Consider the following 144,179-nt stretch of genomic DNA (forward strand, 5'->3'; position numbering starts at 1 on the left):
GCTCCATCCCTCTACCCCTGTACAGGCCCAGCTCCATCCCTCTACCCCTGTACAGGCCCAGCTCCATCCCTCTACCCCTGTACAGACCCAGCTCCATCCCTCTACTCCTGTACAGACCCAGCTCCATCCCTCTACTCCTGTACAGGCCCAGCTCCATCCCTCTACTCCTGTACAGGCCCCATCCCTCTACCCCTATACAGGCCCAGCTCCATCCCTCTACCCCTGTACAGACCCAGCTCCATCCCTCTACCCCTGTACAGCCCAGCTCTATCCCTCTACCCCTGTACAGGCCCAGCTCCATCCCTCTACCCCTGTACAGGCCCAGCTCCATCCCTCTACCCCTGTACAGACCCAGCCCCATCCCTCTACCCCTGTACAGGGCCAGCTCCATCCCTCTACCCCTGTACAGGGCCAGCTCCATCCCTCTACCCCTGTACAGGGCCAGCTCCATCCCTCTAACCCTGTACAGACACAGCTCCATCCCTCTACTCCTGTACAGACCCAGCTCCATCCCTCTACTCCTGTACAGGCCCAGCTCCATCCCTCTACTCCTGTACAGGCCCCATCCCTCTACCCCTATACAGGCCCAGCTCCATCCCTCTACCCCTGTACAAACCCAGCTCCATCCCTCTACACCTGTACAGACCCAGCTCCATCCCTCTACCCCTGTACAGGCCCAGCTCCATCCCTCTACCCCTGTACAGGCCCAGCTCCATCCCTCTACCCTGCACAGGCCCAGCCCCATCCCTCTACCCCTGCACAGGCCCAGCCCCATCCCTCTACCCCTGTACAGCCAAGCTCCATCCCTCTACCCCTGTACAGACCCAGCTCCATCCCTCTACCCCTGTACAGGCCCAACTCCATCCCTCTACCCCTGTACAGGCCCAGCCCCATCCCTCTACCCCTGTACAGGCCCCATCCCTCTACCCCTGTACAGGCCCAACTCCATCCCTCTACCCCTGTACAGGCCCAGCTCCATCCCTCTACCCCTGTACAGGCCCAGCTCCATCCCTCTACCCCTGTACAGGCCCAGCTCCATCCCTCTACCCCTGTACAGACCCAGCCCCATCCCTCTACCCCTGTACAGACCCAGCCCCATCCCTCTACCCCTGTACAGACCCAGCTCTATCCCTCTACCACTGTACAGGCCCAGCTCCATCCCTCTACCCTGCACAGGCCCAGCCCCATCCCTCTACCCTTGCACAGGCCCAGCTCCATCCCTCTACCACTGTACAGGCCCAGCTCCATCCCTCTACCCCTGTACAGACCCAGCCCCATCCCTCTACCCCTGCACAGGCCCAGCTCCATCCCTCTACCCCTGTACAGGCCTAGCTCCATCCCTCTACCCCTGCACAGGCCCAGCCCCATCCCTCTACCCCTGCACAGGCCCAGCTCCATCCCTCTACCACTGTACAGGCCCAGCTCCATCCCTCTACCCCTGTACAGACCCAGCCCCATCCCTCTACCCCTGTACAGGCCCAGCTCCATCCCTCTACCCCTGTACAGACCCAGCTCTATCCCTCTACCCCTGTACAGGCCCAGCCCCATCCCTCTACCCCTGTACAGGCCCAGCTCCATCCCTCTACCCCTGTACAGGCCCAGCTCCATCCCTCTACCCCTGTACAGGCCCAGCACCATCCCTCTACCCCTGTACAGGCCCAGCTCCATCCCTCTACCCCTGTACAGACCCAGCCCCATCCCTCTACCCCTGTACAGACCCAGCCCCATCCCCTCTACCCCTATACAGGCCCAGCTCCATCCCTCTACCCCTGTACAGGCCCAGCCCCATCCCTCTACCCCTGTACAGGCCCAGCTCCATCCCTCTACCCCTGTACAGGCCCAGCCCCATCCCTCTACCCCTGTACAGGCCCAGCTCCATCCCTCTACCCCTGTACAGGCCCCATCCCTCTACCCCTGTACAGGCCCAGCTCCATCCCTCTACCCCTGTACAGACCCAGCTCCATCCCTCTACCCGCAGGCCCAGCTCCACCCCTCTACCCCTGTACAGGCCCAGCTCCACCCCTCTACCCCTGTACAGGCCAAGCTCCATCCCTCTACCCCTGTACAGGCCCAGCTCCATCCCTCTACCCCTGTACAGGCCCAGCTCCATCCCTCTACCCCTGTACAGGCCCAGCTCCGTCCCTCTACCCCTGTACAGGCCCAGTTCCATCCCTCTACCCCTGTACAGGCCCAGCCCCATCCCTCTACCCCTGCACATGCCCAGCTCCATCCCTCTACACCTGTACAGGCCCAGCTCCATCTCTCTACCCCTGTACAGGCCCAGCCCCATCCCTCTACCCCTGCACAGGCCAAGCTCCATCCCTCTACCCCTGTACAGGCCCAGCCCCATCTCTCTACCCCTGTACAGGCCCAGCTCCATCCCTCTACCCCTGTACAGGCACAGCTCCAACCCTCTACCCCTGTACAGGGCCAGCTCCATCCCTCTACCCCTGTACAGTCCCAGCTCCATCTCTCTACCCCTGTACAGGCCCAGCTCCATCCCTCTACCCCTGTACAGGCCCAGCTCCATCCCTCTACCCCTGTACAGGCCCAGCCCCATCTCTCTACCCCTGTACAGGCCCAGCTCCATCCCTCTACCCCTGTACATGCCCAGCTCCATCCCTCTACCCCTGTACAGGCCCAGCTCCATCCCTCTACTCCTGTACAGACCCAGCTCCATCCCTCTACTCCTGTACAGGCCCCATACCTCTACCCCTATACAGGCCCAGCTCCATCCCTCTACCCCTGTACAAACCCAGCTCCATCCCTCTACACCTGTACAGACCCAGCTCCATCCCTCTACCCCTGTACAGGCCCAGCTCCATCCCTCTACCCCTGTACAGGCCCAGCTCCATCCCTCTACCCCTGCACAGGCCCAGCCCCATACCTCTACCCCTGTACAGACCCAGCTCCATCCCTCTACCCCTGCACAGGCCCAGCCCCATCCCTCTACCCCTGTACAGGCCCAGCTCCATCCCTCTACCCCTGTACAGACCCAGCCCCATCCCTCTACCCCTGTACAGGCCCAGCTCCATCCCTCTACCCCTGCACAGGCCCAGCCCCATCCCTCTACCCCTGCACAGGCCCAGCTCCATCCCTCTACCACTGTACAGGCCCAGCTCCATCCCTCTACCCCTGTACAGACCCAGCCCCATCCCTCTACCCCTGCACAGGCCCAGCTCCATCCCTCTACCCCTGTACAGGCCCAGCTCCATCCCTCTACCCCTGCACAGGCCCAGCCCCATCCCTCTACCCCTGCACAGGCCCAGCTCCATCCCTCTACCACTGTACAGGCCCAGCTCCATCCCTCTACCCCTGTACAGGCCCAGCTCCATCCCTCTACCCCTGCACAGGCCCAGCTCCATCCCTCTACCCCTGTACAGGCCCAGCTCCATCCCTCTACCTCTGCACAGGCCCAGCCCCATCCCTCTACCCCTGCACAGGCCCAGCTCCATCCCTCTACCACTGTACAGGCCCAGCTCCATCCCTCTACCCCTGTACAGACCCAGCCCCATCCCTCTACCCCTGCACAGGCCCAGCTCCATCCCTCTACCCCTGTACAGGCCCAGCTCCATCCCTCTACCCCTGTACAGGCCCAGCTCCAACCCTCTACCCCTGTACAGGGCCAGCTCCATCCCTCTACCCCTGTACAGGCCCAGCTCCGTCTCTCTACCCCTGTACAGGCCCAGCTCCATCCCTCTACCCCTGTACAGGCCCAGCTCCATCCCTCTACCCCTGTACAGGCCCAGCCCCATCTCTCTACCCCTGTACAGGCCCAGCTCCATCCCTCTACCCCTGTACATGCCCAGCTCCATCCCTCTACCCCTGTACAGGCCCAGCTCCATCCCTCTACCCCTGTACAGGCCCAGCTCCATCCCTCTACCCCTGTACAGACCCAGCTCCATCCCTCTACCCCTGTACAGACCCAGCTCCATCCCTCTACCCCTGTACAGCCCAGCTCTATCACTCTACCCCTGTACAGGCCCAGCTCCATCCCTCTACCCCTGTACAGGCCCAGCTCCATCCCTCTACCCCTGCACAGGCCCAGCCCCATCCCTCTACCCCTGTACAGGCCCAGCTCCATCCCTCTACCCCTGTACAGACCCAGCTCCATCCCTCTACTCCTGTACAGGCCCAGCTCCATCCCTCTACCCCTGTACAGACCCAGCTCCATCGCTCTACCCCTGTACAGATCCAGCTCCATCCCTCTACCCCTGTACAGACCCAGCTCCATCCCTCTACCCCTGTACAGGCCCAGCTCCATCCCTCTACCCCTGTACAGGCCCAGCTCCATCCCTCTACCCCTGTACAGACCCAGCTCCATCCCTCTACCCCTGTACAGACCCAGCTCCATCCCTCTACTCCTGTACAGGCCCAGCTCCATCCCTCTACCCCTGTACAGACCCAGCTCCATCCCTCTACCCCTGTACAGGCCCAGCTCCATCCCTCTACCCCTGTACAGGCCCAGCTCCATCCCTCTACCCCTTTACAGGCCCAGCTCCATCCCTCTACCCCTGTACAGGGCCAGCCCCATCCCTCTACCCCTGTACAGGCCCAGCTCCATCCCTCTACCCCTGTACAGACCCAGCTCCATCCCTCTACCCCTGTACATGCCCAGCTCCATCCCTCTACCCCTGTACACACCCAGCTCCATCCCTCTACCCCTGTACAGACCAAGGCCCATCCCTCTACCCCTGTACAGACCCAGCTCCATCCCTCTACCCCTGTACAGGCCCAGCCCCATCCCTCTACCCCTGTACAGGGCCAGCTCCATCTCTCTACCCCTGTACAGGCCCAGCTCCATCCCTCTACCCCAGTACAGACCCAGCACCATCCCTCTACCCCTGTACAGACCAAGGCCCATCCCTCTACCCCTGTACAGGCCCAGCTCCATCCCTCTACCCCTGTACAGGCCCAGCTCCATCCCTCTACCCCTGTACAGGGCCAGCCCCATCCCTCTACCCCTGTACAGGCCCAGCTCCATCCCTCTACCCCTATACAGGCCCAGCCCCATCCCTCTACCCCTGTACAGGCCCAGCCCCATCCCTCTACCCCTGTACAGACCCAGCTCCATCCCTCTACCCCTGTACAGGCCCAGCTCCATCCCTCTACCCCTGTACAGGCCCCATCCGTCTACCCCTGTACAGGCCCAGCTCCATCCCTCTACCCCTGTACAGGGCCCATCCCTCTACCCCTGTACAGGCCCAGCTCCATCCCTCTACCCCTGTACAGGCCCCATCCCTCTACCCCTGTACAGGCCCAGCTCCATCCCTCTACCCCTGTACAGACCCAGCTCCATCCATCTACCCCTGTACAGGCCCAGCTCCATCCCTCTACCCCTGTACAGACCCAGCTCCATCCCTCTACCCCTGTACAGGTCCAGCTCCATCCCTCTACCCCTGTACAGGCCCAGCTCCATCCCTCTACCCCTGTACAGACCCAGCTCCATCCCTCTACCCCTGTACAGACCCAGCTCCATCCCTCTACTCCTGTACAGGCCCAGCTCCATCCCTCTACCCCTGTACAGACCCAGCTCCATCCCTCTACCCCTGTACAGGCCCAGCTCCATCCCTCTACCCCTGTACAGGCCCAGCTCCATCCCTCTACCCCTTTACAGGCCCAGCTCCATCCCTCTACCCCTGTACAGGGCCAGCCCCATCCCTCTACCCCTGTACAGGCCCAGCTCCATCCCTCTACCCCTGTACATACCCAGCTCCATCCCTCTACCCCTGTACATGCCCAGCTCCATCCCTCTACCCCTGTACAGACCCAGCTCCATCCCTCTACCCCTGTACAGACCAAGGCCCATCCCTCTACCCCTGTACAGACCCAGCTCCATCCCTCTACCCCTGTACAGGCCCAGCCCCATCCCTCTACCCCTGTACAGGGCCAGCTCCATCTCTCTACCCCTGTACAGGCCCAGCTCCATCCCTCTACCCCAGTACAGACCCAGCACCATCCCTCTACCCCTGTACAGACCAAGGCCCATCCCTCTACCCCTGTACAGGCCCAGCTCCATCCCTCTACCCCTGTACAGGCCCAGCTCCATCCCTCTACCCCTGTACAGGGCCAGCCCCATCCCTCTACCCCTGTACAGGCCCAGCTCCATCCCTCTACCCCTATACAGGCCCAGCCCCATCCCTCTACCCCTGTACAGGCCCAGCCCCATCCCTCTACCCCTGTACAGACCCAGCTCCATCCCTCTACCCCTGTACAGGCCCAGCTCCATCCCTCTACCCCTGTACAGGCCCCATCCGTCTACCCCTGTACAGGCCCAGCTCCATCCCTCTACCCCTGTACAGGGCCCACCCCTCTACCCCTGTACAGGCCCAGCTCCATCCCTCTACCCCTGTACAGGCCCCATCCCTCTACCCCTGTACAGGCCCAGCTCCATCTCTCTACCCCTGTACAGGCCCAGCTCCATCCCTCTACCCCTGTACAGGCCCAGCTCCATCCCTCTACCCCTGTACAGCGCCAGCTCCATCCCTCTAACCCTGTACAGACCCAGCTCCATCCCTCTACCCCTGTACAGGCCCAGCTCCATCCCTCTACCCCTGTACAGGCCCAGCTCCATCCCTCTACCCCTGTACAGGCCCAGCTCCATCACTCTACCCCTGTACAGGCCCAGCCCCATCCCTCTACCCCTGTACAGGCCCAGCTCCATCCCTCTACCCCTGTACAGGGCCAGCTCCATCCCTCTAACCCTGTACAGACCCAGCTCCATCCCTCTACCCCTGTACAGGCCCAGCTCCATCCCTCTACCCCTGTACAGGCCCCATCCCTCTACCCCTGTACAGACCCAGCTCCATCCCTCTACCCCTGTACAGGCCCTCTACCCCTGTACAGGCCCAGCCCCATCCCTCTACCCCTGTACAGGGCCAGCTCCATCACTCTACCCCTGTACAGGCCCCATCTCTCTACCCCTGTACAGGCCCAGCCCCATCCCTCTACCCCTGTACAGGCCCTCTACCCCTGTACAGGCCCAGCCCCATCCCTCTACCCCTGTACAGGGCCAGCTCCATCTCTCTACCCCTGTACAGGCCCAGCTCCTTCCCTCTACCCCTGTACAGGGCCAGCTCCATCTCTCTACCCCTGTACAGGCCCAGCTCCTTCCCTCTACCCCTGTACAGGGCCAGCTCCATCTCTCTACCCCTGTACAGACCCAGCTCCATCCCTTTACCCCTGTACAGGCCCAGCTCCATCCCTCTACCCCTGTACAGGCCCAGCTCCATCCCTCTAACCCTGTACAGGCCCAACTCCATCCCTCTACCCCTGTACAGACCCAGCTCCATCCCTCTACCCCTGTACAGACCCAGCTCCATCCCTCTACTCCTGTACAGGCCCAGCTCCATCCCTCTACCCCTGTACAGACCCAGCTCCATCCCTCTACCCCTGTACAGGCCCAGCTCCATCCCTCTACCCCTGTACAGGCCCAGCTCCATCCCTCTACCCCTGTACAGGCCCAGCTCCATCCCTCTACCCCTGTACAGGCCCAGCTCCATCCCTCTACCCCTGCACAGGCCCAGCTCCATCCCTCTACCCCTGTACAAACCCAGCTCCATCCCTCTACCCCTGTACAGACCCAGCTCCATCCCTCTACCCCTGTACAGACCCAGCTCCATCCCTCTACCCCTGTACAGGCCCAGCCCCATCCCTCTACCCCTGTACAGGCCCAGCCCCATACCTCTACCCCTGTACAGACCCAGCTCCATCCCTCTACCCCTGTACAGGCCCAGCTCCATCCCTCTACCCCTGTACAGGCCCAGCTCCATCCCTCTACCCCTGTACCTGCCCAGCTCCATCCCTCTACCCCTGTACAGGGCCAGCCCCATCCCTCTACCCCTGTACAGGCCCAGCTCCATCCCTCTACCCCTGTACAGACCCAGCTTCATCCCTCTACCCCTGTACAGACCCAGCTCCATCCCTCTACTCCTGTACAGGCCCAGCTCCATCCCTCTACCCCTGTACAGACCCAGCTCCATCCCTCTACCCCTGTACAGGCCCAGCTCCATCCCTCTACCCCTGTACAGACCCAGCTCCATCCCTCTACCCCTGTACAGGCCCAGCTCCATCCCTCTACCCCTGTACAGACCCAGCTTCATCCCTCTACCCCTGTACAGACCCAGCTCCATCCCTCTACTCCTGTACAGGCCCAGCTCCATCCCTCTACCCCTGTACAGACCCAGCTCCATCCCTCTACCCCTGTACAGGCCCAGCTCCATCCCTCTACCCCTGTACAGACCCAGCTCCATCCCTCTACCCCTGTACAGGCCCAGCTCCATCCCTCTACCCCTGTACAGGCCCAGCTCCATCCCTCTACCCCTGTACAGACCCAGCTCCATCCCTCTACCCCTGTACAGACCCAGCTCCATCCCTCTACTCCTGTACAGGCCCAGCTCCATCCCTCTACCCCTGTACAGACCCAGCTCCATCCCTCTACCCCTGTACAGGCCCAGCTCCATCCCTCTACCCCTGTACAGGCCCAGCTCCATCCCTCTACCCCTATACAGGCCCAGCTCCATCCCTCTACCCCTGTACAGGCCCAGCTCCATCATTCTACCCCTGTACAGACCCAGCTCCATCCCTCTACCCCTGTACAGACCCAGCTCCATCCCTCTACCCCTGTACAGACCCAGCTCCATCCCTCTACCCCTGTACAGGCCCAGCTCCATCCCTCTACCCCTGTACAGGCCCAGCCCCATCCCTCTACCCCTGTACAGGCCCAGCTCCATCCCTCTACCCCTGTACAGGGCCCATCCCAGAATGCATTAATACAGTCGTCTCATCCTCAGCGTTTCTTGGCTGCAGTTCAGAAAGAACAATCCTGTCTCTGAGATCATGTCAGAATACAAAAGGAACTCAAATAAACAGAACATTTTAAATGGCTCTAAAGCCTCCTTCACCTCATTGGGGATTTCTCTGTTTTATTGTTAACATATAATTTTCTTTTAAATGATTTTCTAGGGAAGGGAAGATAATTAGAACCCTATAACTAATACATGGGTTGTCTCATTTCACATCTGCATGTCATTAAAGCATAGACTATAAACCATAGACCATAGAGAAGAGACAAAATGTACCATGGTTGTAGAAAGCATTATATTTTCATAACAGAATATCGAACAGAAACAAAACATATTTGGAAAAGATGATTTAAAAGATAAACAGCATGTATAATATACATATTTAGTTTGTATAAAGTCAAAACCAGATGGAATACGTGGGGTATATTGGCTTTGTGCTATTATTACTCTAAGGGACACATCTTACAACTTGAGACGTGCATACAACGCAAATATTATTATGGGAGATGTTTATGAATTCAAGTTGTGGGCTTCTTTCACAAGTTACGATTCAGGATTCACTATGCGTTTTTCCAACTATAGTATAGAAAGTCAGTGATGGAGAATCTCATGCTGTGTCCATTTGATTCTTAAAAAGGTTAAATTCCAGAATATTGGGTAACTTTCTCCTCAGTCCAATTCCAGAATATTAGGTAACTTTCTCCTCAGTCCAGTTCCAGAATATTGGGTAACTTTCTCCTCAGTCCAATTCCAGAATATTAGGTAACTTTCTCCTCAGTCCTTATTCCAGAATATTGGGTAACTTTCTGCTCAGTTCAGGGTCCTTTATATCTGTGAGAATTAAGAAACACATATTAGTGGAGAAAATAAACAAGAGGTTTATGACCCTGTCTCTAAATCATTAAAAAAGCATTTTCACAGGATATTGTCAGCAATTAACTTTGTTTATTTTCAAGACCCTTCAATTCTAGACGGGGTGAAAAATTATGGTTACTTAGGTGCCCTTTGGCGTTCGTCCCATTTGGGGCCTTCACATGAATGTCTTGAGAGAGATATATTTATGGCTATGAGCCTATGAATGATGGGAGTCGCAAATAAAGTGGTCAGGGTACTTGACCTTTGACCTCAAGGTCCTGGATTAACTTCCTAGTCCTAGTGTGTACTTGTGTACCACTGTGTGCTATCAATGCATGGCACTTTTTCACATTCATTATGTCCTGCAACCTGCATAGTATTGAGGAGAAATAGGAGAAGGGAGAAAGAAAGACAAAGACATGTTAAAGAAAGTTTTGGTCAGAAAGTAGATGTACCTGTGTATGTTCTGCAGTGCTCGGTCTCATTCACAGTAATCGATGGAGTTGGTGAGCAGCCAATCCGAGGAGTAGCAGGGGGCATGGGGAGCCAATTGCTAAAGCCTGAATAGAGGTCAGTAAAAGGTCATTAGAACATGATAAGCTGCAGAATGGAAGTGTTATAAGAACATTCTTCACTGGGGTTAGTGTTTGTATGTTTCATCGCTGTCTTGGCAAGTTTGCTCCTCATGCAGAGACCTCCTGTCTCTGTGAATGCTGGAACTACAGTATGTGACACTTCAGCATTATTTACCCCTTGTGTTTACTGAAATACATTTTTCCTGCTCAAACGTGACGAATCTAAAATACGGAGGCCCACAAAGAGACATGTTTGGAAAGGTAAAAACCAGAGTGTTCGGTGAGGGATTACATGGTATTTTTGGTATTTTATTAGGATCCCCGTTAGCTGTTACGAAAGCCGGAGCTACTCTTCCTGGGGTCCACACAGAACATGAAACATGACATAATACAGAACATTAATAGACAAGAACAGCTCAAGGACAGACAGAATTTGTAGAGGTCTTGATTATGGAACAGGTTGCAGCACACCTGTCTCCGCCCACACAATCACACATGCACAGAGAGGAAGAGAGCACTGGGGGAGTGGCGGCAGGTTAGGGAGAAGTAGAGGGCGTAGCCGGAGCAGATGTAACAACTGGCATGCATAGTATTTATATCAGCCCTCTGATTACAATGAAGAGCAAGACGTGCTGCTCTGTTCTGGGCCAGCTGCAGCTAGGTCTTTCTTTGCAGCACTTGACTATATGACTGGACAATAATCAAGATAAGACAAAACTAGAGCCTGCAGGAATTGCTTTGTGGAGTGTGGTGTCAAAAAAGCAGAACATCTTTATTACGGACATACCTCTCCCCATCTTTACAACCATTGAATCTATATGTTTTGACCATGACAGTTTACAATCTAAGGTAACGGCAAGTCATTTAGTCTCCTCAACTTGTTCAACAGCCACACCATTCAGCTTAGGGAATGATTTGTACCAAATACAATGCTCTTAGTTGTAGAGATGTTCAGGACATGTTTATTACTGGCCACCAATTCAAAAACATCAGGGTGTGACACACCCTACATGTTTGACATTAGAGAAGCTTCCATTGAAGAAAACCCTCTGAGTTATATTAGATAGCTCTGAATCCACGATATGGCAGAGGTTGAAAATCCCTAAAATAGTTTTCTCAATGGTCAATAATATCAAAGGCTGCACTAAAATCTAACAGTACAGCTCCCACAATCTTCTTACTATCAACTTCTATCAACTTCTTTCAATCATCAGTCATTTATGACAGTGTAGTACCTGAGTGCCCTTCTCTATAAGCATGCTGAAAGTCTGTTGTCAATTTGTTTATAGAGAAATAGCATTGCATTTGGTCAAACACAATTTTTCGTGTCGTGGAGGCATGACAAGACCCAAAACGGATCCAGGATGTGTATAGGATGTATAGGGTGTGATAACGGACGAGGGAGTCCATGGACATTAACATTTACATTTGGTTATACAACATCACGTTTAAAATACAGTAATACACCACTGTATGACATCATCACGTTTAAAATACAGTAATACACCACTGTATAACATCATCACATTTAAAATACAGTAATACACCTCTGTATGACATGGAGAAACTGCCATATTAGATGAGACGCATTAGGGACATTAGACAGAACCGGACATACTGACAAATAGAAACAAAACAGATTTGTTTTCAGTCTGCAGACCTTATCCAAAACATGGGTTTTCCTTCATTTTATACATTGATGGGGAGATGTATGAAGCCAGGCTGTCAATTAGTGGTGTGTGCTGAGATAGGAAGCAGCCATAACGCCAAACATACTGTACCTTATTCTCAAGATCCTTCTTCTCCACATTCTTCTTCTCTCCTAGAATTACATGCAAACTATAGTCCTCACCGGTGGTGTTACCTTAAAAGATAACAGACATCAACGATGTTGGTGAGGAGAACCACAAAGTGAGGCCACACTAACACTTGAACTAACATAACATCCTGTCTGGATTGGCGCCCCCCCCCCCTTGGGTTGTGCCGTGGCGGAGATCTTTGTGGGCTATACTCGGCCTTGTCTCAGGATGGTAAGTTGGTGGTTGAAGATATCCCTCTAGTGGTGTGGGGGCTGTGCTTTGGCAAAGTGGGTAGGGTTATATCCTTCCTGTTTGGCCCTGTCCGGGGGTATCGTTGGATGGGGCCACAGTGTCTCCTGACCCCTCCTGTCTCAGCCTCCAGTATTTATGCTGCAGTAGTTTATGTGTCGGGGGGCTAGGGTCAGTCTGTTATATGCGGAGGATTTCTCCTGTCTTATCCGGTGTCCTGTGTGAATTTAAGTATGCTCTCTCTAATTCTCTCTTTCTCTCTTTCTTTCTTTCTTTCTTTCTTTCTTTCTTTCTTTCTTTCTTTCTTTCTTTCTTTCTTTCTCTCTCTCTCTCTCATGGAGGACCTGAGCCTTAGGACCATGCCTCAGGACTACCTGACATGATGACTCCTTGCTGTCCCCAGTCCACCTGGCTGTGCTGCTGCTCCAGTTTCAACTGTTCTGCCTGCGGCTATGGAACCCTGACCTGTTCACCGGACGTGCTACCTGTCCCAGACCTGCTGTTTTCCACTCTCTAGAGAAAGCAGGAGCGGTAGAGATACTCTCAATGATCGGCTATGAAAAGCCAACTGACATTTACTCTTGAGGGTGCTGACTTGTTGCACCCTCGACAACTGTGATTATTATTATTTGACCATGCTGGTCATTTATGAACATTTGAACATCTTGGCCATGTTCTGTTATAATCTCCACCCGGCACAGCCAGAAGAGGACTGGCCACCCCTCATAGCCTGGTTCCTCTCTAGGTTTCTTCCTAGGTTTTGGCCTTTCTAGGGAGTTTTTCCTAGCCACCGTGCTTCTACACCTGCATTGCTTGCTGTTTGGGGTTTTAGGCTGGGTTTCTGTACAGCACTTTGAGACATCAGCTGATGTAAGAAGGGCTATATAAATACATTTGATTTGATATGATATCTGGTTAAGTGGCTTACTGAAATAGGTGTAATCGAAGGTGGCGGTGTAGTCATAGTCTGGTGTTTGTGTAGAATAGTCATCATATTCCTCCTCATAGTCCTCTTTGTTTGCTGTGGAAAATGGAAGAGAGTGAAATACTATGATCAAAATCCTGGTCAGCCCTGAAACTAAAAGCCATCTATATCATACCTCATATCCCATCATGTCTTTCACTGAACTACACTCCATGTCACATTGTGCTCCTCAACATCTCCTATTACAAACATATCAGATACACACAACATGAGGATTACGCGGTGTGTTATTTGCACGCAAACAAAAGCCATTGTTCCGTTAACGGTGGATTCTGGGTTTGGAGAGCTCCACCTCATTTGTTTGGTATGCCTCAGGGGAGAAATAAACTCTCAGGTGTTGCACCTCATCTTCCCTGCCCAGGACCAACAGAGGCATCTTCTGTTAGTTATGGAGCAGACACACATAGAGACTTATCCTATGAGTTATAGAACAGAGACAAACAGAGACTTCTCCTATGAGTTATGGAGCAGAGACACACAAAGACTTCTCCTATGAGTTATGGAGCAGAGACAAACAGAGACTTCTCCTATGAGTTATAGAACAGAGACACATGAAGACTTCTCCTATGAGTTATAGAACAGAGACACACAGAGACTTCTCCTATGAGTTATGGAGCAGAGACAAACAGAGACTTCTCCTATGAGCTATAGAACAGAGACACATGAAGACTTCTCCTATGAGTTATGGAGCAGAGACACACAGAGACTTCTACGAGTTGTGGAGCAGAGACACAAGGAGACTTCTCCTGAGTTATGGAGCAGAGACACAAGGAGACTTCTCCTATGAGTTATGGAGCAGAGACACAAGGAGACTTCTCCTATGAGTTATGGAGCAGAGACACAAGGAGACTTCTCCTATGAGTTATGGAGCAGAGACACAAGGAGAATTCTCCTATGAGTTATAGAACAGAGACAAACAGAGACTTCTATGAGTTATAGAACAGAGACAAACAGAGACTTCTCCTATGAGTTGTGGAGCAGAGACAAACAGAGACTTCTCCTATGAGTAATGGAGCAGAGACACACGAAGACTTCTCATATGAGTTATGGCACATAGACAGAGACTTCTCCTATGAGTTGTGGAGGAGAGACAAACAGAGACTTCTCCTATGAGTTATAGAACAGAGACCAACAGAGACTTCTCCTATGAGTTTTGGAGCAGACACAAGGAGACTTCTCCTATGAGTTATGGAGCAGAGACACACAGAGACTTCTATGAGTTATGGAGCAGAGACACACAGAGACTTCTCCTATGAGTTATGGAGCAGAGACACACAGAGACTTCTATGAGTTATGGAGCAGAGACACAGAGACTTCTATGAGTTATGGCACAGAGACAAGGAGACTTCTCCTATGAGTTATGGAGCAGAGACACACAGAGACTTCTCCTATGAGTTATGGAGCAGAGACACACAGAGACGTCTATGAGTTATGGCACAGAGACAAGGAGACCTCTCCTATGAGTTATGGCACAGACACAAGGAGAGTTCTCCTATGAGTTATGGCACAGAGACAAGGAGACCTCTCCTATGAGTTATGGCACAGAGACAATGAGACTTCTCCTATGAGTTATGGCACAGAGACAAGGAGACTTCTCCTATGAGTTATGGAGCAGAGACAAGGAGACTTCTCCTATGAGTTATGGAGCAGACACACACAGAGACTTCTCCTATGAGTTATGGAGCAGAGACAAGGAGACTTCTCCTATGAGTTATGGAGCAGAGACAAGGAGACTTCTCCTATGAGTTATGGAGCAGAGACACAGAGACTTCTCCTATGTGTTATGGAGCAGAGACAAACAGAGACTTCTCCTATGAGTTATGGAGCAGAGACAAACAGAGACTTCTCCTATGAGTTATGGAGCAGAGACACACAGAGACTTCTATGAGTTATGGAGCAGAGACACACAGAGACCTCTATGAGTTATGGAGCAGAGACACACAGAGACTTCTATGAGTTATGGAGCAGAGACACACAGAGACTTCTATGAGTTATGGAGCAGAGACACAGAGACTTCTATGAGTTATGGAGCAGAGACACACAGAGACTTCTATGAGTTATGGAGCAGAGACACACAGAGACTTCTATGAGTTATGGAGCAGAGACACAGAGACTTCTATGAGTTATAGAGCAGAGACACACAGAGACTTCTCCTATGAGTTATGGAGCAGAGACACAGAGATTTCTATGAGTTATGGAGCAGAGACACACAGAGACTTCTATGAGTTATGGAGCAGAGACACAGAGACTTCTATGAGTTATGGAGCAGAGACACACAGAGACTTCTATGAGTTATGGAGCAGAGACACACAGAGACTTCTATGAGTTATGGAGCAGAGACACAGAGACTTCTGTGAGTTATGGAGCAGAGACACACAGAGACTTCTATGAGTTATGGAGCAGAGACACACAGAGACTTCTATGAGTTATGGAGCAGAGACACAGAGACTTCTATGAGTTATGGAGCAGAGACACACAGAGACTTCTATGAGTTATGGAGCAGAGACACACAGAGACTTATATGAGTTATGGAGCAGAGACACAGAGACTTCTATGAGTTATGGAGCAGAGACACACAGAGACTTCTATGAGTTATGGAGGAGAGACACAGAGACTTCTATGAGTTATGGAGCAGAGACACAGAGACTTCCATGAGTTATGGAGCAGAGACACACAGAGACTTCTATGAGTTATGGAGCAGAGACACACAGAGACTTCTATGAGTTATGGAGCAGAGACACACAGAGACTTCTATGAGTTATGGAGCAGAGACACAGAGACTTCTATGAGTTATGGAGCAGAGACACACAGAGACTTATATGAGTTATGGAGCAGAGACACACAGAGACTTCTATGAGTTATGGAGCAGAGACACAGAGACTTCTATGAGTTATGGAGCAGAGACACACAGAGACTTCTATGAGTTATGGAGCAGAGACACAGAGACTTCTATGAGTTATGGAGCAGAGACACAGAGACTTCTATGAGTTATAGAGCAGAGACACACAGAGACTTCTATGAGTTATGGAGCAGAGACACAGAGACTTCTATGAGTTATGGAGCAGAGACACACAGAGACTTCTATGAGTTATGGAGCAGAGACACAGAGACTTCTATGAGTTATAGAGCAGAGATAAATAGAGACTTCCCCTATGAGTTATAGAGCAGAGATAAATAGAGACTTCTCCTATGTGTTATAGAGCAGAGATAAATAGAGACTTCTCCTATGTGTTATAGAGCAGAGATTAATAGAGACTTCTCCTATGTGTTATAGAGCAGAGATAAAGAGAGACTTCTCCTATGTGTTATAGAGCAGAGATAAATAGAGACTTCTCCTATGAGTTATGGAGCAGAGACACACAGAGACTTCTCCTATGAGTTATGGAGCAGAGACACACCAGAGGAGAACAATGGAACCGTATGGAGGCAGGAGGGAGGTCCGGCCCCCAGGGGGATACATCATGGAGCTGGCAGCAGGACAATACAGAGTATCTGGAACTCCATCCATCAGACTCTATACCAGTAGAGGACAGCCAAGAGTAAACTGCAGAGCAGTAAACTACAGTGTGACACTATGCAGAGCGGACTGGTGTGAAACAATGAGCATCAGGTTTCCCTGGTGGAATCTCCTCAGCTGGCGAAACGAACCGTCACATGTCTTGTGAAGTGCTTGGTTGAGCAAGGCCACATGTGAATGACCGTATTAACTTTTGGATGCATTCTAGAGACAGCGTTTTCCTGTACTATGATTTAGGGACAAATATTTAGCTTGAGATATGTCAAACAATTTCTCAATAATTGAAGAGGAATAAAATGCTCATGGAGAGTTGGTTGACAAACATGCTCAAGAAATGAGAAGTTGACCGCACTGTATGGCTTTACCACCATATTATTCAACCACATGGCCTGTATGATAGACTAACCTTCATGAAAAAAGCTTGAATGAATGTAAAAGAGGAAATGTCTGCCCTTCAGAGCTGAAGATCCAGTGGTGGGTCAAGTGGGGACAGTCCTGATGGGGAATTGAAGGGGAGAAAGGTGGATATGGCTGCTGCTACTGTACCAATGCCAGACATACACAATATGGACGTAGTAAAGAGGGGGGTTTGGCTGAAAGTTGGGGATGGGAACTCTCACAAAGTCATATTTGAGGTATGTGAGGAGGAAATCCTGACCTCTCTCTTTCTTGATCACAGGTCTCAATAACAATGGTAGGAAGGAACCTTAGTGGGGAAAAATAATAATATTTCAATGATTGGATTTTCCAAGTGAGTAACATAAAGGCAACCAGCCCTTTCCAGAAATCTGGAAGCACCTACACAAAAACAAAAGGGACTTTCCAGCAATCTAATAATAATGACTTTCTAATCCAGTCACCATGTCTCCAGGAAAAGTCCAATACATTCCTCCAGTGTCCTGCAAGTATGGATCCATTCCATTGACTCCACTCCAGCCATTACCACAAGCCCATCTTCCCCAATTAAGTTGCCACCAACCTCCTTTGATACATGTACTATTAAACCGTTTTTGCATATGAAAATAACAACTCAATGCTTTGTCTCTGTGGGTAAGTTGGTTTTGACTCCCAGTAACCTGATGATCAGTTTTTTAAAATTATTATTATTTCTTGTCCCCAATTTCATGGTATCCAATTGGTAGTTACAGTCTTGTCTCATCGCTGCAACTCCCAAACGGACTCGGGATGGGCGAAGGTTGAGAGCCGTGTGTCCTCCGAAACACAACCCAACCAAGCCGCACTTCTTCTTGACACAATGCCCACTAAACCTGGAAGCCAGCTGCACCAATGTGTCGGTGGAAACACCGTACACCTGGCGACCGTGTCAGCGTGCACTGTGCCCGGCCCGCCACAGGAGTCGCTAGTGCCCGATAGGACAAGTACATCCCTGCCGGCCAAACCCTACCCTAACCCGGACAACACTGGGCCAATTGTGCGCCGCCCCATGGGTCTCCCGGTCTGGACTCAAACCCAGAATCTCTAGTGGCACAGCTAGCACTGCGATGCAGTGCCTTAGACCACTGCACCACTCGGGAGGCCCTGATGATCAGTTTTGATTTGATAGGAGGAGCCTGTATACTCTTGTCTCGACAACAAGCTGAAACAGCTCATGTTGAAACTCACGCTCTGTCTGATAACAGTTCAGCAGCCGTACCATACTGGCACTGGAGAGTGTTTACATTAACACTCTCTGTGATGAGTCAACTACAGGTTCTTCAACAACCTCCCAGAACCATAGAAGAGCCCTTTGGCAAAGAAGTCAGACTGCAACATGCCAAGTCTTGCATCAGTTTCTGCACTCAGACTATGGGAAGGATGATTTAGGGAAACACAACTATTCTCCAGCTGTAAATCAGGTGACTTCTCTTAATCCGCTGATATGATAGGGAGAAGTGGGTTTTTTCTTCTGGTCAGAATGGATGGGGCTCAAATGGGCTGCTAAAACATCTGGAAAACCCCATGTTCTCTAGAATCCCCCTAAAGGTCTTCATCATTACTATTATTTTCACTATCACTGTAATCAATAGCCTTTGTACTCTCTTATATGGCTACATATGAGGACGACCTTCAAGAGCTTTATTCACTACTCCCATAGGGAGAGATTTATTCACTACTCCCATAGGTAAAGCTTTATTCACCACTCCCATAGGTAGAGCTTTATTCACTACTCCCATAGGTAGAGCTTTATTCACTACTCCCATAGGTAGAGCTTTATTCACTACTCCCATAGGTAAAGCTTTATTCACTACTCCCATAGGTAAAGCTTTATTCACTACTCCCATAGGTAGAGCTTTATTCACTACTCCCATAGGTAAAGCTTTATTCACTACTCCCATAGGTAAAGCTTTATTCACTACTCCCATAGGTAGAGCTTTATTCACTACTCCCATAGGTAAAGCTTTATTCACCACTCCCATAGGTAAAGCTTTATTCACTACTCCCATAGGTAGAGCTTTATTCACCACTCCCATAGGTAAAGCTTTATGCACTACTCCCATAGGTAGAGATTTATTCACTACTCCCATAGGTAGAGCTTTATTCACTACTCCCATAGGTAAAGCTTTATTCACTACTCCCATAGGTAAAGCTTTATTCACTACTCCCATAGGTAAAGCTTTATTCACCACTCCCATAGGTAAAGCTTTATTCACTACTCCCATAGGTAAAGCTTTATTCACCACTCCCATAGGTAAAGCTTTATTCACTACTCCCATAGGTAAAGCTTTATTCACCACTCCCATAGGTAGAGCTTTATTCACTACTCCCATAGGTAGAGCTTTATTCACTACTCCCATAGGTAAAGCTTTATTCACTACTCCCATAGGTAAAGCTTTATTCACTACTCCCATAGGTAAAGCTTTATTCACCACTCCCATAGGTAAAGCTTTATTCACTACTCCCATAGGTAAAGCTTTATTCACTACTCCCATAGGTAAAGCTTTATTCACTACTCCCATAGGTAAAGCTTTATTCACTACTCCCATAGGTAAAGCTTTATTCACTACTCCCATAGGTAAAGCTTTATTCACTACTCCCATAGGTAGAGCTTTATTCACTACTCCCATAGGTAGAGCTTTATTCACTACTCCCATAGGTAGAGCTTTATTCACTACTCCCATAGGTAGAGCTTTATTCACTACTCCCATAGGTAGAGCTTTATTCACTACTCCCATAGGTAGAGCTTTATTCACTACTCCCATAGGTAAAGCTTTATTCACTACTCCCATAGGTAAAGCTTTATTCACTACTCCCATAGGTAGAGCTTTATTCACTACTCCCATAGGTAGAGCTTTATTCACTACTCCCATAGGTAAAGTCCATGGTGGCTTGAGTTCTCACCACCATCTGAGCACAGTTATAATCCACCACTGGTCCGTCATCACTGTGATACCTCACAAGGCTTCAGCTCTGTCTGTCCGAGACCCAGCTCCAACACATGGAGAAACCCTTATCCCTGCCCTGCTTCCCCAACCCTCACTTTCCCTCCCAAGCTCCTACCCCAATACATTCTCTGGGCTGCTTTGATAAGATCTCCAGAGTGATGGCCAACCACAGGACATGCAGAGAGGCACTTGGAGGGAGAATGACATGTTCACTGGCCAACACAGCATGACAACTTAGAAATGTCAGGGCATCTTCTAGGCATGCTACATCTTGAATTGGTGTACAGGAAGGCTGACACTCACTGGCTTGAATCCCTCAGGATATTGTTCTGTATCACAGGATTACAGTAGTTTTGTATCTTGGAGTAGTCTGCAATAAATGTATCAAATTTGATGCTAGACTTCATTTGTAAACATGCTCACTGATATATAATAATCAAGCACCTACATATTTTCTGATCTAAATGAAAAACATAAAATAAACAATGTCAATGCCTCACATTGTTAGATTCTGTTCATTCTATTTCTGTGTTATTGGGTCCATGAAAATGTTTCTCTCATATGTATGATTGATGCCAGACACAGGAGGCCAATCCCTGATGAGCACAGGCACTGTTTGATTCTCTCTGCACTACAACCAAATCAGATAGGGTCTGTTGAAGCCCTGTGGCATGCATTCACTGACTCCAATACTGTCAGACAGTACCTGAGGTTTATAGAGATCACCCTTTCTCTCAGTCTCCTCTGTGTGCTGGAACATAGTCCAATCAACTGGAATTGTAAAGCAAACCTCAAACAAAGTAACAAAACGAGCTTAACAAAGGCACAGCCTGTACATGACTTTGTGTACAAGCAATGAATGAGAGTATCAAGGGTATCTGTTTTCCACAGTGGATGATTAGATTTCATTGATTATTATAGTGTCATGCATCTTCAAGATTGCCCAGCCCACATGTATTTTCTGTTGCAAATCCAAATAATCATATATATAAGCATTTCACTGTAAGGTCTACACCTGTTGTATTCGGCGCAAGTGACAAATGCCACTTTATTTGATATATATATATATCTAAGGGCAGAGCTCGAAAACTCAAGCCCCTTGGGTGCTGCCATACAGTTACATTAGAAGTGCCCATCCAAGAAGGCTCAAGGTCATTGGCCACAGATAAAATTATGTCAAATCACGTTATATCTACAGTAGCTTTGATTGGACTGATCATGTCACAATCTTAGCTAGCAAGCAAGCAGTCATCATCATGAATCAAGTCGACAATCTACTGGCAAATCCTTTTCAATCCTTGTCATATGAAGAGAAATAATGAAGAGAAATTATAGATAAAACATGTCGGTGCTCATCGGCCATTGGACATAAATATTACACAACAAGTTGGAAATCGCAAATTCAACAATGAATGGTTTGGAAGGAATCAGTTGCTAACTGCAAAGCAATCACTAGACTGCTATTCAGTGGAGTCGATGTGTGGTCCAAAGTCTGAATTTATGGGTCTCTTTTCCAAGCTTTAAATGATAAACATTCAACATTGGCCATGCTGTCAATCCAGCATGACTTCTGCCGCGCTCAAAACAACTGGAAACTCGGAAATCTGACTTCAGTGGGTTCAAAACAACTGGGAGCTCTGAAAAAAACATGCTCCGATCATCCAACTCGGAATCGCAAGTCGGGAACTTCTGCCTCTTTCTAGAGCTCCAACCTATGATGTCATCATAATTCTACCTTGTTTTTTCCAAGTTCCCAGTCTTGAGAGCACCATAAATCCAAAGAATGCCAGACTTTGATGACAAAGTTTGATGACAGAATGTGTCCACGAAGGACCGCCGCGCCACCTTCCTGTTCAAGTGAGCACAGCACAACAAGGTGAGTCCAAAAATGTATTGCATGCTGCTGCATAAATGATGTAATATGCCAGGGAGATATGTATACTGTAGCTAAGAAAGTAATGTTGTGTAGTAAGCTGTTAGTAGCTCATGTGCCTCACCCCTCATAATTTCACCTACTAAATATTTTGGAGTTTGCCCCACCAAGATTTACAGGCTGAAATCGCCACTGATCTGGTTATAAGTTCTTAGTTTTGGTTTTAACCATATCTGAGTCTACCATTTTTCTTTGTAGCTAAGGGTTAACTTGTGTTTGATCATGTTGACATTGCATCATTACTTAATTCTAAATACGTGTTGTACATCAGCTTCCTTAAATATGATGCTTTGTCCAAGGGTAATTGTGTGTTTTATCCCAATTGAAACCCTTTTTTGTTATTCAGTCTTCTGGCATATTGATAAGGAGGCTCCACAACCTAATAATTTGACCCCTCGGTCCTATTTCACAGGGCTCCCATCCCATGTCTCCTTGAAAAGCAAGGCTTGGGGAAAACGTATATACTCCCAGAAAACATCTTATGGCTCTATTCTGAATAGAGTGCGGTGGTCCTTTGAATGACCCCTGTCCATGTACAGTATCTCTCTCTCTCTCTGAGGACTTGCATCTCCTCAGGTTCACTTTGTTTATTGTCCTTTTATGATCCATGAGCCGGTGTCTCAGATATGATACAGAACGGCGAGACTAGCAGGTGGACTTCCTCTTGATATATCATATTGCAGTAGAGATCTTTTCATTGAAGTAAAGAGAAAATCAAGTGCCCTGTCTACCATGCTTTTTAATATCAAGTGATAAAACTACTCTCCCTGGGGTATTTACAGATAGACTGTAAAACATGCATCACTGCTAAAAGCTATGGTAAGCTATAGCTAGTAAATGTCATAATTCCTCTGCGCTGTCATATGGTCTGTTTCTTACAGCAGTAGGAATCACCCAACAGAACAGTTAACGAACAGCATGGAATGAAACTCTCACAGCGCTAGACGCGTTCTTGTCGCAAACTCCACAAACCAAGGAAGACAAATGTTTGCATCTGACAGACTCCCAGAGACACCGGCTAAAACAAGACAAACAACAAGAAAGAATAAGACAAAGCAAACAGAAGGTGGTTTGGTGAGGAGGTTTTTCCCAGCATTGTAAGTCTATACTCTCTGGCTGGATAAAAAAAGTTAATCCACAGAAAAACCAGCCGGGTCGAGTCCATAAGGGATCCATAGAGCTCCTTGATTATTTTCTCTCTAGAAAAACTTCTCCACTGGTGCCTGAGAAAGTAATCATTGCCCACAGTAGGGTTACAACAACACTGTACATGGCTATTTAAAACTGCTCCACAGTGCACTAGATATTGTTTCTAGGAATGCCCAGGGCACAATGCCCCCAACCTAACCTTGACCCTGTCTGACAGTTCAGCCATCCTCACTTTGGGCACCGGTTTCAGATGACGACAGAAATCCCTCTTGGTGTCCTGTTTAAACACCCCTGCATGGGATAAGTGGTGCCCTCTTTGATCCACCATTGAGATATTACCCTGAGGTCCGCCAATGCTCTAGCCAGTACAAAGTTCAAAGATCAGTGAATACTCACCCCAGCACAAGGGTAGCAGCAGCGCCCCGGTCACCCAGAGAGAGAGCAGTCGTCTGTGCATCCTGGAAGGGAGATGGAGGCAGATTGGAAAGGGAGAGCCGAACGCAGACACTGTGGTGTGTGAGTAGGGGTGTGTCTAAGTAGGGGTGTGTCTGAGTAGGGGTGTGTGTGAGTAGGGGTGTGTGTGAGTAGGGGTGTGTGTAAGTGTGAGTGTGTGTGAGTGTGTGTGAGTAGGGGTGTGTGTGAGTGTGTGTGTGAGTAGGGATGTGTGTGAGTGTGAGCACACTGGTGTGGCAGGGAGGGCAGGCTAAAAGAAAGCCCAGAGGGAAGAACTCCCTTCATATAGGATACTTTCTCCCAGTTTCTTCTTCTTCTTCTTTTAGAGATAAGCGGGAACTAACAAAGAAACTCAACTCCAGCCGACAGATCCTGAAATGTTGGCTGTTGTATAGTCTACAGTTTGATCTTGACAGGCGACGGTTGATTTGTGCCGTTTGTGCTCTTCTCATCTTTATTAGGGGTCCTCATTGTCTGAAAGGAATGACAGGATTTTCCAAACATGTCAACTTGACTCGCATATCATAAGACAAATTATTACAATTACTCTATTACTAAACTGAAAACCGGATAGTTGATTATCTTGTTTCTTCATTTGTTATACTGGTCACTGTTACAGGCACAGTCAGAAGAGGAACCTAGGTTCCTGCCTGTCTAGGGGGTTTTCCCTAGCCACTGTGCTTCTTTTTATTATGTGTGTGTGTGTGTGTGTGTGTGTGTGTGTGTGTGTGTGTGTGTGTGTGTGTGTGTGTGTGTGTGTGTGTGTGTGTCAGTGGAGGCTCCTCAGAGGAGGAATGGGAGGACCATCCTCGTCAGTGAATTTCATAAAAATGTAAATTGTAAAACATTGAAAAAGTTATCCTTTTTAGATAAAACTATACTAAAAATAATCACGTCACCAAATAACTGACTAAAACACTGTTGAGGTGTACACCTCAACAGCACTCTCTGGGGTAGTACCATGGTGTAGCCGGAGGACAGCTAGCTTCCGTCCTCCTTTGGGTACATTGACTTCAATACAAAACCTAGGAGGCTCATGGTTCTCACCCCCTTCCATAGACTTACACAGTAATTATGACAACTTCTGGAGGACGTTCTCCAGCATGAACTGACATGTTTTCCACCCAATCAAAGGATCAGATAATTTATCTAGTTCTGAAAGCATAAGCTACAGCTAGCTAGCACTGCAGTGTATAAAATGTGGTGAGTAGTTGACTCAAAGAGAAAGAAAGACAATAGTTGAACAGTTTTCAACAAATTAATTTCTTCCCAAATGAAGGAGAAGCAAGAGAGAAATAGAGAGAGAGAGAGAGATTGTCATTTCTTTTCAGTTTCACATAGCTAGTAAATTCAGCTAGCTAGCTTAGCCTACTGAAACACCCTGCTCAAACAGAGGGATGCTATGTTAGCTAGCTGGCTATGACTTTCCAACACAACACTGGAACTCTCCTAAATCAAGGTAAGCTTTTGGTATTACAAATGTTTTGTCACTGGGGCCCACCAGTTTAACTGCTAAACTGCTTACTGACTATACACTGTAATGTTACTGCATGATTGTAACGGGTTTACTAACGCGTTAGTTATATTAGCTATGCTGACTATGACGTTACTTTAGTTAATATGGTGACAACGATGTAGGCTGTGTGTAGCAGTTTGGCTTGGAAAGGTTTTTTTGCCTGGTCACATACAGCGTAGGTTGAAGTCCACCAATGAAGGGAAGAGAAGGAATACAAGGTGGCTGTTATAAGAGGGAACTGTGTTTACATGTAATCAGGGGTGTATTCATTCCGCCTATTCTGTTGAAAAGCATTTCTTAAAAGGAAGCAAACGGAACAAAACGGGAATAAACCTGTGTGCACCTACATTGTAAACTTCATTCCTAGGCTAGGTTGTAGCAACCTCATGATGGGTATAGGGAACATTTGAGTATCAACCAATTGATGTTACATTGAACTGGGTGAATGGAATATCAATGACAGTCGTCCAATATGCTATAATAGAAATAAGGCCATGCTCATGAAGAAAAAAATGATCCTCCCTCATCTTAAACGGCACTGACCGCCACTGGTGTGTGTGAGTGCGTGTGTGTGTGTGTGTGCGTGTGCGTGTGTGCGTGTGTGTGTGTGTGTGTGTGTGTGTGTGTGTGTGTGGCAGCCTTGCTTTGACGATCCCTTCTGTGCTGACGAATGGTCAGAGGAGAAGGAGAGAAAGATAAAGAGTGATGAGAGGAGGAGAAGGAGAGAAAGATAAAGAGTGATGAGAGGAGGAGAAGGAGAGAAAGATAAAGAGTGATGAGAGGAGGAGAAGTAGAGAAAGATAAAGAGTGATGAGAGGAGGAGAAGGAGAGAAAGATAAAGAGTGATGAGAGGAGGAGAAGTAGAGAAAGATAAAGAGTGATGAGAGGAGGAGAAGGAGAGAAAGATAAAGAGTGATGAGAGGAGGAGAAGTAGAGAAAGATAAAGAGTGATGAGAGGAGGAGAAGTAGAGAAAGATAAAGAGTGATGAGAGGAGGAGAAGGAGAGAAAGATAAAGAGTGATGAGAGGAGGAGAAGTAGAGAAAGATAAAGAGTGATGAGAGGAGGAGAAGGAGAGAAAGATAAAGAGTGATGAGAGGAGGAGAAGTAGAGAAAGATAAAGAGTGATGAGAGGAGGAGAAGGAGAGAAAGATAAAGAGTGATGAGAGGAGGAGAAGTAGAGAAAGATAAAGAGTGATGAGAGGAGGAGAAGTAGAGAAAGATAAAGAGTGATGAGAGGAGGAGAAGGAGAGAAAGATAAAGAGTGATGAGAGGAGGAGAAGGAGAGAAAGATAAAGAGTGATGAGAGGAGGAGAAGTAGAGAAAGATAAAGAGTGATGAGAGGAGGAGAAGGAGAGAAAGATAAAGAGTGATGAGAGGAGGAGAAGGAGAGAAAGATAAAGAGTGATGAGAGGAGGAGAAGTAGAGAAAGATAAAGAGTGATGAGAGGAGGAGAAGTAGAGAAAGATAAAGAGTGATGAGAGGAGGAGAAGGAGAGAAAGATAAAGAGTGATGAGAGGAGGAGAAGTAGAGAAAGATAAAGAGTGATGAGAGGAGGAGAAGGAGAGAAAGATAAAGAGTGATGAGAGGAGGAGAAGTAGAGAAAGATAAAGAGTGATGAGAGGAGGAGAAGGAGAGAAAGATAAAGAGTGATGAGAGGAGGAGAAGTAGAGAAAGATAAGAGTGATGAGAGGAGGAGAAGTAGAGAAAGATAAAGAGTGATGAGAGGAGGAGAAGTAGAGAAAGATAAAGAGTGATGAGAGGAGGAGAAGGAGAGAAAGATAAAGAGTGATGAGAGGAGGAGAAGTAGAGAAAGATAAAGAGTGATGAGAGGAGGAGAAGGAGAGAAAGATAAAGAGTGATGAGAGGAGGAGAAGTAGAGAAAGATAAAGAGTGATGAGAGGAGGAGAAGTAGAGAAAGATAAAGAGTGATGAGAGGAGGAGAAGGAGAGAAAGGTCAAGAAAAAAGCCAGGGGTCGGATCACACTCCCCCTTCCCTACTCCCTCTCCCTCCCTCGCTCTACTCCCTCTCCCTCCCCCGCTCTACTCCCTCTCCCTCCCCCACTCTACTCCCTCTCCCTCCCTCGCTCTACTCCCTCTCCCTCCCCCACTCTACTCCCTCTCCCTCCCCCACTCTACTCCCTCTCCCTCCCTCGCTCTACTCCCTCTCCCTCCCCCGCTCTACTCCCTCTCCCTCCCCCGCTCTACTCCCTCTCCCTCCCCCACTCTACTCCCTCTCCCTCCCCCGCTCTACTCCCTCTCCCTCCCCCGCTCTACTCCCTCTCCCTCCCCCACTCTACTCCCTCTCCCTCCCCCGCTCTACTCCCTCTCCCTCCCCCGCTCTACTCCCTCTCCCTCCCCCGCTCTACTCCCTCTTCCCAGGGTTCTGAATAAACAAGGGCAGATATATGGGACAGTACTGTATCCCCAGCTCTTCTAACTTGCCGCTCTACGTCCTAACTAGTCCCAGCTGTTTGCTGGGGGTGTGAGAGCTGGACCGTGGGTGTGGGGAGACGGTCAGGGAGGATGTGCTACTCACACACACACACACACACACACACACACACACACACACACACAATCAGAATATCCCTCATTCCAGGAGAGTCAATGTTCCCAGAAGGTTTGTTATGTTTTCTTCCTTCTACCTCCCAGCTATAAACAGTCCATTACTTCACCTTTACAAGTGGAAACCTGCTACTCATTATGCCGCCTGTTAATCATAACCATAGACTGTAAACCATGGGTGGCCTACTTGACCACGTGCCTGTATTTACCAGCTTAACAGATTCAATATGCTGGTATTATTCAATCAGGTGTTCATGTGTACCCAAGGGAAAACAGGACAAGGCTTCAAATGCGTACACTAATCCATACCTGCAGTACACTAAAGCCTGCCTGGACATGTTCATATATCTATTGCCTACCAGTATTGCCCGGGACAAAAGAGATGCCTTGGAGGAGTAAACAAAACTTCATCCTCCTTGAATATCATTTTTTTTTAAAGGGCCCTAATTCCCTTCTGTCAATCATAGGTTGTAATAAGATATGCAGTCACTGACACACCAACCTGCAATTACTGTTCATAATGTCATATACCAAGTCCTGTAGGGCCCTGAAATGTTTCCTGGTGTTTTACAGTACACACAGGCTGGAAGTCCTTCCTGCCTGGCCCAGTAAGTCCTCTGCTCTAACACGAAGCAGACATGTATCTTATATGGCCCCCCTCTTCTCTCCCTGTCCTCACTGTCCCCATCTGTAGTTGGTCGCTCAGCAGGGAAGAAGTCCTGGCAAACTTATCTCTCTATCAAGAACTAACTCTCCACAGGGAGGGGACAGTATGGTTTATCTCTTTACATGGAGGTGGTGGTATGGTTTATCTCTCTACAGGGAGGGGGTGGTATGGTTTATCTCTCTACATGGAGGTGGTGGTATGGTTTATCTCTCTACAGGGAGGTGGTGGTATGGTTTATCTCTCTACATGGAGGTGGTGGTATGGTTTATCTCTCTACATGGAGGTGGTGGTATGGTTTATCTCTCTACAGGGAGGTGGTGGTATGGTTTATCTCTCTACATGGAGGTGGTGGTATGGTTTATCTCTCTACATGGAGGTGGTGGTATGGTTTATCTCTCTACAGGGAGGTGGTGGTATGGTTTATCTCTCTACAGGGAGGTGGTGGTATGGTTTATCTCTCTACAGGGAGGTGGTGGTATGGTTTATCTCTCTACAGGGAGGTGGTGGTATGGTTTATTTCTCTACAGGGAGGTGATGGGATGGTTTATCTCTCTACTGGTAGGTGGTGGTATGGTTTATCTCTCTACAGGGAGGTGGTGGTATGGTTTATCTCTCTACATGGAGGTGGTGGTATGGTTTATCTCTCTACATGGAGGTGGTGGTATGGTTTATCTCTCTACAGGGAGGTGGTGGTATGGTTTATCTCTCTACAGGGAGGTGGTGGTATGGTTTATCTCTCTACAGGGAGGTGGTGGTATGGTTTATTTCTCTACAGGGAGGTGATGGGATGGTTTATCTCTCTACTGGTAGGTGGTGGTATGGTTTATCTCTCTACAGGGAGGTGGTGGTATGGTTTATCTCTCTACATGGAGGTGGTGGTATGGTTTATCTCTCTACATGGAGGTGGTGGTATGGTTTATCTCAACATGGAGGTGGTGGTATGGTTTATCTCTCTACAGGGAGGTGGTGGTATGGTTTATCTCTCTACATGGAGGTGGTGGTATGGTTTATCTCTCTACATGGAGGTGGTGGTATGGTTTATCTCAACATGGAGGTGGTGGTATGGTTTATCACTTGATATGAAATAATATCTTAATTCCTCTCTCTGCCCTCTGCAGCACAGGATGATGAATAAAATATTCTTTGGTACCAATCTATATTTTTATAACTGGTAAATCCAAGGCCCCAGGGAGACCATGAACAGATAAGACCACCGGCCGACAGCAGTACAAACCAAGCAGTGGGGACCCTCATCATGGGAGAAAGACCATGCAGAGTGGCGTGGTATGACATGAGAGGCTGGTAACCTGAATCCTCACTGTGCCAGCCTAAGTGCTGCTAACAACTAAACAGCAGGCTTAAACCACCAGCATCACCTGCAGCTCTATGACACCTGGGCTGGCCATGCTACAACTCTACGAGCCATGCTGAAATTCCATCCTAAAGAAAATCCCCACTGACAACTAAAACAATAAGCCACCGAGACGTCATCTCTGCTTATGGAAAATGACCATGAGAAAGCTGCCTCACCCAAGATGCTGCCAGTCCTGATGTTTTCACCGCACAGACACCGTGGTGAAGAAACCACAACAGCCACTCTTCAACCTCAGGAGGCTGAAGAAATGTGTTCTGTCCCCGAGGGCCTTCACAGTGTTCTACAGGAGCATCGTAGACATCATACTGCCGGGCTGCATCACAGCCTGGTACGGCAACTCCCTCGCCGCTGACCGCAAAGCTCTACAGAGGGTGGTACGCTCCGCCCAACGCACCACTGGGTGCTCACTGCCTGCCCTCCAGGACACCTACAACACCACGTGTCGCAGGAAGGCCACCCTCAGCCACCCTTCTCTCCGCTTCCATCACTCAGACGTGGGCAGTATAGGAGCATCATGGATAAAAACTGTCAGACTGGCCAGTAGCTTCTACCCCCAGACCATCAGGCTGCTGAATAGTCACCACTTGGCAGCTCCCTGTGTCTACTAAATGTATCTAATGTAATCTGTGTATCTGCTGAGGGAAAAGCCTCATGGGTGCTATGTCTATCTGTACTGTTGACACTGCAGCCATCGTGGAAGGTATAAAGAGTAGTTGAGGAGAATTCGGTGACCCGGGGATGTCAAGGCTGGGTTGCAAAAAGTGGTGCCAACCGTTTCCTGTAAGAAGTGATGACACCAGAGTTACAGTCTCAACTTGTCTGTGTTTTTCTGCATGTTCTTGTTGTGTTTTTGACACAAGGCACATTGATAACAAAGAGAAAACAGAACAAAATGTATCCGTTTGAAGCCCTGGCTTATGGTTCTTATTATTCGCAACATTCATTACCCCCTCAAAATGTGTAGGTCGGCATTTATTGTCATGAATCTTGCCCTGGAGGCAGCTCTGCAGAGCGGTCCCTAGCTGGCACAGCCACAGTCATAAAATCTGATTTTAAACCTAACCTAACCCTAAACTTAACCACACTTCTAAGCCTAATTACTAACCCTAATCTTAAATTAAGAGCTAAAAGCTCATTTTGGTTTCCATAATTTTTTACAATACAGACAATTTTGCAGCTGGCCCATCTAGAGGGAAATTGCTCAGTTCTGCCTCCAGGGCAAGACTCATGACAATAAATGTCAACCTGCTCAAAATGTATTCTTACAGGCTGAGGCAAATTTGGTATGATCTCATTCAAATAGTGTTGAGAGTTGGTATTTCATGGGTTTGGTTGGAGACAATAAAGATATTGTCATAACAGAGAGAAATACAGTATGACCAGACATCTGTCTTTCACTTGCTGAGTGGAAAACTGCTCATCAAGTCAAAGTAACATTTAACAGCTGGTTGATTTTTGAACTCTGCTCCCTCTTTCTTTTTCTCTTTCTCACAATCTCTTTCTATTCTTATCTCCAAGACAACCTTACTATTGTGATGAACATCTGTCATGAGATTGTTGAAGCGTGAACAGTGAGCGATGGCATAAAGGCATATTCATCTTTCTAGCCAGCCAAGCGATCATTGGGTAAATTACATCACAGGTAAGTTAAGGACACATCGTCTCTCCTCTTTCTCTCTGTCTCAAAAACAATTGACAGATACTGATACACAGAACACAAATGGGTACATTTAAAGACTAAACTACTTTCCTTTCGTTACACATGTGGAAAGGCTCTGGATTATGTTACTACTTAAGTGCCCCTCCTGCCCCTCCTGCCCCTCCTGCCTCTCCTGCCCCTCCTGCCTCTCCTGCACCTCCTGCCTCTCCTGCCCCTCCTGCCCCTCCTGTCCCTCCTTCCCCTCCTTCCCCTCCTGCCCCTCCTGTCCCTCCTCACCCTCCTGCCCCTCCTGTCCCTCCTTCCCCTCCTGCCCCTCCTGCCCCCTCTGCCTCTCCTGCCCCTCCTGTCCCTCCTGCCCCTCCCATCTCATTCCATGCCATGTTCTGTGTCACTGCATTATTGGTAGGCTTTTTGTGATAAGGGTCATAACCCCTTGACCAGATTCAGTCTTTGGTGGTTAGCAGACCCATCAGTGACCGTAGAGTTCTCTCTGCTTTATCATTGAATCTCTATTTGACAAGCCTCAGCCAAACAGGCAACATGGTTTTGTTATTCAAACTGGGCTCTGTCTCAACAAGTCTTTGAAGTCACTCTCTACAAAGAGGGCCAGTACTGCCATTACGGGGCTAGTTGTTGGGGAAATGAGTCATTGAAGGCAGATGAATCTATGCCAACACAGTGTTAGCTAGGCCTGCAGCTATGGTGAGGAATCGGTCATGCCATGCAATATGAAAGACCTTATTGACAAACTGATGGATTGTCTGTATTGAATTTAAGAGGGAGGGGGGGGCTGATTTGGTAGCCTAAATCATTTAGAATCTGTCATATGATGGAATTTTCCCAACTTGAGCCTGTTCATTGACTACCCTATGAAACAGTATTTCTGTAGTGCTTTCTGACTTGGCAGAAGGACAATAGTGCATTCATGATTATTTGTATATCCATACAGGAGATCTTAGTCTTAGTCCAGTATAGAATCTGAAATATAACAGGAAGTACTAAACTGCTCCATCCCAAACCGCCTTATGATGGACTATTGTTCTTACTATTCGTATTCATCTTTCAATCTTTTTATTATGTTTGCTTCCTAAATTACTCATTGTATTGTATGTTTTCATGACGTTGTATGTTTGAATGTTGTACATTTTATACATTTGAAAAAGAGGCTCTGGTCTCAATGGGGCTCCCTGCTAAAATAAAGGATAAGTAAAATCTACAGCATTTTTACTACTTGGATTTGCACTTTTCTGAGAATTATGGACTTTCCCGTTTCAAACACCAACATACTCCCACATTACAGCTAATATCCAACCCCCTAAATCCCCACCCTACTAAACACACACATCCCTGGATAAGGAGTGCCCTAAATGCTTGAATCAAAGAGGGCTGACCCACAGCAGAAACATTCACACCAGTCCCTCAATGAGACATCTCAGTATGATTTACTGGAGGAAGACTTGTTCCACCGTCCTGGAAATCTTTCTGTCCCAGGGCCTTTGCTTTTCATCTCTCTCTCTTCACCATCTCTGCCTAATGGGAACAGGGGAAGCATTACTGAGGCCAAAGAACATACAGTATGTTGCTATGGACACCATTTGAGTTCCAATATCCTAGCATGTAAGTGGTTTACATACACTCCTACTTACTCACATGTACCGCATCAAACACTGTCCAGAATGTTGCTCAAATGAAAATGACAAGTGCAAACAGTATAATGAAGGGGAGAGATGATCAACCCAGACGGTATATTATTACTGGCTCCACGTTGATAAATGAACACACGTCACACTAAAATACACAGCATCAACTACCACATCCCACAGCTTTATTATCTCAGTCACAGGAGGCGGCAGAGGGGAGGACGGCTCATAATAATGTCTGGAAGGGAGTGAATGGAATGGCATCAAACACATGGTTTTCATTCATTCACTCCCTTCCACTCCATTCCAGCCATTATATTCCATTCCAGCCATTATTATGAGCCGTCCTCCCCTCAGCAGCCTCCACTGGTATTGGGTGATAGCGCTAGAGTCATTTGCTGTCTACAGCAGCTCCTGTGGACAGGTCTATGATTAGGGGTCTCTTGACAATATACACTGAGTGTACAAAACATTAGGAACATGTTGACTCCAATGTTAACCACAGCTGTGTCAAGTTGGCTGGATGTCCTTTGGGTGGTGGACCATTCTTGATACACACGGGAAACTGTTGAGTGTGAAAAACCCAGCAGCGTTGCAGTTCTTGACACACTCAAACCGGTGTGGCTAGCACCTACTACCATACCCTGTTCAAAGGCATGTGTTTTGTACACTCAGTGTAGATAGGCTCATTCCCCCTTAGCCTCTGCCCTTGCTTGAAGCACGGCTGGGTTCTGTTACCTTCACTCCCTACTAGACCAGTTGACGTGGGACATGTTGACACATCTGGTCCGGCATCTGAGCCCTGAGAACGCCTCCCCTCAGATGCATGTCTATGTTGATGCACAGTGACGTGAGTATTTATTTTCCCATTAACTGCAATTCCAAAGACCCATGCCTTTGACTATGTAACACTTTCTATGTGATCTTATTGGACTGTGGACTCTGAGACCAACATTTGGGGTAAAACACTTAAATCCACACAAGAATTTGTAGGTTTGTAAATCTGCCGTCTGGAGCAAGTGTGCACACAAACGGCGCTCAAACATGCAATGTGTGTTCAATGTTCATCTTGGGCTCAGAGTCCACAGTACAAAAATACAAATATTCTCTGGGATTACATAGGAGTTTGTGTCTTTGGAATTGCAGTGCAATGTCTCTCCCATACTGGACCCAGTGCTCTTCAAGCTCATCCTGTAACTGACCAGGAATCAAACACGGCTCAGCAGTGCAATGTGCTCAGAAGGAGACAGTGTTAACATGTCAAGCTAAAGGCTAGCGACTTGCACTGACGGCTAACATCTGTACTCATGTCTCAGGCAAGGAAACATTATCACGGCAACAGAAACAAAAAATGCTTTGCACAATTAACCATTTAATCAAACATTGCTGTTCCATGGACCCTATCCGATGGAAAAATATTGCACTCGCAGGTATCCCCTATGCTCCCAAAGGAAAGTGCACAGTTCACACTGAATCCTGTCATCAGTGGGATTTTCTGTTGACAAAGCTGTTTGTTCCAACAGTAAACCATGAGTAGTGTGTTCAGCACCCTCTAAACCAGACAGTCCATGAAAACCACCGCAGCCACTATAACACACATCTGGAAGGAGTCACACTGATGGAAATGGCCTGGGGGTCAAAGGGGCAGGGGTCATGGCATAAACGACTGACACCCAGGTGCTGGGAAAAAGTCTCTATGGGAGGAGTAAAACAAGCCATCAATTGAGTAGAAAAACGTGTGTGCGAGCGTGTGTGTGCGTGTGTGTGTGTACCTGTTGTATTTCTCTAATGGTGTTTTGGGGTTTTTAACAAAGTTATAACTTTAGCTACTTATTCATTTCCTAATGGCTGCTATGTGTTACCAAGGAGGGGTGATAAAGTATATTCTAGAAGTGATCTGGATGCAGCACTGTATTCACTGTGGCATTAACCAGGGCTCTGACACTCTTATCTCTCTGCGTGAGATGCAAGACAGAGCAACTTATGGACAGATACATTATCTTCAAAAAGTGTTGAAGTGTTGAAAAAGCTCTACGCTGTAAAATAACCCCAAACCCCTCCCTTGCTTGGTATTAACAGGCAAAGCCAGGTCATGAGAAGCTCGCTTCATGTGCCTGACGTGTTTCAAGACTGGCTTGACTCGGGGCTGTCTAAATGTTACATACAGTACCTCCCACGGAAAAGTGTGGAGAATCGGGACTAAGGCACAGTCATAGATGGGAGATGGTGTCGCAAGCTGTCAGCTATTTTAAAGTGCTGTAAACACAAGGCCGTAAATGTATAGAAACAGTTCAAAACGTAAAGCATGTCAAAAGTGAGAAAAAAGAAGAAACCTGCACACTGCTCTTGCTAGTATCACTGCTCTTTATTAAGCTGACGAAAGCCTTGAGGTCGATACGTAAAGCTTAATAAAGAGCAGTTACACTATCAAGAGCAGTGTGCTGGTTTCTTCTTTTTTCTCATCTTATTCAACTGTTACCATACACCTGCAACAAAGATAGCTCAGATGTGCGAGTGCCTTTTCAATTTTGAAAAGTGAGACATCTAAACTCACCAACAGCTGTAGCCCCAAACCGATTTTTGGGAGATAAATCAAATGTTCGGCCGTCTGAGCTTCTGTCTGATTCTTCCGATTAATAGAACCTTTCAGCAAGTTTGTCTGAGTGGAAAAAGAGTAAGCAGAGGCCTCTAGAGGCAAGCTGTTGAACCCAAGGTCAGCAGACCATGGCTGTCCGGCAGGTTAGTCCATCAGAACACTACATTGTGTTGCCTGACATCTAGATGACCTTCTGGCAGGTTAGTCCATCAGAGCACTACATTGTGTTGCCTGACATCTAGATGACCTTCTGGCAGGTTAGTCCATCAGAACACTACATTGTGTTGCCTGACATCTAGATGACCTTCTGGCAGGTTAGTCCATCAGAACACTACATTGTGTTGCCTGACATCTAGATGACCTTCTGGCAGGTTAGTCCATCAGAACACTACATTGTGTTGCCTGACATCTAGATGACCTTCTGGCAGGTTAGTCCATCAGAACACTACATTGTGTTGCCTGACATCTAGATGACCTTCTGGCAGGTTAGTCCATCAGAACACTACATTGTGTTGCCTGACATCTAGATGACCTTCTGGCAGGTTAGTCCATCAGAACACTACATTGTGTTGCCTGACATCTAGATGACCTTCTGGCAGGTTAGTCCATCAGCCCACTACATTGTGTTGCCTGACATCTAGATGACCTTCTGGCAGGTTAGTCCATCAGAACACTACATTGTGTTGCCTGACATCTAGATGACCTTCTGGCAGGTTAGTCCATCAGCCCACTACATTGTGTTGCCTGACATCTAGATGACTTTCTGGCAGGTTAGTCCATCAGCCCACTACATTGTGTTGCCTGACATCTAGATGACCTTCTGGCAGGTTAGTCCATCAGAACACTACATTGTGTTGCCTGACATCTAGATGACCTTCTGGCAGGTTAGTCCATCAGAACACTACATTGTGTTGCCTGACATCTAGATGACCTTCTGGCAGGTTAGTCCATCAGCCCACTACATTGTGTTGCCTGACATCTAGATGACTTTCTGGCAGGTTAGTCCATCAGAACACTACATTGTGTTGCCTGACATCTAGATGACCTTCTGGCAGGTTAGTCCATCAACCCACTACATTGTGTTGCCTGACATCTAGATGACCTTCTGGCAGGTTAGTCCATCAGAACACTACATTGTGTTGCCTGACATCTAGATGACCCTCTGGCAGGTTAGTCCATCAGCCCACTACATTGTGTTGCCTGACATCTAGTGAGCATCACTGATACTACAACATAAACACAGTACAACACATCATCAAATAGAGATACATGGGGTAAAATGGAATGAATATTATCTTCTAATAGCAGTATTGATATAAGGAAGAGATGCCATACCTCATCTAGTAAATTGTGTAGCTATAATTTATATGCATAGGTTCCTACTGGGAACTAGGCTAGTGTTGAAATGGGACGGGGGCGTCACAGGGAAATATGAAGGAAGATAGTGAAGCTCAATAGACACTTTTGCCACACTGGAGGGAAATCAGCATAATAAGCTTGGTTTTAGCCTGTGTTTCAATCTTTTTGTGCCATCGTGCCACTCCTTGCAGTTGCCACTCATTGTCATGCATGAAAGAATGGAATAGGCAATAGCCCACAGCCTGGCTTGCCAAGCCTAGCATTCAATTACTTTGTTTTGAAAGTTGGGTTGATTACTTAGTTTTTAATTACATTTCGAATAATATATGCCATTTAGCAGACACTTTAATCCAAAGTGACTTACATTTACATTTTAGTAATTTAGCAGACGCTCTTATCCAGAGCGACTTACAGTAGTGAATGCATACATTTCATTTCATGCATTTTTTTTGTACTGCCCCCCCGTGGGAATCGAACCCACAACCCTGGCGTTGCACACACCATGCTGGCATTGCAAACACCATGCTCTACCAACTGAGCCACAGGGATACATTCATTATGCATCCATTTGTTATATATGATTGGTTCCATGAATCGAACCACCATGCTCTACCAACTGAGTCACAGAGGACCACATTTAAAAAAATGTAATACTTGAAAATACTTGTCTCTAGCACAGACTTTGCTGATAGATGCTTTATCGAGAAAATAATTTACTTGCAATGACTTTGATGTGTGGTTGTCTTACCTGCCTTAAATGCACTTACTGTAAAGTCGCTCTGGATTTTACTGCCGATGCGGAGCCCCATTGGGTCTTCACGACTGGATCACCGACGTTATCTGCCCGAGGGAGTTGTCCAACTGGCCCCTCCGTCGCGACGTAACCTGATCGCCCATCTGCGGCCAGCTAATCGTTAGCTGTCTTTTCGGCTGCGATCTGAATAGGTCTGTCGGACACTTTTCTTGGGCCACTATAACTAACTATTTTGCCAACTTGGACAGGTCCCCCCTTCCACACGGAACCCCACTAACCCACAGACGGAAACGCACGAGGCGGCTAAAAACAGACCTCCCTCCCATCTTCCACCAGCTTGCTACCTATGGCCCGGCTAGCTGTCTGAATCTCACTGGACCCTCTGATCACTCGGCTAAGCATGCCTCTCCTTAATGTCAATATGCCTTGTCCATTGCTGTTCTGGTTAGTGTTTATTGGCTTATTTCACTGTAGAGCCTCTAGCCCTGCTCATTATACCTTATCCAACCTCTCAGTTCCTCCACCCACACATGCTATGACATCTTCTGGTTTCAATTATGTTTCTAGAGACAATATCTCTCTCATAATCACTAAATGCCTAGGTTTACCTCCTCTGTACTCACATCCCACCATACCTTTGTCTGTACATTATACCTTGAAGCTATTTTATCGCCCCCAGCTACCTGCTCCTTTTTCTCTCTATTCTGGACGTCACAGACGACCAATTCTTATAGCTTTTAGCCGTACCCTCATACTTATTCTTCTCTGCTCCGCTGGGGATGTAGAGGTGAATCCAGGCCCTGCAGTGCCTGGCTCCACACCTACTCCCCAGGCGCTCTCTTTTGATGACTTCTGTAACCGTAATAGCCTTGGTTTCATGCATGTTAACATTAGAAGCCTCCTCCCTAAGTTTGTTTTATTCACTGCTTTAGCACACTCTGCCAACCCGGATGTCCTAGCTGTGTCTGAATCTTGGCTTAGGAAGTCCACCAAAAACTGTGAAATCTTCATCCCTAACTACAAAGTTTTCAGACAAGATAGAACGACCAAAGGGGGCGGTGTTGCAATCTACTGCAGAGATAGCTTGCAGAGTTCTGTCCTGCTATCCAGGTCTGTACCCAAACAATTTGAACTTCTACTTTTAAAAATCCACCTCTCCAAAAACAAGTCTCTCACCGTTGCCGCCTGCTATAGACCCCCCTCGGCCCCTAGCTGTGCTCTGGACACCATATGTGAACTGATTGCCCCCCATCTATCTTCAGAGCTCGTGCTACTAGGCGACCTAAACTGGGACATGCTTAACACCCCAGCCATTCTACAATCCAAGCTTGATGCCCTCAATCTCACACAAATTATTAATGAACCCACCAGGTACAACCCCAAAGCCGCAAACACTGGCACCCTCATAGATATCATCCTAACCAATGTGCCCTCTAATTACACCTCTGCTGTTTTCAACCAAGATCTCAGCGATCACTGCCTCATTGCCTGCACCCGTAATGGGTCAGCGGTCAAACGACCTCCACTCATCACTGTCAAACGCTCCCTGAAACATTTCAACGAGCAAGCCTTTCTAATCGACCTGGCCCTGGTATCCTGGAAGGATATTGACCTCATCCCGTCAGAAGAGGATGCCTGGTTATTTTTTAAAAATGCCTTCCTCTCCATCTTAAATAAGCATGCCCCTTTCAAGAAATTTAGAACCAGGAACAGATATAGCCCTTGGTTCTCCCCAGACCTGACTGCCCTTAACCAACACAAAAATATCCTGTGGCGTTCTGCATTAGCATCGAACTGCCCCCGCGATATGCAACTTTTTAGGGAAGTTAGAAACCAATACACACAGGCAGTTAGAAACGCCAAGGCTAGCTTTTTCAAACAGAAATTTGCTTCGTGCAACTCCAACTCTAAAAAGTTCTGGGACATTGTAAAGTCCATGGAGAATAAGAACACCTCCTCCCAACTGCCCACTGCACTGAGGATAGGAAACTCTGTCACCACCGATAAGCCCACTATAATTGAGAATTTCAATAAGCATTTTTCTACGGCTGGCCATGCTTTCCACCTAACTACCCCTACTGCATTCAACAGCACTGCACCCCCCACAGCTACTCGCCCAAGCCTCCCCCATTTCTCCTTCTCCCAAATCCATTCAGCTGATGTTCTGAAAGAGCTGCAAAATCTGGACCCCTACAAATCAGCTGGGCTTGACAATCTGGACCCTTTCTTTCTAAAATTATCTGCCGAAATTATTGCAACCCCTATTACTAGCCTGTTCAACCTCTCTTTCGTGTCGTCTGAGATTCCCATAGATTGGAAGGCAGCTGCTGTCATCCCCCTCTTCAAAGGAGGTGACACTCTTGACCCAAATTGCTACAGACCTATATCCATCCTACCCTGCCTTTCTAAGGTCTTCGAAAGCCAAGTCAACAAACAGATTACCGACTATTTCGAATCCCACCGCACCCTCTCCGCTATGCAATCTGGTTTCAGAGCTGGTCATGGGTGCACCTCAGCCACGCTCAAGGTCCTAAACGACATTGTAACCGCCATCGATAAGAAACAATACTGTGCTGCCGTATTCATTGACCTGGCCAAAGCTTTTGACTCTGTTAATCACCACATCCTCATCGGCAGACTTAGTAGCCTTGGTTTCTCAAACGATTGCGTCGCCTGGTTCACCAACTACTTCTCTGACAGAGTTCAGTGTGTCAAATCGGAGGGCCTACTGTCTGGACCTCTGGCAGTCTCTATGGGGGTACCACAGGGTTCAATTCTTGGGCCAACTCTTTTCTCTGTATACATAAATGATGTCGCTCTTGCTGCTGGTGAATCTCTGATCCACCTCTACGCAGACGACACCATTCTGTATACTTCTGGCCCTTCTTTGGACACTGTGTTAACAACCCTCCAGACGAGCTTCAATGCCATTCAACTCTCCTTCCGTGGTCTCCAACTGCTCCTAAACACAAGTAAAACTAAATGCATGCTCTTCAACCGATCGCTGCCTGCACCTGCCCGCCCATCCAGCATAACTTCTCTGGACGGTTCTAACTTAGAATTTGTGGACAACTACAAATACCTAGGTGTCTGGTTAGACTGTAAACTCTCCTTCCAGACTCACATCAATCATCTCCAATCCAAAGTGAAATCTAGAATTGGCTTCCTATTTCGCAACAAAGCATCCTTCACTCATGCTGCCAAACATACCCTCGTAAAACTGACCATCCTACCAATCCTCGACTTCGGCGATGTCATTTACAAAATAGCCTCCAATACCCTACTCAACAAGCTGGATGCAGTCTATCACAGTGCCATCCGTTTTGTCACCAAAGCCCCATATACAACCCACCACTGCGACCTGTATGCTCTCGTTGGCTGGCCTTCACTTCATAATCGTCGCCAAACACATTGGCTCCAGGTCATCTACAAGACCCTGCTAGGTAAAGTCCCCCCTTATCTCCGCTCACTGGTCACCATAGCAGCACCCACCTGTAGCACGCGCTCCAGCAGGTATATATCTCTGGTCACCCCTAAAGCCAACTCCTCCTTTGGTCGTCTCTCCTTCCAGTTCTCAGCTGCCAATGACTGGAACGAACTACAAAAATCTCTAAAACTGGAAACACTTATCTCCCTCACTAGCTTTAAGCACCAGCTGTCAGAGCAGCTCACAGATCTCTGCACCTGTACATAGCCCATCTTTAATTTAGCCCAAACTACTACCTCTTCCCCTACTGTATTTATTTATTTTATTTATTTTGCTCCTTTGCACCATATTATTTATATTTTAACTTTTAACTTTCTTCAAACTACAAATCTACCATTCCAGTGTTTTTCTTGCCATACTTTATTTACTTTGCCACCATGGCATTTTTTTGCCTTTACCTCCCTTATCTCACATCATTTGCTCACATTGTATATAGTCTTATTTTTTTCTACTGCATCATTGATTGTATGTTGTTTTACTCCATGTGTAACTCTGTGTTTTTGTATGTTGTCGAACTGCTTTGCTTTATCTTGGCCAGGTCGCAATTATAAATGAGAACTTGTTCTCAACTTGCCTACCTGGTTAAATAAAGGTGAAATAAAAAAAAAAAAAAAAAAATAAGAGCGTCTGGTAATTTACCAAAATGCTAATGTATTTATATTGAATATTTACATAGTGTCAAAATGTGTATTATACATTACATTTATTATAGCGGAACACTCTAACGCTGCATTTATAACCAATTGGGAAGGTGGTATTTACCACATACGACTGGGGAAACTCTATACTGAACAAAAATATAAACCCATGTTTCATGAGCTGAAATAAAAGATCCCAGAATTTTTCCATATGCACAAAAAGCTTATTTCTCAATTTTTTTTGGCACAAATTTGGTTACATCCCTGTTAGTGAACATTTCTCCTCCTGACAGGTGTGGCATATCAAGAAGCTGATTAAACAGCATGATCGATCATTACACAGGCACACCTTGTGCTGGGGACAATAAAACGCAACACAATGCCACAGATGTCTCAAGTTTTGAGGGAGCGTGCAATCGGCATGCTGACTGCAGGAATGTCCACCAGAGCTGTTGCCAGAGAATTGAATGCTCATTTTTCTAAAAACTTATTTTGATTGTCTGGGCCTGGCTCCCCATGGCTGCACCCCTGCCCAGTCATGTGAAATCCATAGATTAGTGACTAATTTGTTTCTTTAAATGGACTGATTTCCTTATAGGAACTGTAACTCAGTAAAATTATTGAAATTGTTGCATGTTGCATTTATATTTTTGTTCAGTACACTTGAACGCCCCTCGAACTGGTAATATGTGAAAACTCCTATATCATCCCTGAGCGCCAACTTCTCCCACAGGCTGATCTTTGACATCACCAGCATTTTCAGCAGTTTAATGGAACAACAAAAAATATTATTTATAAAAAGCAATCTATTAATATTGTTTTTGAACACTATATTTTGTTTGTGAGCATGATAGCTGTACTTTTAGTTTATGGTGGACGCAGCTTGTTTGACATTACCCAATCAGCGTTTCTCAACAAGTTAAAATCGCATGAATGCATCCAACTAGTATTTACTATCGAGAGCATCCTGACTGGTTGCATCACTGCCTGGTATGGCAACTGCTCAGCCTCCGACCGCAAGGCACTACAAAGAGTAGTGAGACGGCCCAGTACATCACTGGGGCCAAGCTTCCTGCCATCCAGGACCTCTATACCAGGCGGTGTCAGAGGAAGGCCCTAAAAATGGTCAAATCCAGCCACCCTAGTCATAGACTGTTCTCTCTGCTACCGCATGGCAAGCGGTACCGGAGCGCCAAGTCTTGGTCCAAGAGGCTTCTAAACAGCTTCTACCCCCAAGCCATAAGACTCCTGAACATCTAATCAAGTGGCTACCCAGACTATTTGCATTGCCCCCCCCCCTTTTTACACTGCTGCTACTCTCTGTTATTATCTATGCATAGTCACTTTAATAACTCTACCTACATGTACATAGTACCTCAATTACTTTGACTAACCAGTGCCCCCACACATTGACTCTGTACCGGTACCCCCTGTATATAGCCTCGCTATTGTTATTTTGCTGCTGCTCTTTAATTATTAGTAACTTTTATTTCTTATTCTTTTTTTCTGTATATTTTTCTGTAATTATTATTATTTTTAACTGCATTGTTGGTTAGGGCTTGTAAGTAAGCATTTCACTGTTGTATTCAGCGCATGTAAAGTTCCCCCTTATCTCAGCTCGCTGGTCACCATAGCAGTACCCACCTGTAGCACGCGCTCCAGCAGGTATATCTCTCTGGTCACCCCCAAAGCCAATTCCTCCTTTGGCCGCCTCTCCTTCCAGTTCTCTGCTGCCAATGACTGGAACGAACTACAAAAATCTCTAAAACTGGAAACACTTATCTCCCTCACTAGCTTTAAGCACCAGCTGGCAGAGCAGCTCACAGATTACTGCACCTGTACATAGCCCATCTATAATTTAGCCCAAACAACTACCTCTTCCCCTACTGTATTTATTTATTTTTGCTCCTTTGCACCCCATAATTTCTATTCCTACTTTGCACTTTCTTCCACTGCAAATCTACCATTCCAGTGTTTTACTTTCTATATTGTATTTACTTCGCCACCGTGGCCTTTTTTGCCTTTACCTCCCTTATCTCACCTCATTTGCTCACTTTGTATATAGACTTATTTTTCTACTATATTATTGACTGTATGTTTGTTTTACTCCATGTGTAACTCTATGTTGTTGTATGTGTCAAACTGCTTGCTTATCTTGGCCAGGTCGCAATTGTAAATGAGAACTTGTTCTCAACTTGCCTACCTGGTTAAATTAAGGTTAAATAAATGTGACAAATACAATTTTATTTGATACTACTCAACTAGAAATGACCACTTTCCCCACTTGGTTATGAACACAGCACTATATCAACTGTCGATACTTGATAATGGCGCCAATGAGAACAAAGAGGAGGCGTATCCTAAGTTTAAAAGTGAGGTATTAATCATCTCATTGGTTGACCTGTATTAAATGACCACGCAATCCTGACCAATTACAACTACCACCAAGCCTTATAATATAAATTAGGGCGGTCCCTGTTGAATGGCGCAATAGCTGGCCCAATAGCATGATTAAAAACAGAAAAACGTAATATTCATGTAGAAGAAGGCGTGTCTTAGAAAGGGGGTTGGGTGCGAGGTAACATGGTGGTTTGGTTATCGCCTATCAGCCATAGACAGAAGAAGGTTGGAGTGACTGAGCGCTTGAGTGGTCGGCTTTTTATTTTCATTTTTCCTTTGATTTTGTGCTTTCGTTTGTCTTCAAAATGGAGATGGAGAAGAGGATCAGTTTGGAGTTGAGGAACAAGACCCCGGCCGAGGTATAGTATTGTCTTTATTTATTTATTTCCCAATGCATTTTGTGAAGGATGACGACAACCATTGTGGATGCGAAATGACGATGCTCGATACTCTTTAGCTTGCTAACTTATAGTATACAACTGGTGTGCCAACACAATGTCTGATAATAAATCACATATGGGTGGTTAGCACAAAGAGGATGCGATGGAAATCGATTCGGACTAAAATAGGATCAGAACCTTGATGGTGGCGCGACTTGCTGACTGAGTTAGCGCTACCAAGGACATCAGCTAGCTAGCTACATGTAGCTAGCGCCAATGCTGGCTAGCTAGACTCCTAACCGGTAACGTTAGTTAGTTCATGGAGTTCAAGTTTTCCCAACCCAAATAATGGCGACGTTAAGAAATATCAAACACTATTGGTAGCCTACATGGACTTTAGTAGCCTAGCTAGTTAGCCAGCAATGCCCTATAATAAATTATCCTTGGATTTGCTAGCGTAGAGCCGACCAGCTCCACGAGTTGTTTTGAAGAACACAATGGAGTTGTTTGCGAATACTGAATAGAAGTGGCTTGTGTGAAAGTAGTGTTTATTTGGTATTTTAAACAGCGTGCTAACTGAATGTGCCTTCTCCGCAAATACAAGGTTATCAATCACATAGGTACATATTGTAACTACCCATCTTTGGAATGCATTTCATGCAACCTATGCGCCCGCGTGGCGTTTTGCAAGGTAAAGTTGTGCAGAATGCCGCCCATCGTTATGCGGATAATTACTTTGTAGCCTTGCGTTCTTTAACACTTCATCGTGCATCAAATGTTGCATCGGTTGATACGAAGTTGAAGTTCTATGAAAGTGTTGGCCAATTGCTATACGCTGGGCCGTTGACTTTGTAAGGGTTATGAATAGCACATGATCAATTTAAACCTCACCAAGATATGTTACTTTATGGCTAGCTAACTACGTCCGCTAGTAGCTAGTGTTACTTTGTAACGTTAGTTAGCTATAGTTCCCGCGACAGTAACAATGAATGACTTCTCTGGCTGGGGATAGTGACCGCGCGCATTCTATGATCATGAGCTAACTTTAGTATGATGAGGGGGAGTTGCAGGAAGGATGTTGACATTCTCTAGCGTAGTTCAAAACGAATACTAGTATGCTACGTCATTTATTCATATTCTCTATTTCTTGCACAATATAGCAACAAGTTCATAAAAACAAACTCAATGATTCTGTTCCACAGGTGGCTGAGCTGGTGGTGGACAACTGTCGGTCCAGTGATGGAGAGGTGGAAGGGCTGTCAGATGACTACAAGGAGCTGGAGTTCCTCAGCATGGTCAACGTGGGGCTCACCTCCCTGGCTAAGCTGCCCTCCCTGCCAAAACTGCTCAAGGTGAGCATCATCTTCTGTCCAAGATCTTATTTTGCCACTGGTCATGGAGATGTTAAGATGGTTCACCCACATAAAAAAAAATGTAATACAAGTAAAATGTATTAATCTGTCTAGCCACATACTATAGTAGTCAAGTGGACGACGCATAAGATATTAAGCAATTTTTTTGGTCTGTACTATATAATACTTGTGAACGTAGTATTTTTTCAGATGAATCAATATCTGTCCTCTTCAGCTGGAGATCAGTGATAACATGATCGTTGGAGGTCTGGACCAGCTGTCTGAGAAGTGTCCCAACCTGACGTATCTCAACCTGAGCGGCAACAAGATCAAGGAGCTCAGCACTGTGAAGCCTCTGGTAAGGGAACCCCCAAACAAAGTACATTCCACTTAATGGATTCCAATCACAATCATTATTACAGAATCTTAACAGCAACATTGTGATTGCAGAAAAACCTGAAGAACCTGAAGAGTCTGGACCTGTACAGCTGTGAGATCACCACTCTGGAGGACTACAGGGAGAGTGTCTTTGAGCTGCTGCCCCAGGTCACCTTCCTGGACGGCTATGACCACGAAGACAACGAGGTGCCAGACTCAGAGGCTGACGATGGTGAGCAACGACGGGGCTGGGAGGGGACGTGTGCCCTTGTCCTAGAGCATTACAGAGAATTAACCCAATGTTGTCCTCCCCACAGATGACAACGAGGGGCTAGACTCAGAGGCTGATGATGGTGAGCAACACAGGGCTGGGAGGGGACAGACTGAGGAAAGGCTGGGAGGATGAACTTAAGACATGTGCCATTGTCCTAGAGCATTACAAAGAATTAACCCAATGTTGTCCTCCCCACAGATGACGAGCACACAGCCGGCCCCACCAGAGATGGGGACGATGACGAGGATGATGAGGGTTCCGAGGGCGAAGAGGTGGGACTGTCCTACCTGATGAAGGATGGCATTCAGGTAATCATTCATCAAACCCATGTGCAGCTAACAGTCTGTCCCTTAGAGGATACACACGAGACAGTGTATAGTCCAAATCCCTTAGAGGATACACAGCAAATGTCAATTTACATTTATTTCCTGATTCTACACGTTGACAGTTTTTCGGGGATGGAGTATTTTCAACCTATGTTCTGTTTCCCCTTAAAATAAAGTAGGGACTCCGCTCAGGCATCTTTCTCCACCTGCTACGTTAGGTTAGGGGATTACTGCAGCCACCTGCTGCTTTCTAGCTGTTCATGTTGATTGAAATGTTCTGGCCCTAGGATGAGGAAGATGATGATGACTATGTTGAAGAGGAGGAGGAAGAGGATGGAGTAGGAGTCCAGGGAGAGAAACGGAAGAGGGATGCAGAGGACGAGGGAGATGACAGCGATGGAGATGACGACTAGCCCCTCCTGTAACAGCATGGGATCACAACTAGGCTAGAACAACAGGAACAGGAAATAGTTTGTGAATATTTTTTTTGTGTACCATAGATATTACTGTAGAATCTAAGTGTTTTAATTTGTTTTGTACATGTTCCATACAAAAAGGAAAGCGGTTTAGAATTATAAAATGGAATGTGGTTTTGTAACATGACAGATGTGGGGAGGGGCTATAGCGTTCAGACAAGGTGATGTTTGAGAAGTTGTAGTGGCCCATTTCAACTCCATCTGGTTGTGATTGTCTCCTATGCCATGTTCTCCCAAGACTTTAGTTGTCAAGCGAAAAGCTCCATGTGCTGTCTGGTTGGCTCATAGTAAGGTTAATATGGGAGGAGCTATAGGAGGACAGGCTCATTGTTATGGCTAGACTGGAATCAATGGAACGATGTATATATTTTTTAACATTTATTTAACTAGGCAAGTCGGTTGAGAACAAATTCTTATTTACAATGACGGCCAACCCCTAACCTGGACAACGCTGGGCCAATTGTGCGCCGCTATGATTGGGACTCCCAATCATAGCCGGTTGTGATACAGCCTGGAATTGAACCAGGGTCTGTAGTTACACCTCTAGCACTGAGATGCAGTGCCTTAGACTGCTGTGCCACTCGGGTATCAACCACATCAAACATATGGAAACCACACGTTTGACTCGGTTCCATTCCAGCCATTACAATCCTCCTGTAGCTACTCCCACCAGCCTCCACTGGTTTATATGTAGACACGTGGCCAACGAGCAATGTTTAACAGTGACCCGGGCAGAAAGGAACCTTAGTGAGTTGTTAGCCCCTCCTATCTGTTCACCTACACTATATGTACCCTACCTGCGCTGTATTGTAGGGATTGCTGACTGTTTCCTAAGTACTTTGTTTAGGCCCTGGGATTTGATACCTTTAAAGTTTGTCCGATCGCGGTGTCATCAATTCACTTTTAATTCCACAATCAAACAGCCGACTTGTAAGTTTTCTTTTTTTAATGTATTGTGCTAGGGCTGCAGATGACTCTGGGCGATGTAGTTTTCAGGTCTCTGGGTAATGTAGTTTTCAGGTCTCTTACTATAGCTCTGATCGTCATCAAGGAAGCCCTAGAGGTGTGTTTAAAGAGCTAATTCGTGTTCAGGCTACACTGAGTTAATTCTGGACCAGTTTAGTGGCATTCTAAAGCTCAGGTGGACCCAATCTCTGAGAAGGACCTGGTGATAAACAGGTACACAGTTAATGGTCTCATCTGTCCTGAATCCAACTTGGTACCCTGGACTTCTGTCATATCCCAATGGAAAAATATATATTTCTGCCTCCTTTTTGTTTCTGTTTGGAGTTTTATGGTTTTACTGTGCAAGAATTTTAAACTTGTATGACTATGTAAATAGACCTTTTATCTTTTCTGTGTAGTGTTTGCTTGTTTTTTTGTTTTTAAACATGCAATATCTGTCCTTTATTTTTAATAAACACAAAGCACATGTCAGGATGTAAAGCTTCAGACCCCGACGCTCAACATTTTTTTTTTGTGTCTTATTTTTTTTGCCTCAGCTGTTGAGAAAGTCATGTTTTGGAATTTATGTTAATTCATCTTCTGAAGTGTTTTTAAATAAATAAATTCTGTTAATTCTTATGTTTTAACTTTTTTCCATCAAGTTATTTAATGGGAATAGTACTAACTTTGACCCTCCAGATGAATAACTGTTTCTGGTCACAGGTCAGTTTTATTCTGATATCTAATGGATGTGTACCCCATCAGTAGGTCTGAACTCTGAAGAGAGGCCAGTTGAAGACATGAACCAGGTGGTGGTGCTATAGCCTGTAGTTTAACATTGAAAGCCCAGAAACCTCAATCCGGGCAACATTCAGCTCTGACGCTTCAGTACGTTTTGCATTGGATTTGGGTGATGGATGAAACCTAAAAGCCCCAAATACACACAAAAAAGAACGAAGCTAGTTGTAATTTTGATCAGGTCATTTTTGTTGATTTTTAAGTTTTAGATTTCAAGCGGCAATCAGCATTTGAAGCTAACAATGCACCCCCCTCCCCCTTGTTTTGGTAAAAAGCTGAGGGATGGGGCTGGAGAAATGTCACCACTCAAATCTTTAGCTTTGTATGAATCATCCATAATATCTAAATGAGAGTTTTAGCTGTGTTTTGAGGCTATATAGTTTACTTTTGTTAATAAACATTGTAAAACAAGCTATTTTGGGTTCTGATGGGGTACAACAGTTGAACTAAGCTCATGAGTTATTTATAAGTTATATTTAAGCAATAAGGCCAGAGTTATGGTATATGGCCAATATACCACTAATGGCTGTCCTTAGGCGTGACGCAATGCGGAGGTGCCTTATTGCTATTATGAACTGGTTACCAATGTAATTAGAGCTGTAAAAAAAAGTACATTCCAAAATAGGTGTCATCTTTTTACCAAACCACAGGAAGATTGTTCAATTGTTTTCATGTTGCACAGCACAGACGTGTTTGTTTTGATAAAATCTGATTTTGTGTTTTAGACAATCATATGGGGGGTCAAACGACATTAGGAGGGTAAACTCGAAACTGGATTTTAAAGAACTCATTTCAACTCTGAAAGACTCCAGAAAGCGGGCGATTATTTCAGGCCCAGTGCCATCGCTGGGCTGCGGCAGCAAAGATTCAGCGGGCTACTGGCATTACAGTATAAAAGCTTTGTTGGCATAACTTTTATAGACAACTTTTGGAAACAGAAGATGCTCTACAGGAATGATAAAGTCCATCCAAGTCATCTTGGTGCCTGGGCCCTTTCCTCACATTTCAAGGCCGCGTTGAGACAATGACTTATCAGTGACCCAAGCCCTGCTCAGATAATCCCTACTATTGTGTTGCTGAGTTGTTGAAGGGCTGCTGCAAATGTACATTTTCCCAGGGGTGTTGGCAGTCACAATGTAAGTAACGAAATTTGTTACTCTAAATGCTTCTGTAAATCCAACAGCTATTGTCAGCAGTAATCATGTGCCTATGAACCTGAGTTATACTGTTAGCACTGAGATGTTTTGCCATAGCAAGAATCCCACTAAACAGTGAACAGTTCTAATATAAATATCGCTGTCATGTCTTCCTCTGATAAGAATCCCAGTAAAGCAATAAAAACAATCAAGATTCCCAGAAAAGCGCAAAAAGTAGCCCACATTAACATAAGAAACAAGGTTCATGAAATCAACTTGCTAACAACAGAAAGCATTCCTATACTGGCTATATCTGAAACTCACTTAGATAATTCCTTTGAAGATACAGTGGTAGCAATATATGGTTATAACATCTACAGAAGAGACAGGAACGGCAAGAGGGGTATTGCTATTGATATTCAGAGTCATATTCCTACAAAGCCTAGAGAGGATCTCATGTCAAATGCTGTTGAAGTAATATGGCTACAGGTTCACCTGTACCTCAAAGTTACCTCTGCTGCAAAGTAAAAGTTCATTAGAGTTACCAACCTCCGAAATTGCAGCCCAAATAAATGCTTCACAGAGTTCAAGTAACAGACACATCTCAACATCAACTGTTCAGAGGAGAATGCATGAATCAGACCTTCATGGTTGAATTGCTGCAAAGAAACCACTACTAAAGGACACCAATAAGAATTAGAGACTTGCTTGGGCCAAGAAACACGAGCAATTAATATTCGACCGGTGGAAATCTGTCCTTTGGTCTGATGAGTCTAAATTTGAGATTTTTGGTTCCAACTGCCATGCCTTTGTGAGCCGAAGAGTAGGTGAATGGATGATCTCCGCATTGGGGTTCCCACCGTGAAGCATGGAGGAGGAGGTGTCGTGGTGTGGGGGTGCTTTGCTGGTGACACTGTGATTATTTAGAGTTCAAGGCACACTTAACCAGCATGGCTACTACAGCATTCTTCAGCGATACGCCATCCCTTCTGGTTTGCAGTTAGTGGAACTATCATTTGTTTTTCAACAGGACAATGACCCAACACACCTCAAGGCTGTGTAAGGGCTATTTGACCAATAAGGAGAGTGATGGAGTGCTGCATCAGATGACCTGGCCTCCACAATCACCTGACCTCAACCCAATTGAGACGGTTTGAGATGAGTTGGACTGCAGAGTGAAGGAAAAGCAGCCAACAAGTGCTCAGCATATATGGGAACTCCTTCAAGACTGTTGGAAAATAATTCCTGGTGAAGCTGGTTGAGAAAATGCTACTTTGAAGAATCTAAAATACTTTTTTGCTTACTACATGATTCCATATGTGTTATTTCATAGTTTTGATGTCTTCACTATTATTCTACAATGTAGAAAATAGTAAAAATAAAGAAAAACCCTTGAATGAGTAGGTGTGTCCAAACCTTTGACTGGTACTGTATATAATAAAATAATATTATATACACTGAGTATACAAAACATTAAGAACACCTGCTCTTCCAGACATAGACTGACCAGGTGAATCCAGGTGAAAGCTATTATCCCTTATTGATGCAACTTGTTACATCCACTTCAATCAGTGTAGATGAAGGGGAGGAGACAGGTTAAGAATCATTTTTAATTCTTGAGACAATTGAGACATGGATTGTATATGTGTGCCATTCAGAGGATGAAGGGGCAAGACAAACGATTCAAGGGCCTTTGAACCGGGTATGGTAGTAGGTGCCAGGCACACCGGTTTGTGTGAAGAACTGCAACGCTGCTGGGTTTTTCACACTCAACAGTTTCCCGTGTGTATTTAGAATGGACCACCACCCAAAGGACTAACAGCCAACTTTACACAACTGTGGGAAGCATTGGAGTCAACATGGGCCAGCATCCTTGTGGAACGCTTTTTGACACCTTGTAGAGTCCATGCCCCAAAGAATTGAGGCTGTTCTGAGGGCAAAAGGGGGAGGGGTGCAACTCAATATCAGGAAGGTGTTCTTTATCTTTTGTACGCTCAGTGTATATCAGAATATGTCACCCCAACACTTTTCGAAAGGGGAGTTTATGGTAGTATAGTTCAAAACTTTAAATTCTGTATTTTATTTGTTGTGTTGTTTCCTGTTTGGACACCAGGAAGAGTACCCACTGCCTCTAAATACTAAATACTAAATCAGCAGGATTTCGTTAGTTAAAAGCATATGACTGTTTAGCCCTGTTTGTGTAATGCTGTGTAGCTATCTGCTATCATCATCCCTGGCCCCTCCATAGTCTGATAATAGTGGTGTTCTGTGATCCGTATCAACATCTGTTAATACTGTACATCCACCCCAGTACAACAAAAGCTAGGTCATGGGGCCTAATACCCAGGCCAGACGGATCAAAGCCCAGTGTATTGAGGTGAACTGTGGCTGGCAGTGACAGACAGAGTAGCTTAGCGATCTGAGTAGGGCACCACACTAAAAGGTGGCATGTCCCACCACGGCTGGCTCACCCCGGGCAGCACCGCTCATCAGCAAGAAGAGAGATTTCCCCCTCTCATCCCCTCCCTCCTCACCCACCAGCCGCCTCTGCCTGCCCTGCGCCAAATCACATACCACCCGTCTCTTCCTCTCCCTGCTCATCGAAGGGATTCAGCCGGCCCAGCGCCGAATCCTGCCGGGGATCATAACTCATCTCGCTTTTGAACGCATTCCAGAGTCACAAAAGCGGCTGTCAAGTCTGTGTGTAGCATCTGCTGGGCTATCCCTCCCTCCCTCCTCCATCACCATCACCATCACCACCACCTCCCTACCCTCTGTCTCCCTAGCCGTCAGACACACTGCATCATCAGTGGAATGGACAGAGAAAGGCACTGTAACAGCAGAGAGAAGCAGACTCCACAAGGTGACCCAGGGTGACCTCCAGGATGACTAACCCCATGGCATGGCCAATGTCAGGGTCAGTCAGTACCCCTCACCACCCCTGTCCCTGAGCCTCCATGTTCCCTGCCTGGGGCCATGCAGGGGTGGGCAGATCACCAGGGCACAAGTGCCCCCATTTAGGGCTCCACTGGGGCACTTCCAAGGGCAATAGAGGCCACTTCATTCAGTTTAGGCATCCAGGGGGAACATTACTCAGTGATATGATGAATGATGCTCTGTGGACTGTTTGAGGGAGCTGGTTGAAGTTGATACTGTGTGATGATCACACTCAATCAGAATGTTATCACAATACACAACAATTGATAGATTTTATATATCAGAATATAGTTTAAAACAAGAGGAAATTGGTTTCACAGAAGAATAATCCATAAAACACAACACATTACACTAGCAGAAAGACAATGGATTGTGTCTTTGAGAAATGCTTACTGATAACAACATTACCACACTGCGATACTACTGTTTGAAAGCTGATGAGGGTTAGGGCTGCCTGTCTGCTGTTGAATAATTCACAGCCACACACAATAGCACAGACATTAGAATTGTCATTGCTGTCCAGTTTGGGAGGAAGCACCACTTAACATTGTCTGGCAAGAGAGGGAGAGAGAGAGAGAGAGAGAGAGAGAGAGAGAGAGAGAGAGAGAGAGAGAGACAGAAACAGAGAGGGAGAGAGAGAGAGAGACACAGAAACAGAGAGAGAGAGAGAGAGACACAGAAACAGAGAGGGAGAGAGAGAGAGAGAGATACATAAACAGAGAGGGAGAGAGAGAGAGACACAGAAACATAAACAGAGAGAGAGAGAGACACAGAAACAGAAACAGAGAGAGAGAGAGAGAGAGAGAAACACAGAAACAGAGAGAGAGAGAGACACATACAGAAACAGAAACACACAGAGAGAGAGAGAGAGAGACAGAGAGAGAGAGAGAGAGAGAGAGACAGAGAAAGAGAAAACAGAGAGAGAGAGAGAGAGACACACAGAGAGAGAAACAGAGAAAGAGAAACAGAGAGATAGAGAAAGAGAAACTGAGAGAGAGAGCGAGAGGAAGGAGAGAGAAAGATAGAGAGATAAACAGACAGAGTGAGAAACAGAGGGAGAGAGGAGAGAGAAAGAGAGAGAAACAGAGAGAGTGAGAGAGAGACAGAGAGAGATAAGGAGAGAGAGAGAGAGAGTTTGTATAGAGCATGGCCTTGTCAGGTGGCTGATGGACTCTTTCATCAGTCAGCATCTCTGATCATATGGAGGTATTGTTCACTGCAGTTACATAACTCTGTCATCATGCATTCTATAGCTATCCCAGGCCCCATAAATCCCCTCTGGCCTGGAATCACACACAGACACATACCATATACACTTAGGCCATACCATATGCATATATACTACTGCATGTCAACACACAGTCCCATAAATCCACGTGCTGCTGTACATGGTGGAGTTGATTTCACATAACTTCTGCTATCACTATACGTACACACTGTTATATTGATCATCAATTTATTATTGATGTTTGTTTTTTGGTCCTCAGCTACTTCCCTCATTGCAACACAAGTACAAACACGCATTTATGCACACACACACACACACACACACACACACACACACACACACACACACACACACACACACACACACACACACACACACACACACACACACACACACACACACACACACACACACACACACACACACACACACACGCCCCTGCATTAACCTTCCCCTCCTTCCTCACTGTGTCTGTAAGCCAGCAAATCACAGTGCTCGGGCTGCTCCTTGCCTTATATGGACAATCAGCTTCTAGGGGGAAGGGTTTCCCTGAGCCGCTGCAGTTACACTGGGCTTTTTGTCTGCCTGCCTACCTTCCATATGCACACATGGCTAAGCATGGTTAACTTATGCATCAATTATGTATGGTTGTCAATGGGGGATTTGTGATTTCTTTTCTTCTTAACAAATCGTTCTCCGTTTCCACACACAGAAGCAAGCCAGTGCACACGTACAGGAGGCCTCACTGGAGCTTCGGCTGTCTTTTAAGACTCTGACAGTCTGCTGACACAGCAAAGAAGGGAATCTCCCAAAAGGAGTGTATCAGCAGAACGCATCCCTGGAATTACACACACACACACACACACACACACACACACACACACACACACACACACACACACACACACACACACACACACACACACACACACACACACACACACACACACACACACATATTCAAACACATTCAAACACACACTGCCTGTGTTCTCCCGCTCTATTCCTCACAGCCCACTGCTCCTACCATCCTTAATCCCCTTGAGAGCTCAGAGACTGTGTCCCATCCCCAGAGAGGAGCAGAGTCAGACTGGTCCAAGGGTCAAGCAGCTGGAGGGTGTCTCCTCTCCCCTCCTTTCCCCTCTACTCCTCTCCCTTCCTCTCCTCACCCATTTCTCCTCCTCCTCTCATGTCCTCTCCCTTCCTATCCTTCCCTCCTCTCCCCTCTCTCCTCCTCTTGTCTCCTCTCCTCTCCCCCTCGACCTGGAGGCTCAGCCCAACACAATCTCACCCCATCACACCCAAATCTCCATGGTGATCAAAGCTAAAATAAATCCCCACTGAACACAACAGAGCACATTCACAAAATACATGATCTTCTGATGGGGTGAGGGAAGTTGCAAATAGTTAAAGGCAAAATCAGATGTAAGCAAAGTCAAATCAAATGAGCTTGTAAATAGCTAGGCAAAACAAAATGTAAAGTGAATGTAAAAAATAAATGATAGCCTACTTTAGCGCCCAATGATCTCATGACTTGGGGCTCTATTCAGTCTGTATGGCTGAAGCGTTGCAGATTCCTCAATAGAAATGTAAAGGTTGTTTCAGATTGAGCCAAGATATGCAACTTTTACCGTGAATGCGGTCTCCACTAAAGCGAGAACATTGCCTTTAAATTTGAATCACGGTGTAAAGCAGAAATTCCGTAATGCAGATTGAATAGAGCCCCTGGTCTCTTTACATGATGCAGACTTGTATGAATGACAAGCTCAGGAATATTGGCCAGTAGCATATTGTCCTGCAATAAGGTTAGAGCACAACATTCTTTGCAGGTGTCATGGCATTTGAACCCTCACAAACTTTGTCAGTTGTAGTATTCCAGAGATATAGTGTCACGCTGATATAAATGATTGGGGAGACAGGCGCAGGAATGCGTAATAGTTGTTTTTATTAGGCACCAAATTACGGCGTGCCGTGTAAAGGCACGGGACGAAGACCAAACAAACAAGTAACAAAAGCACAGGGTTGAAACCCAAACAAAAGAGCGAGGAGAACCTTGAATAGATAACACTAGCGCACAATGATTATCAGACCCGTAGTCACCTGCTCAATCCACAATGGCACAGAAAGCCCAAACACACAGCACAGGTACTCACACGCACCAACGGACATTGTAACAATAATTGACAGCACCAAGGTAAACAAAGGACATATATGAACTCAGCAAAAAAAGAAGCGTCCTCTCATTGTCAACTGCGTTTATTTTCAGCAAACTTAACATGTGTAAATATTTGTAAAAAATGTTTGCATCTGAGCTCTTAGAGTGTGCGGCTTTCCTTTATTTTCTAGTGTTCTGCTCCGCTAGCCAGCACCTCGCCTTTATAGGTGTGCGTTTCTTTTTTCTAGATTATTAAATATTTGTATGAACATAACAAGATTCAGCAACTGAGACATAAACTGAACAAGTTCCACAGATATGTGACTAACAGAAATGGAATAATGTGTCCCTGAACAAAGGGGGGGTCAAAATCAAAAGTAACAGTCGGTATCTGGTGTGGCCACCAGCTGCATTAAGTACTGCAGTGCATCTCCTCCTCATGGACTGCACCAGATTTGCCAGTTCTTGCTGTGAGATACCCCACTCTTCCACCAAGGCTCCTGCAAGTTCCCGGACATTTCTGGGGGGAATGGCCCGAGCCCTCACCCTCCGATCCAACAGGTCCCAGACGTGCTCAATGGGATTGTGATCCGGACTCTTCACTGGCCATGGCAGAACACTGAACATTCCTGTCTTGCAGGAAATCACGCACAGAACGAGCAGTATGGCTAGTGGCATTGTCATGCTGGAGGGTCATGTCAGGATGAGCCTGCAGGAAGGGTACCACATGAGGGAGGAGGATGTCTTCCCTGTAACGCACAGCATTGCGATTGCCTGCAATGACAACAAGCTCAGTCCGATGATATTGTGACACACCGCCCCAGACCGTGACAGATCCTCCACCTCCAAATCAATCCCGCTCCAGAGTACAGGCCTCGGTGTAACGCTCATTCCTTCGACGATAAAACCAGAATCCGACCATCGCCCCTGGTGAGACAAAACCACGACTCGTCAGTGAAGAGCACTTTTTGCCAGTCCTGTCTGGTCCAGTGACTGTGGGTTTGTGCCCATAGGCGACGTTGTTGCCGGTGATGTCTGGTGAGGACCTGCCTTACAACAGGCCTACAAGCTCTCAGTCCAGCCTCTCCCAACCTATTGAAGACAGTCTGAGCGCTGATGGAGGGATTGTGCGATCCTGGTGTAACTCGGGCAGTTCTTGTTGCCATCCTGTACCTGTCCCGCAGCTGTCATACCTCCTTGCAGCATGCCTAAGGCACGTTCATGCTGATGAGCAGGGACCCTGGGCATCTTTCTTTTGATGTTTTTCAGAGTCAGTAGAAAGCCTTCTTTAGTGTCCTAAGTTTTCCTAACTGTGACCTTAATTGCCTACCGTCTCTAAGCTGTTAGTGTCTTAACGACCGTTCCACAGGTGCATGTTCATGAATTGTTTATGATTCATTGAACAAGCATGGGAAACAGTGTTTAAAACCTTTACAATGAAGATCTGTGAAGTTATTTGGATTTATTTGGAAAACAAGGTCCTGAAAAGGTATGTTTATTTTTTTGCTGAGTTTACAAGTACAATCAGTGGGAATAGGGGCAAGGTGTGCACAATGAAAGTTCCCGAGGGATCCGTGACATGTAGGCTCTCCCATGAAGCATCTCTTCACCCATAAGGCAGAACACCTTGTTGTGGTCCTTCCAATTCTGGAAGGCAAATATATGCAAATCAAAGGCAGACCCAGAGAGCAGCAGCTTTGCATGGTTTCCACAACATGAGCTCTGTACCCAGAATGCCTGTTGGCAGGACATCTGTCTCACTCCCATCATGCAGTGTGGTAAAATGAAACAGCTTGAGTTGGACTGGAACACCAATGTGGAAACAGCATTAGAGTAGAATTTAAAAGGAGAAATGTGCAACATATGCTGCAGTATTCTTTGAGGTGGTTTAAGTCAATATGGCTACATGGCAAGGAGAGGTCTCTCTGGCAGAACATAGATGGAGTTGTAAATTGGGTTTGGACACATGATGTTAGCACCAGATAAAGATTTTTTGCTAAGTATTACTTTATTACATTATATAGCATGGATTGCTTAAATGTTTTGACAATTCTGACTATTCATGTTTGAGAAAACACATGAAAGACAGAGTTCATGGAACATCAGTCACAAATAGATCTCAGGCCAGTTGGATAAACCTCCAAGTTTTTCAGATTTTTTTTCACCCCAAGAAAATGTAATGTTTGAGTGGAAATGATGGAACTGAGCCAAGAACGCTCAATTTAAGTACTTAGGCTGCTCTGAACAGAGCCATGACACCGTCTGAGACAGACAGACCAGACCGTGTGTGTGTTGCTGAGAGGAGCGTGATCAGCTCTGCCTGTTATTTTTAGACACAGTCCGTGACTAACCGCACACAGCCGAGTGGAATCAGGAAGAGGCACTTGTGTTGTAGACATTCTTCATCTTCCTTTTTCTTGCTCATAGTTTATATTCACTGAACCCTAATGTTATTTGGGGGTAACACCAGCCTGGTCTCATAGACTAGACGTAAAATAGTACATTTAAATTTTACTTACTTAAATTAGTATGATGTGTTATGTTTGGTATCGTAACATAAGACAGAAGGTTACTTAAAACCTGTTGGGGCTAGGGGGCAGTATTTGCACGGCCGGAGTAAAAACGTACCCGAATTAAACTGGTTACTAATCTTGCCCAGAAACGAGAATGTGCATATAATTAGTAGATTTGGATAGAAAACACTCTAAAGTTTCTAAAACTGTTTGAATGGTGTCTGTGAGTATAACAGAACTCATATGGCAGGCCAAAACCTGAGAAGATTCCAAGCAGGAAGTGGCCTGTCTGTGAAATTGTAGTTCTTCTTTTGGTTCTCTATCAAAACTACAGTATCTGAGCTGTTACGAAGCACTTTCTAAGGCTTCCATTGGCTCTCTAAAGCCTTCAGAAAGCGGATTGAGGCGTCTCCTGTCTCTGGGCAGAATATACTAGCACAGTTTGTCAGTGGTCTGCCTGGTGACAAAGAGATTGGAGATGCGCAGTCCCGCGACCATGCTGTTTTTTCTTTTCCTTTTTGAATGAATACACTATTGTCCGGTTGGAATATTATCGCTATTTTACGAGAAAAATACCATAAAAATTTATTTTAAACAGCGTTTGACATTCTTCTGAGTACAGTGAAGGAACATTATGAATTCTTTTGTCTCGAAATGCGCTCGCGCGTTACCCTTTGGATAGTGACCTGAACGCACGAACAAAACGGAGGTATTTGGACATAACTATGGATTATTTGGAACCAAAAAAACATTTGTTGTGGAAGTAGCAGTCCTGGGAGTGCATTCTGACGAAGATCAGCAAAGGTAATACAATTTTTCTAATAGTAAGGTACTGTAAACTCAGCAAAAAAAGAAACGGCCCTTTTTCAAAGATAATTCATACAAATCCAAATAACTTCACAGATCTTCATTGTAAAGGGTTTAAACCCTGTTTCCCATGCTTGTTCAATGAACCTGGGGTGGCAGGGTAGCCTAGTGGTTAGAGCTTTGGACTGAAAGGTTGCAAGTTCAAATCCCTGAGCTGACAAGGTACACATCTGTTGTCCTTCCCCTGAACAGGCAGTTAACCCACTGTTCCTAGGCTGTCATTGTAAATAAGAATTTGTTCTTAACTGACTTGCCTAGTTAAATAAAGGTTCAATTCAAAAAACTGAAATAATATATATAAACTCAGCAAAAAAAGAAATGTCCTGTCAACTGTATTTATTTTCAGCAATCTTAACATGTGTAAATATTTGTATGAACATAACAAGATTCAACAACTGAGACATAAACTGAACAAGTTCCACAGACATGTGACTAACAGAAATTGAATAATGTGTCCCTGAACAAAGGGGGGGTCAAAAGTAAGAGTCAGTATTTGGTGTGGCCACCAGCTGCAGTGAATCTCTTCCTCATGGACTGCACCAGATTTGGAAGTTCTTGCTGTGTGATGTTTCCACACTCTTTCACCAAGGCACCTGCAAGTTCCCGGACATTTCTGGGGAGAATGGCCCTATCCCTCACCCTCCGATCCAACAGGTCCCAGACGTGCTCAATGGGATTGAGATCCGGGCTCTTCGCTGGCCATGGCAGAACACTGACATTCCTGTCTTGCAGGAAATCACGCACAGAACGAGCAGTATAGCTGGTGGCATTGTCATGCTGGAGGGTCATGTCAGGATGAGCCTGCAGGAAGGGTACCACATGAGGGAGGAGGATGTCTTCCCTGTAACGCACAGCATTGAGATTGCCTACAATGACAACAAGCTCAGTCCGATGATGCTGTGACACACGGCCACAGACCCTAACGGACCCTCCACCTTCAAATCGATCCCGCTCCAGAGTACAGGCCTCAGTGTAACACTCATTCCTTCGATGATAAACGCGAATCCGACCATCACCCCTGGTGAGACAAAACCACGACTCGTCAGTGAAGAGCACTTTTTTGCCAGTCCTGCCTGGTCCAGTGACTGTGGGTTTGTGTCCATAGGCGACGTTGTTGCCAGTGATGTCTGGTGAGGACCTGCCTTACAACAGGTCTACAAGCCCTCAGTTCAGCTTCTCTCAACCTATTGAAGACAGTCTGAGCACTGATGGAGGGATTGTGCGTTCCTGGTGTAACTCAGGCAGTTGTTGTTGCCATCCTGTACCTGTCCCGCAGGTGTGATGTTTGGATGTACCAATCCTGTGCAGGTGTTGTTATGCCTGGTCTGCCACTGCAAGGATGATCAGCTGTCCATCCTGTCTTAGGCATCTCACAGTATGGACATAGCAATTTATTGCCCCTTGGCCATATCTGCAGTCCTCATGCCTCCTTGCAGCATGCCTACAGCACATTCATGCAGATGAGCAGGGACCTGGGCATCTTTCTTTTCGTGTTTTTCAGAGTCAGTAGAAAGGCCTCTTTGGTGTCCTACGTTTTCATAACTGTGACCTTAATTGCCTACAATCTCTAAGCTGTTAGTGTCTTAACGACCATTCCACAGATGCATGTTCATATTTTATTTTTTTTACCTTTATTTAACTAGGCAAGTCAGTTAAGAACAAATTCTTATTTCCAATGACGGCCTACAATGATCATAACACGTGTGCTAAACAAATACCTCAAGGATGCTTGAGGTGACCATGAGATGCTTTTCTTCTGTCGCTCATAAAATCATATACACCCATTAGACTCGTGGTGACAGCAAGCTTCTTCCTGTCTGCTGTGCTGTTGGATGAAGTGTTGACATCTGGAGTGTGACTGTAGTTAGTCACGGAGCAGAGCAGCGTCAGTCCTAATTTGAGGAGGCAGAGGGACCTCTCTCATGTGTTTAATGAGCATGGAGGCCACAGGGGCCTGCTACCCTCTGGGAGGGGATTCTGCCCTATGGAGTGTCAGGATCTCCACAGGCCGAGAAAGAGAGACAGAGAGAGAGCGAGAGAACGAGAGACAGAGAGAGAACAAACGACAGAAAGAGAGAGAGAGCGAGAGAAAGACAGGGTAATATGCATGCATATTTAAGTGTGCATTGGGCAGAGGATGTATTGGATGTATTCTATTCACACAGTAGACTTCTCTCAGCTGTGTTCTGGCTTCTTCATTTCTGTGGTGTATTTTTGTGTCTCATTGAAAATCACTGTCAGTATCTGTTCCTCTTCCTGCCTCGATGGGGCTGTGAACATCGGTGCCACATCTCACCCAGTTTTAAGGAGGTGCAACCATCTCTGTACTGTCTTTGGCAGTGACAACACAGGAGGATGATGACACACAGTCCGTCATGCCGGAGGCCCAGCTCTCTGTCTGTCTGTGTTGGACTAGCAGGCAGCTTCTGAAACATGGTGTGAGGTGCACACATGCATGGAATCATTCCTGTGTGTGTGTGTGTGTGTGTGTGTGTGTGTGTGTGTGTGTGTGTGTGTGTTTGTCTCTGTGTGTGTGTGTGTGTGTGTGTGTATGTACATACAGTTTCTACAGACTGGCAGAGAGAGTGTGGGTGTAATTTCAAATGCTCTTGAACAGATTTGGTCAAAGATGAAGAGAAAGTAAATCCTCCATTTCTTTTGTTTAGCACAATTTATTAAAATGGAACCCTGAGGGAGCAGGATTTAAACCTCTGAGTCTGAACAATACCTTCTCCATCCCCATCTAGTAATCCACCTAGCTCGTACTGTTATTGTATTCCTATGCTACAATCTTCATCTCACCCATAATGCACAAGAATTAGGATTTTGTAAATAGCTGGGGGACAATCATTGTAGTTGCTGAGTAACTTTCCTATATTCCTCTTGGTATTTAAGGCTGCGGTAGCTACTGTTTTGGTGCCGGACCCACATTTGGTGAACAAAATTGGAAAGGAAACTGAAAATATGACAACATGTCATACATAAAAAGAAGGAAGACATTTCACCTTACAGAAATAAGAAAACAGTCATGATTGAATGTTATGCGTTTGTGTGTGACCATGTGTGGCCAATATTGGCTGGATTTCACAGCTTGTGGCCACAGATCTTGTATCCTGATCCTGTATCCTGGTCCTGTATGGCTCAGGTGGTAGAGCATGGCGCTTGTACTGCCATACCTGAGGGTTTGATTCCAGGGGCCACTATACCTAAAATGGATGCATGCATGACTGTAAATCGCTTTCGATAAAAGTGTCTGCCAAATGGCATATATTATATTATTATTATATCCCAGAATGCATTGCCAGCTGTAGAAGAGGTTAAGTTGACTTGGTGTTTGATGGATTATTAAGGTTGGAGTTGGTGTGACACAACATGTGGTATGGTTGTCAGAACAAATAGGCTGACGTTTACATTGTCAACTAGAATGTATGAAACATCCTTATTTACATTGAAGTATTTCAATGGGAATAGTTTTATTTCCTTGTACAGCCATATTATCTTTGGCATAGCTTGAAGATGGTATTATTGCTGCCATAAAAACAATGCTTGGATCAATCACTTCCTACCTCAGCATTTCCTATGAAAACCAGCCCTGTATTCCAGTAGGGTATTCTTCTGAATGGACATACAAAAATCATTTTATTACAATTCTCGGCTAGGTTTTGACTTAAAAAAGCAAACATTCAATGTAGAACACTGGTTGTCTGAATTAGGCTGATTGTTATAATTGCACAAGTGGTTATGTCTCAAGTACTTTGACAGTCCAGAAGTGAGGAACTTCAGTGCAAAGCAAAGCCACTTCCGTCTCCATCATAACGCAACGCAATAAGAAAATACAGCAACATCCTTTGAGATGATTCAAACTGCTCTGAGTATGTACAGTGCATCGGCGGTCATATCAATCTTTTCAGGATTGCACAAACGTTAGGTTTTGTGTTCAGCCTCACACAAGATAGTACTTCCTCCCAGATAAAACTAAATAACAACAATAATAGACATACTAGTAAAAATATTGTTTATGGCCTACTCCGTTAAATGTTTCCTGTTGTCTTCTTTCTAACATATCTTTCTCACTTCATCCTCTTTCATGTCCATATCCAACTTCAACGTTAATGATTTTTGACTTCTGCTATTGGGTTGTGGTTGTTGGTTGAACAAACAGAGTAACACTACAATATGCAGAGTTTCCAGTTGAGCATTTTAAGAGTGTGAACGTTCTAGAATGCCCCGGCCATTTTCTTCTCTAAAGAGTGCCTTAAATCATCCTACAAAAGCATTTTAAACAAATAAAAAATACAATCAATGATAACAACATAATCATAACACTGTTTTTTTTGTCTGTCTGACAGTTCAGAGCGAACCATTTCCACAGCACTGTGCAAACACATAACATACGTAGCTACTGACTATAAAACAAGGCGGGGTGCTCTGGAGAGGCGCACTGGATGTTTTGATCAGGCGACGCAGTCCATTGGCCGCTGCTCGCTCTCTCTCTCTCTCTCTCTCTCTCGTTGTGGTTGTGTGTGTTTGTGCTACGTTGCATAGCTCTCTTCACTGCCATAAACCCAATAAGACCTTAAGTAGGACAGGGAGGTCAGAGGTCAAGCATTAGCTTCACTGTTAGCTAGACGGAGGGATGCGTTCATCAACAGCATTGTATCTTTGAGAAGCTCAGATTTTCAAACAGTAGCGAGCCGAGCGACTGTCTTAGGTATCAAGGCGTTGGAACTATGCAGCCTGTATGTTTCTAGAAACACTAGATTGTCGTAACAAATATGTAGAACAGAATGAAAAGCCATATTAGACACATCTGTTCTCTCCAGTTTCCAACCACCAGTTTCATCCTCTTGTTTTACAGCCTCCCTTCATAGTGCAATTCTGTTATTATTACGATTTTAGCAAATCACTTACAAGTGGTTCCTCTCCTCAGTACTGCATCTGACCTCTATGTCATGACTCCCACTCACACCAGACACACACAGACGCCATCCCGGCTCCATGGCTCTACAGTAGCATGAGAATCAATGGCTGCAGTGGCAACTGGCTGAAGACAACTGGCTGTAGGCCTACAGGAAAGGAACAGCCCTGTCCTAGTATGTACCATCTAGTAACAACACAACCCAGACAGACGTCCTCCATTTTGACTGTATCATATGGCTCATGGAACAGACAGAAACACCCTATGGAACGCCAGTGTGTTCTGACTATGTGAACTGGTTCCCCTTGCCCCTGTGAATCATAATGGACCAGCAGAGATGAGGAGTCCACTGAGCTCCATTCCCAGAGCAGCAGCGGGAGGGAGGGAGGGAGAATGCTGTACTGTATGATGTACGGTGGGTGGGCTGCTGTTGCTTTTAGAGTGGTGGTCGTTGGGAATCTGGCTCAGACCAACCTTCCAGTGTGTTGTGTAACAGAAAAAGGAAAACATTCCCATTCCCAACATGCGGGCTGGTCTGGACGCCATGTTTCCCTTCCTGTAATCTGAGTTATCCTCAACCACTGTGTGTCTATCCCTGGAGAGCAGAGCCTCGCCCAAACCTTGCAACATCCCCTGTTTGACAACCAACGCAGAGGAAAACATTGAGATTGTGAGTAAAACCCGACACTGCAGTATCACAAGGTCTTTCAGCAGCCGGTCAGTACAGAGAGACAGGATCTCTACTGGACTCCCTGGCCAACATGTACCTCAGACCCTAGATTGGCCCCTTCCCTTTGCCCCCCACACCCTTCATCAAGCAGACATGTAAGGGCACAGTGGTCAAGCACAGGGGACGTCGTTGGGCAACTGAATGTCCTCAATTTGTCACAGCATCAATAAAGTGAAAGGACACAGAAGGAGAGAAACAGACATATTTAACAATATTGTGGCTTTGCATGTTGAGATGTTTTTTTTGCTTAGGGATTCATAGTCCAGTCTGTGTTGAGTTCTCTGACAGTCACATCATGCTCTTCCTGTAGTCAGTCTGCTTGCCGCTGTTGGAGGGTGTGAGGGGTGAGAGGGAGGCAGGGGTGATGGGCGAGGAGTCCAGCTGACGGTAGAGAGCCCTCAGCTCCTTCACCTCCTCTAGAACATCCTTTGCCTGATCCCATGTGGACGCTGCCTCCTTCAGCAGCCTCTCTGCCTCTGCCCGGGCCCCGTCCGAGGAACCCCTGGAGCCCTTGGAACCTGGCGAGTCCTTTCCTTTCCCCTTCCCCCGCTCCACCTCCTCCCCCTTCGTCCCCTGCACCTGCATCAGCAGCTCCTGAGTTCTCTCCAGCTTCTGAGCGATTAGGTCCTGCAGCTGGCTGATGGGCGGCAGGTTGCCCGGGGGGGCGGAGGTGGCAGAGCGGGGGATGGATGTCCTGGTTTTGGTGGCCTGCGTCCCGGAGTGTGAGAGGATCTCGTCCATGGAGGCGCAGCGGCTTTTCTCGGCTGGTGTGAGCCTCTTGCCCGGCTGAGGAGTGCAGGACTTCCCCATCGGGCTCTGAAGTTGCTGTTTGTCGTCCCAGGTGACCCCGGTATCGCGCGGCAGGCTCTGGGACTTCCCAGTGACCTCTGCGGGAGTCGCTAGACAGATGCTACTGATGGCACCCTCTGTTTTGGACCTGAGGCAGTCGAGCTGAGTGGATTTGTCCAGGTTGGCCCGGAAGCTCTTGTCACAGGTGTCCTGGCCGTCTGTGCTGGGGCTGTCCTCCTCCTGGATCAGGTCAAGGGTCAACATGCCGTCAGAGGTAGAAGTGGAGGCCTGGATACGGAACAAGGAGAAACAGTCTGTTAGTGATATTAGACACAGTGAGAAACACTGAGATCAGGGTAAGGCCCATTGTGATTTAGTTAAGTTAGGAAATGAATTGGATTAAACTAATGAAAAATTCCAGTTGAAAGTAGTTTGATCATTACCATGTCCAACTGACTCATTGAATTAAAGCTCAATTGACCGAGTTGGAATTGTCTCCAACCAGCCGTTGTGGTAATAAGGAGGGCTAAGACAAGACAGGCCAGGGGAAGCAGGATACCTACCACAGCCATGATGTGTCCTCGTGTAGGCAGGCGCCGTGTGTGAGGGATCTTAGCCCTGTCCCGTGTGAGATGGGACAGAAGGTTTTCATCCTCAACCATCACCTGAAAGAAAGCAAGAAAAAAAGAAAGAGATAAAGAAAGATGAAAGAAAGAGAGAGAGAGAGAGAGAGAGAAAGAGATAAAGAAAGATGAGAAAGAGATAAAGAAAGATGAAAGAGAGAGAGAGAGAGAGAGAGAGAGAGAGAGAGAAATAGATAATGGAACAGTCACATGTAGAGTGAGGGGATTGACATGCTTTCACATTAGCCTGAGGACTGTGTTTGTGTCAGAGTGGGTTGGGTAGTTTATTGATCAGTATTATGGACCTAATCATTGATTGATCATGTACAGGCATGTGATTCACTGGGCCAAATGGGCCACAACAATTTGCATAAGGCCTTGGGAAACAGGCCGCTAACCTATAGCTAACCTATAGCTAACAAATAGCTAACCTATAGCTACACTGATGACCAACACGTCTACACTGTTATCTAGTGATAACACAGTCTCCACTGATGAAGTGAGTTCAGCCCTATAGCTAACCAATAGCTAACCAATAGCTAACCTATAGCTAACCTATAGCTAACCTATAGCTAACCTATAGCTAACCTATAGCTAACCTATAGCTAACCAATAGCTAACCTACAGCTTCACTGACGACCAACACGTCTGCACTGTCATCTAGTGATAACACAGTCTCCACTGATGAAGTGAGTTCAGCCCTATAGCTAACCTATAGCTAACCTATAGCTAACCAATAGCTAACCTATAGCTAACCTATAGCTAACCTATAGCTAACCTATAGCTACACTGATGACCAACACGTCTGCACTGTCATCTAGTGATAACACAGTCTCCACTGATGAAGTGAGTTCAGCCCTATAGCTAACCTATAGCTAACCTATAGCTAACCTATAGCTAACCTATAGCTACACTGACGACCAACGTCTGCACTGTAATCTAGTGATAACACAGTCTCCACTGATGAAGTGAGTTCAGCCCTATAGCTAACCTATAGCTAACCTATAGCTAAACTGATGACCAACACGTCTGCACTGTCATCTAGTGATAACACAGTCTCCACTGATGAAGTGAGTTCAGCCCTATAGCTAACCTATAGCTAACCTATAGCTAACCTATAGCTAACCTATAGCTAACCTATAGCTAACCTATAGCTACACTGATGACCAACACGTCTGCACTGTCATCTAGTGATAACACAGTCTCCACTGATGAAGTGAGTTCAGCCCTATAGCTAACCTATAGCTAACCTATAGCTAACCTATAGCTAACCTATAGCTAACCTATAGCTACACTGATGACCAACACGTCTGCACTGTCATCTAGTGATAACACAGTCTCCACTGATGAAGTGAGTTCAGCCCTATAGCTAACCTATAGCTAACCTATAGCTAACCTATAGCTACACTGATGACCAACACGTCTGCACTGTCATCTAGTGATAACACAGTCTCCACTGATGAAGTGAGTTCAGCTGGAGTGTAGTTTATTCACTGGCTAGTGGGACTAAGCAACATGTCATATTTTATCCGCTGGGATTTTATGTCTAATATCTACGTCATAATTGTCAATTGGATCTGAACGCTTCTAACCATTACATTATCAGGTGGAACGAGAAAAGATGGAGATGACCAGCATATGTGTGTAGTTAAGAGCACTAGGTTAGCTATCCAGGCTGCATCACAACCAGCTGTGATTGAGAGTCCCATAGGGCGGCGCACAATTGGCCCAGCGTCGTCCGGGTTTGGCCGGTGTAGGCCGTCATTGTAAATAAACTCCCAGTTCTCTGCTGCCAATGACTGGAACGAATTGCAAAAATCACTGAAGCTGGAGACTCATATCTCCCTCACTAACTTTAAGCATCAGCTGTCAGAGCAGCTCACAGATTATTGCACCTGTACATAGCCCATCTGTAAATAGCCCATCCAACTACCTCATCCCCATATTGTTATTTATTTTTATGCTCCTTTGCACACCACTATCTCTAGACAATAGATTTTTTCTATTGTGTTATTGACTGTGCGTTTGTTTATTCCGTGTGTAACTCTGTTGTTGTTTGTGTCCCACTGCTTTGCTTTATCTTGACCAGGTCGCAGTTGTAAATGAGAACTTGTTCTCAACTAGCCTACCTGGTTAAATAAAGTATAATTTTTCTTTATTTTTTAAGTAGGAATTTGTTCTTAACTGACTTGCCTAGTTATACAGGTGAAATAAAATAAAATACAATTAATAAGAATTTGTTCTTAACTGACTTGCCTAGTTATATAAAGGTTAAATAAAAAATAAAAAAATAAAATGTGGCCTGACTTCCTGTGACTACACCCAGTCACCCACCCTAAGAGCCTTGTGTCCTCAATACAGAGTCATGGCGGTGAGTATTGGATTTAGGTCTTTATGTGACAATGTGGCTTATCTGTATTTTAGGAGCTGGAGGTTAGGGGTTTTAGAGGGGAGTTTAGGGGTTTTAGAGGGGAGGTTAGAGGTTTTAGATGGGAGGTTAGAGGTTTTAGAGGGGAGGTTCGAGGTTTTAGAGATGGGGTTCGAGGTTTTAGAGGTGGGGTTCGAGGTTTTAGAGGGGAGGTTAGAGGTTTTAGAGGGGAGGTTAGGGGTTTTAGAGGGGAGGTTAGGGGATTTAGAGGGGAGGTTAGGGGATTTAGAGGGGAGGTTAGGGGATTTAGAGGGGAGGTTAGGGGTTTTAGAGGGGAGGTTAGGGGTTTTAAAGAGGAGGTTAGGGGTTTTAGAGGGGAGGTTAGGGGTTTTAGAGAGGGGGTTAGGGGTTTTAGAGGGGAGGTTAAGGGTTTTAGAGGGGAGGTTAGGGGTTTTAGATGGGAGGTTAGGGGTTTGGGGTGCAGGCGTGGTGGAGTCATTCCATTACAGTAAAGTGCCACTCATTCCTCAAACTTTAAGGGATTTAATTTGTTGCCAATATTATCCATTATCCATCTCCGGTGTTTGCCAACATTATCCATCTCCGGTGTTGGACATAACAGAGTGGGTTTAAATGGTGATTATATGATGGGTGCAACTTTTATGTTCTGCTAAACATACTGTTGTGTTATTTTGTAAGCTTGTCGCTCCACAATCATGTAATGTATGCAGTTACAGCTATGACCTGCCTTCTTTCTGACATGACAACCAATGACTAAACCCAAACTCAACCCGATTTTTTTTATCCATCATCCTTTGACAAAAACCTTGGATCAGCAATTGTCCCACATCCAATTGTCAAGATGTATCTAGTTCATCTATTGTAAGCCAATATTCTGAAGTCAATCTAGTATTTCTATGTGATACAGCCGACCAGGAGGAATCCACAGATTGAATAGAACTTTTGAGGATGTTTTAAAACGCCATCCTATCATGTGACTGTCTTGTCAGGGTACTGTGTTCAGTATAAGTACCCCTGAACAAGGCAGTTAACCCACTGTTCCTAGACCGTCATTGTAAATAACAATTTGTTCTTAACTGACTTGCCTAGTTAAATAAAGGTTAAATAAAAATGTAAATAAGGGTGTATTTAAGGGCACTAGGTTCGCTATTATACACATACATTATGTGTATACAACACTTTCAACCAATGTTGCATTGCAATTCAATGCAGGTTTATCAACATAGATCTACAGTATGTGTGTACCATCATGTAGGACTCCACCTGCGATAACCCTACAGTTGAGAGCAATGAAACCCCATCCTGGTGGAATAGTGAATCCCGGCTCTGATGTCATCAGGCTATTGAGCAGCAGAGACACTGGAGCCCTGGAGGTAATTGATATCTCTCACAGTGCTGGTGCTGTTGTTCCCGAGTCCATCCACTCGCCTGACCATTTGTCCTCTAAATGTATTTTATTTTATGTGAAAGTAGCTCAATGTTGTATTCGTTCTGTTTCTTTAACAGTGATGTCATGGATTTGGATAGTCATTGTGAGAGTGCTTCTGCTTCTCCCATCTATAGCTGTGTGATAGGGACCTGTACAGTTTGAGCCATCTATAGCTGTGTGATAGGGACCTGTACAGTTTGAGCCATCTATAGCTGTGTGATAGGGACCTGTACAGTTTGGGCCTTCTATAGCTGTGTGATAGTGACCTGTACAGTTTGGGCCATCTATAGCTGTGTGATAGGGACCTGTACAGTTTGGACCATCTATAGCTGTGTGATAGGGACCTGTACAGTTTGAGCCATCTATAGCTGTGTGATAGGGACCTGTACAGTTTGGGCCATCTATAGCTGTGTGATAGGGACCTGTACAGTTTGGGCCATCTATAGCTGTGTGATAGGGACCTGTACATTTTGGGCCATCTATAGCTGTGTGATAGGGACCTGTACAGTTTGAGCCATCTATAGCTGTGTGATAGGGACCTGTACAGTTTGAGCCATCTATAGCTGTGTGATAGGGACCTGTACAGTTTGGGCCATCTATAGCTGTGTGATAGGGACCTGTACAGTTTGGGCCATCTATAGCTGTGTGATAGGGACCTGTACATTTTGGGCCATCTATAGCTGTGTGATAGGGACCTGTCCAGTTTGAGCCATCTATAGCTGTGTGATAGGGACCTGTACAGTTTGAGCCATCTATAGCTGTGTGATAGGGACCTGTACAGTTTGGGCCATCTATAGCTGTGTGATAGGGACCTGTACATTTTGGGCCATCTATAGCTGTGTGATAGGGACCTGTCCAGTTTGGGCCATCTATAGCTGTGTGATAGGGTGCGTGTATGTGTGTGCATGCATGTGCTTTCGTGTGTCAGTGTGTGTGTGTGCATGTATCCATCAATCCGTGTGTGTGTTGGGGATTATGTCAAATGTGTGTGTTGTGGGCTTATATAAGGGTGGTGTTGACGCGATGCGTTAAGTGCATAAAAGCTCAGAAGTGTGTGTGTATGTATATGTGTGTTTTAGTGTGTGTACATGTTATTTCCCATCAAGCTGCTCCCCTACCGTCTGTCTATTGATGTCATCAAGGCGATTGACCTGCAAGTGAGAAGGAGGGATGAAGGATCCATCCCATCATCCCCAAACAGAGAGGGAATCCTTTGATCAGCAGCCTCAGCTAGAAGACTGTCCCATCAGTCACCACCTGTCTCTCTTCTTTATAGAGGTCATTACATCTACACTACACTAGACTGAAACCCAGAAAATGCCCTCATCAGGAAACCAGTTTAAGATAGAATGTAAGATACTATAACAGTTCCTTTTATTTCTGAAGCACTTTTTACACGTCAACATGCTGTGGAGTTTAGTGTCGGGTCATGAGGGTGTGTGTGAATGAGGGGCAGGTCAATGGATTCCATTCCTCAAAAGTGCATTCAGTAAGATATCCTCTTGCAATTGGCCATGTGCCAGATGAAGTGTTGTTTATAAGAGAGAGAGGAAGAGGAGAAGGAGAGTGGAGGTGCATCGAGGGGTGTGTCTCACCTCATCCAGGATGCTGTTCTTGGATCTGGTGATTGCTCCATTTAAGGCGTTTATCCAGGACTCCTTCTCCTCTGGACTAACAGCCAGGAACACCAGGTTAGGGACCTGACAGACACAAAGGGGAGAGAGACTGGGAATGTAAGAAGCCAGGGCCTTGCACAATATTGTGTTACTGAGCATGAGGGGAGTGATGAAAATCCTAACATGCATAGTACTCAGTCAACCATCTGTAAGGGATACCTTTCATATAGGTACCATTCCAGAAACCCAGATCACTCACGCACACATTCACACACAGATATGACCATATGGTGCTCTTTCTCCCACTGAGGCTACAGGAAACTGCAGCTGTGTGAGACTCTGAGAATCTCTCTCAGTCTGTGTCTGTCTGTGTGCTGAAACACAAGCTTCCTGGCCTGACAACCCAACATGATACCCTATCCTCCTGCTGCTCTGGGGGTTCTGGGAGAGCCTGCAGATGGTGTATGTGTGTGTATGTGTGCGTGTGTGTGTGTGTGCAGCTTTGTGAGTGCATGTGTGTGTTAGGGATGGGTATGAGTAATGGAGTACTGGAAAGGAAGTCAGCCCTTGACCTTTAACCAGAGATCACATTTGTGTCAATTACTGTAAAACTATTTGGTGGATTGTACTTTGTGGCTGCCTGAACATGACTTGGAGACCATGTTAGTGTTCCATTTGTATATGTGCATTTGCAGGGCACAACAGAAAATAAACCAAGCCAAGGATCATACAGGTTATGTCTATAGATAAATGGACACATCTTTTGTCCCAGCGGGGGCCTTGTGTTCTACATGTTATTAAAAAAAAGGATTTGAGTACTCAAAAAACGAATATGCGAGTACTCAAACATAAAAAACCCCGTCAAATGCCCATCCCTAGTGTGTGTAGGGGTCATGGTGGAATCACTGCCTCACCAGAAGAGCCTTTCCATGTTTCAAAGGTGAACTGGACTGGTAAACTGTCAGATTTCAAATGGTCTACAAGTATTGGGAATTTGACACTTTCACTTTGTTTCTCAAGTTAGTCTGTCCATCAGCGTTGGTGATCATATACTGGATGTAGGAGTTGGAGGTGTGGAGAGTCTGGAACACTATGTCCCTGTGAAAGGGAGGGAACATAAGGAGGGAGGGAACAGAGAGAGGGAGGACGGTTTCTCTGGGCAGAGACAGAGGTGGGACGAGCTAAGTAGAGTCAAAGGGGATCATGGCTAATGACTAAGGACAGGGTGTACAGGGTGGTGGTCTGGCGAGCGGGGTCAGGTGAGTGTCAATCAGCCTGTCAATCAATCTGGCTGCTGTAAGTGATCTGACTATGTTAATGTCCGGCTACAGTACCGTGAAACTCATCTCAACACTGTGTTTAAGATGTAAGTATTGATTGTGTTGCTATTGTGGTACAGTACTTTGAGGTACAGGTTTGCTCTTTCCAAGGTTCTAGATCTGGGTTCTTGTGGACACTTCCTGTGGACTCACCGTGTTGCCTGGGGTTCTGGAGCGCAGCAGGGTGAACTTGCTGTGGTTCTTCTTGCTGCGGCTCTTGGCCTTGCGGAGCTCCTCAGAACGCTCGTAATCCGTCAGGTCAACCACCTCCTGGATCTTCTTCTCATCCTTCACCTACAGATAGACACAATGGACAGATGTGTCAGATGTTTCAGATAGACACAATGGACAGATGGCGATGTTTCAGATAGACACAATAGACAGATGTTTTAGAGAGACACAATGGACAGATGTTTCAGATAGACAATAGACAGATGGAGATGTTTCAGATAGACACAATAGACAGATGTTTCAGATAGACACAATGGACAGATGGCAATGTTTCAGATAGACACAATGGACAGATGTTTTAGAGAGACACAATGGACAGATGTTTCAGATAGACAATAGACAGATAGAGATGTTTCAGATAGACACAATAGACAGATGTTTCAGATAGACAATAGACAGATGGAGATGTTTCAGATAGACACAATAGACAGATGTTTCAGATAGACACAATGGACAGATGTTTCAGATAGACACAATGGACAGATAGCGATGTTTCAGATAGACACAATAGACAGATGTTTCAGATAGACACAATAGACAGATTTTTCAGATATACACAATAGACAGTAGAGGTCGACCGAATATGATTTTTCAACGCCGATACTGATACCGATTATTGGAGGACCAAAAAAGCCGATACCGATTAATCGTTCGATTTTTTAAAAATGTATTTGTAATAATGACAATTACAACAATACTGAATGAATACTTATTTTAACTTAATTTAATACATCAATAAAATCAATTTAGCCTCAAATAAATAATGAAACATGATCAATTTGGTTTAAATAATGCAAAAACAAAGTGTTGGAGAAGAAAGTAAAAGTGCAATATGTGCCATGTAAGAAAGCTAATGTTTAAGTTCCTTGCTCAGAACATGAGAACATATGAAAGCTGGTGGTTCCTTTTAACATGAGTCTTCAATATTCCCAGGTAAGAAGTTTTAGGTTGTAGTTATTATAGGAATTATAGGACTATTTCTCTCTATACCATTTGTATTTCATATACCTTTGACTATTGGATGTTCTTATAGGCACTTTAGTATTGCCAGTGTAACAGTATAGCTTCCGTCCCTCTCCTCGCCCCTACCTGGGCTCGAACCAGGAACACATCGACAACAGCCACCCTCGAAGCAGCGTTACCCATGCAGAGCAAGGGGAACAACTACCCCAAGTCTCAGAGCGAGTGACGTTTGAAACGCTATTAGCGCGCACCCCGCTAACTAGCTAGCCATTTCACATCGGTTACACCAGCCTAATCTTGGGAGTTGATAGGCTTGAAGTCATAAACAGCGCAATGCTTGAAGCATTGCGAAGAGCTGCTGGCAAAACGCACAAAAGTGCTGTTTGAATGAATGCTTACGAGCCTGCTGGTGCCTATCACCGCTCAGTCAGACTGCTCTATCAAATCATAGACTTAATTATAATATAATAAACACACAGAAATATGAGCCTTAGGTCATTAATATGGTCTAATCCGGAAACTATCATCTCGAAAACAAAACGTTTTTTCTTTCAGTGAAATACGGAACCGTTCCGTATTTTATCTAACGGGTGGCATCCCTAAGTCTAAATATTCCTGTTACATTGCACAACCTTCAATGTTATGTCATAATTACGTAAAATTCTGGCAAATTAGTTCGCAACGAGCCAGGTGGCCCAAACTGTTGCATATACCCTGACTGTGCGTGCAATGAACGCAAGAGAAGTGACACAATTTCACCTGGTTAATATTGCCTGCTAACCTGGATTTCTTTTAGCTAAATATGCAGGTTTAAAAATATACACTTCCTATGCCGTCATTGAAAATAAGAATGTGTTCTTAACTGACTTGCCTAGTTAAATAAAGGTGTGTTAAAAAAAAAAAGAATTACAAATATCGGCAAATCGATGTCCAAAAATACCGATTACCGATTGTTATGAAAACTTGAAATCGGCCATTCCGATTAATCGGTCGACTTCTAATAGACAGATATTTCAGATAGACACAATAGACAGATGTTTCAGATAGACACAATGGACAGATTGAGATGTTTCAGACAGACACAATAGACAGATGTTTCAGATAGACACAATGGACAGATTGAGATGTTTCAGATAGATGCAATAGACAGATTGAGATGTTTCAGATAGATGCAATAGACAGATTGAGATGTTTCAGATAGACACAATAGACAGATGTTTCAGATAGACAATGGACAGATTGAGATGTTTCAGATAAACACAATAGACAGATGTTTCAGATAGACACAATAGATAGATGGAGATGTTTCAGATAGACACAATAGATAGATGGAGATGTTTCAGATAGACACAGTAGATAGATGGAGATGTTTCAGATAGACACAGTAGATAGATGGAGATTTTGAACAGAAAGCTAAGACTCCAATACAGACGTCAACTTCAACAGAATGAACTGTGTGAACTGTAATAGTGTATTCTGTGTCCCTGAAAACTGTGAGAGATACAAAGGATGTCTCCCATGTGATGTGTGAGGCTGTATGGTGTAAAGGCGGGGCTAGCAGGCACGAAGTCACTAAAATAAAAACAAAGGCAGTCATCCAATAACACTGCAGGGTGCAGATAGGGCAGGAGGCCATCAATTCTTGAAGGACACAACCGGTCCGGAACATGCTGGACTAATCACAACGTGCACAATAAGCCCCAACCCCCAACCCTTCCTAGACACAAACTCCCTCCTGTTCCGGGTTGTTAATAACTTGTGTTATTAATCTGACGTCCCCCCCCACCAAACACATCCCAGGACAAAGGCAATAGACTGAACAGGCAGCACCCAGTGACAACACAACAGCTAATTGGATTAAGGTCAGACACGGCTTTGTGTCTGTCCACAACAATGCTTAAACCACATCAGGAGACCACTTTTGAGGTCTGGGAAAAATTTGAGAAGATTAGATTTTTGGATATAGTTACCCTTTATTTCAAGTTTACACCTAGCATGAGGCTGTTGTTTAGCGTGTTTTTGTAGCACACATATGATGGTAGAGTCTGCTAAACAAATAGCCACTGGATTCATGAAAATAATCCTGATATCATCGTGCCAGGTCAGCATAGGCTACTTTGTAGTTAACATTTCATTGAGACGTTTTTTGGGAAAGCCTTTCCATCTACCAGAAGACTGTTTTCATTAGCATCATCGCTAACCGCTACACAAAGAGGTAGATGTGCTCACCTCACATACACAGACAGGGGGAATTCTCGTTGCCTATTCAGGAAGTTACAGGAAAGACGAATCACTGATGCAGTCTGTTCATTTCTTATGATAAACTTGGGCAAATGTAATTGATTTCCTACTAAGTTCAATAAATGTTTGAACATCATTGAATTATGTTTAAATGTCTGGATTCCGTGATTCCGTCCACATTCTCTGCATCACAGATTTATATGGCTCTAGGTTTGGAAGAGGTCACCAGTAAAGTGTCACCATCTTAACCCTCCCCAGGTGGCAGGGTGGCACTGTGAGTTCAGGTCCGGGGCAGCCAGTTGCCACATGGGGCTGTGGGCCTATGACACAACCCCCACGGGACCGTCTATCATGGGACAGTGTGACGACATGACAGCCATCCACCTCATAAAGTTAAACGTTTTATTGGGCGTACAAAAGATAAATTAAAATAATGTTAAACTTTTGTACATAAATGTGCCTCAGTGAGTCCACATACAGCTCGCTGCCTCTCGTGATTTTAGTTTTCTGAACCTTGGTGGAGTCATACACACTCCTTAGAACAGGGTTTCTCAAACTCGGTCCTCGGGACCCCCAGGGGTGCACGTTTTGGTTTTTGCCCGAGCACTACACAGCTGATTCAAATAATCAACTAATCATTAAGCTTTGATCATTTGAATCAGATATGTAGTTTTAGGGCAAAAACCAAAATGTGCACCCCTGGGGGTCCCGAGGACCAAGTTTGGGAAACGCTGCCGTAGAACAATCAAAAGGTCTGTTTGCATTGAGACAAGGCAGATATCTGTTAGTTATCTAGCTGGTAAGCTGATGGCCAGACAGCCAGTCAGGAAAAAGATTAATACATGTATTTAGAAAATGGGTTTATAAGAATACTTATTTGTGCTTTCAGACAGGAATAACAATTCAATAACAGAAATGGTCATTGTATAAACATGATAAATTTGGGTGATTTAAAGTGTTTACTGCGTTACAAAGGATTAGATTTCAGCTATACGGCACCGCTGTTGGGAGATGTGTTGTGGCCCTGGGTGGGTGAGTTGGGCTGTGGGTTTAGGATTGAAGGAGTAGATGGCACTGGACAGAAGGTTTTGGGAGATATCATAACCCACGGCCACCCCCCTCCCTCCCAACACATGTCCCCCTCAGCGCTGACACTCACTTTGGTTTTAATCCCCCCCCCCTCCACACACACTCTGTCACATGATGTTGGAGCTCAGAGCCACAAAGCCAGACTTGAGTCTGTCTTCCTCTTTCTCTGTGGCAGTGTCTGGGACTGATAACCCCAGACTGTATGCATGACACTGTCTATCCACCATACTGTCTATCCACCACGCTAACGACCCACCACACTGTCTATCCACCACACTATCTATTCACCACACTGTCTATCCACCATCATTTCTATTAGAGGTCGACCGATTAATTAGGGCCGATTTCAAGTTTTCACAACAATCGGTAATCGGTATTTTTGGACACCGATTTGCCGATATCTGTATTTTTTTTAATTCATTTTTTTACCTAACCATAAACATCAATGCCTTTCTTAAAATCAATACACAAGTGTATATTTTTAAACCTGCATATTTAGCTAAAAGAAATCCAGGTTAGCAGGCAATATTAACCAGGTGAAATTGTGTCATTTCACTTGCGTTCATTGCACGCACAGTCAGGGTATATGCAACAGTTTGGGCCGCCTGGCTCGTTGCGAACTAATTTGCCAGAATTTTACGTAATTAAGACATAACATTGAAGGTTGTGCAATGTAACAGGAATATTTAGACTTAGGGATGCCACCCGTTAGATGAAATACAGAACGGTTCCGTATTTAATTGAAAGAAAAAACGTTTTGTTTTCGAGATGATAGTTTCCGGATTAGACCATATTAATGACCTAAGGCTCGTATTTCTGTGTGTTTATTATATTATAATTAAGTCTATGATTTGATAGAGCAGTCTGACTGAGCGGTGGTAGGCACCAGCAGGCTCGTAAGCATTCATTCAAACAACACTTTTGTGCGTTTTGCCAGCAGCTCACATTGCGCTGTTTATGACTTCAAGCCTATCAACTCCCAAGATTAGGCTGGTGTAACCGATGTGAAATGGCTAGCTAGTTAGCGGGGTGCGCGCTAATAGCGTTTCAAACATCACTCGCTCTGAGACTTGGAGTAGTTGTTCCCCTTGCTCTGCATGGGTAACGCTGCTTCGAGGGTGGCTGTTGTCGATGTGTTCCTGGTTCGAGCCCAGGTAGGGGCGAGGAGAGGGACGGAAGCTATACTGTTACACTGGCAATACTAAAGTGCCTATAAGAACATCCAATAGTCAAAGGTATATGAAATACAAATGGTATAGAGAAAAATAGTCCTATAATTCCTATAATAACCACAACCTAAAACTTCTTACCTGGGAATATTGAAGACTCATGTTAAAAGGAACCACCAGCTTTCATATGTTCTCATGTTTTGAGCAAGGAACTTAAACGTTAGCTTTTTTACATGGCACATATTGCACTTTTACTTTCTTCTCCAACACTTTGTTTTTGCATTATTTAAACCAAATTGAACATGTTTCATTATTTATTTGAGGCTAAATTGATTTCATTGATGTATTATATTAAGTTAAAATAAGTGTTCATTCAGTATTGTTGTAATTTTCATTATTACAAAGATTTTTTTCAATTAAAATTGGCCGATTAATCGGCATCGGCCTTTTTGGTCCTACAATAATCGGTATCGGTATCGGCGGTGAAAAATCATATTCGGTCGACCTCTAATGTCTATCCACCATACTGTCTATCCACCATACTGTCTGTCCACCATATTGTCTATCCACCACACTGTCTATCCACCACACTGTCTATCCACCATACTGTCTATCTACCATACTGTCTGTCCACCATATTGTCTATCCACGACACTGTCTATTCACCACACTGTCTATCCACCATACTGTCTATCAACCATACTGTCTGTCCACCATATTGTCTATCCATGACACTGTCTATTCACCACACTGTCTATCCACCATACTGTCTATCCACCATACTGTCTGTCCACCATATTGTCTATCCACGACACTGTCTATCCACCATACTGTCTATCCACGACACTGTCTATCCACGACACTGTCTATCCACCATACTGTCTATCCACAGACACCAGTTCTTTCCTCTCTCTTCTTCTGATGAAAAGGCAAATCTTGTCACATTCATTCTGACACCTTTAAGTCACAGGACTCTGGGGAAGTCTTACATCAAGCTATGATGATGACCATGTTACCTTGTCGTCTTCTATGACTTCCTGTAGTTGAGTGGAGAGACACCCAGTACTGTCCACTGTATGATTTCAGGAGGGAGAAGACCAGACATGGTGTGACCATGCTATGCCTCAAACATCACCCTGGTTGGTTTACTGTCAGAAAGCCTCTCTCTCAACTGGTTCCCAGCACACAGCAGGACCTGCGCTGACGTCACTTGACGCCTCAGCACAACTAGGCCCTCGCTAAGTGGCAATCAATTTCCATTAGTGGAGCAGGACAGAGACTGATCAAACTGGGCAGAAGCTGTAGGACACACACATGGCTGGACGCATGGCTGGACCTGGGAGACAGCAGGACAGGATAGGTAGCAGGGCAATGCCAACGCTAGTCCAGTCAACTTTGACTCTACACTCTTCTTCCCTCTCAGAGGTGCCTCCAGAATGCAGTGGTCAGGCCAACATGGTCAGGACAGGAGATACATTAATACTGTTTCAGATGGGTTTAGTGGTCAGGACAGGAGATACATTAATACTGTTTCAGATGGGTTTAGTGGTCAGGACAGGAGATATATTAATACTGTTTCAGATGGGTTTAGTGGTCAGGACAAGAGATATATTGATACTGTTTCAGTTGGGTTTAGTGGTCAGGACAGGAGATACATTAATACTGTTTCAGATGGGTTTAGTGGTCAGGACAGGAGATATATTAATACTGTTTCAGATGGGTTTAGTGGTCAGGACAAGAGATATATTGATACTGTTTCAGTTGGGTTTAGTGGTCAGGACAGGAGATACATTAATACTGTTTCAGATGGGTTTAGTGGTCAGGACAGGAGATACATTAATACTGTTTCAGATGGGTTTAGTGGTCAGGACAGGAGATATATTAATACTGTTTCAGATGGGTTTAGTGGTCAGGACAAGAGATATATTGATACTGTTTCAGTTGGGTTTAGGGGTCAGGACAGGAGATATATTAATACTGTTTCAGTTGGGTTTAGTGGTCAGGACAGGAGATATATTAATACTGTTTCAGATGGGTTTAGTGGTCAGGACAGGAGATATATTGATACTGTTTCAGTTGGGTTTAGGGGTCAGGACAGGAGATACATTAATACTGTTTCAGATGGGTTTAGTGGTCAGGGCAGGCGATATATTGATACTGTTTCAGATGGGTTTAGTGGTCAGGGCAGGAGATACCTGTATATTAATACTGGTTCAATAAGGTTTAGGGGTCAGGATAGGAGATATATTAATACTGGTTCAGTTAGGTTTAGGGGTCAGGACAGGAGATATATTAATACTGTTTCAGATGGGTTTAGTGGTCAGGACAGGAGATATATTAATACTGTTTCAGATGGGTTTAGTGGTCAGGACAGGAGATATATTAATACTGTTTCAGATGGGTTTAGTGGTCAGGACAGGAGATATATTGATACTGTTTCAGATGGGTTTAGTGGTCAGGACAGGAGATATATTAATACTGTTTCAGTTGGGTTTAGTGGTCAGGACAGGAGATATATTAATACTGTTTCAGATGGGTTTAGTGGTCAGGACAGGAGATATATTGATTCTGTTTCAGATGGGTTTAGTGGTCAGGACAGGAGATATATTAATACTGTTTCAGATGTGTTTAGTGGTCAGGACAGGAGATATATTGATACTGTTTCAGTTGGGTTTAGTGGTCAGGACAGGAGATATTGTCACAGTATCTAACGAAGGTGGCGCCCCTCCTCGGTCGGGCGGCGCTCGGCGGTCGTCGTCGCCGGCCTATTAGCTGCCACCGATCGTTGTTTCTGTGTCTTTTGGTTTTGTCTGTCTATCCCGCACCTGTTTTGTGTTTGTCATTGGTGGGGGGTTATTTAGTGTGTATTTTCAGTTGGGGTTCTCGTGCGGGATTGTTTATTGTTCACTCAGGATCGTTGTGATTGTATCCTGTTAGTATCCATTATATTGCCGGGCTGTTTTTTTTCAGTGCGCTTATTTTGGGAAAAGTGTTTTCCCCTGGCGGACTTCGCCACGCGCCCTGTGCCCTACGGCTATTGCATTTTTCTATTATTATTAAAACACAGTTGCTCCGGCCCTCTGTCTCCTGCTCCTGATTCCACATCTCCACTGGTCCTAGACAACCGTGACAGATATATTAATACTGTTTCAGATGGGTTTAGTGGTCAGGACAGGAGATATATTAATACTGTTTCAGATGGGTTTAGTGGTCAGGACAGGAGATACATTAATACTGTTTCAGATGGGTTTAGTGGTCAGGACAGGAGATATATTAATACTGTTTCAGATGGGTTTAGTGGTCAGGACAGGAGATATATTAATACTGTTTCAGATGGGTTTAGTGGTCAGGACAGGAGATACATTAATACTGTTTCAGATGGGTTTAGTGGTCAGGACAGGAGATATATTAATACTGTTTCAGATGGGTTTAGTGGTCAGGACAGGAGATATATTAATACTGTTTCAGATGGGTTTAGTGGTCAGGACAGGAGATACATTAATACTGTTTCAGATGGGTTTAGTGGTCAGGACAGGAGATATATTGATACTGTTTCAGATGGGTTTAGTGGTCAGGACAGGAGATATATTAATACTGTTTCAGATGGGTTTAGTGGTCAGGACAGGAGATATATTAATACTGTTTCAGATGGGTTTAGTGGTCAGGACAGGAGATATATTGATTCTGTTTCAGATGGGTTTAGTGCTCAGGACAGGAGATATATTAATACTGTTTCAGATGTGTTTAGTGGTCAGGACAGGAGATATATTAATACTGTTTCAGTTGGGTTTAGGGGTCAGAACAGGAGATATATTAATACTGTTTCAGTTGGGTTTAGGGGTCAGGACAGGACAGGAGATATATTAATACTGTTTCAGATGAGTTTAGGGGTCAGGGCAGGAGATATATTAATACTGTTTCAGATGAGTTTAGGGGTCAGGACAGGAGATATATTAATACTGTTTCAGATGGGTTTAGTGGTCAGGACAAGAGATATATTGATACTGTTTCAGTTGGGTTTAGGGGTCAGGACAGGAGATATATTAATACTGTTTCAGTTGGGTTTAGTGGTCAGGACAGGAGATATATTAATACTGTTTCAGATGGGTTTAGTGGTCAGGACAGGAGATATATTGATACTGTTTCAGTTGGGTTTAGGGGTCAGGACAGGAGATACATTAATACTGTTTCAGATGGGTTTAGTGGTCAGGGCAGGCGATATATTGATACTGTTTCAGATGGGTTTAGTGGTCAGGGCAGGAGATACCTGTATATTAATACTGGTTCAATAAGGTTTAGGGGTCAGGATAGGAGATATATTAATACTGGTTCAGTTAGGTTTAGGGGTCAGGACAGGAGATATATTAATACTGTTTCAGATGGGTTTAGTGGTCAGGACAGGAGATATATTAATACTGTTTCAGATGGGTTTAGTGGTCAGGACAGGAGATATATTAATACTGTTTCAGATGGGTTTAGTGGTCAGGACAGGAGATATATTGATACTGTTTCAGATGGGTTTAGTGGTCAGGACAGGAGATATATTAATACTGTTTCAGTTGGGTTTAGTGGTCAGGACAGGAGATATATTAATACTGTTTCAGATGGGTTTAGTGGTCAGGACAGGAGATATATTGATTCTGTTTCAGATGGGTTTAGTGGTCAGGACAGGAGATATATTAATACTGTTTCAGATGTGTTTAGTGGTCAGGACAGGAGATATATTGATACTGTTTCAGTTGGGTTTAGTGGTCAGGACAGGAGATATTGTCACAGTATCTAACGAAGGTGGCGCCCCTCCTCGGTCGGGCGGCGCTCGGCGGTCGTCGTCGCCGGCCTATTAGCTGCCACCGATCGTTGTTTCTGTGTCTTTTGGTTTTGTCTGTCTATCCCGCACCTGTTTTGTGTTTGTCATTGGTGGGGGGTTATTTAGTGTGTATTTTCAGTTGGGGTTCTCGTGCGGGATTGTTTATTGTTCACTCAGGATCGTTGTGATTGTATCCTGTTAGTATCCATTATATTGCCGGGCTGTTTTTTTTCAGTGCGCTTATTTTGGGAAAAGTGTTTTCCCCTGGCGGACTTCGCCACGCGCCCTGTGCCCTACGGCTATTGCATTTTTCTATTATTATTAAAACACAGTTGCTCCGGCCCTCTGTCTCCTGCTCCTGATTCCACATCTCCACTGGTCCTAGACAACCGTGACAGATATATTAATACTGTTTCAGATGGGTTTAGTGGTCAGGACAGGAGATATATTAATACTGTTTCAGATGGGTTTAGTGGTCAGGACAGGAGATACATTAATACTGTTTCAGATGGGTTTAGTGGTCAGGACAGGAGATATATTAATACTGTTTCAGATGGGTTTAGTGGTCAGGACAGGAGATATATTAATACTGTTTCAGATGGGTTTAGTGGTCAGGACAGGAGATACATTAATACTGTTTCAGATGGGTTTAGTGGTCAGGACAGGAGATATATTAATACTGTTTCAGATGGGTTTAGTGGTCAGGACAGGAGATATATTAATACTGTTTCAGATGGGTTTAGTGGTCAGGACAGGAGATATATTAATACTGTTTCAGATGGGTTTAGTGGTCAGGACAGGAGATATATTGATACTGTTTCAGATGGGTTTAGTGGTCAGGACAGGAGATATATTAATACTGTTTCAGTTGGGTTTAGTGGTCAGGACAGGAGATATATTAATACTGTTTCAGATGGGTTTAGTGGTCAGGACAGGAGATATATTGATTCTGTTTCAGATGGGTTTAGTGGTCAGGACAGGAGATATATTAATACTGTTTCAGATGTGTTTAGTGGTCAGGACAGGAGATATATTGATACTGTTTCAGTTGGGTTTAGTGGTCAGGACAGGAGATATTGTCACAGTATCTAACGAAGGTGGCGCCCCTCCTCGGTCGGGCGGCGCTCGGCGGTCGTCGTCGCCGGCCTATTAGCTGCCACCGATCGTTGTTTCTGTGTCTTTTGGTTTTGTCTGTCTATCCCGCACCTGTTTTGTGTTTGTCATTGGTGGGGGGTTATTTAGTGTGTATTTTCAGTTGGGGTTCTCGTGCGGGATTGTTTATTGTTCACTCAGGATCGTTGTGATTGTATCCTGTTAGTATCCATTATATTGCCGGGCTGTTTTTTTTCAGTGCGCTTATTTTGGGAAAAGTGTTTTCCCCTGGCGGACTTCGCCACGCGCCCTGTGCCCTACGGCTATTGCATTTTTCTATTATTATTAAAACACAGTTGCTCCGGCCCTCTGTCTCCTGCTCCTGATTCCACATCTCCACTGGTCCTAGACAACCGTGACAGATATATTAATACTGTTTCAGATGGGTTTAGTGGTCAGGACAGGAGATATATTAATACTGTTTCAGATGGGTTTAGTGGTCAGGACAGGAGATACATTAATACTGTTTCAGATGGGTTTAGTGGTCAGGACAGGAGATATATTAATACTGTTTCAGATGGGTTTAGTGGTCAGGACAGGAGATATATTAATACTGTTTCAGATGGGTTTAGTGGTCAGGACAGGAGATACATTAATACTGTTTCAGATGGGTTTAGTGGTCAGGACAGGAGATATATTAATACTGTTTCAGATGGGTTTAGTGGTCAGGACAGGAGATATATTAATACTGTTTCAGATGGGTTTAGTGGTCAGGACAGGAGATACATTAATACTGTTTCAGATGGGTTTAGTGGTCAGGACAGGAGATATATTGATACTGTTTCAGATGGGTTTAGTGGTCAGGACAGGAGATATATTAATACTGTTTCAGATGGGTTTAGTGGTCAGGACAGGAGATATATTAATACTGTTTCAGATGGGTTTAGTGGTCAGGACAGGAGATATATTGATTCTGTTTCAGATGGGTTTAGTGCTCAGGACAGGAGATATATTAATACTGTTTCAGATGTGTTTAGTGGTCAGGACAGGAGATATATTAATACTGTTTCAGTTGGGTTTAGGGGTCAGAACAGGAGATATATTAATACTGTTTCAGTTGGGTTTAGGGGTCAGGACAGGACAGGAGATATATTAATACTGTTTCAGATGAGTTTAGGGGTCAGGGCAGGAGATATATTAATACTGTTTCAGTTGGGTTTAGGGGTCAGGGCAGGAGGAGACTCGTTGAGGCTAGGTGACCTCTGCTAGCGTCAAGACAGACCAGGGTATCTGAGGAGAAGCCTATCTGATGTAGCCAGAGCCAGAACCTGAGCTGGACTCTGCTCACGTGACGTGTCAGAAGTAGGCGTTAACCAGACAGTGTGTTTGTTAAGCCTGGAGCCCATATCTGCTTGTCAAGGAACATGAAGAACACATAGTCCCCTCGTCAAGCTTGGTTTGGACTCTTTTGTGAAGGAGGCCCTTTTCAAGACCAGCCATTAAACTCCAGAGGTGGAAAAACAACAAAGCACTGTGTTCGGTGGCCCTGATACCTGCCTAGGAAGAAACGGATCTCAAAACGCCATCTTGTCTGGCTTTGTTGGAGGCTCTTTGTAGCATTCAGCTATTCCAAGGCTTGGCCCTGGCTATACATAGACCCTCAACGAGAAGGAGAAACCCAAGTGCTCGCCACACAAAAGATGCCGGTGCTAATTTTGGCTGAGGACGTGCTGTGCCAACAAAACTACGGGGGACTTTTTCCATTGCGGATTGGGGGGGGGTTGGGTGAATAATTAACAGCTCTTATGTATTGCATTGAGATTAAAGTAGGGACATTCCTTTTCAAGGTAACACTTTCCAAAAGGATGAGGCCCCTCCAAAATATCCCCCAATGTTACTGATGAATAAAAACAGCATACTCTGGATCTCTCTCCTACCACTCATGATCATATACGATACATGTTTTACAGTGGTATAAAGTATATCTGTGAGGTCACAAGCAGGCCTGAAACACATCAGATTATGTGTCATGTAACCACTAATCACCACCCCCAGTTTCACCAAAGTGCAGCCAATACCCTATAATCACTCATAGGGTGAGTCCCTTCAGGTTAAAGGGCCAGTGCTTGGGTTGAAAAAACTGAATTCCCTGCATCTTGACTGTACATGATGGAACCATGCATTTTCCCTCTGTGTATTTACAAGCATTATTCCACATAATATATAACAATATATGCCATTTAGCAGACGCTTTAATCCAGAGTGATTTACAGATGGTCCCAAGAAAGGAACCCAGTCGCCTGGTGTTACAAGCTACTGATAGAGTTACAGAGGATCACCGCATGGTACTGGGTGGAGGTGGAGCCTATGAGGCTAGCCCTGTAATTGGTGCATTCACCTCCCCAGGGGAACATTATAGTCCCCTGTATAGGTGTTGTTGTATTTTTTATATTCTAATCCCAGGAGTATCCTGACTTCAACCAACACCTGATGCAAGACTAATCTTGACTGAGAGGGTGATCAATTGAGGATGATGTCAGTGACGATGTACATTCATGGTATAATCGCCTCTAAAAAGTAGGGACCCTTTAAGCTCACTGGCCCCATTGTCTATGTAAATCATGGTTTATGGGGACACATGCATGGACTCTGTTTCACACCAGCTGCCTCCAGGGGAGATTCTCTAGAACAGGTATTCCCAAACTGGGGTACGCAATGCCGTCGGGGGTACGCCAACTAAAACTGTAATTCACATTTAAAAAAGTATATTTATGTGATTCACATTTTCAAACAGACCATTTATATTTTCCAACGGGGCTATACATTTGGGTGAGGTTCTTTTCTCGCCTGAGTAGCATCGTTTCACTGCCAAAAATAAAATTAAACCATCTAGTATTCAGCGAAATAACAACACAATGTCTAATACAGGTAGCCGAGTCAAATCATTAACATCCAATCACATTAGCCGTTACTCATTCGCGGGAATTCCACTAATGGTCTGTATCTAGCCAAATGTAGCTGCTGCTCATTCCGTTTGCTCGAAAATTGATAAATGGTTAAAAAAGTAAGGCCCATAGAGACACATACCAGCTCTACTGGTAGTACTGCTACTACCAGCAGTACTACACCTGCACCTGTCGACGACACAAGTTGTTCTCCTTCCATGAGCACATCCAACACTAGCATCAGTAATTCTAGGGACAGGGACGTTGGACCATCGAAGAGGCACAAATATGATGAGAACTACATTGATTTGGGGTTCACTTATATTGGGAGCAGTGCCTTTCCACAGCCACAGTGTGTTATATGTGCAGAAGTACTATCTCACAACTCGATGAAACCTTCACTCTTGCGCAGACATTTAGAAACAAAACATGCCAATTTGAAAAATAAGCCACAGGAGTTTTTGGAGCGAGAATAAAGACGACTTTTGAGTAGTAAGACATGCATAAAAGCAACAGATACCATTAATAAGAAGGGGCTAGAAGCTTCTTATATGGTGAGCTACTGAGTGGCTAGGACAGGCAAGCCCCAAACTATTGTGGAGGACTTAATTCTTGCTTCTACCGCGGATATGGCTGGGATAATGCTGGGGGAAAAGGCCCCTAAAACTATACAGACAATGTCTTCATCAAACAACACTGTTTCACAGCACATCAGTGACATTGCAAGAGATGTTTTGAAACAATTACTGCTTCGCATACAAGTCAGCGAATTCTATGTGTGACAGCTGGATGAGTCAACAGACGTGGCGGGCCTGGCACAGCTCCTGGTATATGTCCGTTACGTTTATGGGGGTCGAGGAAGACATCCTCTTCTGCAAACCACTGGAAACCAGGACAACAGGAGAGGATATTTTTGAAGTACTTGACACCTTTGTAACATCAAATGGACTTTGGTGGTCAAGATGTGTTGGTATCTGTACTGATGGTGCAAAAGCCATGACAGGGAGACATAGTGGAGTGATAACACGCGTGCAAGCAGTTGCTCCGACGCCACTTGGTTACACTGCAGCATCCACCGAGAGGCTCTTGCTGCCAAGGGAATGCCTGACAGCTTGAAAGACGTTTTTGGACACTTACAGTGAAAATTGTTAACTTTGTTAAAGCAAGGCCCTTGAACTCTCGTGTATTTTCTGCATTATGCAATGATATGGGCAGCGACCATGTAACGTTTTTACAACATACAGAAGTGCGCTGGTTATCAAGGAGAAAAGTATTGACACGTTTTTTTGAATTGAGAGATGAGCTTAAAGTTTTCTTTACTGACCATAATTTTCACTTGTGTGACCGCTTGCATGATGACGAGTTTCTCACATGAATCTAGGATTACAGGGACTCTCCGCAACTATATTCAACGTGCGGGACAAAATTGAGGCTATGATTAAGAAGTGTGAGCTCTTCTCTGTCTGCATTAACAAGGACAACACACAGGTCTTTCCATCATTGTATGATGTTTTTTGTGCAAATTAACTCAAGCTTACGGACAATGTCAAATGTGGTATAGCGAAGCACCTGAGTGAGTTGGGTGCACAATTACACAGGTACTTTCCCGAAACGGATGACACAAACAATTGGATTCGTTATCCTTTTCATGCCCTGCCTCCAGTCCACTTACCGATATCTGAACAAGAGAGCCTCATCAAAATTGTAACAAGCGGTCCTGTGAAAATGTAATTTAATCAGAAGCCACTGCCAGATTACTGGATAGGGCTGCGCTCAGAGTTTCTTGCCTTGGAAAATCACGCTGTTAAGACACTGATGCCCTTTGCAACCACGTAACTATATGTGAGAGTGGATTCTCGGCCCTCACTAGCATGAACACTAAATACAGGCACAGACCTGTCTCAGCCTCCAGTATTTATGCTGCAGTAGTTTATGTGCCGGGGGGCTAGGGTCAGTCTGTTTCATCTGGAGTATTCTCTTGTCTTATCCGGTGTCCTGTGTGAATTTAAATATGCTCTCTCTAATTCTCTCTTTCTCTCTTTCTTTCTTTCTTTCTCTCGGAGGACCTGAGCCCTAGGACCATGCCTCGGGACTACCTGGCATGATGACTCCTTGCTGTCCCCAGTCCACCTGGCCATGCTGCTGCTCCAGTTTCAACTGTTCTGCCTGCGGCTACGGAACCCTGACCTGTTCACCGGACGTGCTTGTTGCACCCTCGACAACTACAATGATTATTATTATTTGACCATGCTGGTCATTTATGAACATTTTAACATCTTGACCATGTTCTGTTATAATATCCACCCGGCACAGCCAGAAGAGGACTGGCCACCCCTCATAGCCTGGTTCCTCTCTAGGTTTCTTCCTAGGTTTTTGGCCTTTCTAGGGAGTTTTTCCTAGGGAGTTTTTCCTAGGAAAAGTGCCTCTTTCACATGCATTGCTTGCTGTTTGGGGTTTTAGGCTGGGTTTCTGTACAGCACTTTGAGATTTCAGCTGATATACGAAGGGCTATATAAATAAAATTTGATTTGATTTGATTTGAGACCTTGTGTGGAAAATGATTTTAGACTGAGACTTTCTCCAATATAACCCATCATTGCAGAGTTATGTGCATCCATTCAAGCACAGCCTTCTCATTAACCTGTGGTGAGTTATTCACAATTTTCAATGAACAAATAAGGTTTTATATGTAAGATGGTTAAATAAAGAGCAAAATTATTGATTATTATTATTTGTGCCCTGGTCCTATAAGAGCTCTTTGTCACTTCCCACGAGCCGCGTTGTGACAAAAACTCACACTCATTCTTATGTTTAACAAATGTATCATATAGTGTGTGTGTGGCAGGGTTACAATGATGGTAAAAAACAACATTTGAGAGTGTGCTGACCCTGGTGCTAGAGGGGGTACGCAGCTGGAGGTTGAACGTTTGAAGGGGTAAGGGACTATAAAAAGTTTGGGAACCACTGATGTAGAACATCCAAAAAGTTTCAGCCACATCTATACAGATCAAGATGCCCACCAGATTCAGCGAGCATCTCTAACTACTCCATTAATAAATGATGAGACATTCAGGCACTAAAACGTGAATCCACACACTTTCAATCTCCTTTCTCCAGAAAGATCAGATCACCCAGGGAAGGTATACAGTATGGGCACATCTCATTAAAGTTGCATGGAGTAGCATTGGGAGGCAATCAGTGAGGTGGGAGGGATGGGAGCATGGCAACATGCACTGGTGATATCAAAGATACAGAAATAGCCTCAGTAACACCCCCTGTACCCCCTCCCATGCTCCCATAGCCACGACTTGGCAGCGGTCTCTGGCTCTTGTTCGACAGAGGAACAGGTGAGGACAGGGAGGAAGGCAGGGGGCGGGAGAGCCTACCGATAACTGTGCTTTTGAAGAGACAAACACAGCTGCTCCAGAGAAAAAATCTCATGTTTGGAGAACTCCCTTGATTCAGAGGCAGAATGGAATGAGATGCCACGTGAGCACGGAGAAACGAACAGCATGACAGATTAGTTTCCTCAGTGCTTGAAAAGGAAACGCAGTATAGAACCCACGAGGCTGACTTCCGTCTCTCTTTATCTCCCTCACTCTCTCTTTATCTCCCTCACTCTCTCTTTATCTCCCTCACTCTCTCTTTATCTCCCTCACTCTCTCTTTATCTCCCTCACTCTCTCTTTATCTCCCTCACTCTCTCTTTATCTCCCTCACTCTCTCTTTATCTCCCTCACTCTCTCTTTCTTTGTCCTTTGTCAGGTTAGGATATTGACCAATGCCCACTCCCAGCTCTCACTGAGTTTAAGACAAACTAAAGGAGTGAAGACAACAAAAAATAGCTTTTAAGCTCTCTGTCCATGCTGTGTTGCGTTCGGTATTCACTGTGTTAGGAACAAACCTATATTCTGCCTTAACAAATTAAGGGAATTTTCAACACACTTGCATAATGTTCAAGTGTTAATAACTCCCAACACCTCCGTTTCTAATATACAGTATGTCTATATAAATGACACTGAGAATTGTGCCAGCACGATCCATTCTGTGTCTACATTATGTGAGAAAACAAATGCGATCCTACATCAGCAGTATGAGTCACCATGTCCATGTGAGTTACAGGCCCTCTCCATCAGTGTGGATCAGCTGAGTGATGGCTTCCCAGACACGGTGCTCATACCAGGTGAGGTTCCTAAAGCCATGCCTGGACTGAAAACAGCCACTAGCCTCGTCAACCCCATCACATCGACCCCATCACATCGACCCCATCACATCAGTGTTTTCAGAGATGAAGGTAATGGGTAAAAGCAATAGAAGGAAAACTCCCCTGAGCCTATTGAGATGCTAGGTGAAACCATCTTTATATAACTTCACCCATCCAGTCCATTCAGATCTTTAAAACATAATAGAAGTAGCTAATTGTCAGTGGCACGCCACAGCCAAGTGACACCAACTTGTAGCAACAGGTAGAAGTAACACATTCACAAAAATAGAGGTAGTGTATTCTCATATGTAGGCAGACATAACAAGCCCATGTCTCTACGGTTGACTCTTGTACTACTTCCTTTAAAAAACAGTGGTTGAGTGCATTCTACTAGGTGGTAGAGAATCTTGGTCTCTCCACATAACACTGTTTTGTCACTTCAGTCGAGCAGGTCTCAGGAGAACTCAGCCAGTTAGTGACAGTTACAGCCACAGACAGGGTGATGAAGGTTCAAATGATTATGGTGTCAAAACCCCAAAACACTCTCTGACAGTATTGAATGAATTGTTTATAATTCATAAATCACCTCAACCTTCATTTCAGTTGGGTGCTACTAACACAGGAGGGGAGTGAGTAGTAGATTAGAACCTGACCCTCTGACTGTAACCCTAATTATGAGTCTTAATGCAAATAGTGAGGTCAGATTTGGTCCCACAGTCTCACCATGAGGAAGTGGAATGGACACATAGGGTGACGTTGACGTGGTTCTAGAACTAGACCTAACACGTTTTTATTTATTTCTTCATTCAAAGAGTGAAGCCTGTCTGAACCAAGCCATGCATATAACTTGTGTCATATTTAGAGAGCTAATTCAGTGGAACGCACCAGCTCCTTTTTGGCTAAGCTCAGTTGGAGATTACAATAGCAGGTAATGATGGTACTCTCCAAATGCAACCCTTATAACCCACACAGCAACACACTGTTTACTGACCTTTGACACAGGAGCAATGAGGTACCATTGTGATAAATCTGGTCATACACCGACATGCATGAGGAAACAATTGGCTAATGGCAACGCTGGTAAACACTTGGGTTGGTTCCATTGTTTCACTGCTGTATAGTAAAAGGTTTTTCCATAGAGGGAGTATAAGTGGTGCTGTTCAATAGGAGGACCTGCAGGGCTTAACAGGATCCCATTACAGGGATGAGTCAGACGCAGCTGACAGGGAGTCATAGCATACTGGAATTATTTCTACTGTACGTGTGAGATCATTCTGATATCATCTAATGCTGGGCCTCTAATCAGACCTGTTCCAATCGTTTCTTGTAATCATCATCATCCCACACTTCCCATCAATCCGAAATTGAAATTCACTTTACAAGCTTTTTTCTGTTTCCCTCATTACTCTGGCCATGCTTATCCATGACCTACTGCACCAGCCTGTTGTGTTGGAACCAACAGAGACCCTCCTCAGTAATGGTGTGGGAAACACTGCTCTTACTCTGGCCATGCTTATCCATGACCTACTGCACCAGCCTGTTGTGTTGGAACCAACGGAGGCCCTCCTCAGTAATGGTGTGGGAAACACTGCTCTTACTCTGGCCATGCTTATCCATGACCTACTGCACCAGCCTGTTGTGTTGGAACCAACAGAGACCCTCCTCAGTAATGGTGTGGGAAACACTGCTCTTACTCTGGCCATGCTTATCCATGACCTACTGCACCAGCCTGTTGTGTTGGAACCAACAGAGACCCGTCTCAGTAATGGTGTGGGAAACACTGCTCTTACTCTGGCCATGCTTATCCATGACCTACTGCACCAGCCTGTTGTGTTGGAACCAACGGAGGCCCTCCTCAGTAATGGTGTGGGAAACACTGCTCTTACTCTGGCCATGCTTATCCATGACCTACTGCACCAGCCTGATGTGTTGGAACCAACAGAGACCCTCCTCAGTAATGGTGTGGGAAACACTGCTCTTACTCTGGCCATGCTTATCCATGACCTACTGCACCAGCCTGTTGTGTTGGAACCAACGGAGACCCTCCTCAGTAATGGTGTGGGAAACACTGCTCTTACTCTGGCCATGCTTATCCATGACCTACTGCACCAGCCTGTTGTGTTGGAACCAACGGAGACCCTCCTCAGTAATGGTGTGGGAAACACTGCTCTTACTCTGGCCATGCTTATCCATGACCTACTGCACCAGCCTGTTGTGTTGGAACCAACGGAGACCCTCCTCAGTAATGGTGTGGGAAACACTGCTCTTACTCTGGCCATGCTTATCCATGACCTACTGCACCAGCCTGTTGTGTTGGAACCAACAGAGACCCTCCTCAGTAATGGTGTGGGAAACACTGCTCTTACTCTGGCCATGCTTATCCATGACCTACTGCACCAGCCTGTTGTGTTGGAACCAACAGAGACCCTCCTCAGTAATGGTGTGGGAAACACTGCTCTTACTCTTGCCATGCTTATCCATGACCTACTGCACCAGCCTGTTGTGTTGGAACCAACAGAGACCCTCCTCAGTAATGGTGTGGGAAACACTGCTCTTACTCTGGCCATGCTTATCCATGACCTACTGCACCAGCCTGTTGTGTTGGAACCAACGGAGGCCCTCCTCAGTAATGGTGTGGGAAACACTGCTCTTACTCTGGCCATGCTTATCCATGACCTACTGCACCAGCCTGTTGTGTTGGAACCAACGGAGGCCCTCCTCAGTAATGGTGTGGGAAACACTGCTCTTACTCTGGCCATGCTTATCCATGACCTACTGCACCAGCCTGTTGTGTTGGAACCAACAGAGACCCTCCTCAGTAATGGTGTGGGAAACACTGCTCTTACTCTGGCCATGCTTATCCATGACCTACTGCACCAGCCTGTTGTGTTGGAACCAACGGAGGCCCTCCTCAGTAATGGTGTGGGAAACACTGCTCTTACTCTGGCCATGCTTATCCATGACCTACTGCACCAGCCTGTTGTGTTGGAACTAACGGAGACCCTCCTCAGTAATGGTGTGGGAAACACTGCTCTTACTCTGGCCATGCTTATCCACGACCTACTGCACCAGCCTGTTGTGTTGGAACCAACGAAGACCCTCCTCAGTAATGGTGTGGGAAACACTGCTCTTACTCTGGCCATGCTTATCCATGACCTACTGCACCAGCCTGTTGTGTTGGAACCAACAGAGACCCTCCTCAGTAATGGTGTGGGAAACACTGCTCTTACTCTGGCCATGCTTATCCATGACCTACTGCACCAGCCTGTTGTGTTGGAACCAACGGACACCCTCCTCAGTAATGGTGTGGGAAACACTGCTCTTACTCTGGCCATGCTTATCCATGACCTACTGCACCAGCCTGTTGTGTTGGAACCAACGGAGACCCTCCTCAGTAATGGTGTGGGAAACACTGCTCTTACTCTGGCCATGCTTATCCATGACCTACTGCACCAGCCTGTTGTGTTGGAACCAACGGAGACCCGTCTCAGTAATGGTGTGGGAAACACTGCTCTTACTCTGGCCATGCTTATCCATGACCTACTGCACCAGCCTGTTGTGTCGGAACCAACGGAGACCCTCCTCAGTAATGGTGTGGGAAACACTGCTCTTACTCTGGCCATGCTTATCCATGACCTACTGCACCAGCCTGTTGTGTTGGAACCAACAGAGACCCTCCTCAGTAATGGTGTGGGAAACACTGCTCTTACTCTGGCCATGCTTATCCATGACCTACTGCACCAGCCTGTTGTGTTGGAACCAACGGAGACCCTCCTCAGTAATGGTGTGGGAAACACTGCTCTTACTCTGGCCATGCTTATCCATGACCTACTGCACCAGCCTGTTGTGTTGGAACCAACAGAGACCCTCCTCAGTAATGGTGTGGGAAACACTGCTCTTACTCTGGCCATGCTTATCCATGACCTACTGCACCAGCCTGTTGTGTTGGAACCAACGGAGACCCGTCTCAGTAATGGTGTGGGAAACACTGCTCTTACTCTGGCCATGCTTATCCATGACCTACTGCACCAGCCTGTTGTGTTGGAACCAACGGAGGCCCTCCTCAGTAATGGTGTGGGAAACACTGCTCTTACTCTGGCCTACTTTATTCAAGCAGATGGTGGCTCTCATTACCGTTTCTGCAGCAAAACATTCTGAGCTACAACTATTGATCTCCCATCCAACCTTGTTCTGATCTTGACAACAACATTCTGAGTGTATCGGTGAGGTGTGTCACATCTAGGCAGGAGCCTTCAAACTCTTCTCCATATTCCAACCCCCCAAAACCCCTTTTTCATTTAAAGATCATTTTGTCTTGTTACATTGCTTTTACCACAACTCCCCCAGTCAGAGTTAACATATCATCATATTTGAGTTAACATATCATTTCTGGCAAGGCTGGAGATTGATCTAAATACATTCAAATGAGAAAAAGAGTACTGAGCGTTTACAGCCTTTTGACTCCATCATCATCCTGGGGCAGCAGGTAGCCTAGTGGTTAGAGTGTTGGACCAGTAACCAGCAGGTAGCCTAGTGGTTAGAGTGTTGGACTAGTAACCAGCAGGTAGCCTAGTGGTTAGAGTGTTGGACTAGTAACCAGCAGGTAGCCTAGTGGTTAGAGTGTTGGACTAGTAACCAGCAGGTAGCCTAGTGGTTAGAGTGTTTGACCAGTAACCAGCAGGTAGCCTAGTGGTTAGAGTGTTGGACCAGTAACCAGCAGGTAGCCTAGTGGTTAGAGTGTTGGACCAGTAACCAGCAGGTAGCCTAGTGGTTAGAGTGTTGGACCAGTAACCAGCAGGTAGCCTAGTGGTTAGAGTGTTGGACCAGTAACCAGCAGGTAGCCTAGTGGTTAGAGTGTTGGACCAGTAACCAGCAGGTAGCCTAGTGGTTAGAGTGTTGGACTAGTAACCAGCAGGTAGCCTAGTGGTTAGAGTGTTGGACTAGTAACTGAAAGGTTGCAAGATCAGATCCCAGAGCTGACAAGGTAAAAATCTATCGTTCTGCCCCTGAACAAGGCAGCTAACCCACTGTTCCTAGGCTGTCATTGAAAATAAGAATTTTCCAGAGTTAAATGGTCCAGATCCAAATGTTAAAAGTACAGCAGCACTGGAATCAGGCAGTTTGGACCACTGCATTAATGAATCATGCCCCCCTCCACCCTGTCTTCTAGAACATGCAGAACACCTAAGCATTGAGGTGTCACTACAAACCAGCCTTTGCTATCCACTTTTCAAATGGCAGGCTCCTCATTTGTGTTCATCCTTGACTCAATACCAGTCCCCTAAACAGTCTGCAGATATCAAGAACCCTGCATCTTTGCAACAAGGGCTGAGTCCAAAATGCACAAGCAGCACAACCATAACATATGCATCTGAGTGGCAGGCAGCCTAGCGATTAGAGCGTTGGGGCAGTAAGAAAAGTCCTGGGTTTGAATCCCTGAGCCGACGAGGTGAAAAATCTGTTGATGCTCCCTTAAGCAAGGCACTTAACCCTAATTGCTCCAAAGGTCACCGTTGATAATGGCTGACCCTGGCCGTGACCCCACTCTCCGAGGGTGTCTCAGGGGAGGTGGGATATGCAAAAAATACACTTCCAATTCCCACAGGTATATAATACCCACTTGTACATGTGTGAAATAGGACACATACAAGCACCCACCAAACTATTATTATTACCAGACACAGAGTGGATTCTGTTCATCTCATTCACACCTTGAGTCCAGCCCATGATTACATTCAGCATGGCATCTTTCCGGAGGGAGCATGTGGACTTATGGTCTGCCCCGTGCCAGGCTTTGGAGACTTTCTATAGGTTGGCATGGAAACTAGCAGCCCATCCTCATCTAACCCACTACTCCCCTCACCCTCCTGATGGGCAGCTGGAGGCTCACTAGCACAGACCCACCACTCCCATTCAGAACACAGAGGGAGAGAGATGGGAGGTAGAGGTAGACAGAGAAGGAAGGGAGGTAGAGATAGAGGTAGCGAGGGTGGGAAAGAGCAGAGAGAGAGAGAGCAGAGAAAGAGCAGAGATAGAAAGAGAACGGAGATATAGATAGAGAGAGAGCAGAGATAAAGAGAGAGCAGAGATAAGAGAGAGAGCAGAGAGAGAGGGATCAGAGAGAGAGAGCAGAGATAGAGAGAGCAGAGATAGAGAGAGCAGAGATAGAGAGAGCAGAGATAGAGAGAGCAGAGATAGAGAGAGCAGAGATAGAGAGAGCAGAGATAGAGAGAGCAGAGAGAGCAGAGAGAGCGAGAAAGCAGAGAGAGAGATTTTGTCCAATCAATAAAAGAGAGAGAAAAAAACGGAGAAGACAAACAGACAATAGACAGTGTTGGCTTTACACCCTAACATGACAAAGACACTTGCATGGTTTTACTCCCTAACATAACAAAGACACTTGCATGGTTTTACTCCCTAACATGACAAAGACACTTGCATGGTTTTACTCCCTAACATGACAAAGACACTTGCATGGTTTTACTCCCTAACATAACAAAGACACTTGCATGGTTTTACTACCTAACATGACCAAGACACTTGCATGGTTTTACTCCCTAACATAACAAAGACACTTGCATGGTTTTACTCCCTAACATGACAAAGACACTTGCATGGTTTTACTCCCTAACATAACAAAGACACTTGCATGGTTTTACTCCCTAACATGACAAAGACACTTGCATGGTTTTACTCACTAACATAACAAAGACACTTGCATGGTTTTACTCGCTAACATGACAAAGACACTTGCATGGTTTTACTCCCTAACATAACAAAGACACTTGCATGGTTTTACTCCCTAACATGAGAAAGACACTTGTATGGTTTTACTCCCTAAAATAACAAAGACACTTGCATGGTTTTACTCCCAAACATAACAAAGACACTTGCATGGTTTTACTCCCAAACATAACAAAGACACTTGCATGGTTTTACTCCCAAACATAACAAAGACACTTGCATGGTTTTACTCACTAACATAACAAAGACACTTGCATGGATTTACTCACTAACATGACAAAGACACTTGCATGGTTTTACTCCCTAACATGACAAAGACACTTGCATGGTTTTACTCCCTAACATGACAAAGACACTTGCATGGATTTACTCACTAAAATAACAAAGACACTTGCATGGTTTTACTCCCTAAAATAACAAAGACACTTGCATGGTTTTACTCACTAACATAACAAAGACACTTGCATGGATTTACTCACTAACATGACAAAGACACTTGCATGGTTTTACTCCCTAACATGACAAAGACACTTGCATGGTTTTACTCCCTAACATGACAAAGACACTTGCATGGTTTTACTCCCAAACATGACAAAGACACTTGCATGGTTTTACTCCCTAACATAACAAAGACACTTGCATGGTTTTACTCCCTAACATAACAAAGACACTTGCATGGTTTTACTCCCTAATATAACAAAGACACTTGCATGGTTTTACTCCCTAACATAACAAAGACACTTGCATGGTTTTACTCCCTAACATGACAAAGACACTTGCATGGTTTTACTCCCTAACATGACAAAGACACTTGCATGGTTTTACTCCCAAACATGACAAAGACACTTGCATGGTTTTACTCCCTAACATAACAAAGACACTTGCATGGTTTTACTCCCTAACATGACAAAGACACTTGTATGGTTTTACTCCCTAACATGACAAAGACACTTGCATGGTTTTACTCCCTAACATGACAAAGACACTTGCATGGTTTTACTCCCTAACATGAGAAAGACACTTGCATGGTTTTACTCCCTAACATAACAAAGACACTTGCATGGTTTTACTCCCTAACATGACAAACCATGGTTTTACTGAGAAGCCAGTTGGCAAACACTAGCGAGCATTACACAAAGAAGTGTATTTCAAAAAGAAGTGTGCTTTGTTCTGTCTCTGTTCTTTTTTCTATCCTGTCTCCCTTTCTTCCCCGCTTTCTCTCTCTTCCAACTCTCCCTCCCCTTTCATCTCTCCCTCCTTTCCTCCATTGCATCATTCCCTTTAGACAAACAGAAAACATCTCCTCCCCTTCAGGACAAAGCCAAGGCTAACGGACTGCTTGGGGTAAGCCTATGTTTTAATTCAAATGTAAGGAGCTAAATCTTTATGTGCCTCAACACTGAATGAATCACTGAGCAGGTTGCTAGAATGGTTTCATTGAAGAAAAGCTGTGGTTGTGAAGAGAAATCCACCCGCTCTGGGACTGATCAGGCTCATCTAAAATCCAAACAGATGATCTTTCTCACACTACTTTCCCTCATACATCCCCTTGACTGACTCAATAAGAACAGGTCCAGGAAGAGAAACTAGTGCAAATAAACACTGCAGCCTTTAGTTAGGAAGTATGATGATACCAATGAGGAAGCAGAAAGTATAGTGTGGGGCTGTGGGCTGAAAACATTCTCAAAATGGATCTAGTGCTTAGCAGTGTTGAGGAGACAAACTGGATCGGAGCCTGTAGCACATGCTGCGCTTCAAGATAGCAAATCATGTGCAGAGCGTTTCAGAAACACACTGCCAGACATGACTTGATAACTCACAGATCAAACAAAAGAGGTTTGTGTGCAACCCAATGGACTAAGACCTCATCAACCCAATGGTCTAAGACCTCATCAACCCAATGGACTAAGACCTCATCAAGCCAATAGAATAAGACCTCATCAACCCAATGGACAAAGACCTCATCAACCCAATGGACACAGACCTCATCAACCCAATGGACAAAGACCTCATCAACCCAATGGACTAAGACCTCATGAACCCAATGGTCTAAGACCTCATCAAGCCAATGGACTAAGACCTCATCAAGCCAATAGAATAAGACCTCATCAAGCCAATAGAATAAGACCTCATCAAGCCAATAGAATAAAACCTCATCAACCCAATGGACACAGACCTCATCAACCCAATGGACAAAGACCTCATCAACCCAATGGACTAAGACCTCATGAACCCAATGGACTAAGACCTCATCAAGCCAATAGAATAAGACCTCATCAACCCAATGGACAAAGACCTCATCAACCCAATGGACTAAGACCTCATCAACCCAATGGACTAAGACCTCATCAACCCAATGGACTAAGACCTCATCAACCCAATGGACTAAGACCTCATCAACCCAATGGACTAAGACCTCATCAAGCCAATGGACTAAGACCTCATCAACCCAATGGACTAAGACCTCATCAACCCAATGGACTAAGACCTCATCAACCCAATAGAATAAGACCTCATCAACCCAATGGACAAAGACCTCATCAAACCCAATGGACTAAGACCTCATCAAGCCAATATAATAAGACCTCATCAACCCAGTGGACAAAGACCTCATCAACCCAATGGACAAAATCCTCAACAACCCAATGGACTAAGACCTCATCAACCCAATGGACTAAGACCTCATCAAGCCAATGGACTAAGACCTCATCAAGCCAATAGAATAAGACCTCATCAACCCAATGGACTAAGACCTCATCAACCCAATGGACTAAGACCTCATCAACCCAATGGACTAAGACCTAGTGATGGGTAAAATCAATTGAAGGAAAACTCCCCTGAGCCTATTGAGATGCTAGGTGAAACCATCTTTATATAGCTTCACCCATCCAGTCCATTCAGATCTTTAAAACATAATAGAAGTAGCTAATTGTCAGTGGCACGCCACAGCCAAGTGACACCAACTTGTAGCAACAGGTAGAAGTAACACATTCACAAAAATAGAGGTAGTGTATTCTCATATGTAGGCAGACATAACAAGCCCATGACTCTACGGTTGACTCTTGTACTACTTCCTTTAAAAAACAGTGGTTGAGTGCATTCTACTAGGTGGTAGAGAATCTTGGAACTAAGACCTAGTGAATTCATGTCTACAGGGTATTCTAGTATTGAGATAATAGAGGAATGATAATGACTGAACACCTCCCTCTGCAACTGGATCCTGGACTTCCTGATGGGACGCCCCCAGGTGGTGAGAGAAGGCAACACCACATCCGCCACGCTGACCCACAACACCATCTGACACGCTGACCCTCCCAAGACTGTGGCCACGCACGACTCCAACACCATCATTAAGTTTGCCGTTGACACAACGGTGGTAGGCCTGATCACCGACTACAATGAAACAGCCTATAGGGAGGTCAGAGACCTGACAGTGTGGTGCCAGGACAAAAACCTCACCCTCAACGTGAGCAAGACAAAGAGGAAAACGAGGGCCGAGCATACCCCCATTCACATTGACAGGGCACTAGTGGAGCAGGTCGAGAGCTTCTTGGTGTCCACATCACTAAGGACCAATGTTCCAATGTTACTTCCGGTGCACGTTTACTGTAAACACTGAGGCTGTACCCACTTTAAGTTAGTTTTAACAGTGGCCAAGTAGTCTACTGTGGCTATTTGATCATAATGTAGGCCTACCAGAGTGGCCTACCATCAGAAACAAGGGAAAAAATGCATCCCATTACATTTGAACATGGAAATAGCTGTTCTATCGTTCAGCCAATGTGTGGTGTTCAACATAGGCCTACATTCCATGACTTTTGACTTTTGAAAAAAACATGCAGGGCTTGACTGTCACGATCGTCATAATGATTGGACCAAGGCGCAGCGTGAGTAGCGTTCCACATCTTTATTATAATGTGAAACTTTAGCGAAATACAAAAAAAACTATAAATGAATCAAATGAAACGTGAAACTACTGCAGTGCTCATAAACAAGATCCCACAAACACAGGTGGGAAAAATAACTACTTAAATATGATCCCCAATTAGAGACAACGATTACCAGCTGCCTCTAATTGGGAATCATACAAAACACCACCATAGGAAAAGAAACTAGAACACAACATAGAAATAAACAACATAAAACACCCCCAGTCACGCCCAGACCTACTATACCATAGAGAACCAAGGGCTCTCTATGGTCAGGGCGTGACAGTACCCCCTCCCAAAGGTGCGGACTCCGGCCGCAAAACCTGAAACCAAATAGGGAGGTTAGGGGGTGTGATCAGTGTCGGTGGCGGCTCTGGTGCGGGACGAAGTACCCACTCATCCCGCAGATCCGCCAGCATCGGGGGCGGCTCTGGTGCGGAGCGAAGAACCCGCTCAGCTCGCGGATCCACCAGCTTTGGTGGCGGCTCTGGTGCGGGCCGCAGAACCCCCTCATCCCGCGGATCCAGCCATGGACCCGGGTTGAACACTGTGCCTGGACTGGACCTCAGTGGCAAGGAAGGCTCCTGCTATGGAGCGGAACTGGACACCAGCCCTGGCCTGGACATCAGTGCCGATGAAGGCTCCTGCCATGGAGCAGGACTGGACGCCGTACCTGAACTGAGCACTGGCGCAGAAGAAGACTCCAGCCATGGAGCAGGACTGGACGCCGTGCTTGGAATGGGCATCTGCGCAGGGGAAGGCTCCGGCCTTGGAGCTGGACTGGACACTGTGTCTGGACTGGGCACCAGCGCAGAGGGAGGCTCTTGCCCTGGAGCAGGACTAGATGCCTTGCCTGGAAGCTCCGGACCGTTGAACCCCGCTGGAGGCTTTGGAACGTTGACCGTCACTGGAGGTTCCGGACTGTGGACCGTCGCAGGAAGTTCCGGACTGTGGACCGTCTCAGGAGGTTCCGGACTGTGGACCGTCTCTTGAGGTTCCGGACTGTGGACCATCTCTTGAGGTTCCGGACTGTGGACCGCCGTTGGAGGTCCCGGACTGTGGACCGTCGTTGGAGGTTCCGGACTGTGGACCGTCGTTGGAGGTTCCGGACTGTGAAACATCGCCGGAAGCTCCGGACTGGAAACTGTCGCCGGAAGCTCTGGACTGGAAACTGTCACCGGAAGCTCTGGACTTGGAACTGTCACCGGAAGCTCTGGATTGGGGACCGTCTCCGGAAGCTCTGGACTGGGAACTGTCGCCGGAAGCTCTGGACTGTGAAAGCGCACTGGAGGCCTGGTGCGTGGAGCTGGCCCAGGACGCACTGAGCTGTGGAGGCGCACTGGAGACCTGGTACGTAGAACCGGCATCAATGGTACCGGTTCGATGACACACTTCGCACGGTGAGTGCGAGGAGCTGGCACAAGACGTACTGGGCTGTGGAGGCGCACTGGAGACCTGGTGCATAGAACCGGCATCAATGGTACCGGTTCGATGACCCACCTCGAACGGCAAGCTGGCACAGGACGCACCGGACTGGGGACACGCATTTCAGGGCGAGTGCAAGGAGGGGACACAGGACGTACCGGACTGGGGAGGCGCACTGGAGGCCAGATGCGTGAAACCAGTGCAGATGACACCGGACTGGTGTCACGCTCCTCAGCATGCCCACTCTGCAGCTCTCTCATCGCCACCACCTCTCTCCGGAATCTTTCATCGAGTTCCTCCTTCGACTCCCTGACGGTCTCTGGCTCATTCCTCGGCTCTGCCGACCACCCCGTGTGCCCCCCCCAAAAACAATTCGGGCTGTCTTTTGGGCTGTCTTTGTGGCCGCGAACCCCGGCGTCGTCTCTGTCCTCCCTTCTCTCCCTGCGTCTGCCGCCAAGGAAGGCGATCCTGTCCTGCCAGGATTTCCTCTCAAGTCCAGGATCCCTTCCCATCCAAGATCTCCTCCCAAGTCCAGGATACCTTCTCCTCCTGGACACGCTGCTTGGTCCTGTTGTGATGTGGGATCTTCTGTTACGATTGTCGTAATAATTGGACCAAGGTGCAGCTTGAATAGCGTTCCACATCTTTATTACAATGTGAAACTTAGCAAAATACAAAAGCAATAAATGAACAAACGAACCGTGAAGACAGTGAAGTGCAAATAGGCACCTACACAAAAACAAGATCCCACAAACACAGGTGTGTGTTAGTCCAAGGGATCTCTATGGTCAGGGCGTGACATTGACATTAACCTGTTTATCCACTTGTCCTTCAGACAAAGGAGGTGACTGGAAATGTTGTGTTGTTTGATGCAAGAAACCACTTTACAAAATAAAATGCATCATTATTCACATACTATTATTACGGAGAATCAGACAAATTATGCTACCATCTGCCTAATGGCTACAACACTGCCCCTTTAAGACAAAAAAAAGCTCCTTACCTGACTCGCTTTTCAAAATGCAAACATTTTGTACTTTTGTAGAAGCAATCACTCCCCCATTGATGACTACAAATTATCTAAAACTGGACTAATAACTCACTAACTAGCAAAGAATATGAACAAATGTCCAAATGTGCACACGTCGGTAGATGTAGCTCTCGCTTTGATCTCAAAACAAGCATATCTACTGATGACCACTCATGCTGTAAAAACAGTCCAGTTCAATGTGAATGGCACAGATCCTTATATGGCAGCAATCTATTTGCATATAGGCCTACTGCAGCTCTGATTGGTTTAGGGGCACCAGTGTGTGTAAAGTACGGGCCTGAGTCGTGCTTGTCAATGCAATAGAATCTTACTCTGATGCGTTCTGCCTACAACAAAGTCTCTTGTATAGTTAGTTTTGCATACTAAGTCTTGCATTGTTAATTTTGTTTCGGTATGTTGCATTGAAAGTGGCTAATATTGCGTTGATTTGATCACAATTCCCACAGTAAAGGGAAACGTTGATAGTGTTATCTCTAGAAAGTTGAGTGAAGTTAAATTTTATGCTTCTCTGTGCAGGCTGATATTCTTCTACGCAGCAGTCCCAGGGGATCTGCCTGCCCGCGCGAAGCTTATAGGGAACATTGCTAAGGACCTATCATGGTCCAAACACACCAACATTGTCGTGAAGAGGACACGACAACACCTATTCCACCTAAGGAGGCTGAAAAGATTTGGCATGGGACCTCAGATCATCAAAAAGTTCTACAGCTGCACCATCAAGAGCATCCATCGCCACCTGGTATGGCAACTGCTCTGCATCTGACCGCAAGGCACTAAAGAGGGTAGTGCGTATGGCCCAGTACATCACTGGGGCCGAGCACCCTGCCATCCAGGACCTCTATACTAGGTCCTGGACAGAGGAAGGTCCTAAAAATGGTCAAAGACTCCAGCCACCCAAGTCATAGACTGTTCTCTCCGCTACTGCACGGCAAGCGGTACCGGAGCTTCAAGTCTGGGACCAAAAGGCTCCTTAACAGGTTCTACCTCCAAGCCACAAGACTGCTGAACAGTTAATCAAATAGCTACCCGGACTATTTGCATTGACCGGCTTATTTTATTATTGTTTATTCACATGTTTTGCACTGACTCTTTTGCACAGGCTCCATGTACACTCACTGGACTCTAACCACACACTCACACATACTACACTGACACTCCAACACACACACACACACAAAACACACACACACACAAACATGCATATTGACGCCACACACATACACATACATTCACATTCCTTCACACTCTTCACATACACTGCTGTTACTCTCTGTTTATTACCTATGCATAGTCACTTTACTCCTACCTACATGAACATATTACCTCAATTACCTTGACTAACCCGTACCCCTGCACATTGAATCGGTACCGGTACCCCCTGTATATAGCCACGTTATTGTTATTTTATTGTGTTACTCTTTTTCATTTAGTTTATTTAGCACATTTTTCTTACTTACTTTTTGAAAAATTTGAATTGTTGGTTAAGGGCTCGTAAGTAAGCATTTCACGGTTGTATTCGACGCATGTGACAAATAACATTTGATTTGATAAACTTCATGGACTAAAGTTTCTGGTTGTGTGCTGGTGTTACCTAGGGTACTGTCTTTTGCACAAGTGCTCATAAAATCCCTCCAAGTCTTGACGAGTCATTTGAAGAAGTTTATGCGGTCAGTTTCTGAGAGGAAGTACTGTTTGGTGCTCTGACCAAAAACCCTCTAACACACAAAGCAGAACAGAGACAAAGACTGTTTCAAAGGAAGAAGGAACTAATTCAGTCAATATGTCCATGGCTCATATCTGCCAGTCTAACTTAGTTGTCTCTTTGGTTGAGGACAGTATAAGCATCATAGTGGATGTTAAAAGTGGAGTGAAACACACCAGACATCATAGTGAACTGGGAAACAGGAATGTGGTTAGGTATGTAAAAAGTGGAGTGAAACACACCAGACATCATAGTGAACTGGGAAACAGGAATGTGGTTAGGTATGTTAAAAGTGGAGTGAAACACACCAGACATCATAGTGAACTGGGAAACAGGAATGTGGTTAGGTATGTTAAAAGTGGAGTGAAACACACCAGACATCATAGTGAACTGGAAACAGGAATGTGGTTAGGCATGTAAAAAAGTGGAGTGAAACACACCAGACATCATAGTGAACTGGGAACAGGAATGTGGTTAGGTATGTAAAAAAGTGGAGTGAAACACACCAGACATCATAGTGAACTGGAAACAGGAATGTGGTTAGGTTATGTTAAAAGTGGAGTGAAACACACCAGAACATCATAGTGAACTGGGAAACAGGAATGTGGTTAGGTATGTTAAAAAGTGGAGTGAAACACACCAGACATCATAGTGAACTGGGAAACAGGAATGGGGTTAGGTATGTTAAAAGTGGAGTGAAACACACCAGACATCATAGTGAACTGGGAAACAGGAATGTGGTTAGGTATGTAAAAGTGGAGTGAAACACACCAGACATCATAGTGAACTGGGAAACAGGAATGTGGTTAGGTATGTTAAAAGTGGGAGTGAAACACACCAGACATCATAGTGAACTGGGAAACAGGAATGTGGTTAGGTATGTTAGAAAGTGGAGTGAAACACACCAGACATCATAGTGAACTGGGAAACAGGAATGTGGTTAGGTATGTTAAAAGTGGAGTGAAACACACCAGACATCATAGTGAACTGGGAAACAGGAATGTGGTTAGGTATGTTAAAAGTGGAGTGAAACACACCAGACATCATAGTGAACTGGGAAACAGGAATGTGGTTAGGTATGTTAAAAGTGGAGTGAAACACACCAGACATCATAGTGAACTGGGAAACAGGAATGTGGTTAGGTATGTAAAAGTGGAGTGAAACACACCAGACATCATAGTGAACTGGGAAACAGGAATGTGGTTAGGTATGTAAAAAGTGGAGTGAAACACACCAGACATCATAGTGAACTGGGAAACAGGAATGTGGTTAGGTATGTTAAAAGTGGAGTGAAACACACCAGACATCATAGTGAACTGGGAAAACAGGAATGTGGTTAGGTATGTTAAAAGTGGAGTGAAACACACCAGACATCATAGTGAACTGGGAAACAGGAATGTGGTTAGGTATGTTAAAAGTGGAGTGAAACACACCAACATCATAGTGAACTGGGAAACAGGAATGTGGTTAGGTAGGTAAAAAGTGGAGTGAAACACACCAGACATCATAGTGAACTGGGAAACAGGAATGTGGTTAGGTATGTTAAAAGTGGAGTGAAACACACCAGACATCATAGTGAACTGGGAAACAGGAATGTGGTTAGGTATGTTAAAAGTGGAGTGAAACACACCAGACATCATAGTGAACTGGGAAACAGGAATGTGGTTAGGTATGTTAAAAGTGGAGTGAAACACACCAGACATCATAGTGAACTGGGAAACAGGAATGTGGTTAGGTATGTTAAAAGTGGAGTGAAACACACCAGACATCATAGTGAACTGGGAAACAGGAATGTGGTTAGGTATGTTAAAAGTGGAGTGAAACACACCAGACATCATAGTGAACTGGGGAAACAGGAATGTGGTTAGGTATGTTAAAAAGTGGAGTGAAACACACCAGACATCATAGTGAACTGGGAAACAGGAATGTGGTTAGGTTGTTAAAAGTGGAGTGAAACACACCAGACATCATAGTGAACTGGGAAACAGGAATGTGGTTAGGGTATGTTAAAAGTGGAGTGAAACACACCATACATCATAGTGAACTGGGAAAACAGGAATGTGGTTAGGTATGTTAAAAGTGGAGTGAAAACACACCAGACATCATAGTGAACTGGGAAACAGGAATGTGGTTAGGTATGTTAAAAGTGGAGTGAAACACACCAGACATCATAGTGAACTGGGAACAGGAATGTGGTTAGGTATGCTTAAAAGTGGAGTGAAACACACCAGACATCATAGTGAACTGGGAAACAGGAATGTGGTTAGGTATGTTAAAAAGTGGAGTGAAACACACCAGACATCATAGTGAACTGGGAAACAGGAATGTGGGTTAGGTATGTTAAAAAGTGGAGTGAAACACACCAGACATCATAGTGAACTGGGAAACAGGAATGTGGTTAGGTATGTTAAAAGTGGAGTGAAACACACCAGACATCATAGTGAACTGGGAAACAGGAATGTGGTTAGGTATGTAAAAGTGGAGTGAAACACACCAGACATCATAGTGAACTGGAAACAGGAATGTGGTTAGGTATTTAAAAAGTGGAGTCTGAAACACACCAGACATCATAGTGAACTGGGAAACGGAATGTGGTTAGGTATGTTAAAAGTGGAGTGAAACACACCAGACATCATAGTGAACTGGGAAACGGGAATGTGGTTAGGTATGTAAAAAGTGGAGTGAAACACACCAGACATCATAGTGAACTGGGAAACGGGAATGTGGTTAGGTAGTAAAAGTGGACGGGAAACACACAAGACATCATAGTGAACTGGGAACAGGGATGTGGTTTAGGTATGTAAAAAGTGGAGTGAACACACCAGAACATCATAGTGAACTGGGGAGGAAACAGGGAATGTGGTTTAGGTACTGTTAAAAGTGGAGTGAACACACCAGACTCATAGTGAACTGGGAGGAAAACATGGAAATGTGGTTAGGTATGTTAACAAGTGGAGTGAAAACACACCAGACATCATAGTGACCTGGGACAACAGGAATGTGGTTAGGTATGTAAAAAGTGGAGTGAAACACACCAGACATCATAGTGAACTGGGAAACGGGAATGTGGTTAGGTATGTAAAAAGTGGAGTGAAACACACCAGACATCATAGTGAACTGGGAAACGGGAATGTGGTTAGGTATGTAAAAAGTGGAGTGAAACACACCAGACATCATAGTGAACTGGGAAACGGGAATGTGGTTAGGTATGTTAAAAGTGGAGTGAAACACACCAGACATCATAGTGAACTGGGAAACGGGAATGTGGTTAGGTATGTTAAAAGTGGAGTGAAACACACCAGACATCATAGTGAACTGGGAAACGGGAATGTGGTTAGGTATGTTAAAAGTGGAGTGAAACACACCAGACATCATAGTGAACTGGGAAACAGGAATGTGGTTAGGTATGTTAAAAAGTGGAGTGAAACACACCAGACATCATAGTGAACTGGGAAACAGGAATGTGGTTAGGTATGTTAAAAAGTGGAGTGAAACACACCAGACATCATAGTGCAGCTGGGAAACAGATTAGGTATGTAGGGAAACAGGAATGTGGTTAGGTATGTTAAAAGTGGAGTGAAAACACACAGACATCATAGTGAACTGGGAAACAGGAATGTGGTTAGGTATGTTAAAAGTGGAGTGAAACACACCAGACATCATAGTGAACTGGGAAACAGGAATGTGGTTAGGTATGTTAAAATTGGAGATGAAACACACCAGACATCATAGTGAACTGGGAAACAGGAATGTGGTTAGGTATGTTAAAAGTGGAGTGGAAACCACCAGACATCATAGTGAACTGGGAAACAGGAATGTGGTTAGGTATGTTAAAAGTGGAGTGAAACACACCAGACATCATAGTGAACTGGGAAACAGGAATGTGGTTAGGTATGTAAAAGTGGAGTGAAACACACCAGACATCATAGTGAACTGGGAAACAGGAATGTGGTTTAGGTATGTTAAAAGTGGAGTGAAACACACCAGACATCATAGTGAACTGGGAACATGAATGTGGTTAGGTATGTTAAAAGTGGAGTGAAACACACCAGACATCATAGTGAACTGGGAACAGGAATGTGGTTAGGTATGTAAAAAGTGGAGTGAAACACACCAGACATCATAGTGAACTGGGAAACAGGAATGTGGTTAGGTATGTAAAAAGTGGAGTGAAACACACCAGACATCATAGTGAACTGGGAAACAGGAATGTGGTTAGGTATGTTAAAAGTGGAGGTGAAACACACCAGACATCATAGTGAACTGGGAAACAGGAATGTGGGTTAGGTATGTAAAAAGTGGAGTGAAACACACCAGACATCATAGTGAACTGGGAAAACAGGAATGTGGTTAGGTATGTTAAAAGTGGAGTGAAACACACCAGACATCATAGTGAACTGGGAAACAGGAATGTGGTTAGGTATGTAAAAGTGGAGTGAAAACACACCAGACATCATAGTGAACTGGGAAACAGGAATGTGGTTAGGTATGTTAAAAGTGCAGGGAAACACACCAGACATCATAGTGAACTGGGAAACAGGAATGTGGTTAGGTATGTAAAAAGTGGAGTGAAACACACCAGACATCATAGTGAACTGGGAAACAGGAATGTGGTTAGGTATGTTAAAAGTGGAGGGAAACACACCAGACATCATAGTGAACTGGGAAACAGGAATGTGGTTAGGTATGTTAAAAGTGGAGTGAAACACACCAGACATCATAGTGAACTGGGAAAACAGGAATGTGGTTAGGTATGTAAAAAGTGGAGTGAAACACACCAGACATCATAGTGAACTGGGAAACAGGAATGTGGTTAGGTATGTAAAAAGTGGAGTGAAACACACCAGACATCATAGTGAACTGGGAACAGGAATGTGGTTAGGTATGTAAAAAGTGGAGTGAAACACACCAGACATCATAGTGAACTGGGAAACAGGAATGTGGTTAGGTATGATAAAAGTGGAGTGAAACACACCAGACATCATAGTGAACTGGGAAACAGGAATGTGGTTAGGTATGTTAAAAGTGGAGTGAAACACACCAGACATCATAGTGAACTGGGAAACAGGAATGTGGTTAGGTATGTTAAAAGTGGAGTGAAACACACCAGACATCATAGTGAACTGGGAAACGGGAATGTGGTTAGGTATGTAAAAAGTGGAGTGAAACACACCAGACATCATAGTGAACTGGGAAACGGGAATGTGGTTAGGTATGTAAAAGTGGAGTGAAACACACCAGACATCATAGTGAACTGGGAAACAGGAATGTGGTTAGGTATGTTAAAAGTGGAGTGAAACACACCAGACATCATAGTGAACTGGGAAACAGGAATGTGGTTAGGTATGTTAAAAGTGGAGTGAAACACACAGACATCATAGTGAACTGGGAAACAGGAATGTGGTTAGGTATGTAAAAAGTGGAGTGAAACACACCAGACATCATAGTGAACTGGGAAACAGGAATGTGGTTAGGTATGTAAAAAGTGGAGTGAAACACACCAGACATCATAGTGAACTGGGAAACAGGAATGTGGTTAGGTATGTAAAAAGTGGAGTGAAACACACCAGACATCATAGTGAACTGGGAAACAGGAATGTGGTTAGGTATGTTAAAAGTGGAGTGAAACACACCAGACATCATAGTGAACTGGGAAACAGGAATGTGGTTAGGTATGTTAAAAGTGGAGTGAAACACACCAGACATCATAGTGAACGGGGAAACAGGAATGTGGTTAGGTATGTAAAAAGTGGAGTGAAACACACCAGACATCATAGTGAACTGGGAAACAGGAATGTGGTTAGGTATGTTAAAAGTGGAGTGAAACACACCAGACATCATAGTGAACTGGGAAACAGGAATGTGGTTAGGTATGTAAAAAGTGGAGTGAAACACACCAGACATCATAGTGAACTGGGAAACAGGAATGTGGTTAGGTATGTAAAAAGTGGAGTGAAACACACCAGACATCATAGTGAACTGGGAAACAGGAATGTGGTTAGGTATGTAAAAAGTGGAGTGAAACACACCAGACATCATAGTGAACTGGGAAACAGGAATGTGGTTAGGTATGTTAAAAGTGGAGTGAAACACACCAGACATCATAGTGAACTGGGAAACAGGAATGTGGTTAGGTATGTTAAAAGTGGAGTGAAACACACCAGACATCATAGTGAACTGGGAAACAGGAATGTGGTTAGGTATGTAAAAAGTGGAGTGAAACACACCAGACATCATAGTGAACTGGGAAACAGGAATGTGGTTAGGTATGTAAAAAGTGGAGTGAAACACACCAGACATCATAGTGAACTGGGAAACAGGAATGTGGTTAGGTATGTAAAAAGTGGAGTGAAACACACCAGACATCATAGTGAACTGGGAAACAGGAATGTGGTTAGGTATGTTAAAAGTGGAGTGAAACACACCAGACATCATAGTGAACTGGGAAACAGGAATGTGGTTAGGTATGTAAAAAGTGGAGTGAAACACACCAGACATCATAGTGAACGGGGAAACAGGAATGTGGTTAGGTATGTAAAAAGTGGAGTGAAACACACCAGACATCATAGTGAACTGGGAAACAGGAATGTGGTTAGGTATGTTAAAAGTGGAGTGAAACACACCAGACATCATAGTGAACTGGGAAACAGGAATGTGGTTAGGTATGTTAAAAGTGGAGTGAAACACACCAGACATCATAGTGAACTGGGAAACAGGAATGTGGTTAGGTATGTTAAAAGTGGAGTGAAACACACCAGACATCATAGTGAACTGGGAAACAGGAATGTGGTTAGGTATGTAAAAAGTGGAGTGAAACACACCAGACATCATAGTGAACTGGGAAACAGGAATGTGGTTAGGTATGTTAAAAGTGGAGTGAAACACACCAGACATCATAGTGAACTGGGAAACAGGAATGTGGTTAGGTATGTTAAAAGTGGAGTGAAACACACCAGACATCATAGTGAACTGGGAAACAGGAATGTGGTTAGGTATGTTAAAAGTGGAGTGAAACACACCAGACATCATAGTGAACTGGGAAACAGGAATGTGGTTAGGTATGTTAAAAGTGGAGTGAAACACACCAGACATCATAGTGAACTGGGAAACAGGAATGTGGTTAGGTATGTTAAAAGTGGAGTGAAACACACCAGACATCATAGTGAACTGGGAAACAGGAATGTGGTTAGGTATGTAAAAAGTGGAGTGAAACACACCAGACATCATAGTGAACTGGGAAACAGGAATGTGGTTAGGTATGTTAAAAGTGGAGTGAAACACACCAGACATCATAGTGAACTGGGAAACAGGAATGTGGTTAGGTATGTAAAAAGTGGAGTGAAACACACCAGACATCATAGTGAACTGGGAAACAGGAATGTGGTTAGGTATGTAAAAAGTGGAGTTAAACACACCAGACATCATAGTGAACTGGGAAACAGGAATGTGGTTAGGTATGTTAAAAGTGGAGTGAAACACACCAGACATCATAGTGAACTGGGAAACAGGAATGTGGTTAGGTATGTTAAAAGTGGAGTGAAACACACCAGACATCATAGTGAACTGGGAAACAGGAATGTGGTTAGGTATGTTAAAAGTGGAGTGAAACACACCAGACATCATAGTGAACTGGGAAACAGGAATGTGGTTAGGTATGTAAAAAGTGGAGTGAAACACACCAGACATCATAGTGAACTGGGAAACAGGAATGTGGTTAGGTATGTAAAAAGTGGAGTGAAACACACCAGACATCATAGTGAACTGGGAAACAGGAATGTGGTTAGGTATGTAAAAAGTGGAGTGAAACACACCAGACATCATAGTGAACTGGGAAACAGGAATGTGGTTAGGTATGTAAAAAGTGGAGTGAAACACACCAGACATCATAGTGAACTGGGAAACGGGAATGTGGTTAGGTATGTTAAAAGTGGAGTGAAACACACCAGACATCATAGTGAACTGGGAAACAGGAATGTGGTTAGGTATGTAAAAAGTGGAGTGAAACACACCAGACATCATAGTGAACTGGGAAACAGGAATGTGGTTAGGTATGTAAAAAGTGGAGTGAAACACACCAGACATCATAGTGAAAGTGGACAGAGACTGAATCAGAACATGACAGACGTCAGGCTGGAACAGGTTGGTCAGCGAGGTGAAATCGGAGCTCGCCCACTTGCCAGAGCTCGCTCCTCACAGCTGTCCCAACTACGGGGAGGCCTTTCCTCTCAGATCTCCATGAAACCTGACCTCATGCCCACACTGTCTTGAAAAATAATGCTGGGTTGACATTTGGCCCTATAAGCCACTTGAGGAAAGTCGAGGAAGGCACTTTCTTTGTTGACCATAGATTTTAGACCTACCTGCAAGCCACTTGATATGGACCCAAGCTACTTGTTACGCAGGGTCATCAGTTACAGATCTGAAAGAATAGGATTTGGCCAACCCGTTGGCTGCATAGAGTTCCAGCCATATTGTTTACAGCCATCAGATTCTCACAGGTCTATAACGACCCTTGGAAAGGTGTAGGGAAAGGGCGTGCAGGTTGATTACAGACTGGACCTGTGACTCATGCTCCCTCCATTGTTAAAATCTCTCTCAGGACTGCTGACAATAAGTCATGACAGTCAACTCAAGTGAAGGCTTGGTGGGTGAATATATGAGCTGCACTGACGTCACCCACCTTAACATGCCCCATGACAGAATGTCAATGGGAAATGATCATGAATTCCCCATTTTATCTGACAATGATAAAAGCTAATGTTCTATCTGGTGGGTTTCCAAAGGGAAGCTTTCCTTTGCCATTGTCTCCTAAGGTTAGTTATTTTGGGGTACTTAGCTCTGGGTGGTTTTGTTTATCATTCTGTGACAAATGACTGAAAAGGGCACTACATTGATACGCTTGGTGACCTCTTCAAGTGACCAAAACCCTGGAAGGCATTTCTTTGCCACATATGCCTTGATATTCAACTCTCAAAGGCTACTTTCCCTCAAAGCTGTGAATATGTTAGGATTGATTAGATCCCAGTTTGGAATCTTCAGTGTCTGTCAGATTCCGCTGTGATCCCTGGAGTTATGTTTACAATTGGAGTAAGGTGTTAAAGTGGTCCCTTAGAAGCTGCCAACACATCCTCCTGTAAGCTTCAGCTGAGCTTGGCAGAATACTAATACCCTGCAACTCTAAAGCAAGCCCAGCAAGAGAACTGTCAGTGCCCGATCGCAGTCAGTGTGTGTGTGTGTGTGTTTGCGCGTGTGTACATGTGCGTTTGTAGCAAATTCCCTGTAACTCTCAGCTAAGCGGTTTAAAACTGCATCTGCCTTGTATCAAGCACCACATTGACTGACTATGTGGCTCATTATTGCCTCTGTTTAATATCTGGAGCAATCACCCTGACACATCACAGGCTGGCTCTGTCACTATGGTTACCACAACGTTACGGCCTTAAAATCGCAACACCACAACCATCCGGGTGCTGTTGTGCTGTCTCATAGCTATGCCTGGAGCACGCTCTCTGTTCTCAGTGAGCCTGACCACGGCAGTTACTGCGTGCCTTATTACCATCTAGGGTTATCTCTCCGACAACTCCTTCTGTCATAAGATTAGACTGATGTTCTAGAGGTCTCTGGAGACTTCCTAGCTCTATTAATACACACTCTATGAGCGCAGATTTGAGATGGGGATACTTTCTAATCTTCTGTCAAGCTGTTTTGCTGTGGACAACTAACAGGAGTAATGAATCAGACTTCAGCCATTCAAAGCACTCTGACGTCTGACTGCAATGATAACAGACACTGTAGGTCAAAGGACTGAAGTATAGTGTAGAGCAGACATACAGTGGAGTTCTTCATCTATAATGTTGGATCTCCAGTGAGGTGGAAGGTGTGCTGCAGCTCAGGTTTGTTGCTGACAGGGAGAGAGAGAGAGACTCCTAGAGAGACAGAGAAGGAGAGAGACAGAGACGGAGAGAGAGAAGGAGAGGGACAGACAGACAGACAGACAGACAGACAGACAGACAGACAGACAGACAGACAGACAGACAGACAGACAGACAGACAGACAGACAGACAGACAGACAGACAGGGAGAGGGAGGGAGAGAGAGAGACAGACAGACAGACAGACAGACAGACAGACAGACAGACGGACAGACGGACAGACGGACAGACGGACAGGGAGAGGGATAGACAGACAGACAGACAGACAGACAGACAGACAGACAGACAGACAGACAGACAGGGAGAGGGAGAGAGACAGACAGACAGACAGGGAGAGGGAGGGAGAGAGACAGACAGACAGACAGACAGACAGACAGACAGACAGACAGACAGACAGACAGACAGACAGACAGACAGACAGACAGACGGACAGACGGACAGACGGACAGACGGACAGACGGACAGACGGACAGACGGACAGGGAGAGGGATAGGGAGACAGATAGACAGACAGACAGACAGACAGACAGACAGACAGACAGACAGACAGACGGAGAGGGAGAGGGAGAGAGACAGACAGACGGAGAGGGAGAGAGAGAGAGACAGACAGACGGAGAGGGAGAGAGAATGAGACAGACAGACGGAGAGGGAGAGGGAGAGAGACAGACAGACGGAGAGGGAGAGGGAGAGAGACAGACGGAGAGGGAGAGAGAATGAGACAGACAGACGGAGAGGGAGAGAGAATGAGAGAGAGAAAGACAGAACTCGTTGGCACACCAGCCCCAGAGGGATGATAGATGAGGCTTGGCGGGAGGATACAGAGATTTATGTGAAGCCTTAAGTGAACCTGAACACACACACACACACACACACACACACACAAACACAAAGCTTTTGGAGCTGCTGATTTGGTCCATCAGTCTGAGTGGATCCAGAACAGAGGAGAGCATGTCTAGAGTCTCTCTTGAGACTGCTACATGACCACATGGTTAAACACTCCATATACTGTATGTTGTCACTGGAAATACTGTCATTTATAACCCACGGTATGATGTCATAAAGTAGCCTATATTTCACAGTGTTGATGCTCAACAAGGACTATTTCAATGTACCCCAAAATTAGTGTAAAAAGATGTGCTGGTTCTGTTTGCATTTGAAAAGTTAAAAAAATACGTGTTCAATGCTCTAAAAAATGTCAAGGTGTGTAAATATCAGCTGTTCAATGAAGAGGCGTCACTTACCTCTTTCTCTGAGATGTAAAGTTGGTCCCCTTTGAGTATTACAAAACGATTTTTCCAGATCTCCCTAAATATCCCTTTGCCACAGAACTTGCGAATCCAACCGATTTTGTCTGGCTGCGTGTTGTGCTGGTTTGTGTCCTGCGGGCCCTGCATATTCAACGAAAGCAACAAAGTAGAGGTTAAGACATGAAATTGCCAGAGCACCTCGTTTAGATTCGAAAGTGGGACTGAACAGACAAGAAAAAGAGGAGAGTCTTTTTGTGAGGCGACTCAGCCCCCTGTCATTTCCTTTGTCATGTAGATGCTGTCACATTCCTTGCGCGCACCGTTTTTCTTGGGCTAGTGTTTTTGTCACCATCTTATGATCTCAGTTAGGCTACACCGACCACGTTAGATAATTGCATTCCAAGAATAAAGCTCGTTTTAAAATCCTCGGATTCCGTTATACACAAAAAGAGCAGTCCCTAAAAACGTCTGTCTTTCACAGCATCCACTACAAGCATTTCATCAGAACACTTTTAAACTCTACACTGCTAGATCTCTAGTCAAATATCATTTTGTTAACCAAGTTAAGATAGTGGGGGACATTCTCCAGTTAGACAATGAATAAATAAAGCAAAGCAGCATGTCTAACAAATGCATCACTTTGGAGTTTGGACTGAGACTTGGCTACAAAGTAACCGAGTCAGTAACGTATCAAGTAGCATTGACGTGTTTATTAAATACAACAGTCGTTACATTGTAGCTTTTTGTTACATTCTTTGCAGTAGCAGTTAACCAGAAACCCGTTATTACGTTGAAGCTGAAGTGATCATCACTTGCATCGTTTCAGATCTTACCCGTTTAGCTGAATTGTTTTTCTTCATTGTGAAGGATAAGACTGTCGATGACTATCCCCGACTTCACACAGTTATAAATCCGCAATTTTGTACAATAGGCTGATGCCAAGAATCGCCGTAAATTCTGGACACGGGGTGTATATGCCCGTGAAGCTCGAAAGCCGCCAGTAGCCTATGTCTTGCTCCTTTCCTCGCCACCTCCCTAGGCTGGAACACTTCAATTTCTCCCTCTCTATTCCTTTGTAGTTAGAACTGAATGCGGTTGGTCTAGCTACGCTCTCGCATGCTCTGAACACTGAACTGAACTGGTAATGTCTAGTTACGCGGATGAGTCACCCTCCCTCTCCTCTCTTCTCCGAGGTTTTGGTTATTAGAGAGCATGCAGCTGGGAGACTGGATAGCCTTCTCCCCCGCTCTGTAACTCGGCGGCTCCATCTCTCTAAAACCAAAGCTGTAGGGCTACCGAGTCATGATATCATCACGGAAAATAAGGAATGAAGGCACGAGGTTCGTGTGAAAGACGCAAACATGAAAATTATTTTCTGTAGAAAGTGGGTGTGTGTGGGAGGGGGTGTTAGGCTACAAGTACTGTGATGTCTAGAAAATGTTAAATTGCACTCTCTAACTTTTGTATAATTTCAGCCGGAAGTGATGCTCAAGAGCCAATTGTGGTCCCCGTTTTTTGTGTACAATGTCATCAAATTGTGTACTAAGTCATCCATTTCATATATGTTACATCCTGTTCAATTTGTATATGTTACAAATCCAATTCGTAATATACTATATCTTACAAAGTTGATGTGTTTAAGATCCTGGAGGGCATCTTTAATTATGTTGTGATGTTCAAATGACCCTCAAGATCTCACAAAAAAATATCAATAAGACTAGAATATTATAGGATGATAGAATATAGGTCTGGGCTATGGGGTGGAAAATGTTATACCTGTGGTGTAATAGTCAGTCTCATTAACAACAAAACGGCCACTTGCTGTTTCCATCCTTTGCTGACCGTCTTAGGTTTCCAAGAATATCTGAGGAAGCTTATCCCTTAAGCCCCCTTTCCACTTTCACACACTCTTGATGTTGTAAAACAGAAAGGATAGGACTACACCAATATGAATAAACAAGATTGCTGTGCCTGAAATATGTTTTTCTCCAGTGTCTTCTCAACACCATTATTTTAATTTCCCCCTAAAACAAATATTTTTACAAAACTGAGTCACTACTGAATTGACACCAAACAAGGTAAAGCACATCTCCAAAGATTTGTCATCATGTTGTCAGCATGTTACAAGCAAAAATTAAAGTAGGAAGCACCAGTGACTAGATCAATAAAAAAGTGGTCAGATGAAGCAGATGCTAAACTACTGGACTGTTTTGCTAGCACAGACTGGAATATGTTCCTGGATTCCTCAGATGGCATTGAGGAGTACACCACATCAGTCATTGGCTTCATCAATATGATATGACGATGATGTTGTCCCCACAGTGACTGTACATACATACCCCAACCAGAAGCCATGGATTACAGGCAACATCTGCACTGAGCTAAAGGCTAGAGCTGCCACTTTCAAGGAGCAGAACTCTAACCCGGAAGCTTATAAGAAATTCCTTTATGCCCTCCGATGAACCATCAAACTATAAGGGCACAAGGCTAGACCCAAATGCAGACACAGGAGGCAGCTGGTTGAGCTCCGATATTTATTATAACAAAAGGGGTAGGCAAAAGGCAGGTCGGGTACAGGCGAGAGTTCATAAACCAGGTCAGAGTCCAAACAGTACCAGGCGATAGGCAGGCTCGAGGTCAGGACAGGCAGGTGTTCAGTGATTAGGTTCGAGTCCAAACAGTACAAGGGGATAGGAAGGCTCAAGGTCAGAACAGACAGAGTGGTCAGGTAGATGGATATGGCGTCAGAACAGGTAAGAGTCAAAACCAGGAGGGCTAGGAAAAAACTGAGACTGGGAAAATTAGGAGCTAGGAAAAACGCTGGTTGACTTGGCAAAACAAGACGAACTGGCACAGAGAGACAGGAAAGACAGGGATAAATACACCGGGGACTAATGGGAAAACAGGTGACACCTGGAGGTGGGTGGAGACAATCCCAAAGACAGGTGAAACAGATCAGGGCGTGACAGAACCAGGCAAAGCATCAATACAGGACTAAGATCGAATCGTACTACACCGGCTTTGACACTCGTCGGATGTGGCATGGCTTGCAAACCATTACAGACTACAAAGGGAAGCACAGCCGAGAGCTGCCCAGTGACACGAGCCTACCAGACAAGCTAAATCACTTCTAGGCTCGCTTCGAGGCAAGAGCACCAGCTGTTCCGGGAAGACTGTGTGATCATGCTCTCCGCAGAAGATGTGAGTAAGACCTTTAAACAGGTCAACATTCACAAGGCCGCAGGGCCAGACGTATTACCAGGACGTGTACTGCAAGCATGCCCTGACCAACTGGTAAGTGTCTTCACTGACATTTTCAACCTCTCCCTGTCCTATTCTGTAATACCAACATGTTTTAAGCAGACCACCATAGTGCCTGTGACCAAGAACACAAAGGCAACCTGCCTAAATGACTACCGACCCGTAGCACTCACGTCTGTAACCATGAAGTGCTTTGAAAGGCTGGTCATGGCTCACATCAACACCATTATCCCAGAAACCCTAGACCCACTCTGATTTGCATACTGCCCCAACAGATCCACAGATCAAATCTCTATTGCACTCCACACTGCCCTTTCCCACCTGGACAAGAGAAACATCTATGTGAGAATGCTATTCATTGACTACAGCTCAGCGTTCAACACCATAGTGTCATCAATGCTCATCAATAAGCTAAGGACCCTGGGACTAAACACCTCCCTCTGCTACTGGATCCTGGACTTCCTGACAGGCTGCCCCCAGGTGGTAAGGGTAGGTAACATATCTGCCACGCTGATCCTCAACACAGGGGCCCCTCAGGGGTGCGTGCTCAGTCCCCTCCTGTACTCCCTGTTCACTCGTGACTGCATGGCCAGGCACGACTCCAACACCATCATTAAGTTTGCCGATGACACAACAGTGGTAGGCCTGATCAGGAACAATGATGAGAAAGCCTATAGGGAGGAGGTCAGAGGCCTGGCTATGTGGTGCCAGGACAACAACCTCTCCCTCAGCGTGATCAAGACAAAGGAGATGATTGTGGATTACAGGAAAAAGAGGACCGAGCACGTCCCCATTCTCATCGACGGGGCTGCAGTGGAGCAGGTCGAGAGCTTCAAGTTCCTTGGTGTCCACATCACCAACAAACTAACATGATCCAAGCACACCAAGACAGTCGTGAAGCAGGCACGACAAAACCTATTCCCCCTCAGGAGACTGAAAAGATTTGGCATGGGTCCTCAGATCATCAAAAGGTTCTACAGCTGCACCATCGAGAGCATCCTGACTGGTTGCATCACTGCCTGGTATGGGAAGTGCTTGACCTCCGATCACAAGACACAACATAGGGTAGTGCGATTGGCCCAGTACATCACTGGGGCCAAGCTTCCTGCCATCCAGGACCTCTATGCTAGGTGGTTTCAGAGGAAGGCCCTAAAAATTGTCAGACTCCAGCCACCTTAGTCATAGGCTCTTCTCTCTGCTACCGCACGGCAAGCAGTATCAGAGCGCCAAGTCTAGGTCCAAGAGGCTTCTAAACAGGTTCTATCCCCAAGCCATAAGACTCCTAAGCATCTAATCAAATGGCTATCCAGACTACCTCTGTACTAACCAGTGCACCCGCACATTGACTCTGTACCGGCAACCCCCTGTAGATATTATTTTTTACTGCTGCTCTTTAATTACTTGTTACTTTTAACTCTTAATTTCATCCGTATTTTTTGAGACTGCACTGTTGGTTAGGGGCTCATAAGTAAGCATTTCACTGTAAGGTGTTGTTGTACTCGCCTCATGTGACTAATAAAATATTATTTGATTTGATTTTAACAAATTCATTGGGCAATAATCTATGGATTTCATATGACTGGGAATACAGATATGCATCTGTTGGTCACAGATACAGTACCTTAAAAAAAGGTAGGGGCATGGATCAGAAAACCAGTCAGTATCTGATGTGACCGTCATTTACCTCATGCAGCGCAACACATCTCCTTCGCATAGAGTTGATCAGGCTGTTGATTGTGGCCTGTGGAATGTTGTCCCACTCCTCTTCAATGGCTCTGCGAAATTGCTGGATATTGGCGGAAGCTGGAACACGCTGTCGTACACGTCAATCCAGAGCATTCCAAACATGCTCAATTGGTGACATGTCTGGTGAGTATGCAGGTCATGGAAGGACTGGGACATTTTCAGCTTCCAGGAATTGTGTACAGATCCTTGCGACATGGGGCCGTGCATTATCATGCTGAAACATGAGGTGATGGCGGTGGATGAATGGCACGACAATGGGCCTCATGATCTCATCCCAGTATCTCTGTCCATTCAAATTACCATTGATAAAATGCAATTGTGTTCATTGTCCGTAATTTATGCCTGCCCATACCATAACCCCACCGCCACCATGGGGCACTCTGTTCACAACGTTAATATCAGCAAACCGCTCGCCCACATGACGCCATACACGCCGTCTGCCATCTGCCCGGTACAGTTGAAACCGGCATTCATCTGTGAAGAGCACACTTCTCCAGCGTGGCAGTGGCTATCAAAGTTGAGCATTTTCCCACAGAAGTCAGTTATGATGCCGAACTGCGGTCAGGTCAAGACCCTCGTGAGGACGACGAGCACGCAGATGAGCTTTCCTGAGGCAGTTTCTGACAGTTTGTGCAGAAATTCTTTGGTTGTGCAAACCTACAGTTTCATCAGCTGTCCAGGTGGCTGGTCTCAGACAATCCAGCAGGGGAAGAAGCCAGATGTGGAGGTCCTGGGCTGGTGTGCTCGCCTCCCTACCTCTGCGGAAGCACAGTTCCCGCTCATCCCAGTCAAAACTGTTCGCTGCTCTGGCACCCCAATGGTGGAACAAGCTCCCTCACGACGCCAGGACAGCGTAGTCAATCACCACCTTCCAGAGACACCTGAAATCCCACCTCTTTAAGTAATACCTGTGATAGGATTAAGTAATCCTTCTAACTCCCCCCCCTACCCTCCCCCCCCAAAAAAGATATAGATGTACTATTGTAAAGTGGTTGTTCCACTGGATATCATAAGGTGAATGCACCAATTTGTAAGTTGCTCTGGATAAGAGCGTCTGCTAAATGACGTAAATTTAAATGTAAATGTGTGGTTACACATGGTCTGCGGTTGTGAGGCCGGTTGGAAGTATTGACAATTTCTCTAAAACAATGTTGGAGATTGCTTATAGAAGATAAATTAACATAAAATTATTTGGCAACAGCTCTGGTGGACATTCCTGCAGTCAGCATGTCAATTGCACGCTCCCTCAAAACCTGAGACATCTGTGGCATTGTGTTGTGTGACAAAACTGCACATTTTAGACTGGCTTTTTATTGTCCCCTTCACAAGGTGCACCTGTGTAATGATCATGCTGTTTAATCAGCTTCTTGATATGCCACACCTGTCAGGTGGATGGATCATCTTGGCAAAGGAGAAATGCTTACTAACAGGGATGTAAACAAATTTGTGCTTACGGAACATTTCTGGGATCTTTGATTCCAGCTCATGAAACATGGGACCAACACTTTATATGTTTTTTTGTGTAGATTTGTTTACAGCTGGACGTGTGCTGAACCTGTCAAGTGTAGACGTTCCTTCTTCTCTCCTTGCTCTTTCTCAGGACAGACTCTCACTATTCAATGCACAGATGGTTCTCTCTGTCTCTCTGAGGAGAAAGAGACAGAGGGTAGTGAGTGTACTGTCTCAAGATTCCCCCAATCTTTCTCCCGCAGTCTCCTCTCACAATCTCCTATCATGGTTGATGAAAAAAGGAAATCCGGATGGAGTAATAGGATGGAGTAATCCCAGAATAGTCCCAGCAGCATGACTCCTGCTAATCCCACCCAGCAGTAGTGTTAAAATGCACTCCTGGCCTGGTATAACACGAGGCTATTGCACAACTGCACTGTAAATCAGCTTATAGAGTATAGCATGACCTCACTTCACAGGGGCCAAAGGAGGCATTGTGTGTGTGTGTGTGTGTGTGTGTGTGTGTGTGTGTGTGTGTGTGTGTGTGTGTGTGTGTGTGTGTACAATATGTGTGTGTGTGTGTGTGTGTGTGTGTAGACCAGTGAGTGAATGGTCTAATGGTCTAGGTTACAACAGGCTGTAGCCCTTTGTTAGACCAAAGCCACTTCAACAGTTCACTCTTACTTCACTTTCTCCTCTTTGTCTCACTCTCCCTGTTTCTCTAACTCTCCCCTATTTTTCTCACATGCCTGTAGATAATTAATCCATGATTAGATCCATAATACTGATCAATAAACTACCCAACCCACTCCGACACAAACACAGTCCTCAGGCTAATGTGAAAGCATGTCAATCCCCTCACTCTACATGTGACTGTTCCATTATCTATTTCTCTTTCTCTCTCTCTCTCTCTCTCTCTCTCTCTCTCTCTCTCTCTCTCCCTCACTCCACATGTGACTGTTCCATTATCTCTCTCTCTCCCTCCCTCCCTCTCCCTCACTCCACATGGGACTGTTCCATTATCTATTTCTCTCTCTCTCTCTGTCTGGGAGGGACGAAGGGGGAAGAGAGTTGGAAGAGAGAGAAAGGAGGAGAAAGTGGGGAAGAAAGGGAGACAGGATTGAAAAATGAACAGAGACAGAACAAAACACACTTCTTTTTGAAATACACTTCTTTGTGTAATGCTCGCTAGTGTTTGCCAACTGGCTTCTCATGCCAGGCTATAGCACGCTGGGGAAAGTGTGTCAGTGGGCCTATTAGTGTTATAGCATAGCAATGACACAAACAACACGCACACAAACACACACCGCAAACCATGCAAGTGTCTTTGTTATGTTAGGGAGTAAAACCATGCAAGTGTCTTTGTTATGTTAGGGAGTAAAACCATGCAAGTGTCTTTGTTATGTTAGGGAGTAAAACCATGCAAGTGTCTTTGTGATGTTAGGGAGTAAAACCATGCAAGTGTCTTTGTCATGTTAGGGAGTAAAACCATGCAAGTGTCTTTGTTATGTTAGTGAGTAAAACCATGCAAGTGTCTTTCTCATGTTAGGGAGTAAAACCATGCAAGTGTCTTTGTTATGTTAGGGAGTAAAACCATGCAAGTGTCTTGGTCATGTTAGGGAGTAAAACCATGCAAATGTCTTTGTTATGTTTGGGAGTAAAACCATGCAAGTGTCTTTGTTATGTTAGGGAGTAAATCCATGCAAGTGTCTTTGTCATGTTAGTGAGTAAAACCATGCAAGTGTCTTTGTTATGTTAAGGAGTAAAACCATGCAAGTGTCTTTGTGATGTTAGGGAGTAAAACCATGCAAGTGTCTTTGTCATGTTAGGGAGTAAAACCATGCAAGTGTCTTTGTTATGTTAGCGAGTAAAACCATGCAAGTGTCTTTGTTATGTTAGCGAGTAAAACCATGCAAGTGTCTTTGTCATGTTAGGGAGTAAAACCATGCAAGTGTCTTTGTTATGTTAGGGAGTAAAACCATGCAAGTGTCTTTGTCATGTTAGGGAGTAAAACCATGCAAGTGTCTTTGTTATGTTAGCGAGTAAAACCATGCAAGTGTCTTTGTTATGTTAGCGAGTAAAACCATGCAAGTGTCTTTGTCATGTTAGGGAGTAAAACCATGCAAGTGTCTTTGTCATGTTAGGGAGTAAAACCATGCAAGTGTCCTTCTCATGTTAGGTAGTAAATCCATGCAAGTGTCTTTGTTATGTTAGGGAGTAAAACCATGCAAGTGTCTTTGTCATGTTAGGGAGTAAAACCATGCAAGTGTCTTTCTCATGTTAGGGAGTAAAACCATACAAGTGTCTCTGTCATGTTAGGGAGTAAAACCATGCAAGTGTCTTGGTCATGTTAGGGAGTAAAACCATGCAAATGTCTTTGTTATGTTTGGGAGTAAAACCATGCAAGTGTCTTTGTTATGTTAAGGAGTAAAACCATGCAAGTGTCTTTGTTATGTTAGGGAGTAAAACCATGCAAGTGTCTTTGTGATGTTAGGGAGTAAAACCATGCAAGTGTCTTTCTCATGTTAGGGAGTAAAACCATACAAGTGTCTCTGTCATGTTAGGGAGTAAAACCATGCAAGTGTCTTGGTCATGTTAGGGAGTAAAACCATGCAAATGTCTTTGTTATGTTTGGGAGTAAAACCATGCAAGTGTCTTTGTTATGTTAAGGAGTAAAACCATGCAAGTGTCTTTGTGATGTTAGGGAGTAAAACCATGCAAGTGTCTTTCTCATGTTAGGGAGTAAAACCATGCAAGTGTCTTTGTCATGTTAGGGAGTAAAACCATGCAAGTGTCTTTGTTATGTTAGCGAGTAAAACCATGCAAGTGTCTTTGTCATGTTAGGGAGTAAAACCATGCAAGTGTCCTTCTCATGTTAGGTAGTAAATCCATGCAAGTGTCTTTGTTATGTTAGGGAGTAAAACCATGCAAGTGTCTTTGTCATGTTAGGGAGTAAAACCATGCAAGTGTCTTTGTCATGTTAGGGAGTAAAACCATGCAAGTGTCTTTGTCATGTTAGGGAGTAAAACCATGCAAGTGTCTCTGTCATGTTAGGGAGTAAAACCATGCAAGTGTCTTTGTTATGTTAGGGAGTAAAACCATGCAAGTGTCTTGGTCATGTTAGGGAGTAAATCCATGCAAGTGTCTTTGTTATGTTAGGGAGTAAAACCATGCAAGTGTCTTTATTATATTAGGGAGTAAAACCATGCAAGTGTCTTTATTATATTAGGGAGTAAAACCATGCAAGTGTCTTTGTTATGTTAGCGAGTAAAACCATGCAAGTGTCTTTGTTATGTTAGGGAGTAAAACCATGCAAGTGTCTTTATTATATTAGGGAGTAAAACCATACAAGTGTCTTGGTCATGTTAGGTAGTAAAACCATGCAAGTGTCTTTGTTATGTTAGGGAGTAAAACCATGCAAGTGTCTTTATTATATTAGGGAGTGAAACCATGCAAGTGTCTTTCTGATGTTAAGGAGTAAAACCATGCAAGTGTCTTTCTCATGTTAGGGAGTAAAACCATGCAAGTGTCTTTGTTATGTTAGGGAGTAAAACCATACAAGTGTCTCTGTCATGTTAGGGAGTAAAACCATGCAAGTGTCTTTGTTATGTTAGGGAGTAAAACCATGCAAGTGTCTTTGTCATGTTAGGGAGTAAAACCATGCAAGTGTCTTTGTTATGTTAGGGAGTAAAACCATGCAAGTGTCTTTGTTATGTTAGGGAGTAAAACCTTACAAGTGTCTTTGTTATGTTAGGGAGTAAAACCATGCAAGTGTCTTTGTCATGTTAGGGAGTAAATCCATGCAAGTGTCTCTGTCATGTTAGGGAGTAAAACCATGCAAGTGTCTTTGTTATGTTAGTGAGTAAAACCATGCAAGTGTCTTTGTTATGTTAGGGAGTAAAACCATGCAAGTGTCTTTGTTATGTTAGAGAGTAAAACCATGCAAGTGTCTTTGTCATGTTAGGGAGTAAAACCATGCAAGTGTCTTTGTCATGTTAGGGAGTAAAACCATACAAGTGTCTTTGTCATGTTAGGGAGTAAAACCATGCAAGTGTCTTTGTCATGTTAGGGAGTAAAACCATGCAAGTGTCTTTGTCATGTTAGGGAGTAAAACCATGCAAGTGTCTTTGTTATGTTAGGGAGTAAAACCATGCAAGTGTCTTTGTTATGTTAGCGAGTAAAACCATGCAAGTGTCTTTGTTATGTTAGCGAGTAAAACCATGCAAGTGTCTTTGTTATGTTAGGGAGTAAAACCATGCAAGTGTCTTTGTTATGTTAGGGAATTAAAACCAAAAATGTCTGTTGATGTCTGTATGTCTTCCTCTCCATGTCTCAATCTCTCTCTCTCTCTCTCTTTCTCTCTCTCTCTCTCTGCTCTCTCTCTCCCTCTCTGATCTCTCTCTCTCTCTCTCTTAATTCAATTCAAAGGTCTTTATTGGCATGGGAATCAGGTTTACATTGCCAAATCAAGTGAAATAGATTAACAAAAGTGAAATAAACAATCAGAAATGAACAGTAAACATTACACACACAAAAGTTTCAAATGTCAAATTATGGCTATGTATAGTGTTGTAACGATATACAAATAGTTAGTACAAAAGGGAAAATAAACATAAATATGGGTTGTATTTACAATGGTGTTTGTTCTTCACTGGTTGCCATTTGCAACAGGTCACAAATCTTGCTGCTATGATGTCATACTGTTGTAACTCACCTAATAGAATTTTCAAATTCTTTGTGAGTCTGTGTAATCTGAGGGAAATATGTGTCTCTAATATGGTCATACATTTGGCAGGAGGTTAGGAAGTGCAGCTCAGTTTCCACCTCATTCCGTGGGCAGTGTGCACACAGCCTGTCTTCTCTTGAGAGCCAGGGCGGCCTCTCTCAATAGCAAGGCTATGCTCATTGAGTCTGTACATAGTCAAAGCTTTCCTTAATTTTGGGTCAGTCACAGTGGTCAGGTATTCTGCCACTGTGTACTCTCTTTTTAGGGCAAAATAGCATTCCAGTTTGCTGTGTTTGTTAATTCTTTCCAATGTGTCAAGTAATAATTTTTGATTTCTCATAATTTTGTTGGGTCTTATTGTGTTGCTGTCCTGTGGCTCTGTGGGGTCTGTTTGTGTTTGTGAACAGAGCCCCAGGACTAGCTTGCTTATGGGACTCTTCTCTAGGTTCATGTTTCTGTAGGTGATGGCTTTGTTATGGAAGGTTTGGGAATTGCTTCCTTTTAGGTGGTTGTAGAATTTAACGTCTCTTTTCTGGATTTTGATAATTAACGGGTATCGTCTCTCTTTCTCTCTCTCCCTTTCTCTCTCCCCCCTCTCCCGCCTTCAAGGACTAATCACAACCCTCTTCACCCCCAATGCCTCTGCCATCCTCCCCCACGGATAATATCAGAGTCCTCACATCAAGTGTTCACCTTCAGACGCTTATTGTTGTTTCTCCAAAGGTCATCCCTATAAATAGAGATCACTCTTCACCTTGTCAAGTGTGTGTGTGTGTGTGTGTGTGTGTGTGTGTGTGTGTGTGTGTGTGTGTGTGTGTGTGCGCGCGTGCACATGTTGATTTTTGTGTATCTTTGAAGGTTAATCAAGGCTGATTATCTTGAAGGACCATGACTGCAGGCAACTTAAAACTGTGGCCCTTCTTTACACAGCACAGAGAATGGAGAGCACTGGTTAGCTAGTGTGATGTTAAAGGTCATCTCATTGACTGGAATTCCTCAGAACACGATAAAGCCTTGAAGTGATGCTTCAAAGGTTCTGTATGATTTTAGCCAGTAGTTTTGAAAAGTAGAGCTCACGAGCCAAAACGGGTCCCAGAAAATGTCATCCATTTCATGTGATGTGTTACGAATTTGTAAATGCTTAAGATCCCGGACTGCATCTTTAACTACCACAAACAGGTAAACACTCCTGGAAGAGCAGATGTGAACCAGGGGCGAAAATCTGATATCAACTTTGGAGGGGACAATTACATGAAATTTTCTCAAGAGCAATTCCTGAGGGGGACACCAAAAGTAGTGCTGTAACACATAGCCTACATTGTAATATGGTAAATGTATATTGAGGAACCAAAGAAATAAGGTGTTTGCCGTACTCCTAAATACCGGTACCCAAAACTACACAACTAATCACAACAGCAATACCATTGCCTTTAACAAATCTTAGTTGTCACCAGTTTAAGTTGAGAGTGGGGGTATCCATGGCATTTTCCAATTATGTTCCTATTTTACAAGTCAAAAAAATTGAGAACCTTTCATAATGTTGCCAAAGACTCAACAAACTTACCTGAGACTCCCTGTCTCTGCCAGTCTGTCCCTGCATATCTGTCCCCAACTCTGCTGTCTGTGTGCCATCTGTTGCCTGCTCTGCCTAATGACATCATTGTGAAACATTTCCATTAGAATTTCATTTCTTTCTTATGAACATTTTATCAACTAGTCTTTGAGATATTAGGCTACTAGGGTTCTTACTTTGCATTTTGGTGTACTGAAAAATACTCTGATGTCCGTCTTTTATTTTTCTGCCATTTTTCTACCTGGCTGGCTGGCTGGCTACACACACACACAGTGTGTAGGTTATTTACAGTAGGAGATGGGCTTCTATCATCTTATCTTTTATCATTCTATTTGGGCTTCGATCTAAAAGGTAGCTAGCAAATGTGAAACGGATGAAAATGACAAGAGTTGACAGCTGTATGAGTTCACCATTTACACAACATATGTTGCAACCTTTTGTAATTTTAATAGTTTTTTTCATATTGGCTGGCTTCCAACAATAGCTGAATTTGCAAAGCTAGCGAGCACCAATTCCGTTTCAGTGGTGTTTGCTATAATCTTTGCTACCCGGGTTAAATAAAGGTGAAATAAAATAAATAAATAAAAGTTCCCTTGCGACAATTTAGCTTTTGTAACGAGACCATTAAATATATTTAAGACAATGGTAGAAGAGAGTGTAGTTCTGTTCAGTTTGGACTTCAGTTTATCGCTAACCTTATCACAGGGACTTTGAAGCACTAATTTACATCATCTGCATGCTGATCTTGGAATAAATTGACGATAGCAAAGATTCCATCTTTGACGAGGCCACATAAATGGAATAGGTACTAGCTAGCTTAATAGTTAATATTTGCGCGCTAGCTCTGCATAATCAGCTAGTGTGTGTGCGCGATTGACTGGATTAACCTCGCGTCAGTTACGTTCATTGAGTGCCTTTCAGACAGTAGATACGACCCCTCTGTTACCTTGCCAACTAAGGAACTGGCAGTGGATCAAACCATTGTGAGGCAAAGGGTGGGGGGGGTCGCAATCTTTTGAAACTTAAAAACGTGCTATTAAGTGTCTATAATCAGAACAATTGCTTTCATTGCGTATTATTAATATTATTGAAATTACATAGTTATGTTTCAGTGATATATTGGGGGGGACAAATCATATTTTCCCCAGGATGGGGGGGTCATGTCCTCCCCGTCCCCCCCGGGATTTCCGCCCCTGATGTGAACACAAAGCTTGTGTGATGGCATAGTAAATATCTTTATTAGCAACAAACACAGATGTTTCTTAAAAGTGAAAGTTTATCAACCAAATTACATGTTTTATCCAAAGCCTTAAGAGGAACGCTGGTTTTCTCTATGCTTAGCCTTTTAACATGATTATTTATGAAACCAAAATAACCTACAAGTTTTTGTCTACAGAAGATTAAAAGGTTGTCTGGGACTTGGAGGAGATCAAGTCAAAACGGATGGGATGCTTCCTGCTATCACAAAGAAAATGTCTTAGCTACAAGACTGGAGATCCAAAACAAAATACTTAACTATGTTGTAGTATCTCAAAAATGTTTTAAACCCGTTACCTCGAACTCATTTCAAATGTAGGCAGTCTGCACTATGTGCTTCAAGGTTACAATGGATTCAGTTTGTATACATTTTGGGCAGTAGTGCCATATGGTGCTCAGTATGATGCTGATTCTAAAGCTGATTGGTGATATTCTACTCTGAAAGTACTGAATTGAATAGGCTCATGGAAGCATGGAACTTTGCTCATTTACTGATTGCTCCAACAAGTGTTATAAATTGGACCATACACTAGGTCAACCTGGTCTAAGAGCATTTCGCTTAGGGCCCATGCATGGCAGGATTAGGTGAGAAGGGGAGAGGTGAGAAGGGGAGAGGTTAGGGCCCATGCATGGCAGGAGCAGTTTTTGTGGGCGCTAGACAGGGGTGCAGATGGCCTGGGTTTATAAACCAGCAATGTAGGGCAGTGGGGCTGGGACATGACAGGGGGGCGGCCAGGGGAATAGGATGGGGGCTGGTGTGACTGGGGACTCAACATGGGGACTGGTGTGACTGGGGACTCAACATGGGGACTGGTGTGACTGGGGACTCAACATGGGGACTGGTGTGACTGGGGAGTCAACATAGGACTGGTGTGACTGGGGACTCAACATGGGGACTGGTGTGACTGGGGACTCAACATGAGGACTGGTGTGACTGGGGACTCAACATGTGGACTGGTGTGACTGGGGACTCAACATGTGGACTGGTGTGACTGGGGACTCAACATGTGGACTGGTGTGACTGGGGACTCAACATGGGGACTGGTGTGACTGGGGAGTCAACATGGGGGTGGGGGGAAAGGTTTGGTTCGTTGGTCTGGGATTTGGGAGTCCAGATTAGGATACTCCCAATGGGATTAGACTGGTAAAACCCCTGGCCCTCCATTCACTCTCTGCCAATAGATTTGATCTTACAGGTCATCAGCAGGGTAAGTTAAGTATCAGGATCTTCATCAAGCCCCACCCCCTGCCCTTCCAAAATGAGGATGAAATAAATCCTCCAGACAGTGATGCGTAGATAGATGCCCAGCGATTCTGAGATGTCAAATCTGATTGAAGTCTTCTAATTCACTCTAATCTTAAGGCGAGGCCTCAGACAGATGTTGAGAGGAGGTTGATCCGCAGGCGCCGCACAACTGATCATTTCATTACCCAATGGAAGGCCAAAGGAAAGGTCTGAAATGGGTCATGGCTCAGGCTCTCACATGCAAGTGTTGGTTAAAACCAGCCTTGGGGTCTATTTAGTTGAGGAATGCCATTTGTGTTTGAGCTGCCGATTTATTTAGATTAGGATTTTTATGATTAATGGATTAAACTGCAAGTGATTTTCTTTACTATTTTATACAAAATGACTGACCCTAAAGAACGGATCTGAATCTGATCAGTTTCTCACAGCAGGAAAATAATCCTGCAGCAACAGGAAATTGGAATTATTGTGTGGATTATAATTAATGGACATTTTAGTAGGGGGTGATACATTTTTCATTGGCAAATCAAGTTCGACGTTTTAAAGTGGATATTACAAAACTTTAGAAGCCCTTTTAAACCTTGAATACACTACAAGTTTGCATTTCCTGCTATGCAGGACATTTGCTGCAACAACGGGATAATCAATTTAAGATGCTGTCACGTCCTGGCCAGTATATAAGGTTAATTGTTTTGTAGTTTGGTCAGGGCGTGGCAGGGGGTATTTGTTTTATGTGGTTCAGGGTGGTGTGTTTGTTCTAAGGGGGGTTTGATTTAGTATTTCCGGGGTTTTGGGTTGATGATCTATGTTTATGTATTTCTATGTGTAGTCTGGTGAGTGTGTTTCTATGTTGTGCTGATTGGGGTTGGGACTCTCAGTTGAAGGCAGGTGTTGTCTATCTGCCTTTGATTGAGAGTCCCATATATTAGGGTGTGTTTGTGATTCGTGGGTGATTGTTCTGTGTAAAGCACTATGCTTTGACAGACTGTTAGTTGTTCGTTTTTGAATTTTGTTATTTTTGTATGTTCATTTTTGTAGTGAATAAAAATCAAGATGAGCATTCACGAACCTGCTGCGTATTGGTCCACATTTTCCGATGACGATTTCGTTATATCGTCAGAGGACGAAGACAACCGTGACAGAATCACCCACCACCAAAGGACCAAGCAGCAGAGGAAGGAGCAGAGGGAGTTCGAGTTGGACTGGCGGGAGAAGTGGACTTGGGAGGAAATTCTGGACGGGGCCGGACCTTGGCATCAGGCTGGGGATTATCAGCGCCCGCAGTGGGAAATTGAGGCAGCCAAGGCAGAGAGGCGGTGGTACGAGGCCAGAGTGGACGCGCTGAAGGAGAAGCACGAGAGGCACCCCCAAGAAAATTTTTTGGGGGGGCACACGGGTAGTTTGGCTAGGCGTAAGAAGAGCCGGAAGCCAGCTACCCGTGGTTATATGGAGGAGCGTATGGGGTGGAGTGCGTTATGTTTCGCTGAGAAGCGCACGATCTCACCCATACGCACGCACAGTCCGGTGCGAGTTATTCCAGCCCCTCGCAGGTGCCGTGCTAGGGCGGGCATCCAGCCTGGTAGGAGGATTCCTGCGCAGCGCATCTGGTCGCCGGTACGCCTCCGAGGACCAGGCTACCCAACTCCCGCTCTACGCACGGCTACCATCAGGCCCCTGCACAGCCCAGTCTGCCCTGTACGAGCACCCCGCTCGTACAGGGCTACTAGTTCCATCCAGCCAAGGCGGGTTGTGCAGGAGGTAAGATCTAGACCGGCTGTGCGCCTCCATAGCCCTGGGTTTCCAGCTCCTGTCTCTCGTGCGGACCCGGAAGTGCGTCCACCCAGTCCGACTCGTCCTGTTCCCGCTCCCCGCACTAAACTGCAAGTGCGTAAACCCAGCCTCGCCAGTCAACAGTCGTCAGAGCTGCCCGCCAGTCAACAGTCGTCAGAGCTGCCCGCCAGTCAACAGTCGTCAGAGCTGCCCGCCAGTCAACAGTCGTCGGAGCTGCCCGCCAGTCAACAGTCGCCGGAGTGGTCAGACTGCGCTGAACTGCCGGAGTGGTCAGACTGCGCTGAACTGCCGGAGTGGTCAGACTGCGCTGAACTGCCGGAGTGGTCAGACTGCGCTGAACTGCCGGAGTGGTCAGACTGCGCTGAACTGCCGGAGTGGTCAGACTGCGCTGAACTGCCGGAGTGGTCAGACTGCGCTGAACTGCCGGAGTGGCCAGACTGCGCTGAACTGCCGGAGTGGCCAGACTGCGCTGAACTGCCGGAGTGGCCAGACTGCGCTGAACTGCCGGAGTGGCCAGACTGCGCTGAACTGCCGGAGTGGCCAGACTGCCCTGAACTGCCGGAGTGGCCAGACTGCCCTGAACTGCCGGAGTGGCCAGACTGCCCTGAACTGCCGGAGTGGCCAGACTGCCCTGAACTGCCGGAGTGGCCAGACTGCCCTGAACTGCCGGAGTGGCCAGACTGCCCTGAACTGCCGGAGTGGCCAGACTGCCCTGAACTGCCGGAGTGGCCAGACTGCCCAGACTGTCCCGAGTTGCCAGACTGCCCAGACTGTCCCGAGTTGCCAGACTGCCCCGAGTTGCCAGACTGCCCCGAGTTGCCAGACTGCCCAGACTGTCCCGAGTTGCCAGACTGCCCAGACTGTCCCGAGTTGCCAGACTGCCCAGACTGTCCCGAGTTGCCAGACTGCCCAGACTGTCCCGAGTTGCCAGACTGTCCCGAGTTGCCAGACTGTCCAGACTGTCCCGAGCTGCCAGACTGCCCAGACTGCCCAGACTGCCCAGACTGCCCAGACTGTCCCGAGCTGCCAGACTGCCCAGACAGCCTGGAACGGCCTGAGCCGGAGCCACCTCCAAATAATAGGTGGGTTGGGGAGGGGGGGTGTAGCACAGTGCCGTCGTTGACGGCAGCCACCCTCCCTTCCCTCCCTTTAGTAAGGGGGAATTTTTATTTTGGGTATTGTTTGGGGTTATTTTTTTTTGTTAAGGTGCTTCCGGAGTAGCACCTTTAAGGGGGGGGGTACTGTCACGTCCTGGCCAGTATATAAGGTTAATTGTTTTGTAGTTTGGTCAGGGCGTGGCAGGGGGTATTTGTTTTATGTGGTTCAGGGTGGTGTGTTTGTTCTAAGGGGGGTTTGATTTAGTATTTCCGGGGTTTTGGGTTGATGATCTATGTTTATGTATTTCTATGTGTAGTCTGGTGAGTGTGTTTCTATGTTGTGCTGATTGGGGTTGGGACTCTCAGTTGAAGGCAGGTGTTGTCTATCTGCCTTTGATTGAGAGTCCCATATATTAGGGTGTGTTTGTGTTTGTGATTCGTGGGTGATTGTTCTGTGTAAAGCACTATGCTTTGACAGACTGTTAGTTGTTCGTTTTCGTATTTTGTTATTTTTGTATGTTCATTTTTGTAGTGAATAAAAATCAAGATGAGCATTCACGAACCTGCTGCGTATTGGTCCACATTTTCCGATGACGATTTCGTTATATCGTCAGAGGACGAAGACAACCGTGACAGATGCTTTATCCATATCTCTGGCTTTAAACAATACCAAAACATCAAGTGGCTATGAATGTGTAACGGCTATAAATACAATGGTTACAAATAGTTATGGTGGTCTAAAGGTTGAGTGTTGCTCAGTTCAGGTTAAGTGCTGGTGTGAGTCATGTGAGGAAGCTTCTCAGAACCACAATGTACAAAAGACGTCATCACAAACTCATCTTTCAGAATGTACCTCTATCTTCGGCCATACCAAGGTCATAGCCCTGTATTGTGTGGCGGAATGGCACACTATAACTCATATTTTACTACCTCTGCGAGTCCATTCTCCACAGAATTAGCCGATGCTGGCAAGATTGATGTAACCGTAAATCCTACATCAGGCAAACCTGTGGGGTTATTCTGTGTTCAACCACCCGTACAGTATTTTTCTAAGGTTAAAACACATTGGTGCGTTATTTGATAGCTCCGAGCTATTACTGTTTCCTGAAAAGGATTTGCTGAATCAGACCAAAATCTTCTCAGGGGTGTCAAATGGAACAATTTCATGGTGCTACATCTGCTATTAGAATCCCAAGAATGACCTCAGGAAGATGAGTCAAAGCCACTTTCTTGTGATAAAAGCAATGTGAATACCAAAAATAGCGGGTAGATATGACACAGTCAGGTGGTTCTGAATGGTCTGTAGTCTGATGGTTTACAGAGGAAGTGAGACAGGGGAAGAGGAAGTCAGATTGGCCACGTCATAGCATGTCTGTGAAGAAATGCCTAATCTAATTTACCATCAGACGAATGTTTGACATATCATGACATTACTTGTCCTCCCCTTAAAGGACCAAACTTATCGTTACATTGCACTGTGTATATAGTTCAATATCTGGGTCATCCTGCCCCCCCCCCATCCCCCCCACCCATAGAGGCACCATATCAGCCACACATTTACATTTCACAGTGCTGATTGGCCAGGGCGGCTAACAGTGTTTTCTAAAAAATTCACCAGCACAGTATTTCTGACAACCAACCTGTGGTCGTGGCTGTTTGGCAGCGTGACAACCATACCCTGTCTCCTCTACAAGGCCGGTATCAGTTTTTTGCTCAAAGTACTGAGGTCTAGAGAAGTTAGAGTTGTTGACCTGTTCTTTGCAGACCCAGACAGACCCAGACAGCCGCCTAGGGCGTCACAATCCCACAGTCACATTTTTTAGAGGGCTGACTCTGCAACAAGAAGGGAGTCAGTCCGCAACAACAAACCCTTCACCGCCCTACGCCGTTGGCCAATAGCGCTCCACTTCCTCCTTTGTTGATCCACTTCAGAAGAAAAAACAAACAGCCGTCTTCCAGTTAGGCCATTAGACGGTCAGAGGTTAGGGGGAGAATTATAACAGCTGTTTCTGTTTACGGCATGTCTGAGTACAAGCCTTAACTTTCCATAATGCTTACTAGTTTCATGGGCTTTTTTCATGTATTATGTCATTGTAGATCAAGGAGTCACATGATGAATGGTGAAGTAATTAGACCATGTGTCCTATTAGCATAGATGGCTATAATGATGTTTGATTCCTTTCTGTTCCATTACATTTACATTTTACATTTACGTCATTTAGCAGACGCTCTTATCCAGAGCGACTTACAAATTGGTGCATTCACCTTATGATGTCCATTACACTCCATTCCAGCCATTAAACTCCATTTCAGCCTTTACACTCCATTCCAGCCATTAAACTCCATTCCAGCCATTAAACTCCATTCCAGCCATTACACTCCATTTCAGCCTTTACACTCCATTCCAGCCATTAAACTCAATTCCAGCCATTACACTCCATTTCAGCCTTTACACTCCATTTCAGCCTTTACACTCCATTCCAGCCATTAAACTCAATTCCAGCCATTACACTCCATTCCAGCCATTACACTCCATTCCAGCCATTACACTCCATTCCAGACTTTACACTCCATTCCAGCCATTAAACTCAATTCCAGCCATTACACTCCATTTGAGCCTTTACACTCCATTCCAGCCATTATACTCCATTCAAGCCATTCCACTCCATTCCAGCCACTATTATGAGCCGTCCTCCCCTCAGCAGCCTCCACTGATATATACTCTCTAATTTAGTTGTGTTCACATGGTACAGTGAGTATTTCAGCGTACATTGTACCACTTTTCCAGCAACCCAAGTGGGCCCTTGAGCTTGTTTACTTCCCTGCACTCCTTCACAAAACACAGACTGAAATGACCCTGTACCACTAGTTTTCCCTGACATGTCATTTTAGACACCCCAAATAAACAGCCATGCCAGAGCAACCTTGATGATTTAGAGGCGGGTTTGGTTCTGGAATGTGAAGAACGTGTTATGGGAAGAGCTGTGTGGTGTGTGTGTGTGTGTGTGTGTGTGTGTGTGTGTGTGTGTGTGTGTGTGTGTGTGTGTGTGTGTGTGTGTTTGCACGTGTGTGTGTGTGTGTGTTTGCGCATGTGGATGTGTTTAACTATTCTTGTGTTTAACTAGTCCCCACAAGAATAGTAAACAAACATTTTACCAACTGGGGACATTTTGTTAGTCCCCACGAGGTCAAATGCTATATCTAGGGGGTTTAGGGTTAAGGTTAGAATAAGTGTTAGAGGGGATCACGTGACCCTTGAACGAGATGGCCGCATGAACTAAGAGCTCCGCACAAGTAGTTTCCAATTCCTAATCTTACCTCCACTTCAAGTTTAAACTCTTTTAGCTTTAGTCAAAAAGTCATGGCGGCTACAAAAGGCGACATTACAGGTGACATTTTTACCCAGACTCGAGCATTAGCGACGGATAAAACCTCCAAGAAACAGCTAGCTTCAGAAAAAGCTAGCGCCATTAGCCAGGAGCAAGAGGACCCGTTCCCCCCCGAGGCCCAACGAATGCCAACCTCGCACTCTGTCGAAGACATCCTTTCTGAGCTGAGATGCCAACGTACAGAACTCGCCATTAACTCTCAGCTCAGTGCGATAGGGGGCAAGGTGACAATCCTGGAAAATGCTTTGCCTGACATCAACAACAAGATAACCATAAACGCGGGGCACCTGGACGAGGCAGAGGGGCGAATCCTATCCATGGAAAACTTACTGACAGACGCCATGGAAACAATAGCATATGCTAAAAAGAAAATAGAGCATCTGGAAGAGAAAACAGAGGACCTGGAAAACAGGGGGCGAAGGAATAATTGTGTTCTATTAAATCTGGGAGAAAAAGAAGAGGGAAACATGCCACTGATCCGCTACCTGCAAGACAAACTTCCCGAGTGGCTCCACCTGTCCACCGACAGGCCCATAGAACTCGCGAGACTGAGGTCCCCACCAGCAGCCAGACAACCACCGCGCCCAATCACCATACGTTTCCTGAGATTCACCGACAAGGAACGAGTCCTACAGGCGAAAATCAGCACCATTACAGTGGGAAACGCCAAACTCACTTTACACCAGGACCTGTCAGCTGGAATACGCCGAAAGCGCCGAGAGTTTGACGAGGTGAAGAAATACTCCATTGACTGAGGCATCTTTAGGGATTCAAATACCCAAAAGAGCTCAGGATTCTGCAACAAGGAGCCCTGCGACACTTCAAAACTCCCGAAGAGGCAAAACGTTTTTTGAAAGACAATCCTGGTCAATGAGAAATGGACCAATGACTAAATGCGATTACTGTTATTACTAAAGGAGGTAAGACAGCATATAGCTGACATCCAGAGACCCACCCGCCCCGCTAAATGTCATTATAGCCGTCTAATCTATATTTATTTTCCTTTAGCTGAGAGGGATAGGCTCTATAGCCTAACCCAAGCCTACTAACGTTTCAGCCTACTTTTATTTCCCTTTTTTTTGCTATTATTACTTGTTGTTCCCTATGTCCCTTGGGGGAGGTACAGTGGGGGGAAAAAGTATTTGATCCTCTGCTGATTTTGTATGTTTGCCCACTGACAAAGAAAGGATCAGTCTATAATTTTAATGGTAGGTTTATTTGAACAGTGAGAGACAGAATAACAACAAAAATATCCAGAAAAACGCATGTCAAAAATGTTAAAAATTGATTTGCATTTTAATGAGGGAAATAAGTATTTGACCCCCTCTCAATCAGAAAGATTTCTGGCTCCCAGGTGTCTTTTATACAGGTAACGAGCTGAGATTAGGAGCCGCAGCTTGTTACCTGTATAAAAGACACCTGTCCACAGAAGCAATCAATCAGATTCCAAACTCTACATCATGGCCAAGACCAAAGAGCTCTCCAAGGATGTCAGGGACAAGATTGTTGACCTACACCAGGCTGGAATGGGCTACAAGACCATCGCCAAGCAGCTTGGTGAGAAGGTGACAACATTTGGTGCGATTATTCGCAAATGGAAGAAACACAAAATAACTGTCAATATCCCTCGGCCTGGGGCTCCATGCAAGATCTCACCTCGTGGAGTTGCAATGATCATGAGAACGGTGAGGAATCAGTCCAGAACTACACGGGAGGATCTTGTCAATGATCTCAAGGCAGCTGGGACCATAGTCACCAAGAAAACAATTGGTAACACACTACGCCGTGAAGGACTGAAATCCTGCAGTGCCCGCAAGGTCCCCCTGCTCAAGAATACATATACATGCCCGTTTGAAGTTTGCCAATGAACATCTGAATGACTCAGAGGACAAGTGGTGAAAGTGTTGTGGTCAGATGAGACCAAAATGGTGCTCTTTGACATCAACTCAACTCGCCGTGTTTGGAGGAGGAGGAATGCTGCCTATGACCCCAAGAACACCATCTCCACCGTCAAACATGGAGGTGGAAACATTATGCTTTGGGGGTGTTTTTCTGCTAAGGGGACAGGACAACTTCCCCGCATCAAAGGGACGATGGACGGGGCCATGTACCGTCAAATCTTGGGTGAGAACCTCCTTCCCTCAGCCAGGGCATTGAAAATGGGTCGTGGATGGGTATTCCAGCATGACAATGACCCAAAACACACGGCCAAGGCAACAAAGGAGTGGCTCAAGAAGAAGCACATTAAGGTCCTGGAGTGGCCTAGCCAGTCTCCAGACCTTAATCCCATAGAAAATCTGTGGAGGAAGCTGAAGGTTCGAGTTGCCAAACGTCAGCCTCGAAACCTTAATGACTTGGAGAAGATCTGCAAAGAGGAGTGGGACAAAATCCCTCCTGAGATGTGTGCAAACCTGGTGGCCAACTACAAGAAACGTCTGACCTCTGTGATTGCCAACAAGGGTTTTGCCACCAAGTACTAAGTCATGTTTTGCAGAGGGGTCAAATACTTATTTCCCTCATTAAAATGCTAATCATTTTATAACATTTTTGACATGTGTTTTTCTGGATTTTTGTTGTTGTTATTCTGTCTCTCACTGTTCAAATAAACCTACCATTAAAATTATAGACTGATCATTTCTTTGTAAGTGGGCAAACGTACAAAATCAGCAGGGGATCAAATACTTTTTTCCCCCACTGTATATGTAGGCTGGGCTATTGATTTTATTTTCTCCCTCTTTTAATGTGGTCTGGACGGGGGCTACGTTGTCATTTACTCAATGCGGGGCGGAGAGAATGAGGCATTTATTTGGTGGGAAGGGGGAGACGTTGTGTGTTGCTAACTGTTCCCGGTTTTTTGTTTTTTTGGGAACACAGAATTGAGACTGAGCGGGGGGGTAATAGATCCAACGGGATGTGTCCAGTTGTTTGGGAACTCGGCTGGGGTGTTCAGCGATTGTTATTTTATGTACACCATTTATTTTCCTTTTATGTGAACGCAGCTGTAACTATTATCCACCTTTACCCAGAGATGACTTGCACTAAAGTTCGATTTTATTTTATTTATTTATTTTTATTTCACCTTTATTTAACCAGGTAGGCAAGTTGAGAACAAGTTCTCATTTACAATTGCGACCTGGCCAAGATAAAGCAAAGCAGTTCGACAACATACAAAAACACAGAGTTACACATGGAGTAAAACAACATACAATCAATGATGCGGAAAAAAAAAAAATGACGATGACGATGACTAGTACCTTAAATCTATTGACATGGAACTGCCATGGTCTAGGTCATGCAATAAAATGGAAAAAGATACTATGTGCTCTAAAAAAGGAAAAATCAGACATTGCGCTATTACAAGAGACACACCTCTGTGATGCCGAACATGCCAAACTCCGCAGAGCCTGGGTGGGACAGGTGTATTTCTCATCTTTCAAATCAAACAGTAGAGGTACAACCATACTTATCCATAAGAATGTTCCATTCATAAATGACAAAAACATATCTGATCCGGAGGGGAGATTTACTTTGATAACTGGGTCACTGTATGGACAACCAATTACTATCTTAAACATATACGCCCCTAACACAGATACTCCTTCATGTTGATAATGATAACCCTGTTTAATGAGCATTGTGTTTCCTTTGGCGTGATGGCCGGAGATTTTAATTTTACCCTTAACCCAACCCTAGACAAATCATCTCAAGTCCCCACCACAAATCCTAGATCTGCAAAGATGTTGAACTCGCTTACTAAAGAGATGGGACTGATAGATATCTGGAGAGAGACTAATAGCTCATCTATGGACTATACATACTACTCTAATGTTCATAACACCTACTCCCGTATAGATTACATTTTTATCCCAAAGAGTTTCATATATTCAGCCACGTGTACAATCGGACCCATAGCACTTTCAGATCACGCCTTTGTCCAC

The 144,179-nt window shown here is 45.2% G+C and overlaps 2 protein-coding genes across 2 annotated transcripts; one reads left to right on the plus strand and one right to left on the minus strand.

The window, feature by feature from the left end:
- The first annotated feature begins 44,502 nt into the window (after positions 1-44,502).
- On the plus strand, positions 44,503-47,805 carry LOC115177560 (acidic leucine-rich nuclear phosphoprotein 32 family member E). Its single transcript, XM_029738462.1, has 7 exons — positions 44,503-44,719; positions 45,943-46,092; positions 46,328-46,450; positions 46,543-46,702; positions 46,788-46,823; positions 46,943-47,052; positions 47,358-47,805. Exons 1-7 carry the CDS (start codon positions 44,666-44,668, stop codon positions 47,481-47,483), a joined length of 759 nt encoding a protein of 252 aa, XP_029594322.1. The 5' UTR covers positions 44,503-44,665; the 3' UTR covers positions 47,484-47,805.
- Positions 47,806-62,781: 14,976 nt separating this feature from the next.
- Positions 62,782-120,071, minus strand: LOC115176347 (pleckstrin homology domain-containing family O member 1). The gene is made up of 6 exons (XM_029736274.1): positions 119,540-120,071; positions 118,701-118,847; positions 74,092-74,232; positions 72,599-72,703; positions 67,126-67,227; positions 62,782-66,850 (listed from the first exon to the last, which is right to left on the minus strand). The coding sequence occupies exons 1-6, from the start codon at positions 119,564-119,566 to the stop codon at positions 66,062-66,064; spliced, it is 1,311 nt and encodes a 436-aa protein (XP_029592134.1). The 5' UTR covers positions 119,567-120,071; the 3' UTR covers positions 62,782-66,061.
- Between the last annotated feature and the right edge of the window lie 24,108 nt (positions 120,072-144,179).

Source organism: Salmo trutta, chromosome 37, assembly GCF_901001165.1.
Source record: "Salmo trutta chromosome 37, fSalTru1.1, whole genome shotgun sequence".
Lineage (NCBI taxonomy): Eukaryota > Metazoa > Chordata > Actinopteri > Salmoniformes > Salmonidae > Salmo > Salmo trutta.

What these genes read in the sequence shown, in the direction of transcription:
- LOC115177560 (XM_029738462.1), top strand. Translation starts at nt 44,666, where the DNA reads ATGGAGATGGAGAAGAGGATCAGTTTGGAGTTGAGGAACAAGACCCCG. An exon ending in TCAGCACTGTGAAGCCTCTG is followed by an intron (nt 46,451 to 46,542) that starts GTAAGGGAACCC and finishes TTGTGATTGCAG; the next exon opens with AAAAACCTGAAGAACCTGAA. An exon ending in AGACTCAGAGGCTGACGATG is followed by an intron (nt 46,703 to 46,787) that starts GTGAGCAACGAC and finishes TCCTCCCCACAG; the next exon opens with ATGACAACGAGGGGCTAGAC.
- LOC115176347 (XM_029736274.1), bottom strand. Translation starts at nt 119,566, where the DNA reads ATGAAGAAAAACAATTCAGCTAAACGG. An exon ending in TTTACATCTCAGAGAAAGAG is followed by an intron (nt 74,233 to 118,700) that starts GTAAGTGACGCC and finishes GTCTATCTGTAG; the next exon opens with GTGAAGGATGAGAAGAAGAT. An exon ending in GAGGACACATCATGGCTGTG is followed by an intron (nt 66,851 to 67,125) that starts GTAGGTATCCTG and finishes TTCCGTATCCAG; the next exon opens with GCCTCCACTTCTACCTCTGA.